Raw genomic sequence first — 144,179 nt, 5'->3', positions numbered from 1 at the left:
TTCTCTCCAAAGGGGAATGGGTATTTGTGAAGGAAAAATGTCATTTTTGGCTTTTCTAAGATCTCTACCCTTGGTGATTTTCAAAACACAGCTGGATGAGGTTTTGAGCAATCTGATCTACCTTTGTACCCATGCTGCTGTTTATTGTCTACTCCAGAGAGCTGACTAACCAACTCTTTGGGGTCTTTTTGTGAGGGCAAATTCAGACTGTTATGGCTCCAGTGACTGGTAAAGGTAATTTTAATTAACCTGCCTGATTAACATTGCATCAAGCTAGATCCAGTTAGTGTTAAACCAGCTGAGCTCTGTTGAAATTTTAGTTGAAGGAAAGAGAATTGATAATGATGTGTTCAGCTGCTTCAGCTGTGTCCTGGAGATATCTGTCAGCTCGGCCAACCAGCGGCTGAGCAAGCATCCCTGTAAAAACGTAAAAGGTGTGTAGATGTGGCACTCATGGTCATCATTTAGGGTAAACGTGGCAGTGTCACGTTTATGGTTGGACTTGATGATCTCAAAGGTCTTTTTCAACCTGAACAATTGTGTGGTTCTATGCCTGACTGAATCTGCTACCTAAAGGAAGTCAAGGAAGTTGCAGAGGAAGTCAAGGAAGTTGCAGTGTATTCTGAATGAGTGGCTATGAATGGGGAAATCACAATTTGGGAAAACACAATTAAAAATTTTAAATATCATTTTCTATAGATTTCAAAAAATAATCAGTATTTTGCATTGTGCTTAACTTCTAACAAGTTCTGGCAGAGTCTGAGGTCTGCATTTGGGTGAGGTTTGCACTTTATTCTTGTGTTGAAGATGACTCACATTTAAGATACATCTGGAAGTACAAAAACACATTAAGCTGGTATGGATGTTTTAAATTAATCTTCCTTGGAATATACTGGTAAACAATGGTAATACTAAATAAGAATCTGCTATGAGAAATTCCTAACTTAAAGAAGTTCTTTAAGTGGTGTAGGATTTTCCATCTTCTGATCAGCCAGTACATAATTTTACCTCAGGTTGTTGTCAAGCTAAGCAGGCTGTAATTCCCTGCCACATATACTCTTCAAGCATTGGCACATCACTAATATTTCCAGTTCATTGGAGTTTCTTTGTCCTTCCAAGATGCATTAAAAGCTATCATTGTATCAAACAGTGCTGTTGACCCTGTAGTGGAGACCTGGTCCCAGCTCCTGACTGTACTTTAGTAATTCTGAGGGGCTGTTATTTGCCTGTGTGTATTAAAATGTCTCTCAAAGAGTTGCAACCCAAACCAGGGGTACAATCCTTAAACAGTGATCCCCATTTTATGTAATCTTTGAACTCACCCTTTCAGCTCATGATGCAACCTTTTTTTTTTTTTTTTTTTTTTTTTTTTTGGTTGGTTGGTTTTGGGGGTTTTTTTGGTTTGGTTTTAGTTTTGGTTTTGGGTTTTTTTTTTTTGTTGTTTTTTTTTAATATGAGTTCATTACATGCAAGCAGGTTCAAGATAAGCAGCAAGACTCCCTGAAGTCTCCTGTTTTCCAAAGGAAAACAGCTGTGATGCACAGACCTTGAATTATCCTTATCTTTAAAATGTGGGATCAACAGGATTGTTTCTGGCTCTGGACACCAGAAGCATCAAATGACATGTGATCAGAAAAGGTTAAAACTTGCCACCTTATTTTAGTTCCAGGTTTAGGAGAGATTTGCAGACCCAGGAAGAAAGAAATTGGCACTAGTCTCACAGACTCATCTCCTGCAACAAGCCAGCGGGGGGAAAAAAAGGCAGGGTAAAAAGAAAAGGAGATCTGAGAAGCCCCAGATTATGAACATTTTTCATTGGCACAAGCCACCCTTGCTTAGCACGGGCCAGGCTGCTGCTATGGGGACCCTGCTAGGAGCTCAGAGGCTCACAGCACGCATGAGGCAATGGAAAAGCAGCAGGCAGGGACTAGAAATGGCTGAACTTTATTTTTCCAAAGTGAAGATCCTTGGTGGGCTGCAGATTACTTTGGAAATCAGACCCTACACCCCAGGATCCCGCAGCTGTCCCTCTCCCCTCTAATTTTTCTCTGTCAGATTCAGAGCTATAATTAACCACAAGGTCTTAGTGATACTATGTGAGAGTCTGTGTGTGTGTGTGTGTGTGTGTGTTTGTGTGTGTGCACGCCTGGGCTTACTCACCCCAGTGGGCATAATCCTCTACTGAAGATTGACAGGTTCACATGGAGAGGAACTTTTTAACTAATTCACTTCTAAATGCTCCTATGGCTCTCTCTTCCCTTTGCTTCCCTCCTCCCTCCAGGCTGCAAAGGGCATCGTGATACTGGAACCACCTCTCCACACAGAACTGCCAGCAGTCATCCCTGTACACATCCATGAACTCCTCTGTATTAGCCATGGAGGGATTCCCAGCCAAGGTGCTTACAGATGTGCTTCTATCTCTGACTGAGCCAGGTTTCTCAGAGTAGGTCCCTCAGCATTTTCATGGAATTAAATAATGTTAGATTAGAGCATGTTGGAGATGAGGGGTTCTGACTTAGCAGTGGTTTGCCAAGACCTTGAAGCAGGGAAGGGAAAAATGTCTAAAGGCCAAAGCACACTTTTCTCACTCATGTGAGGACCTGTGTTTGAGGCAACACACTAATCCATATTCCTTATCTCAGCAATTCCATTAAAGCCACTCAGTATTCAAGAGCTGAGAGGGAAAGGAAGAACATGATTTGGCACAAAAAAAAGAAAATGCATGGGAATTTTTTAAAAATAAAACCCCAGGGTGTTTCAAATTAAAATGTCCACAAAAATAATACAAAGATGCTCAGCATTTTTTTTCAGGAAGGAAGAGGCAGCTTAAACTGTGCCTCTATGGACCCAGCTTTGTTGAGGTGAGTGTATGAACTAGTAAGAGAACAGCTCTATGAGCTAGAAATTCTAGCTCATAAAAGGACTGTCTTAGAGGTTCTACAGGAAAAGAAAAACTTTGGAAGAATCTACAAGGAAGAGATCACTTGTTGTCCCAGTGCGTGATAACACAGAGCCACGGATTCCTACCATTCTAACCACAGGTTCCTACAAACTGCAAACTGCTAAGCATTGCAGCCCCATTTAAATTGTGGGGAAAGGAGGCACAGTGAGTCCATTTGTGACACAGCTTGAATTTTCACAGATTTTCATAGTAGAGCGCTGAGCTGCTGCTGCAGCATGGATGATTCTCAGCTGGTTAATACTGGACCAGGAGTGACTGTTTATGTGGATTGGGTGATTCAAATCCCACCTTTGCCTACACCAGCGTAACATGCAATAGGTCTGCCCTGGAAGCTGGTGCTGGCTCCTTTCTCTGTCTTTGCTGCTGCCACAACAGGTATAAAACAGGCAGCAGACAGAAAGAATTCAGTTCCAGACACTCTGCTTTGTTGGGCTAGAGATAAAGCTCCCTGACACTGGGAAGCCAGAGAGTTAGAATAGCTTGGTGTGTCTGGCAAGGCAAAAAAACACAGGATTTTTTTTTTTTTTTGGGTGAAGGTTTAAATTTAAATGAAGCATATGCATGCCTAATCCATTCTAATCTATCTGGGTTCTTATATCCCATTAATCACTGACTTGTATTAGCACCTCACACTGTCATCCCTGCCACTGCAGAAAGCTGCTGTGACCACCATCTCATCACAGGCATTCTGATGACTTGTCACTGGATTTTGTGGGAGCAACAAAACAGCTAAGAAGCCAAAATCACTTCCCATTGCAATGCTTTAGAGGAATGATACAGGCGAGAATTGATGTAACATATTGGTCTCAAGCATGAGTGACAGACACTACAAAAACCATGCTGTAAAGCACATATTTCTCAGAAACTTTCACAAAATTGCCACCACCTAAAGACATTGCTGTTTTTCTCAAAACAAGCTGACTTTCAATGGATTGCTTCATTTTTTATTATAAGTCTCCAGAGCAAATTCTTTAAAACAGTTTTACCAAAACCAAAATAAATAAAAACAAGTACTGAAATAATCTAGAACACATAGGGAAAGGCTATGCATTATTTCAGAGTTAACTGTCTCCCCACAAATTGACTGGGAACACAACAGGTTTGAACTTCTTAAAAGACCAGCTTTTGTTAGCTCAAGATATGATATAGGTCATCTCAACAGTTTAACTAAATCATACGGGACATTTTAATAGGGTTAAAATTTTATAAAGTCAGCATTCAGACCAGGGCCCACCTGGTAGAGATAGACTGCTCTCAGTCTAAATTAATTCCTACAGTTTCAGTCTAAATTTTTCACATCAGCTAGTTGGGAAATTTAAGCTGTTATTATGAGCTATTGCCCAGACGTGAATATACTTCAGTGGTACATGAAGATCTTGTCTTTTTTTAGCTATGTTTATTTTCCACAAGCTCTAAGATAAGCCTCTTCATGTTTTGCAGTTGTGTATCTTAATAGAACATACCTTTTTCAAGCCCCTTCCTTCTTTGTCAAGGACTGCAACCCACACACAGACACACAGCTCTCCCAGGTCCAGTAGTGGGAACATGAGAGGGTTGGATCAGCCACTGCAGGTCAGTGACAAGGAGTTTATGAGGTATGCTTGGACAAAGAATCCATTGAACAATTTCAGATGAGAAGAAAACAAGTGGAAATCCCAGTCTGCCTGCAGATAATTTAGAAATAGAAATTATTTTTTAATTAGTTTGACTAGCTTCAATCACAAAAAGAGCATGAAGGCACACAGCACATTAACTTAAAGCATGACTGAGCAGCTGACTAAATTTGTAATCTTGACATAGACATCCCTGAAAAATCAAATTAGGAATAAACAAACACAGGAAACACTTACTCCTTATATAAAATTGAAAGCTACTTTTCATTAAATGTAACTTCATGTTTTGAGTTGAATTGTTTAACCCATATTCTTAGTATAGCTGGTGATCAGTTTAGAGCATATACTGTAGGAGTTTTCTTGGCATTTAAATCCAGCAGTTACAGCTCATTTAGCTACACTGTGGTATTCACATTCTCTGAAAAGAGAGACAGGGTCTTTTCCTGCAGAAGCACAGAGAGAAGAGAAAAACAATTCTTATCTCTACTTGCTGCTCCTGTTGTTTTGCACATGTGGAATGTGTTAGGAAGATTGTTTACCTGAAGTGATTTGTCAATTGGATTCTGCTGAGGATTGTTTTGTTTCCTTGGCCATTTGGAAAGAGCTGTGTCCTGACTGTCAGGAGACAGCCACAAGTTTTCTTTAGTATTCTTTAGCATGTAATTTAGTATAGCATAGTATCTCTTTAATATAGTATAGTATAAATGCAATATAATATAGTTTTAATAAAGCATTTGTGGATCAGCCTTCTGGATCAATGGAGTCAGACGCCAATAATTTCCTTCATCGGAGGTCCTGAATTTTCCTAAACTACACTGTCTTGAGATGAATTCAGCAGCTTTTTGAGTGGGCAGATCACAGGTGTATCTCATACATGTGGTACTGAAGTTCCACACAGAATGTCACTTTGGATGTGACTTTGAAAATTGCTCCTGTGAAGGAGAGATGAAGAGGCCCTTTAGGAGCAATGAGGGGTTAAAAACTGTTCCCTTGAATTTATTTCTGATATTGGTGGAGGGCTGGAAGTGCCAGCCTGCTGATTGATGGGTTCACATGGGGCGACCTTCGCATTAGCAACGCGACTCTGGTTGCCTGGTAAACACAGGCAGATGGATCCAGCTCCGGTGATTTTCAGCGGTGACGGATGGCAAAGGTATTCCTGATCCGCATCACACCCTGCAGATCCCATGAAAATGACTTGGCACAGGGCGGAAAGTATTAGATTCGGGTGACAAATAACTACCTGACATCAGCTGAGGCTTCTTCAGAAAGGTTATGCTGCAAATAACCAGCTTTTACGTAACTTTGTTTTCATGAAGCAGTAGAGAGACATGTGGTTTATTTATTTATTTGAGAAAATGTAATGCAGCTACTGCCTGATAAAAACAGTTATTCCTTGAGAATATATACCCAAGTATTCCAGCACTGTATAGATTTCAGGGTGGTTTTGGAGGGGTTTTGTTTGTTTGTAAGTTTAAAGCATGCATGTTTTAACTTGTTGCTATATTTGATGCTATATGTATTTTTTCAGTGGCAACAATTAGCATTCAGACAAGACATTTACTCAGAGCTACTGTGATTTCATGAGTCTTTGCTTTTCTAACCCTTCAGTTCAAAAGTTCTTAATTTTTATTCCTTCTTCTCTTTTCATGAGTCAGTTCAGCAGCAAAACCAGCATTTTAATTAGGTTTGTGGTCAATAACTGCTTATCTGAGCTTCAGACCTTTGTTTTGATGAAGTAGCTTGTTTGTATATAAAAATGACTGGGGCAAGCGTGTGTTGAGAAGGCTCCAAATGCTTTATGCCTATCTTTAGCTGATAGGTGTCCCTTCCGCAGGATAACATCCTCAAAATGTGTAGTGTGTGAGTGCATGTGTTCCTGCAGTGAGTTAAAATAACTGTTTGCACCTTCTGTGATGCATGTTACCATTCCTGCCAGGATAATCCGGTGTGGTTGTATCTGATAGGACATCAATAACAAGCCTAGAACTTGGCAAATGTCATCTCCCCAAGATGGAGTGTCTTGTTTCTCTGCTTGTGTTGTGCTGTAAAGCTTCTCTCACTATTTAAACCTTCTCCAATAGAGACAGCAAAATTTCCAGGTGGCCCAGAGTTGTCCCCTTGTCTCTATGGTGAAGTCATTCTCTTGGTTTTCAATGCAAAGGAACACAAATTAATAGAAGCAATGCCCATAAAGCAAGTTTTTGGAATAGTTGAGGAAAAGTAGAATCAGCATAACATTGCCAATGAGCAAGGAAAAATTCTTCACTTTTTTTTTTCCTTCTGGACAGGGTTATCTCTCTTCCTAGGCCTTTAATCAGATTTCCCCATTTATCCAGAAGTCTGCACAAAGAATAAGGTTGCCTATACTTCTGTAACCATGCTTACAGGGTTTCCTCCTTACATTTTAATTTATTAATCTTTCACCTTTTTTCTGTTCAATTTTCCTACATCATTAGTCTCTAGTGTTCATGTCTGTTTCCTCATCCCCTTCCTTCCTTCCTTCCTTCCTTCCTTCCTTCCTTCCTTCCTTCCTTCCATCCATCCATCCATCCATCCATCCATCCATCCATCCATCCATCCACACAGGCTAAAGAAAAGGGTTTCATTTTGAAGGTCACTGTGTAAATATGTGAGTGTGGGCTCATTCTCATCTTCTACAGAACCTGTACCTTGCTGCCTGGAGTGTAAGCTACTTTTGCCCACTTGCTCTTGGAGGCAGACAGTGCTGCAGAGATCAGTAGCAGACTGCAGTTCTCACAGCATGCCCTTTTCAATGGTATTACAGAATTTCTAAAAAATTAGAGCTGAGGCCCTGAAATTGGCTTAGTTTTCTTCCAGCAAAGCACGCTGTTCTCTCAGCACCCCATGTCTCTGGTGTGTTTTCCCTTTTTTGCCTGTGGCACTCCTCTCACCAGAAAACTTTACTGCAATTGATTTTCAGCCCTTTCCCTCATGTCCACACACTTGTCTCCACCAGGCAGGGATCTAGCTGAATAATGCCAGAGGTAGAGAATATGCAGGAAATAAATTATTCAGGAAATAATGCAGGGTAGGGCTGGCTGCAGGCAGCAGGCGTGTTGGACTGCAGCACACCAGCACCTCCCACACTGGCATCCCATGGAGGCACAGGATGGCACAAGAGCTTCAGCAAGAGGCTCCACATGGATCCAGGCAGGTGGGGAAGGGGTGGCTGTGCCACTTGTCCCCACACAGAGGAGCACTTGGAGCAGTGGTGTGCACTGCCAAGTGTTATGCCGAAGTTCCAAGACACATGTCCTTTCCAGGAGCTCCCAAAACAGCCGGGCTGGATGGTGCCCTTTCTCCAGTTCAGTGCAGGGTGTAGTTCGTTAATCATAGGCAGATGAAGTGTGAGGCATTTTTTTCCTAGTTTTATCTATATAATTGACAATATTTCCTTTAAAATGGCAAGCTGAAGATTGGGATATATTTATTAAGTCCTGTGAACTCAAACAATGAGCTCTTTAATGCAGACCCAGGGTATTGTGTGCTCCCAAAAATAAAGCTGATGTTTGGAAAGGGCGTATCAAACATAGCTGGTGCTGTTTGAAGCCAGCTTTTGAGAATGAATGATGGCACTTACCCAGGGCTGTGTGTCAGGGGCACTCTGGTTTCACAAAGCTGTTTGTAGTCTGAAGCACTCAGCTGAGTTTTGTTTAGTGTCCTCTAGTCAGAATAGTCAGAAAAGCAGTGTGATGCCGGAGGGTAGTCACAACCAAAACGATTCCAGCTGTCAACACAGTGGAGAGACTTTTAATTTTGTGGGCCCTAAGCTAAAGGCCAGAGTGAGTGGCTGACTCAGTGGTGCACGAAGCTGCCCCTGTCTGGGGCTGAAGGAGGGCAGGGTAGCCCTGAAACTCTGTGCTCAGCACCTCAGCAGCAAACACAGGGCAGTCAGCAAGGTCCGTGCCAGCGCTGCACGGCCAGTGGGAGCAGAGCAGGAGCAGAGCACAGTGATCTCAGGGCTGAGTCTGGGGTGTCTTGTGCACCCTGGTGCTGCTCTCCTGATTACACGGCTCAGTCCAGCACAGTGTCACATCACCACCCTCCCCAAAGACTCAAACTCAGCCCTAATTTGCTGTCCCATGCAATGCTCTTTCCTATAGGATCACATCAGCAGCCAGTGTGCAGCATACCTCCTCATTCCACGGTGCAAACCATGTGTGTGTGCACGTGAGAGGGTGGAGTGAGGTGTCTAGGGGGCCAGCCCAGGCACTCCTGTCATTTGCATGGCTGTTCCACTGCAAAGGGGCTGCATCACTTCCAGGTGAGAGATGGCACAGAGTCACATCCATTAGATAAATTAATGGTCTGTACGGTGTTGCACTTATGGAGTGGATCCTTACGGGTTTCTTCCAACTCAAGATATTCTATGATTCTCTGCAGGACTTAAAATATGGCGGATACCACATATTTAACAACCAGTAGTGTAAGAACTACAACAGTAAAAAAATCAGGATGTGGAGAAGGCACTGTTAGTTAGATCAGGGGGGACCACAATGGTCTGATGCCACAGGCCAGAATGAACCAAAAATTACATGTTACCATCAAAATCCCCCAGTGAAACACTGAAGTGAAACTCAGATATAGTAGTACCTAGAGAACTCCACAAGACTGTTGGAAGGCATGAGTTTTTAGTCAATTTTAAGTCTTTTGCAGCTTTTTCATTCTGCTCAAATGCAAGTGAAATAATTGGAGGCAAGGACCATGGAAAAATCCCTGCCTGTCAAATTCAATATGGATATATTTTCCTTGCTTTTCCTTCTAGGAAACCTTCTAGGCAAATTTACAGCAGAAATGTGTTACAAATATTATGTGTTGTTACATATATCACTTCATACTGTATGAAATGAAAGAATTTTGGTAAATTCAACTAATTCACAAAAATCACTTTTGCTCTTTGCAATGAAAATGAATTATTTATCTTCATATTTACACCTAAATAGTTTCTAGGCTACGAGCTGACAGCAACCTCAAGCTGGAGTCCTGCTGGGCCAAGTACTGTTTAGTCACTTGGGGTATTTTAAATACTAGCTGTAAGTTTGTTCTGCCTTGCTTTGGCAAAGCATTTGACTGTGCTTTAGTAAGAACAATTCAAGCCATGTTTCTGAGCAAAGCTTGCTTTTTTTTCTTTCCCCCTGTTCTGTCCATTATTGTCATATGCAACTTTTATGAAGTTTTTGGCTAGTGACCAAATTAAGGGCCTGGAAGCATCAGTCAAAAGCTGTGAGTGGAAGTTGGGCCTTCATGTACCAAATATGGTCTTGTGTGACAAGTTTGACATTGCAGTCCTTAGTGCACTCCTGCAAGACTTCCTTGCACTTACAGTTTCTGATTTCTTCAGGTTTCAAGGAGTAAATGAGAACCACAAAGCACTGAGAACTGTCTCTTTGTGTGAAGGAAGAAGTTTGCTGGTTTTGGCAGAAGGCTTTGGATGGTATAAATTTTGAATGTGAGCAAGTATGATGCACTCTCTCCCTTTAGTCACAGTGGGTGGGATGCAGCTGACCAGATGTGGACATCTTCCTCTGAGCTGGATGGCTGCATGTGCAGCCTCCCTTTACACAGTGCTAGTTACCTCATGGTTATGTAAATGTCTAAAACAATGAAATGGATCAGGTCCTAAAAGGATTTATTTCCCTTTGTGACTTTCAAGAGGACCCAGAGCAACCCACTGAGTCATAAAATGCTTCCTTGCAGACACCTGAAATTAGACGTCGAATAATACTGTAACAATTTGATCCAACTGCCTTTGAGGTTAGCCTTGGGCAATGTCACTGGGTGTTTTATAGGTCTTTAAAGGGATTTGATGTGGAAGGCAGGGCAGAGGCTGTCAGTCAGATAAGTGCAGGTAAAGGAATATTGCTGAGTTTGCCTGACACCATGAAACACTGCTGCAGCAGGTTAGCAGTGCTGTGCACATCTGTGACAGCTGGCACAACGAAATTATCTCCCCTAAGCAGGCAGATGGAGGCTGAGACCTAAGTCATGATCATGCTGGGAATAACATGGGTGCTGTTGGAGATGGAGCAAAAACACAAACTGTTTTTATCACCCTGTCAGATTTATCTAGTGAGCTTCCTTAAAACCACAGTCTCCTTTCAACAACTCAACTTTCCAGCTGGGAGTTACAAATGCCTGAACTTTTGTGTCTCTCAGGGATTCCCTTGTGCTGTATTTGGCCTTTTCTTCACTCTCTTCCCCAAAAGCCATAGCAATGACAGCAGTGGCTATGCATATGACATGTTTTAATTCCATTTGCAACCACTTCATGGCATGGTTAGCACTAATCATGGCCTGTGCTTGCCACAACAGAGTGGGTGCTTACAAGTCCAAGTGGTGGCTGGACACCCATCTGCTGTGTACAAGCTGGGGCTGTGTCTCCAAACACAATTAACAGTTGTCTGATAGCAGAAGTCTGCAGCAGTTTGCCTCTGTTTTCCATAAGTTAACCTCTCCACTGTCCTTCTGTAGGGTCCAGTTAAGCAGGTGGATTTACCTCGTCCAGCCTGTCATCTTCCCACCACCACATTGCCAGACACCCCTAAATGCAGTGTGCCTGGCAATGGTGTTCTGAGGGACCAGCTATGCAAACAGAAATGCCACCTTAGCCACTGATATCAAATGACCTGCTGCATCCCTCTACTCCTCTTCACAAGACAACCTGGCCCTTCTGTTTGGCAGGCTCGTTAGCAGGAGGAGAAATGGAATGTCTGAGGTATGGCATTCTTATATCTCTTTAAAAGTTTTTATGGCTGTGATGATCACTGTTATTCCCTCCTGTTCATCCCACTGCTGAGCCTGTAGGGGAAGTGAAAATGAAGAAGGAGGTAGCAGCTGCGGCAGCAGTTCAGTTTCACAGAGATTGCCATGAAACTTGGGAGAGGCTGTCTCTAGGAGGCAGCATTTGTACAGTACTATAAGGAGAGGAAGAGGAGAGATGCACATACTTTCTTATGCCTGTTTCAATATGCTCTTATCTCTGATGTCTTCCTTCTCCCTTCAGTGTGTAGAGCATGAAAACACATGGAATGAAATTCCCACTGTTGAAAATCTCCAGGAGGAATGAATTTACAGGCTCTAAAATATTACTCTGATAAAAATTTCTAATAAAAATTAATATTTTTAACAGCAAAAGTAAAATTTGTCTCTGGAATCTTCTCCTTCTTAGAAATAGGCTTGAATAAATGATTTCCATCACACAAGAAAACTGTCTTGCTCATTGGAATTGCTGGGTTCTTCAGTACCCTTCCTTGGACTGGGAGTGCCTGACAATGAATGGCAGCTCTTGAAACACAACACGGTCTGCTGGCCTAGGGGGACCTTGAAATACAGAAAGAGGACAGATGTACGTGGCTTAGAGCAGTGCTTGCTGTGACAGTACAGGACACTGACATTTATATTTCACTTATATTCAAAACCTCTTGTGGGCTCCCTTTCCCTGGGCACGGCTGGGGTTTCCTTCATTTATCTTCCAAGCCGTAGTGGAAACATGGGAGCTGTTATGATGGAAAGTGTTTGCAGCTACTGAAGCTCCAGGAACAGGACCCCCAAGGGAGATGTGTCATGCAGGACAGCTTTTCACTGGATTTACTGCAGTGGTTTTGCTGTAGAGTTAGGATGCCAGCCCAGACCTGTGTGGATCTGTACAGGGTAGACATGAGATGGAGTCTCCTGAAGATAACAACAAATCTCTTGCTTGTGTTGTCCACACAGCAGGGACACTGGCTGGCTGCACCTGAGACATTTGCTCAACTCTTCCTATGGATGACAATCATCTGGACCACACCAACACCAGGAGCTCTGAAGTCTTACCCTGGGTAGGAAAAGGACAGATCCTCAAATGCTTGGCTGTTTTTCCATGGTGTTATAACACTGCATCCCCTTGTGCAGGGAGGCAGAGCTAAAGCACCACTGAGGGAAGCCTGGACACATCCTTGGCATCTGTCAGGGCTGCAAACAATGCTGGAGAAGCCTTATGTCAGAAGCTATCACAAGCCTTGACTTGATGCATCTAAAGCTCTCTGAATCCTTCACACCTCCTCAAAGCCTTTTCTCTTTCTCAACTGACATTTTTATAAAGTTCCCTGCTATTTAATCTCAGATGACCACGTAGCAGTTTAAATCAGTCATCACCAATCTGTGGTGGCCCTCCAGATCAATTACTTCCTCCCAGCTTAGACCATTCTTGAAAATTATTGCCACCTCCTATAAATATGGCTGTGAGGTTGCAAAGTGTCAGTTCTCCTTAGAAAGATGATTTATTTAAACAAGTAGAGAAAGAAGATTTGGGCTATTTTTAGGTGTCTTTCTTTGATGCTATACAAAGATTTTCTCACCATGTTTCTCTGTTGAGCTGTGCTGTCTCTGACTTTTCACCCAGTGCAAGAGGCAGCCACATCAGCGGTCCCATGTGGCTCTCAGCAAGTCTCTTTCAGTGTTCAGTTTTGTTATTTCTGCTTTATTCTTGTGTTCTGCATTAGAAACAAGGGGCATCCCACAAGACTTAGGTTGCCTGAGATAAGTGCAGTACTCAAATGACACTGACAACAAAAAAATTTACAGTATGTTTCCCATGCACTTCAACTGAAGCATCATTGAAAAGCCCAGCGACCAGATGAGACTGTCCCAAATTGAAAGCTGCAAAATTTTGTCTGGAATAGGGAAGACTATTTGAATAGAATAGCTTCTTATCAGGAAACTATTATTTTTTGCAGGGCTAGAGTTACTTTCAATGAAAAAATCTTTATCTGAAAGAAGGGTCTTTTCCACGCTAGAATGAGACTGGGCTGACCTAAAATAGCCAAGAGCTTGGCAGCAATGGTATCAATGTTCACAGGAGGAGAGTTGGGCTCATGTGTCTGAGTTAGAATCTTGATTTAGTTTTGAGCCCCTCACATACTGGGGTGAATGATTCTAGCATGTTGTTCCCAGAAATTTCATCTACAATCTCTGTCTTTTTGTGGGCAATTTTAAGAGGTTTTAGGCATAACTTTGTGCAAAACCCACAAAATTTGTTAAAAGCAAAAAATATTAACAAGGTGGAAAAGCCATCTGCATCCCAAATGCTCCTATTATTGCCATTTGCCAGGGCAGAGGTGAAGTACAAAAAAGTTCAATGACTTTCTCTATATTACTCAAGGGATCAGCAGCAAACTGATCTGGGACACCTCATTGTTGGGGTTCCTTTCCAGATGACAGAACTATTTATTTCTTCATTTTAGTTTAGATCCCAGAAATTACAAGCCTGAGTTTTGTCCCTCCTAGAAGTCAGTAAGCATTTTGTATGGACAGAACAAAGCTAAGCCACAGGAAACTGTGGGTTGCCTTATTCGCTGTCAAGCCTCTCACTTACCCATGGAGTGAAGGCATTGTATCTCTGCACAAGAGGTTATGGACAAGAAGTTCCTGCAGGCTCCTTTCAGAACTCTAAAAATAAGACTTCTCATAATATATAGCAGGACTAATTAAGTTTTTGCTGTTCCTCCCACAGAGGGTTATCAACATGGTTTACAAAGTGTCATCTTTTAGCAACTGCTCAAGAGTTGGCTGTTTCCCATCTCTTCCCCTCTGACACATTTACATGTTCTTTTTATAAGAACACACAGATAAAAAAACCCTCCCTGTTGTGTCTTGAATATTTTCAACCAAAGAAAAAAAATCTCTTGCCAAGTTGTTCAGTAGCTGGGAATGACTTGTCACGTCCACAGACCAGAAATTCTTTTTTTTTTTTAATATGACTAACCATGCTATGATTAATGGCTCAGATAAATAGGCTCAAAATAGGTCTGGCACATATGTAGGGAAGGAGAAGGGACTGGATGGGTCTGTTGCAGGACATCGGTGGCGTGAATGGCATAGCGGGCACAGAGGCAGGAAAAAATGTTTCATGCTATTTATAGCTCAAAATTACAGCTACAGATGGTGAGGCTGTCATGTAGCAAGGGCTCGGGACATGGAGAAAAGGCAACCTGCATTGCCCAGACTTGTGTCTCCCTGAAAGCTGCTGTGTCTCTGAGATGTACACAGGTCCTCCTTGCCCCAGCTGTAGGGCAATGCATAATGCTTGACTGAAGCTTTATCTGGATCTCCTGGAGTGGTTTTGCCCAGTGCTTTACTATACAACACATTCTGCTATCCCTCTTCCATAGGCAATATTTTCCAGCTTCTTCTGTCAGCTGTTATTCTGTTTACATTCAGCTCACATTGTACAGTGATAATTTTGAGTGGAAATGCCAGACACACACTCTTTGCAAAAGGGGACAAGTGTGTCCCTTCAGTGGGCTCTGAGAGGTACAAAATCACAGCTGGTGAAGTTTGTAGGGGAGACAAAGCTGAAAGTGTGGTGAAGAATGGGGACGAGGGGACACTGATTGTGACTGCTGATTCAGGCCTGATCACCTGAACAGAAGCTTTTGAGCAAAACTCAGCTTGAATCAGTCCAAATGCATCTAGTGGGACAGAATGGAAAGCTCTGTCCAGTGTGGAGAGGCAGGCACACATCCTGGAAAGCAGAGACTCAGGAAGGGTCACGAGGCTGGATAACTCCAGGCAGATGGCTGAGGCGGGGAAGCAAGTCAGACCCCACAGCTCAATGAGGAGAATAAGGAGTGGAAAATGAGTGGTCCGAATTTTACCAAGAAGCAGGTCACAGTCCCAAGCTGTTACAACACAGTCATATGGCCTCCCAGACAGGTGGGATCAGAGGGCAAAGGGAGCACTGGACATACAAGGCTGTCCCCATGTGAGTCTGCTCAGCCTTGAAGCACCTTTGCTGCTGCAATCCCTGTGGCTCAGCTGCATCCCAGAAATATCCCCTCCCACAGGATTCCTGCTTGCCGCTGGCAGTAGGATGTAGCTGGCAGAGCTGGCGTGGCTGTGGGCTCTCCGGAGTCACGGGCCAGAATAGCACTGTGTTTCTTACAGAAAACCTTTTGCAGCCATGAGTGACAAACTGTGTCTCTGTGAGAATACTTACCAGCAATTTCTAAAGTTGCTTTGCCATTATTTTGTGTCTGAAATGGTCTAGAATGACTCATGTTTCTGAAATAAGAATAACAAGAGTGTAATTTCATACTTTTTGCCATGGTGAAACCTCATTAAAAACGATGAGGTGTTTGGATTTGATGCTGTTTGCACCTTTCCACCTCTGATGGCACAGGTTCCTGGGGACAGGACTCTTCTTTGGGGACTAAACATAACTTTGGTTTCTGGGAAACAAAAATCCTTTTGACTAAAAGTGTGAAATATTTTTTTCTGAGGGCCCAAATAAGTGAAATCTTTCCCTGTGAGCAGTGGTAATGCAGAAGGTGTACACAGGCCTCTGTCAGCAATAGATAAACGTTAGATTTCTGCCACAATGCAACAGCAGATTTCTGTCTCAGGTAAGAAGATTCCCTCTTTTAAAATGGGAAGCCAAAAAACTGTGTGGATGTAATGAGATGTTTCCTATTGCTGGAGTACTACAGGATTGTCATGAGGCAATAGAAGGCCTGCCAGTTCTGTGAATTCATCAAGGCTGAGATGAAATGTGTCACCTTTTCCTCTCAGCTCTCCCTCCCCCAAGAAACCAAAAGAAAGAGCTTCTAGGGAGCTGAGCTTGCAACTTACAGATTCATCCATATAGGCATTAGAAATAAATGCTCTATGACTTTCTCTGTCCAGCTTGTATTGCAAATTATACAACTAACTGTAATTTAAATATCACCAACTGTATATTAAGCATATTAAACTATATTTCATCATCCTGCCTTATATATCTTTGCTTGTGCTAATATATTTGTCTATATATTTTTATAAACATGGATATGGAGTATGTATTATAGGGGGTCAGATATTTCCCATGAATATCTTTTTCTGAATGGAAATTTAGTCTTCAAGAGCTCTGAATTTCCCTGTGGCACTTTTGCTGGAGATTTTTAGTCCCCGCTGGGAAAAATAAAATGCTTTGTTTTGAATTAGCTCAACCTAAATTGAAATACTTTGGTTTGTCAAACTGAATTAAAACATTTCATGAAGGGGCAGTTCAGATTTAATTTATATCCACAAGAGTTACTATGTGCCTTGTGGACATTTTAATTTATAGCCATCATACTCCCATAATGCATCATAATTGTCTCTCTCATTAAATTTTTGCAATGTACTCTGAGAGTCAGATGGCCACAAAACATCACAGGACTCTGGCTGGGAACTTCATCGAGCGAGCAACATGATGTATCACCCTCATGAGGCACCACGGCAGTTCCAATGGACCCACAGTTATATCAAACCAGGCTGAAGCTAAACTTCTTCTGAGAAAGGACGCATTTGTTTTAGTAAAAACATTACTCTTTCAACATTTCTTCCAGATGTGCATCCAAAATAAATGTTGATACCAGAGCTTTCTGTAGAACAAAACATATAAATTTTGACAACTTCTCTGTCTAATAAATAAGTTCTACCTTCAAGGCTTTAAGCACTTTTTGCTCTCTGTAACACAGGAGCACGCACTGTAGTTTTTGATGTAGCAAACATCAGTGACCTGCCATCTAGGTAGAATTAAATTATTTGGGTCGGGAGTATGAGGGGAATCTGTTGAATTTTTAAAAAAGCTTAAAACTTCCACATCTCCCCATGGCCATGAGAAATGGTAGATCAGAGGAATCAGAGCACAGAAACAGATAAATAGTGAAGGATGTTTCTAACACTAAAAAATAATTATAAAACATGAAAGTCAAGACTTTAATTTCAAAATATTGGGACTTTCAGAGTCACAATTGCCTTGGTGAGTCTATGCCTGCTAGTTGCATTCTGGTAAGGTCTTTAATTACATGAGCACACAACACAGGACATAAAGCTTGGAAACTATTTACATTACAGCTCTGGACTGAATATATTCAGGCATGGAAATGTGACCTATCTTGGAGTGATGCTGAAAGAAGGCAGAGATTGTTGTGGGACGGGTGCTCAGGTGATGATGGATCATACAGTTTGTTACGAGCTGAGTGTCAGGAGCGTGTGGCATAAAGCCTGGACACAGCACAAAGGACCTTGACTGTAGTCAATTTTGCATGAAATTACAGGAATCCAGTATGGAATTACATATGTTGGCCTTCAGACAGGACACCATAGCTAAGACCTCCTTTTCTTTTATTAGAAATGATAAGGCAGATTTAAGGTAAGATTTTCAGGATGGCTTCTGCCAAGGCTGGCACTCCACGAGAGAAAAGGCAAGAGTGATCATCACTTGGGATGTGAGAGGTATGGACAGTGTTTGCAGAGGCTGTATTGAATCACAGTGAAAAACCAGAACAGTGATTTTGTCTGGGTTTAGGATTAAGGGACTTTCCACTTACATGGGTTTCGTTATTCATTAGGCTGTCATGAAACATGTCATGGTTGTGTCACTGAAACATGGAGATCCAACTTCAGACAACACCAGGTGTAGGATTATGCACAGCACCTGACTGCCCTTTCCAGAGCAAAGTGTTGACATCCCAGTCTGAGAATACCTTGGTCCAGTGTCTGGTTCTCTCTGTCCTTGAGGGAACTATCCTAGTTGGATAAGTTAGCTGCATGTAACTGAGAATTGTGTCAGGGCTTATGACCCTTTAAGGTCTCCCTGAGGACTGCTGTGAGGCAGCAGGCCTATGTTTAGAAGACCTTGTAGGAGACTTATTTTGCCAGCAGAAGTGATGAGGTTTGCTGTATCAAAATTAGTGCTGCCTTCTGCTGGCCCAGAGACAGAGTCCTATACACTTGCTGCTTGTGACCTCCACATAAAACACCAGCTGTCTCCCCCTTCTCTTTGACTCTTCCAGGTCATGAGAACAGGGGATTCAAGTCAGTTGACGCCTATTTGGTGCCATTCCCACTTTCTCTGGTGATGTATCCAGAGCACCCCAGATGTCCATGCTGCACTGACTCTCCCACCCAATCCTTTGCCTTCCATCTCAAAGCCTTCCCTGGTCTGTGACTGTTTTTAAAAGACTGTTCTCATATTTGCATTGATGCCCAAAGTATATCAATGAAGAATGTTGGAAAACTCTCCTGTAGATATCCCCAAAACACTGTCACTGAAGAAGAAGATGACAGAGCTTGCTAGCCCAGAGACCCAGTAAGTGAGGTGTGTATTCCCAGACTTAGGGGACACCAGTTCTTTCCACTTTGTACCACACAATTCCAAAACAAATAGGGAAGATCACCCTATTTGTTCTGGAATCAGAAATTAGTACAGGGAAAATTCCCTTCCCCTTCTCAGCTTGTTACCAGCCTGTAGTGGTCACAGAATGAAATAGGTCTGGATTTTGCACTTTAATAGTCATTTTGTGTTGTATAGACTTGGATATGTCAAAAGAAGGACATCTTCTAGAGAAATCCTTTTTATCTGCTGCAGTTTGTTCATGAACTTGCACCAACTGGCTCCATGTGTTGCTCTGTTTGGCACCTCCCCAGAGGAGGAGGAGGAATCCCCCTCCAGTCCTCTCCCAGGAGGTGACCTCCATTCCTGAGAAAGACAGGGATTAACTGAGCCAGCAGGGCATGTAGTTAATGCAGCTGGGGAGCACAGGGAGTGCTGCATGGCTTCAGCAGAGTCCTGTTACACAGCGCTGACCATGGCAGGAAAAAAAGGAAAAGGCCTGGAGAGCACAGGAGGGGCTGGAGCACACGAGGCAGTGCCATGCCTGGTGAGCACCACCTTGCTGGTTAAAATAGGTGGTTTGAATTGAAGAAAGGCAATTATCATTCATTTTAGATTGATTGGTATACAGAATTGGTATTCTAGGCTTATGAAGAGTGTCTTGGTACTGGAAAAAAGAAAGGAAAAGGTGAAGGAAAATGAGAAAATTGAGTTGGTTGTGATAATACAGGAATTATATACTGATGTCATATATAGTTTATGTAGATGCACACCTACATGCAGTAGCACGTACAGAAGATACACATACCCATCTGGATTTTATGCAAAATAAGGAAAAAATCAGCCAGCCAAGTTGTTCTGATGTATCTAAGACATCCAGTGCAGATTGGCTTACTCAGTATTTGTGCTTGCTAATGCCAAAAGCCAACATGATGTCACCCAACTGTAAGCAAAACATACATAAAAATAAAGCACAGAAATGAAAACAAAATTACCTTTGGTTAGTGAAAGATGAGACATAGGTCACACCCTGATGTGCTGCTAAAACGTTGCGCCTCTCAGGATGTGGAATTTTCTTGGAGAATGTTTGGGCTGGTAGCTGTGATTTGTGTACAAAGCCAACCATCATGAGAAGAATCTTGTTCAGAGTGATCATAAAAACCATACCAGGCACCATAATGGAAAGACATCCAGAAACTAAAAACAATATCTTCTTCTGAAAGGAAGCCCAGAGCCTGTGCAGTTCCTAGAGAACAAAACTTGGAAAGTAGCCCAAAAAAAATCTATTGCATTGGTGTAGTGTACTGGTATATTGGGCACAGTCCAATGGCAGCTTAGTCAAACAGTAACTGGGAAAGTTTAAATATCTTAAAATTAAATTATCTGACTACTTTGCAGTCAAGGATCTTTTGAAGCGAATCAGGGAGCTTTCTGAATACTGGATTTAATTTCTCAAGTTTTGAAGTATTGGAAGGGTTCCAATGAAATATTAAGAAGCTAGTGTGCTGACATTTTAAAGAGATAAATGGCATAACAGGGGAAGTTATAGGTCAGTTAGGATGATATTGATGCTGGGAAAAAATAGCAGCGGGACACAATCAAAAACCAGTTAAAGTACAGGAATTCAATGAGTGTTAGTGAGGTTGCATGGAAAAGGGATTCTACTAAAATAAATGCACTTTCTTCATTGAAAAGATTGTATCCCTGGCTGACAAAGCTAATTCTGTTAGGGTAGGTTTCAATTCCTTCCAAATGTGACTTTGAAATATTTTGAATTCTGGTTAAAAACTAGTAACCTGCCAAAACACTATTCCGCATATTAGAGAAATCAGAAATGAATGAAGTGTCTGAAAACTGTATTTACCAGTGGGGAATCTTCAGTAAAGGGGTGTGTGCTTCTAATGTGGTCCCACAGAGGTCTGGGTTTAGTCTATCACTGCTAAATATTTTCACTGACAGTCTCAAAGTAAGCATAAACAGCCTTTCTAGTTCAGGTAGCTAATTGCACAAGATTTATGGCATAGTAAATAAGGATGAAACTTCTGATGGGCGCAAAGAAAACTGGGTAACTTGTTAGGCTGAAAACAGTTGAACATACATGAGTATATCCTAATATACATACAGCAACCAAAGAAATGTGTACATGATGACACAGTTTGGGGTAGTGCCAGTGTGAATCCCAAGAAGAATATCCATGGTGGGGGCTGGGAAGTGCTCTCAGAGCAGCTGTAGTGGGACTATTTCAGGGAGTGTTTTGGAATTACACCTCTGGGGAAACTGCTAAGCTGGGAAAGTTCCTGTGTTGTACAAGGTCACACAGAAATCTCATGTCCCCGAAATCAGCTGTTCAATTTGCCTGCTGAGAGCCTCCTGGCAGGCAGGCAGAGGCTCTGCTCAGGTGAGCTGGAGAGGAAGCTGTGAGAAAGCCTCCTCTGAGAGAGCACAGGCAGTGTGATAGCATTGCCAGACAAATTCTACCTTCTTTAGGAGAAAAGTGGCCTGTAGATGCAGCTCATGTTTTTAGTGGGAAAGCCTGGAAATTCAGGAAGAAGGAAAGGCCAGCATGAACTGAGCAGGGACAATGGTCAGGTTGAAAGACTGGGAAGACTCCGTTTGTGCCTCATAGAGCATCAGCATGGGAAAGATCTTTGTTGGACCTGTATGAAATAGATAGATAGATAGATAGATAGATAGATAGATAGATAGATAGATAGATAGATAGATAGATAGATAGATAGATGATAGAGAGATAGAGATAGAGATAGAGATAGAGATAGAGATAGAGATAGAGATAGAGATAGAGATAGAGATAGAGATAGAGATAGAGATAGAGATATATATGTTATGTCCTCTGGAAAGCTGTGGAGTAGGGAGGTGAAAATTGATTGTGTCGGCCATAAGCCATGTTGCTCATCCTGGTGATAGCCACTAAAAGGCCAGAAAGAAACAGGCAGATGTACTCTGAGGAAGACATCTGAGCAATTGTTTTCTTGTGTGTGAAGCTGTCTCCTCATGTAAAGCAAAGTTGTTGAGGACCCTTGGACCTGGCATCAGAATTGTGTCCCAGTAGGCACCAGACTCATGAAACAGAAGGTTTCTGTGTTGGCAAAGGCAAGGTGATTCCATTTCTGATGGGAGTCTCTGTAGAACTCTTAGGAAGAAAAATATTATCTTTGGCTGATAGTCTTACATGAAGGGCTGCATTTTAAAAGTGACCTTGACCTGCCCTTGAAACTTGCACCTGCTGTTCTGCAAGCAGAGTTGCTGGGCAGAGATTTACTCTCTTCCATTTCTATAATTTGATTTTGCAGGCAGAGATACAGTCAGGCCCTTAATGCAGTAAAAAGTTCACAAACTCACAGACTATGCTGCTTGTTTGCATACGAGCTTACTGTGTTTAAATTTTATGGAACTTTGGCTTTTGATTTCAAAGTAATTTATACCCCATACCTGCACATGGCTCACATGGACATGTGAAAACTCATAAGCTATTTTTGAAATGTCTTCTAATGTTTGCATTTCATTCTGTCAAATGAACCATATGAGAATTTCCTGGTAAATCCAAATTGGGTGGGATGCTTTGATCTGGGCTCTGCTAGACTGCTCTGTGACCACATTGGCAGAACTATCCAGGTAAAAAACAACTCTGGTTAACTTCTGGCAAAGGGTTTGTGTCAGATGACAAAAAATGGTTGTAAGAAAGACGGACTTCCAGATGAGTGAAGAAACCAAATCTTCAGTTTAGAAAGGAGTGATGGAGTAGGTGAAATGATAACAGGAGCAAAGGGCATCCCTGAATTTGAATATCAGCTTCAGATTTGAAGATTAGCCTAAGGAGATTTTTTTGTCATGTAGCTCTTAATGAATCTGTAATGGTCACAAAAACATCTGAGACTGTGTGAATAGTTAAATGAAATTCACAAGTGGGCATGCTGAAGGACAACACTCCCAAGCACATGGTGTGATTCTTGGGGATGATTTGATGCAGGGCCAGGAGCTGGACTAGAGGATCGTTTTGGGTCCCTTCCAAATGAGCATATTCTGTGATTCTGTGAAGTTATGGTGGAAAATAATGTTTTTAAAAGAAATAGTATGAACTCCTTTTCCACTGGTAGAAACTAGGAAGGAGCTTTTCCCATTATTTCATTTCACAGGCTTGTCCACAGAGAGGACACCAGGGTATGTGTCATTTCCATTTGGTCAGGTATGAAAATTGTCACGTGCTTCCAGAAGCAACTAGAAAAGCAAGAATTTTAACATGCAATAGCGAAGCATCATTTTATGGTCTGAATGCCCATTTGCAAACAAGCAGAATTCTTGCTGCTTGTGTTTTAATTCTTTAGTTATATTGTCATATGGTAACGTTATCCAAAACTTTCAAAACTCAAATGTGATCAAAGTAACAATTTTTTTGTCTTTCCATATTAAACCCTACAACCTTCTTCCCTTTCAGAGCATTTTTGTGGCATAGCTGCAGATGTTAATACAGTTGCCTAAATTCTTCAGGCCTTCCCTTAGGAAGAAGTTCTTGTTTTTCCAAAACAGACACAGTGCACACAACACCTCATCAAATAGTCAGCTATGCCTTCAATTTTATAGTAAACAACAAAGCATTTACTGGAAAGCAATCTTGCCATATAAACAGTAGCTAAAAACATATGTAACTGTCCAAACACTTTGGAATTGTCTAATAAAGTAGACTTCTAGTTGCTGAAAGAGCAATGCATAGAAATTCTGAGACCTCTGAACTTCTGGTGTGATTTAAATCCATTGCATGATACATACCAGTGCAATGTCTGCTTAATACTGTGGCCTTATCAAGCCCGTTGCCCATTCACATTCTCTGGAGGCCTGGGATGATAGCAAAAACATATGTGGGCATCTTTGCTGAGCAGCCTGCCAGATTAAAATGCTGCCAGTTCTGATACACGTGTGTGCTATATGGAAGTTCAGAAAAGATCTTTGAGCAAACTATCAGAGATGTCACATCAAGCCCACAATGATGGGTGTCTCAAGCAGAAGATCTGATAAGTTATGGCACTTTTACTGCAGAGTGACATGTTTGAAAAGGGAGGAACCAAGCTCACCAGGGCTGCTAACAGAGTGGTGCAACAAAAACCACAAAAACAGCCCAACCATCAGATTGGTGACAGATCAGATTGTTACAGAATAGGTTGTGGCCAGAAAAGTTACTGTCACGGAGTTGAGCATCTTCATATTTGGAAAGCTAAAATAAATTACGATAAACTTATCTTTATTATTATAAACAAATGAATAAATTATTATCAATATAATATAAATTATCTTAAATTTATTTATCTATTTATATCTTATTATCTATTATAAAAGATAATACAAATTATCTTTATTATTATAAACAAATGAATAATGTAATCATGTAGCAGTGATACATAGCACAATGTATTTTATGTAGCACAGTGTATAGCTAGATTTACACTACCTTGATATAAAATGGGGTTTAGAAAATTTCTCATATGTAATGCTATTGGATATCAAAAAGAAGAAGAAAATATGGTAAAGAGTGTTTTACTGTGAGATGGGGTAAGTCAGAAAGCTGCCTGAAAATGCTTAGAACTTAAGGTAACAGGCTGTGGAACAGAGAGGAAAACTAGTGTAAAACTAGGAAGAAAATGGCTTACTGAAAGGTAGAAAGGAAACAATTTATTGCAGGTAACAGCCAAATGTGGAAACAATTTTGAAAGCATTTCAGAAGAAGAGTGAAATGCATTAAATCTGTTTAGGTATCATAGATTGGAGGCAATATTCTGTGGGTGTTACAAATTGGAGTAGAAAATAAATGGGAAGAATTGGTACCTTCTGATGACCAAGAAAACAGTCATGAAGAGTATGTCCACCTGAACCAAAAGGCAGGCACATGCACCTGTTTCTGAGAAGATCTGTACTCTTTGACTGCACAGTTTGTCACATCACACACTATGAGGGACAGAGGAGCTCCTCGTGTTCAGTTTCACTCCTGCAAACTTTTGTTCATGACTGTGTGTGTTGCCACTTGGTTTTGTGAGCATACCAATCTCTCTAGATGTCTTTGTGGACCTGGGTGGCTTTTGCTGTTGTTGTTGTTCCTAGTATGGCATCTTGGTGTCACTTGTAGTGTTTGGCCACTGGTACTTGCAGGTTTAATTAAACACATGACTTCTGGAAGAGAGGGCAAGAGTGGTAATTAACTTAGAGCAGGAAAGATATTTCTCCCAGGAATGGAGAAGGGGTTACACAGCACAGCTACAGCAAACCCTGAGCAATCTGATTTGTTCTCACAGATATCTCTGTTTAAGCAGAGGCTTAGGCTGAAACTTTCAAGTTGTCAGGATTCTAGGTCATGGTCACATATTTATCAAGGGACATGTTTAATGTTTTACATTTATCAAGGGACACCAATTTACAATTTTCCAGGTTCCAGCTCCTGGGCACGCTCTGATTATGACCTGATTGCACGTCCAGATGACAGCTGGTACTCACCACCCCTATCCAAGCCTGATTTCTTTAGAACAAGGGAGATGTGATGTGCCTCAAGAGTTCTCCTGGTCTGCATAATGCAGAGGTTTTAGGGCGCAGGAGAAGCACACAGAAGTGCCCAGCACCTCAAGAACTGCTCAGAAAGGCCTCCCAAACACTGTTAACTCCCACACTGACTCAAACACGGGTCAGTAACATTTGCCGAGGCTGAATTTGTCACTCTCACACTCACCAGGTCTGCTGGCAGTTCTACTTGCAAAGTCCCCAAGAATCTCTACTGGTTCACCAGCAGGCAATTGCTACCTCTGAGTGCTTGTGAAGATTAGAAAGTGGAGTGGGAACAGTCTGTCTTTGGCTCCAAAGGACCCTCTCAAGCATCTGAATCTTATATCTAGCCCATTTTCTTCTGCCCCTGAGCCCCCCACCCTGACTACCTCCCATCCTCTGGCTGCTGAGCTCCCCTGCTCCCGTGCAAAGCTGCAACCCATTTAAATCAATACTGACACCTAACACCTCTCTGTTTTCTCAGCCTGCCTGCCCCAAATATTTCCCTCCAGCCTTGACAGAACGGGTATTCACAGGGCAGCTCCAGAATAACAAGTTTCCATTTTTTGAGACGGTTGTATGGGGAGCTTTGTGGTGTGGCACCTGGCCAACGGGTGATCATTTAGCCAGGGTAGCTCACTACTGGGTAGTTAATTTGACATGCTGAACAGAGTGGTTGGGCTCTCTCTGAAGCCCAGTCAGACACTTCTGGGTTCCCAGTATTAAATTATGCCTGGTGTGCAACGCCAAAATATCGGCACTTGCGTGCAAACCTTGACTTCAGGGATGTTCATCATGCCAGCAGTGGCTCATTTGCTCCGACACAATCAATCTTCTCCAGCAGTCACTGGGACCATTACCTGCTTTACAGAGAGATGTGAGTTGCATTAGGCTGTCCACAACCTCTGCATCACTAAGCCGGGAAAAATAAAAAGGTGAAGACATCGTGGCGACAAATAGTTCTGATGAACCCATAAATACAAGGCTGGGAAGAGCAGGTCCTTTCTCAGTGGTAACAGCCCAGGACTCTGGATTGACTCGTTTCCCAGGAAATACATCAAGTGTAGAAATGAGAGGATGGTTGCAGAGATGGATTCCCACTTCACACATGCTCTTTCTCCATCTTGTTTAGGGCTTGGACTGAATAATCGTTATCACCACATGGTAGCTATCAGGGACTAGCTGACACATTATAAAAACCTAATGTAGCCAGTGCACATTGGAGTCTTTGCCAGCACCTGAATTGTTTGCCAGAACACTTTTGAGATAGACTGTTCTTGTGGTATTTGCATCACTGGCAAGAACCAGAAACAGAGAAAATCTGGAAAACATTTCTCAGGCATAGAAAAAAAAATCTGTGAAGTGCTGTGGAGTCTAAGATGGCACTGAAACTCTGGTTCCTTATTCAAATGACTGTAGAGCTTGGGAGTCTTTTGGGGCCTCAGAACAATATTTCTGATTGTGTTAGAGATTACAATCGCTTGGTCTTGGTCATTTATTTTCCCTGAAATTTTTGGACCACTCCTGTCCCAAAGCCTGTGCTTCAGCATTGCTGTCCTTCTAAGTGAGGAAACAGGAGAATTGTCCCTACTGAACACAGCTGCTTGAAAACCAGGGGGGGAATACTATAAATAATTTATTATAATAAAATAAAAATACTATTAATAAAAAATATACTTTTCTATGTCATGTGGCACTGGCCTATCCTGTCCCAGTGCTGTCCCCAAACTGCATGCAACATCCTGAGGTCTCCAGGGAACATTTGCTATCTGATTAGGCAGTTGTATATTAGGATGACAACTGGAACATAAACCAAAATAGCCATAAAGGAAACAGAACCGTCCCTCTGGAATAGATTTGCTTTGCCATTCATATCCATCTCTCACACAGAGCTGGTTGTGCAAAGTGCTGTAACAGGAGTGCTAGAGCCCCGTGATGGCAAACAGAGAAAAAACTGTCTTTCAATAAACACAGTTGGGAGCTGTAGCAACCACTCACCAGAAAAGTCTGAGATTTCAAAATATTTTTCATGCCATTGAATGGGTGACAAAATACAGTTTGCCACTGCACCATAAGTATCAAGACATCCTGACTGACTTCTGCCCGACATTTCTTACTGAGATGAATGTTTTTCCACAGATCAAAACTGTAGTTGTTTTATAAAAAAAACCAAGATTGAACAGGAATGTTTCCACAGCAAGGGCCAGTTCATCTCTTTTTGCAAGGCCTCAGGAGTTGTGGCAGATCTCTTGGGACCCTCTGTGTCACCTCTGCATCCTTTGTGGGCAAGGATCTGAGTTGAATTTCCTCTTGCCGTTGCTCTGCTATGATTCTCCCAGGCACTTTCATTTTGGTGAAAAAATACTTGATGGATTTGAATTGCTTCTCTTACTTTTGGGAATATTTCTATTTTCTCCTCTGCCTGGGCAAATAGAAACTTGCCATGCATCTCCAGCAAATTTTGTGGGAATGCTAATGTAAAATCCCTTCAATCAGTTGTGTAGAAATGAAAGGATCTACCCCATAAAACCCTGTGGTCAGATAACTTTCTTTGAGAAATTTGAGTCTGGCATTCCTTTGAGTTGCGCTTGATGGAGTTAAATACATAATTTTAATTTCTTTAGCTTTTACTCACTTTATTAAAAATTTACAGTAGAAAATGACATCTTTCATAATAATCCAATGGACCACTGGAGAGTTAGTAGGACTCTGCCTTCAAAAACATGCAAAGAACTGGGAATGGAAGGAATATCTAACTGGCCTGCTAATAATGCCATGTGGCAGAATATAAGGAGGAAAGAGGGAGGAAAATGTGCAGGACTCAAGAGCAGGATGGTTCCAAGCAAGAATGGTGGTGCATTCAAATAGAAAATACATATATTTTGCTAGAAGAGTCTCAAATTCTGTGCTGAGAATTTCTGTCTCTTGATCCCATGGAGCACACGTGTTTTGGCCACAGGGTACTTGGACCTTTAGAATGTTTTGCAGTCATCTCCAGCAAAAGTGATCCCTGAAATTTCCATCCTCTGTCCCAGGACTGTGCAGACACATTTATAGCACAATTCATGAGAATTACTGGAGCAGACCCTCATTCCTTTATGTGGGGATGCACCCGTCACTCCTTGTGTCCATTTTAGGACTTTTTATTAATTCTGTGATCACAACTGCATTAGCCTGAGGCCAGTGTTTCTCACCCTTGTGGGGAGGCTGCTTCACAGCCAGTCCTTTCCTCTTGTTTCAGATATTTAAATGGTCTCCTTCAGCTTCCTCTGAAGAGGATAATCCCACCCCTTTGGATCTTCCAGCTGCTAGGAGGCCTCAATGGAACTGGGTTTTCCAGCAGGAAAAATTCAATGCCTCTGGCTGGCAACACAGCTGTACCTGTAAGGTAAGCAAAGAATGAGAATGTTTGGAGGAAGCAACCTCTCTTTGGGAGGGAGCTGAGAGAGTCACAGAATGGACCTGCCTTGTCCTCCTTTTGCCATAACATTTCCTTTAAGATGTAAGTTAAATGGTGGTGGAGGTAAGGGTTGGGCTCTTGGCCTGCAGGAGAGCTGTTTGTGCTACTATGTCTTATCAGGCCTAGGGAAAAAGAAAAGAAAAAACGAATTTGCTGTTCAGAAAACCCAGGAGGAAAACAGAAACTACCTGTGTCCTTAATGACTGACTGCAATTGCCACCTGGGTCCCCTGCTGGGTGCTAAGTGACCATGGAAATGCACACCACGGTCACACCGAGTGGGAGCTGAGAAGCTGAGGAGCGCTGCGCTGACATGGCCCTTCCCCTGTGTGGCTGGAGGCATTTGGCACCTAATCGCTTTTGATCCAAGCAGATCACCTTTCTGGGAAGTTGCTTTGTCACTGGCAAACACGGGGCAATGTGGTACCAAGGTTTCTGGCAGGCTGTGGGCTGTGGAGGTGAGTGGAAGAGCTGGTGCTCGGATGGAGGTGGAAGAGCAGCCTGCTCTCAGATGAAGGGCTCTTAATGTGAGATTTTTGGAGCTCGCTCTTCAGTGTCCCCTGTCACTTCATGACTTACCACTTCCTTTTACTTCAGGATTAATTTAATTTGAACTTCAGGGTTTGCACCTTAACCTCTCAGTCTGCAGGGAGTGGGGAGAGGACCTGCATCTCAGTAAAATGCTAGCAGTGGCTGATACCATAAATCAGAGGGATTTTAGAATCTGATGACAAACCAAATTCTTGTCAGAAAAGAGCAGAGCTGACCCCTCCCAAACTGTCATCGAAGCTGGGTCATAAAAATCACAGCTGTCACCAAAGCATGCCAGGCCTCTGGGGGACATGCCATCCTGGGGACTCATCTGCTGCTTCCATGGCCAAATTCCAAGCCCTCAGGCACATTCCACTTGACATTTTGTCACATCTCTTGCTGGTGCATCTGTTCGGGGGTATTAACTCTTCTTAAATCACTTTATCCCTTTTTTTTTCTCTCAGAAAAAAGAAAGACTATGGGAGATGGAGAGGTCTGAGCAGCGCTCTGTGGCATAAAACAGAGTCCAAATGTTTAAAACTTGGCAGAATCTGGAGTAACTAATCCTACAGGCAATGTCACTACAGCAACAACATCAGAAATATAACCCGTATTCGCATAAACTTCGAAAAACAACTTCAGCTCACATTTGTACATACAAAGCTACAAGAAATCTTCCCAGTTGTGTCCCTTTGAGCTTTGTCCACAGAGAGATCTGTCTCCAAAGGAGATGGGTGAGCATCAAGTCAGACGATGGTGACTGGGTTTGACCTGAGGTGACTGTACACTCTGCAGTGGCAAAGAGCAAGAGCAGAGACATTGAGGCACCTTTCTCAAACCATTTGAGATGGATGGGGTCCATGGATGGGGTCCAAGCTCTGGGATGCCTCTGTGTGCCTGGATCAAAGTTTCCCTATCTCACCTGTTCATGATAACCAAGCAGTCAGCGAAATCCACAGCCACCTTGTCCAGCAGGGATGGCAGCAGAGAGGCTGTAATGTGCTCAAGAGTGACTGTTCCAGAATCACAAAATTTGAATGCGTGTGGGATAAAGGTCAGCTGGTTTCACTAAGGATGGGGAATGACAGCCATCTGGCCTAGGAGAAGGTGGAGAGTATTTGCTGGACTTCTCATGTTACTAGTGACAAAACTTCTAAGAGTTTCTAAAAATAATATGTGCTAATTTCTTTACATGCAGGGTTCTGCATCCTGAATGAGATAGTTCAGTACCAACTCTGGATATTTATTAAGAGTTAATAAATTTATTATACTTAAATAAATATATAAATATATTTTTATATTTATATCTCATTTACTAAGAGTTAATAAATAACCTAAAGGTCAATGTTAATCAATACAGTCATAATAATAACAGTAATAACAATAATACCAATGACAACGACAACAACAACCACTGAATGATAAAAGGTAATTAAGAAACAATACCTAATACTCCCTCCACAAAGCCTTGCTTGAATAGGGGTCTCTTTAACAGCAAAACTGTAAAGTCCAGAGTGTTCAGTGCACATTGTATTCCTGCTATAAAGACAAAATACAGCATGATATTATGGATGGAGTAAAAAGTTTGCAGTCTGTATCAAAGAAAGGCGTGAGACAGAAGCTACCTTAATTAAAAAACCAAAGTTTTTTGAACTTCCTCAGTCATACTCTTTTCACAAATCCTGTGAATCTGGGAAATTTTGAAAGTTTTTGAGGATTCATTTGCTAGGGGGGATAGGAAATGATAGAGCTATGGGAAAAATTTGGAACTTCCAAATGCCTTAGTTTCCAGGATGAGAGCCCACAGTTTGTAAATCAAGGGCTCAGAGAAAGTCACTGCATTGAACTTCTCAGTAAAAGGCTTACCTCCCTTTGCCCTCAGTAGGCTGCAAATGCCCTCAGTTCTGCATAACTGAACAAGCAAGAGCTGAAAGCAAATTCAGTTTATCTGGATTTTGCCTTGTTCCCTCCTGCAGGTATCAGAAGGGTGTTTCTCTTTGGTGTTCTGCTGGCCAGACAAGTTCCAGTGTGCTTTCAGGCTTTTGCAGTGAGAAGTAAGGTTTGTTTTCTTGCTTTGCTCTTTTCCTGAGCGCTGAGAAACCAGAGAAAATAAAAGGCAGCTGAGTGGGAGCTGGCCTGTGCTCCAAAGCACTTCTGCTGCAGGTGCCAGGGGGTAGTACCCTGTGTTCAGGGCAACAGTCCCTGGCTTGCTCAGGGTGCAAGTGGGGCTTCCCCAAGCTCAGGCTGGTGCAGTCTTGGAGGTGGTTTCCCCTTCTGCAGTACAGGGCACACTTTGTTTGCAGGGCTGTTGCTTGTGTTCAGGGAACCTACCCTGCTCCTGTTGGGATGCAGGCAGAAGATTCTGCCATGCCCTGTTCTTGGCTTTGTTCAGGCTTTGGCCTTGGAACTGAATGTGAAGTGATGTAGACAACGTGTACCACAGTCAGTGACACATGGGAGGTCTCAGCAGACAGCGTGAGGGCCCTTCTTCCCTGTCAATCTGTGAAAATAACTTGAGAAGGTTCTGAACAATTACTAAAAGTAAACATTTTAAGGTCCACAGACTAGATACATTTTACCAAAGAGCTTTAAAAATACTTGCTGAAGAGGGCTCTGAGCTATTCCTATTGCTATTTCATGGGTCCTGGAAGAGTGAGACAGTTCCAGATAACTGGGGAAAAAAGCTCATTGTGGCTCCTGTGTTCAAGGGGACAAATGGGATTGCTCAGGAAAAGACAGGCCCATTAACCTGGCATCAATCCCAGGGAAAATTGTACAAAGACACATAGAAGACATGGTTGGTAAGGAATTAAAGGATACTGATGCAATTAAATAGCACTGGTATCATAATATGGAGAGAAAATCTTGTTGAAAAAAATTAACATCTCTTATTAGAGAATGATTATGAAGTGACTGATAAAAGTATGTTTGCTGGCCAAAGCACTTGATTTTGTGTGATAACTTTCTGATGTAAGCTTCATCTTGTACAAATGTCTACAATTGTTGGTAAAGAATCTTCCTCTCAACTGTGGGGGTTTCTCTCTCCCTCTCCGTCTCTCTCTTTTTTTAATGGGAGCTTGTTTTGTACAGGATTTTTCCCATTTGTAGAATCAAAACCATATGTTTCAGTTTTGGTGTGTATCGAAATAATTCAGTTTGCTAAATGGAGGCAAAGCCTGACCATAGCTGTGTCTGAAATCCTGTTCTTTGTGAGGAAATCATGAGGACTCTCAGTGCTTACTTGAACAATTTCGAGTTTATTGATCTGCAAGAAAATCATTCAGACAGTGGATTTACTTAGCAGGCCTCTGGAGTTAGAACAGCAAATCTAAAGAAAAAATCAACAGCTTTGAAAGCTCCAGGCCTCTGAAGCTGGAGCCCAAACCAATCTATACCAAATGGAAAGGGGAAAGACAGAGCTTACCAGGCACTTTCCCCAGCAGTAGTTTATCTGCTAAGTCTTCTACTGCTAAAGCCTCCTTTGAAAATAACTGTTTCAGGCAACCAACGCAAGCATGAGAGTAGCTGCAGTAGTGCTGTGACTTCTGGCAGCAGTGTGCAGGTTATTGACCCTCTCCTGAGGGTTAGTAGCACGCTCCTTGCTGGCACCACAGCTCGGGGCTGCACCGGCAGCCTGCACCCTGCATTGTCCCCGAGGCCTCACCCCTGGCAGCACGTGCTGTGTGCTGGGTGGGTTAGAGCCCTACAGCCCAACACAGCCCAGTGGAAGGACATCAGTGCTGTTACACATCCACCTTAGCTTGAAGTTGGGTCTTTAGGTTCTGTAAGTTTTGTTGCTTTCAAGGGGGAAAATAAGAGCATAAGGGTCCTTGTTCCTCTTCATGCCCATTCCTTCTCACTCCCATTGTTTCCTCATTACTTTTGTGGCTTTCAGTCTTCTCCCTATCCTCAGAAATGCTGAGTGGTTCTTCCCTTCCCATTCCCTAAGGTGTCCCCTTCCCAAACCCTCTTTACACCTTTTTTCTCTTCCTTTGATCCCTTTCATTTTCCTTTCTGGCCACCCATTGTTCCCATCCTTTCTACCTCTGAGATTCCCAACTGTGGCAGATTTCCACGTTCCTCATCCTTACTCCTGCTAACTGCAGAGCTTTAACCTCTTGAAAACAACCTCTTAGTCTCCCATATCCTTTAAGCTGTTGCATCTGGAAGCTGGGGGTGACACAGCTGCGGTGGCAGAAGGGACCTCTAGCAAACTGCCCACTCCCAGGCTTCCACTGCAGCCTCATAATGAAGCTCTCCCTCTGCTCCTCAGCTGCCAGGTCAAAGGGTGGGGTTGTTTGGTTTTTTTCCTATTTGGGGGATAGCTCTGAGGGTATTTTGAATATTGCATCCACTGCCATTCATTGGTTATCCCTGAACTGCTCTGATCCCAAAGGAAAGGAAATCAAATGCAACTGTGTTGATCCCGGGTTTGCTGCTTTTATCCTTCAAAAGGCATTTAAGAAGTCACGCGCATATGGCAGCAAAGAACCATCACAGAAAAGGATCGCATGTTGCACAGTAAATATTGACAGATATGCAGCAGATATCTGTCCCACTTCTTTATTTTGCTCTCTCTCTCTTCCTCTCTTCATTCTTCTATCTCAACAGCCGGCCCTGTTTCTGCTTTCTTCCATCTGGCAGCTCTCACAATAATCTCACCCACCTGTTAAATGAGAGAACGTCAAGTTAAATTTACAGCAGGGCCTGGAAACAGGATGCTACAGAAAAGTATTTTAATTAAAATCCTCTAATTGAATGCATGCTTCCTTGTGAAAAGGGAGCTGCCAAGAAGGGCTTGATGTCACCACCTCTACCCCCATTTGCCACAAAAGGAGAGCAATTAAAACCAGCTCTCAAGGTGGAAAGAGGAAAGGGCATTTCCAGGGAGCTTTCCAGGGTCACCCTTGCAAAACTGTTGGATGGTTCATGGGAGGCTTTTGCCATTTCACCAGAATCAGAGGTGAAGATGGTACAACAGCTGCACTGCTTCTGTCAGGCACTTTGCAGAGTAAGAATCTGTGTAAGGATGGGGCAATATCTGTGTGAAACCTGAATTCTGGATAGAAATATGACAAACATAAGTCCTGTCTGATGTAGAGATCACCGCTGCACAAACTCTCCTGGGAACACTGTGCCCTGCTTTGCTAGGCAATCAAGTAGGATTGTAAGACCTGGTTTGCTGAAATAGACACAAGAATGGAGAGAAAAAGAGTTGATATGGAAAGGAAGATGGCAAGACACATCAAGAGGCAAATTTCTGGAGTTCCCATCCAGAGAGTCTGGATGACCACACCTGGTGCAGCTGTTCTATAGCTCCAGGCACAGCCCAGAGAGACAGAAATAACAGGGTGGGTAGGCCTAAAGAGCCAAAGGTGGGAGGCAGGAGGAAGTATTTAGGGAGAAGAGGGAATTAGCAAGTGCTGTAGAACTGCGTCACTGCCATGTAACTCTAGCTCTTCTAAATACTATGCAAATCCATCAACACCATATACTTCCTGTAAGCACGAAACCTCTGACTTTTCTTTCCTTGTTAGACAGTGGTTGGCTGTTGTGAAAAGCAAGTTACAGAGGATAAATTGCACAGCACATGCCTCTACCTGAAGGCACAGTGATACCAATAACAATTAGTGACATTCTGCAATATTTACAGGTTTTTCCATTAAGCTGCCCACAGCACGTGGAGGGGAAGTTTGGCACCACCTCATTCCTGTGCCTCCAGGCTGGTAAAGGTCATTTCCCGCAGGCCTCAGGTCACAGAGCAGAGAAGTTCCCGGCACCCTCAGGTGTTAGCCAGCCCTCCTTCCTTGACAACAGAGAATCCTTTCATAAAACACATTTATTTTACATTTTGATATTTTAATGCTTCATTGGCCTATTTAGAAATTGGAAAATCTTACATCCCCTCTTGAGAAATCTGGCAGGCGCGTTTGGCTCATGCTGGGAAAGCAAAACCACTGGCAAACCCTCCAGCCTTCACTAAAATTTAAAAAGGACAGTCCAAGTGTTAAAGGCATTTTGAAAAGGGATTCCCTTTGGGAGTGCTGGGGACTCAAAGAATGAAGACCTAGAGAATAATAAATTTTTTTACACAGGAAACTCTGAGTTGCAAGGATGCCTTCCAAGACAAAAAATACAGCCCCCCAAAATGGTACACAGGTCAGGGGTCTAGGGTAATGGAGAATAGAAAAGCCAAATCTTTTGCCCTAAGCTTTTTGAGTCTCACCCACATACTTAGCATCAGCTCTAAGAGAAAGTGTTGTAGAGAGCAGTAACAGTTTGCACACCAGGAGCAGCATTTGCCTGTCCTTCAGCAACTCACATCACCAAACATGCTCTGGAACATGCTTGAGCATTGCTTTATTGATGAGGAGAAGAGCTGGTGGAGCAGGAGGGCAGGGCCAGCACTGCAGATGTGGGTAGGCTAAGAGTAGGGACAGTGGCTGGAGAAATGCTCTTCAGATGGATTGGAAAAGAACTCCTGGGAATAGAGACGACTCCGCCAGGCAGAGCTCAAAATGAATATTTTCAGACACATAACATCTTCTGCAACCCAAGATAATGGCAATGATGCTAAGCATGTGTTTTAAAGATGCTTAGCATGTGTTTTAAAGGAACACCTAATGAAAATGTACACTGGCTGAAGAACAATTCTAGTCTTAAACTAGCATATGAAAATGGAGAAATGCCCTTGAGAACTGAACAATGTTTTTGTAAAATCATTTGCTTTAGATCTGTATGAACTGCAGTGTGCTACAAAAGGTATTTAAATGAGCTTGGAAGTGGGGTTCAGATCCTCAGCTGATGAAACATTTATTTAGTTTGCAAAACTTGCATTTTATTTTCTAAGAAATCTCAGGAGTTTGCAGGCATAAAATGAAATATTAAAATTCTGCCTAAAATCCTTTAAATAACCTACAGCATCACGAGTGTTCAGCCATTCACCTAATTTGGACCATATGAACCTTTTAAGTAATTTTCAAGCAGTCGGAAGGCAACAGCTCAGGAGCAAGAGACAGCAAAGTAGAGCTGGTGCCACACCACAAGCCTTGCACAGTGTGCTCAGAGTGCCAGGAATATCCTCTCCTGCCCAGTTGTTATCAGGCTGTTAAGCTGATATATAAAAGAGTGAGAAGTGTTGTCACTTGCAGCTGGGGATCAACAAGGCTGATTGAGCTCCAGAGCAGTGGCTATAAGTAGAAGAGTCAGTGTTATTTTCAAGGAAGTTTTAAAAGTGGAATAAAAGATAGAAATAAAGAAATAAACAGGGATTCAGGGAGAGCAAGACTGAAGGGAAATTCCCTGCAAACATTTAGGCATTCTCTGATGTTGGTGATAGAGAAAAGGTAAATATGAGCAGTCACAGAGACTGTGTAAGACCCTGTTGGTGTTCTAATGAAGGAAACACCTGGGTTCAAGCAGTGCCCAGCTGAGGAGCTGTCTGCAAGGGGAGATGAGACAGGTCAGTGGTGGCTGTTTTGGGTCTCCTGGTAAAGCTCAGCCCTGTGCTGCAGCTGACCTAGAGAAGTGGGGGCTTCTCTAGGTGCTCCTAAGAGACAACCATGCCAGCATGCAGGGAGGGCATCTGGCTGCCTTCTTGTGGCTTTTGGCAGCCCCAGTAATCACAGGCAGAGTCTGAGAAAGAAGTGGCAACCGAGCTGGCCACTCATTCTCGAAGCTGTCACTCTGAGCTGGATGTGACACCAAGCTGTGTGGCCAGAGCCCTGTGTGGGTGTGAGAAGCTGGCCCTGTCTCTGTCAGCCTACATCTGCTCTCTGGGGACCCATCTCCAGTTTCTAATGCTGCCAGGCTGGTGTTCCTCACTGCTCCACTGACTGCTTCTAAGGAAAATGTTAATCATGGGGATTAGTTACAAAGAAAAGACTGTGAAGCCCAAACCACTCAGGTTTGCAGCATTGCTACTGGCACACTCCTGAGCTTGAAGCACGTCAGAGTCACCACTATCAGATAAATGAGTGTAATGTTTCTGTTGAGGGAGCACTGAATTTTGCAAATATTAAGGTTTTAATGGAATAACTCATCTAGTGTGAGTGCATCTCTGGGGATAGCACATTGGCAAACATGGAGAGGAAGCCAGAGCTAAGGGTACTCTGGAATGCCACGGAAAAGCCCTGGGAGTCACCCACATTGTGACATCATCAAAGGGCTCATTTGAAGATATAAACCTCTGGGTTGCATACAGCTGCAGATGGATCTGTGCCCACTGCTAGAATGTATCAAAGTGCTTGAACACTTCGGGCTGTTTGAGATCTGGAGAGGCCAGGAGCATTTCCCATTGCTTAGCAGTTGCTTATCCTTCTCCTAGGAAGTGGGTGCCAGCTCCAGAGTGGGCTGGACCCATCATTCCATTCCTAACCTGCAGCTGCAACCACCCATCCCTCTGCCTGCCAAGGGTCATGTCCTACAGGGATTAGTCTTGGAAACCTGATAATGGAAGGAGGAATCCCAGGTGTTGTCGGGGGAAAGTTTTACTCTTTCCCTAGCAAAAGAGAGACAGAGGGTATTGGAATTTTTGTCACATAGTGTAAGTTCACAGGTTATTTTGGTGACCAGCTGTCACCAAAGCCAAGCTGTGTTGCTGGACTCTAGGAACATCTTCAATTTTTCTTGCACTTTTGAAAGCTGATGAAGAACTGGGTGCTCCCAATCCCATCAATGTCCTCTGTGACTCTTTTTCGGAGTTGGTGGTGGACTTGCTCCTTGATAGTGGTGACCAAGAGAAGGGAAGCAGCCCCAACCCCTCCAAGGCTCTTCCCGCAATCTTTCTCACAATTTTCCTCAATGATATGCACCCCTCATCTCCTCTGCAGCTCTTTGCCATTCACATCCTCGTTCTGGACCATTCTCTTCTTGCATCATGCTTCTCTAAGCTCCATCAAACTCACCCATGTCATTGACATCTTGGCCGAGGACTGTCTCAATCCAAAGTTACTGGGGACAGCTCTCTGTTGGTCAAGAGTCTGTAGCATAGGTTGGAAGATGGAGCTGTTTTAGTATTGTTGATTCCCTCAGCAGATCCTGAGGGAAAAACATCAATATTGGATAATTCAGGACACATTAGACATGGTCCTCTCTCGTGTTCTTTGCTTGGGCTCCCTGCTTTCTCCTGAAGGTTGCTCAGCCTTTTCTCAGACTTTCCTCTCTCTTCAATGACTTTTGCTTTTCTTTATCCTTCCCAGTATTTTCTCCCTGGTGTTCAGATAATAATGAGTAAATTATCTAAACTGAAAAGAAAAGAAAAAATAATGAGTCTCAAAAACCACCCTCATGATAATGTCCGTTTACAATTATAGAAAAAGCTAATCTTGAGCTGTACAAATCTTGGAGAAAGACTCAAAAACAAACTGCATATGAAACTGCAAAAAGGGTGGAGGGGGAAGAAAAAGGAAAATGCATGACAAATCCACATGAAGTGTCCCAGACAGCTTTTGTCTGCACAGAAATGGTTTTATGGGATTCTCTGCAGAAAAAGGAACAAAAAAATTAAGGAGTTGGGTTCAAAAGATCAAGTTGCATTTTCATTGATCTCAGACTTGTAAGAGCTGCCTCATCAATCACAGTTGCTTAAAAATTCCTATTAATGGCCTCAAGTGCTGGGGCTGCCCATATGGTTCATCTTTGTAGCATTTGAGCAACTCCCTGGGAGCAGTATGAGATCTGTCAGTGTCAGAGCCAGGCACTCTGTGCTCATCCCTGCATTCCCACAAGTGGTGTAAGGAGAATAACTATCACTGCAAGCCTGAGGAGCTCCACTCCAGGACACGAGGACCAACAGAGGATGAGAAAAGAATAAATAATTTGGCTTTCAGGGACACTGGAGAGCTGAAGACCTGTGTGAAAGTCCCAGTGTGTAGTCCAGGGGGTGTACAGGGACAGCTTCAAGCCAAGGTGCTGCATGGCATTGCACAGCAGTGAACACTGTCTGCTCCCAAGGAGCTGAGAAGAACATGGTTGGTGGAGGCTTTCAGACTGGACAGGAAAAATTCACAGGAGTTTCCCCCAACATTATTCTGAATTATGTGATTAACTCTGGGGTAGGCTGGAAGCCTTGCCAGGTACAGCTGGAGCTTGTCCTGTCCTGAGCAGCAAAGTGAGCGTGGTGCTCAGACAGAGCTCTGTAGGTGTCCAGGTAGGGGCTGTGCCTGTCCCTGCTGCCTTGTGCCCTTGGGCATCTCACATGCTTTGAGGTTGGCTGCTGCTCTTGGCACTGGACATCCCTAATAGTACGGGTAGAATAGTAGGAATGCTCTTGATGAGCACATCTCCCCTATTCCAGAGGACTATCCCATCTAGCCAAACTGACTTCATGCCCTTCATGCTGTCAGTTTTCCTTGGGGAAAATTCAGATCCAAAATTCAACAAATCTGTCTCTCAAATGGGAAAAATATTTTCTTTGTAGTAAGTTCTCCTTCTTTCTTGTATTGGAGAATTGTCATGATGACACATTTTTAAACTGGTTCTTCAACTCAAGTCCACATTGGATTTAAGTAACAACAAAATAACTCAGAAAATACTGAAAATAACACTGAAAATAACTGTGCCTGACTTTGGTAAGAGTTAAAGCATTCACTTTGCCACTGTTGTCCCAGAAGCTGACTTGTGTTTCAGAGGCACGGAACAACTCTCCTGGGAGGAAAGATTGAGAGAGTGGAGCTATTGATCCTAGAAAAGAGAAGGCTCTTTGGAGACCCTATAGCAGCCTTCCAGCACCTAAAGGGGGCCCACAAGAAAGGTGGGGACAGACATTTTAGTAGGGTCCGTTGCAATATGAAAAGGGGCAATGGTTTTAAACTAAATGAGGGTAGATATGAACTAGATATATGGCAGACCTGTTGTTTGGGTTTTCTAAAGTGAGGGTGGTGAAACACTAGGAGAGGTTGCCCAGAGAAGTGGTGGATGCCCTATTGGTGGATGCCCTATACCTGGAAATATTCACAGTCAGGTCTGACAGGTTTCTGAGCACCCCGGTCTAGTTGAAGATGTCCCTGCTTATTACAGGGGGTAAAACTAGATGACTTTTAAAGGACCCTTCCAACTCAAACCACTCTATGATTCTAAGATAGGTGTAGTTGGACAGTTTTTGGAATCTGAAATAAGCACCAGGGACCAGCAGATTGCTGCTTTCATTGAGAAGTTTCAATGTGAGCCATGACAGTTGACATATTTGTTAACCATGCTACTCTTATTGGAATGGAATAAAGCTGAATTGAGTGAAATTCAGGTTGGATGTCAGGAAAATGTTCTTCACTGGTGCTCAGTCACTAGAAGAGGCTCCCCAGGGAAGTGATCACAGTGCCAAGCCTCTAGAAAGAGCATCTGTATGATGCTCTCTTTCATGTATTCCTGAGAGGAGCAGGGTGTTGGAATTGATGATCTCTATGGGTCCTTCCAAGTTGAGATATTCTACACTTCTGAGCTGTGGCAGAGCAAGTAGGAGCCATCAATACTGCCAGGAGGTCCTTTGAGTTTGCAGGGTCTTGCTGTAGAGAAATCTGCAAGGGGAGAAGAACATTCGCAATCCCTGCTCCCCTTGTGCTTTTGGTTTACCCCCAAAGGCATCACAGTTTATTAAAAAAGGTAAATACCCCCAAAGGCATCACAGTTTATTAGAAAAGGTAAATGCCTGTACCTGAATGAGGCCAGTAGAGTGTCAGAGAATGATCACTTCTTCTTCATGTGGGCTGAGGGTTACAGGGATGCAAAGCTCAGCTCCCGCTCATGCCATGCCAGGGCTGAGTGAAGGAGAACATCCTCAGGTCTGAGCACAGACAGAATGAGTGATGCCATGAGAAAAATCACATGCCCCAGAAGCAGCAGAGCTGACATGTCAGCAGCACCAACCCCTGCTCTTCAGAGAGCCAGGCTGCCACAGGGAAGTGCTTCCAAGCAGGATTAAAGTTAAACTGGTTGGACTGAGGTCTGCCACGTCTCAGGGACATGCACACTCATTCTTTGTATGCCCCCTGCACACATGGACCCTCACAGTTCCTGTACAATTGAGCAATGCTGAATTTCAGCACACATCCACTATTTCACACATTTTCACCTAATCTCATACGCTTCGGCAACCAATTTTTGAGGGACAATAGAGTTTTTTCCCTGACTTTTCTGGATGTCTTTGCCTTGTTAGTTCTATGAGGTTTCTCTCTTTGTAGCTTCAAATAAGGCATTCTGATTATTTTCACCTGGCTAGTTTGATCCTGCATTGTACTTACAGGAGCAAGAATATTTTTTCTGGTGGCTGCCTCAGGATCCCGGCAAGATGCCACAGTCTGTTAGATGAGAAATGGTGACCTCATGGATAGGGGAAGGGAAAAGAGGGGGCAAGACTCAATTTTTGGTTTTCTACATTTAAATCCCATCAGGCTTTGTGTTTTCATTTCAAATTCTTTCCAAAATACTGTATCTATTTTCTTCCAAGATACTATGGCTGAAATGACTTTATGCTTTGCCTCTGATGATTATTTTTTTAAACCAAAAGAAATTATTTGTTTTCTGAAGGAACTAAAACTTATCCAATAAAAAGTACACAGAAATAAAGAAGAAAAAAAGGGTAATAATGAAGTGCTGTAGAAATCAGCAAGTCACAAAAGAGTTAAAGTTCCTTACACGTGGCCAAGTTAAATAAGACCTAGAGGGACACATGGTTCTCCCCACAGCACCCCCTGAACTCTGGGGTGTGGGCTTGTGAAATGCCTGGGAGGCAAAGTTGGCCCCCATTGTGTCTTGTTTAATTTGGCTGCTTGAAGTACTCACTTTTTTTTGTAATTTGGCTCTTCCTGCAGTTCTCACACCTTCCTTTAACATAAATGTCCTTTACATTTTCAACGTGCCTTTCCCCAGCCCTCCATTCCATATTGTTTGAGCAACTGCCTCTTTTTCCCTGTGCACCTACACGTGGCTGCTGGCACAGGGCTGTGTTTACCCACACACAGAGGGAGAATCAAACCAAACTGCAGAGCACCACCAGCACAAGTGTTGTGTTTCCAGGGTGCACTTCTCACCTCCACAGTCTCGTAAGGAGCCAGGACTTGCATCGAGGAGATTTCTGCTGGCCAGCAGCAGGACTGCTCTGCAGCAGCACACAATGATGAAGTTTTCCTGCCTGTGCATTGCAGCCTCAGCTGGAAATTCTTCCACCACCCCCTTGCCACGGGTCGGTGATAAAATACTGAGCTTGGTCCCACTAAGCCTGCGTGTCTGGGTTGTGTTGCAACAGTGATGGGAAAAATACAGCTCAGACTTGACACCTGTGCTTGTGGTGTCAGCCATCACACAGCATGCTCTTCCCTCCATCTGACTTTAATATTAAAGTATAAATTGAGCTACATTACATTTATACTGTGCCAAGTTGGCAAAGATGGGGACTTTGTCAATGTTTCTGCCAGTGATAACAGTTTTGCAATAATGCAGCAGAGACTGGCACACACAGCCAAGAGCAAGTCCTCTTTTTGGTTTACTCACTGTAAAATGGGGATACAATGCTTTGACCAGCAAGGGAGCTACAGGGATTTCACAGTTATTCTCTAACTGCTTTGGCCATGGAAAGCTGAAGATAAATTTTGAAGCACTGTCACAAAAAGGAGGTTACAGGGTTTTCCCTCTGACTATACAGAGAGAAAAAAAAAAGTTTAAAAACTTATCAACATAAAATGGAATTTAATACAAATTTTAAGATTTTCTTTTGTTGTTATATGCAAGTCTGTATTTAGGCATAAATGCCCAACAAATTTGCTGAAAAACGAACAACTTATTCTTACACTGAAGGAGATGAGTTTCTACTTGCTGCATTAGAAATGTGTTCACTCTAAAGTATGTCTATGTGTGAAAAGGCAAAGCCCCAGGTGGGTGAAGGAAATGCAGGAATAGAAGACATTCCAGCTGCTGAGACCTGACACCTTTGGGAGCACATCCACTCATGTCACTGCAGACTCTCTCTCAGGAGCAGCTGGGTCAAGGACACCTTGTCCATGTCTCAGGACATTGTTGAGGACAGAGCTTCCATTTTACTCTGTACACCACCAAAATATTCATGGGGAAAAGGCTCTGTCTGCAATGACTATGGGATTCAACACTGGCAGCCAATAACATTTTTCTTTCCATTATTGCTGTGAAAATAATTTTTTAAAAAGGACCATAAGGAAATCTGAAAAAATGCAGTAAGAAACCAGTGAAACCAGGAAATGGAAATGGATGGCTGGACAATTTGGGATTGCTACAGGCAGGTCTGGTTCAGTGGGATTTGCTGGGTTGCTGCTTTGCTGGCCTGGGAGATACATCAGAAGATTATATTTTAAAATCATAAATAATCTCATTATATTGCAGCTGCCAGCATTCTGGGAAACATGGGTAAAAGTAGAGCAGAACTGAGTTTAAGGAACCCCCCAGTGGCACAATTGTGGCAACAGATGAAGGGAGAAAATAACATAGATATTACGGATGGACGAACACAGAGAATTTTTTAGGCTTGGATTCAAGCTCAATTGAAATTAAGCATGCCTGCTTGCCCTGTAAGGGTAACTAACCCATGGGTGCTGTCACTCCTTCTGCTGTAGAAGTGTTGGGCACTAGCACTGGGCATCCAGTCCACCCAGGTCCACAGCCCATCCAGGTCCAGTCCACCCAGGTCCACAGCCCACCGACCCCATAGACTTCCCCGAGGTTCACAGCTGCAACTCTGTTCCACACAGCTAAATTCAACTTGAAAAGCCATTCTATTCAATATTCCCCTTGCATTTCCTTTCCCTTCTATTGTTCTGTCTTCTCTTCAGACCTTGCATAGTATGAAAAGTAAATCACTGCTGAAACAGAGTGTCAGGGGCTGTCCTGAACGTGGGTCACATGGATTTGCATGAGGCTGTGACTGCATTTCTTACCAATATCTCACTGGTGTCGATACAATGAACATGGAATAGTCTACCAGCTCAGACCTGAAAGAGATGGACATCAAAGGATCCCTTCCCATCAGGTATCATGGCACTCATAGGGTGAATATGGTCCAGATATTAGAAAGGAGAAGCCTGAGAACTAAGGCCATATGACAGCTAAGCCTTGCTCCATCTCTCTGCCTCTTTTTTGTGCTATTTATAAGCCTGACTTGACAGCTTGATCTATGGTCATGTTAGGCAGATATTTCCAGCCCTACATTTGTCTTATAGCATTACAGGACCTCCCAACCATGTCCTTTGGGGTGGGAAACACAGGTTCCAGAATTATTTAGCTCTCCAGTTTGGATTTTTGCATGAGTAGACCTGCAACAGGAGTCAGGGTCTTCATATTTTTTGACAGAAAGGAAGCATGATAAATCAAGAATGATTACAAAACAGATTTTTATCTCCACAATTTCTTTGGATCAGATTGTTTCCTTCCCAGATCATGGCAGTGATGGAAAAATCTTTCCAAGTCACAGGGGCAGACATCATCTCAGTAGATGACTCCTAACATTTCATGGTGGTTTTGTCACCCTAAATAAGGAAAGAACAATTAGGCTTTGCCTAAAACCATTTATGTTGGTGTATAGGAAATGTAACCAGTTTGTTGTGCTTTCAATTGTGTCTAATGATTTGTTGTGATAAACAGTGCCTGAAATTGTGTGTACAGCATAAAAAACAAATATAATACAACACATTTCACATTGAAGAAGTGACTGTGTTTCCTTTCAAAGGTTCATTTTTCTGTTGATATGACTTTTATCTGTGTGGTCAGAAGCTAGAGCATCTCAAGCTCCTTGGATCCATCCAAGAAGGAAAGCAGCTTATTATTCATTACCTAAAAGTAACTGAGCTACTCACAGAATATCTTTTCAGACTATGCTGTTTTTTTTGCTATGTGACCATAGCCAATTATCTCTTGGTTTGGATGCGTAAACTTTATATATCTCTTTTTTAAATACAGGTTTCTTCATGTAAGACCAAGCTTCTTTTACATAATCTTTGGGGGTTTTTTTTCCTTTTCTCAGTTCACCAAATTTTTGTGTTGGTTTCCTTTGGTCTCCTAGAAAACTTGACTTTGTAATGTTTACAGAGTTAGGAGTTGGAGTATTTTATGGATAATACTACAGCTGTAGGAACTCATGTAAAAAAGTACAATATTGTATAAAAGTGGAAGAGATTTTTATTTATTAAAAAAAAATGACACTGCCAACTCACACATGGAACCCACAAGCTCCAAAATTTATGTCTCCAAGTATTCTGGAGTGATTGCCATTGAAACATCTTCATCTTCTGGCTTTCTTTTCACTGGTGATAACTTATTGACATTTGGACAGATCTTGTATATATTTCAGGAGTCACAGGTATTGAACTTTAACCTTTGAATTTTTGTTAATTATCCACTGTAAATCTTGGGTGACATTGCTGCACTTGTCTTCTCCTTCCGTGACATTGCTGCACTTGTCTTCTCCTTCCCCAATTTGGGTAACTTGCTAGCAAATCTAGACTTCTTGTTGGGGTTACAGTGAGAGAAATGCCACAGCAGTGCACTGCAGTCTCACTGCCACTCTCCCATTGCTGCTTGCAGGGTTTCTGCTGGTGAGCCACCTGTGCTGTAATTTGGTGAAAGCAACACATTCCTCAGAGCTTACCAGTTTCACTGCCATTGATCATATCCCTGGCTATCAGAAATTACAGGCCACTCTGTGCACCCTTGCTCTCTTGTTCCTCTAATGCCTTTCCACACCCCTCTGCATTCATGCTGCCTTCTAATGAATCTTTGTATTTCTGTATACAGATTTTTGCATGGCAACATAATATAAACCAGAGAGAACAGTGCTGGCCCTGGCTTGGATGGCTGGCAGGATAAATCCATTTTATGCAGGGTTAATTGTACTGCAACTTGTTCCAGCTTTACTGAGAGAGACAGATGCAGGTGATTACATCATGTCTGCAATCACTAAACCACATCACCTCTTTAATATAGCCCAGAGACTGCAGTTTTCCTTTGTGCCTGTTCCTGGGTTGGTTACACCAACCTAATGCACTGTATTCACCTGCAATTACCTGACTGCACATTAAGGGAAATGTTACAAACCAGCTCAGGTAGGAAAAGAACCCAAGACCATGTCAACCTCTCTGCAAGTCACTGGGCACCCCTGATTCTTACAGTGGAAACACTGGGAAGACTGTGAGTGCTGCAGAATGTCCCCAGGGCTGCCATCAGTGTAGTCTGGAGGGAGAAGTCTCAGCCACAGGCTCCTTCACTGACAATAACTATGTGAGCACAGCTCCAGGTTTATTAACAGCTGAACCAGCTTCTTGGCTGAAGCAGCAGCACCCCCTCCATCATCCTAAGAAGGGCAATGCCCTGAGCTGTGCACAGTGCTGGATGCTTAAGGGCAGACACGGCTAAACAGAGCCTAGCACTGCTCCTGGAAGCATCTGAGGATAGTCCACAGAAGTCACTCTATCCAATGTCAGAGCTTCCAAAATGCTCAACAAATTCAGAACATTACTGGAATAAGAACAGCATTTGTAGGAACATCAACCAGTGTAAAATTACATGCTCCTAATCCTTCTCCCCCACAGCACGCAATGAGTTCCTCACTGAGTCAGAAAAGAAGCGAGCCCAGTGCTCCAGAGATGGGCTATTGCACAACTCACCCCACTGTGGAGGTTTATCACTCCTCCTAAAATCAGCTGGTGCTGACCACTGTCCAGCACAGAAGCCATGCTCACCAACATGCTGTCAGAACATAACCGTGTGCAGTGTCCATGGGAACTGCTCTTTTCCAGCCTCTTCCTCTGTTCAGACAGGCTAGAACTGTTGGAGGGCTTTATAGCAGAAAAGAGCTGATATTTGAAGAGCTGTACACTGCTCCTGTAATTTGTGGCCCTGTCGCGCCTCTGGGGTGATAAGCAACTGTGACTGATATGGAGAAGTAACACTTGGAAGGAGTTATATGTATTTTAGTTATATTCTATGCAGTTTCCTAGATAGCAATTACACACGAACGATAAGAAGCAGTGAGAAAACTGAGTGAGCCACTTTTCCAGCAGAAGTTTTGTGGGTCAGCATGAGGCTACAGAAGCCCGTCCCAGCTGACCCACAGAGAAGCTCTCAGAAATGGTCGCATCTGTGGATTCAAAATGCTGGGCTACAGACTTGGCCAAAAAGTTTGCTCCTGCAGTCTGCCTCTCTGTAGAAGAAAAAGTGCTGAAGGAGTCAGATGTTCCCAGGACAGGAACTGGCTTATTTATAGCAAACTGTCCCTTGGCCACACCAGCACCCTCCTCATGAAGTCCTGTCATTGCTTTTATAGCTGCATTTCTACTACATCCGTGGCATGCAATGGGCATGCTCAGGCATTCCTCTGCCCAGCCCTTGGATGCATTTTCATGTTGTTGTTTCATTTATAGTGATGCCCAACAAGCAGCATCCAGCAAAACTGATCTGCTAGTGCTGATCTCACATGGGATTGCTCTAGGTCAATGCAGCTATTCCAGTTGGGGGAAAAATAATCTGAAGACTTTTTAATGGCAGATGCTATCTGTCAGCCCTCACCCATCTCAGTAAAGCTTCAATTAGTATGCAATAAATGAGGTGCTGTAGCAGATCATCTTCTGCAATTTTTGCTGTAGTGTCTTGTAAGGCCCCCAAAAATAGAAAACACTTCCCAAAGCATTAACTTTGCCAATTCAATTCAGCAAGCTCTAAGCCCATTCAATTTTAAGTTACTCAAAATTCCCCTAAGAGGGAATTAGAAGAAGAAAGAAAGACAAAAAAGACATAGAAAAGGACAAATATGGCCACCACTCCTGGTCCTGCAGTGTTCAGCTGATAGAAGTTACAAGAGGATGTAGGGTCAAGACACGTCCTTGCTGCATGCCCTAGGTTTCATGCCCTTTGGCTTTCCTGGGCCCTTCCTTCATGTGGAACTTCTGGTCATTTTTAGAGCTGGACTAGGGACTCCAGAGATTAATGCATTGCCTCTGGTGTGCCAGGGATTAACAGCCGCTGCCAGGCTGGAATTCAGGCTCTAGGAATAGGGTGGGCAGGGCAGGGCATCCCCTCTCCAGGGCAAGACCCGACCTGTCCTTACCCCTCACACACACACACAGAATGCAATGCTTCCAGCCTATCACATTCTTCAGAGAATGTCACAGCCTGTACAACTTAATTTACATTTATGTTTGTGCCCTGAACATTTTGCTTTAGCACATAGTGCTTACATTTCCTCCAGGAACACTGTGTTACACTGATTTGCAGTGTCCTGGCATTGCTGAGCTGCACTGACTGTGGTAATATTTATGTCCTGTGCCTGTCAGTGTGCTAAGGAATGAAGCTAAATAAATTCTGTAGAGCTTGCAAACCCACCCTGATTATTTTTGTGCCATTCTTTTCATTTCTGTTACAAGTTGTTAGGTTTGCACTTGGAACAGGCTGTGTTGTAAGATAAGGGCTGTCCTATCATTTCCATTACTCCTTCTGTGATTTGGATTCAGCTTTTACAAAGGGATGCTTCTTCAGAGAGGTAGAGAGGTACATGGTATTTGACCTTTTAAATTTGCAGCATCAAACTGGGAGATACAGAGCCTTCTTTTCTCCTGGACTGGAAACCAGAGGCCTGCATGGGCTGAGGCCCAATGGGCCAGCCCAGGAGAGGTGGAGTTGAGACCTCCCAGTTTCTGCACCTCTGGGTGGATCCTCTGATGTTTAATAACATTCATATGCCAGAGGAAACTTGTGGTTGGGGACTTGCATGCAGGACACCTGTTCCTTGTGTGGCTTCTCTGAATCAGATGTTACATGGTGGCCCTCCCTGGACTGGGAAAATTAATAAGGTCCCTGCCCTCCTGCACTGTCTAAAGAAATATGTGAGAACTTCCATCCCAAAGCTGCTTAAAGCTGGCCAAAGCATTCAAATGTTCGTGGTGAAGTAGGGAAGGAAGGAAGGAAGGGGACAGGAACCACAGCACTGCTGCCTCTGCCACCCACACACACATGCTGTCCAAATGAGCCATCAAAGGGCTCCTGGATCAGAGAGGACCATGCCAGGAGGGCTCCCAAGCCCTGTGGTCAGGGCAGTCACCCAAGGAAGGGGAGCCTGCTGGGGGTGGCTGCTGGGTGTTCCGCAACCCGGGCTGCCCACCAGGCCAGCTGGACCTGGGTAATCTCACACTGATCCCAGTGCACCTCTCCCATTCTCCCATGCTATCACCTCCCTCTGGGAAGCCCCAGCAAGAAGTGGGAAATGGCTCAGGGCCTTGTGGCCATACCTGGGTGACAGGGAGGGAAGACCCACACCTGGATCCACCTCAAATACAATGCTCACGTCGTCTTTCTGGGGTGGTATCAAGGCCTTAAGCAGGTTATCTGCTCAGGGGAGTGTTACCCTTGTGCACCTAAACAAGCACTAAATAAATAATTTTAACAAATTTGTCCCATTATTTCTGATACTGCCCTCCAAACACTGCTCTGGTTTCACTTTGCACAGTGACTGCCAAGGAAAAAGTGTAATATTTTTTACCCATTTCACTATTACCTTGTTTTTAATCCTTATAAACTGTCAATGCAACTTTCACACCAAGTACTATTTGTGTACCTACAACTTTACATCTTGGAACAGGGAAGCCTCTCATTTTTTTTTCCTATTTTTTTCAGTTTTGATACTGACTATTCTGACCCTGCAGCAACAAAACGCTAAGGAATAACTACTATCTAGATATCTAAAATCTCTCATTTTATTTATGTGCCTCATAAGAGTTAAATAAATATGTCTAGAAATAAGGTCCATGAATGCTTACCCTGGGGTCAATATGCTTCATACCAAAAGAAATTTCAATTTGTACTAATGCAGTAAGATTTTCTGAAGAATATGGTTGGATCAGGGGAAAAAGTACTCAGTAACATGAAGGATCACACTGCTGAAGAGTCTGGGTGACCATTCCAAAGCTCCTACCCATGGATTCCTATGAAAATGTGTGGAAATTTAGATACTAGTTCTTCACACTAATATTCAAGTTGTGACCTGCATATGTATTTTGCTTTTTGAGCTATTGTTTCCAGTGATCATTTTTATTCTGTTTTTATTTTGTTGGGGGTTTTTTTGCTTAATCCAAATTAGACACATGTATTTTGATGCAGACAATGATTTTGATTTTGTTAAGTCTCTTCTTCTAGCTGAAATACAGACTGATTCACAAAGACTTAAATTGATTAAATAAGAAAGAGCAATCTAATGCAAAGAGCCAGCAGAAGAAAATACTGGTTCGTGAAACATACTATTAACCTGTGGAAATTTCTGCCATAAAAAGAAATTTAACCCAAAAGCAAACATCAAAGCACAGGTTGAAGAGCATTTCTAAAAGATTCTGAAAGGATTTTAGAAAGGCTCTACAACTGTCTGGTCAAGATTAAACCAATAATTCATTATTAGGGGTAAACAAAAGCCAACAAGGTGAAGGACAGATTGTCCCCACCCATAATGCCCCCTACCCTTTTCAGCAGCATCCAAGGCCAGACACAGTAAAAGTCAGAATACAGTCAGACAGACTAGCACAGAGCTGGGAATGGCATTGGTATATTTATCTTCCCTTGTAAAAACAAAAATAAAGAAATGCTTGAAGAATTGATCTTTAAAGGTCTTTCTACCTTTCTGGTGCTTTTTCAATTCAGAGGAGAAGAAGTTTATTGACACAAGGAAAGCTGTAAACTCTGCAGCCATAACTTACAGCCAGGTTTAAAGAGGCTTCAGCCTCCCACAGCTTTCAGCATTAATGTCTCAATCTCATATTAGAATTGTAGTGCAAATAAAAAACTGACACATACCCCCAAATTGCATTTTTAAATGATTTTTATATTATAAATAAATTATATTGCTATTTTTAAGTGTCATTTACTATACTAACTATAAAAAATTGTTCTGAAGAGCTTCTTCAATAATCAAGGTAACAACTCAAGCTGTTTTTAAGAGACACTTCCTGTGAAGAAGACAACTTACAAACTCCAAGGACTCAATTTTTAAAATTTCTTGAGAAGACAGAATTTTTATTTTTATCGCAGTATTGCCTGGACTTCACAATCTGGCACCATATCTTCACCCCTTCTGTTGTGCAAACACATGTGGCAGTATTTTTAAAATGTCTGTCTTGAGAAAACCACTGAGGAAGCCTCACAGACAGAGAAGAACACAGAAGGAACAATTGCAAAGATTTATTTAGTGCTTTCTGTGCTTGGCACTTAGAAACAGAGTTCCGTGCATAGGGCAAATCTTTATACAGCTTTTTCTTCATACATATTTTACATACCATTTTTATTGCCCTCTTTTATATTCATAATATTGAATACCCCACTAGGCATATAAATACATTTATCTACAACACCTCACAACAACTCTCAATAATATCTGTATTCTGTTACTTGGTATTTGCATTTTCACACAACTTAAATGCATAGCTTGCACCAAGCTACAATTGTTTTCTTATTTTTAAAGGATTTGAAGAGAAAAAAAGGGAAAAAAAAGAACAAGGAAAAAAACAGAAAATAAAGATGTTAAAAGGCAATGATCTATTTGGTTAAACAGAGACCATGTGGCAGGTGGAAGGTTGGCAAATACTCAACCTCACTGTTTCTGAAATGCTAATGGTTTTCTACGGCAACTCTCGCATGCAAGGTCAGCTGCACTCCTGCAGAGCTCTCTTTTCTCATCACTCTTCCCCATGAGCTCAGTCTGGACAGTTTCTTCCCAGTGGGATGAGTGCTGTGGGAGACACCCATTCCCCACAAAGGCTGTCATCCATTCCGTTTCACTGCGTTACTTCCAGTCAAGCCAACAGGAGCTGAGCCCCCTCCCCCATTCACCTTCCCAAAGTTCCATCCCCGCTTCTGTCTGAGGCTCACTTGAGAGCTAAAACTTTTCTCTCCTCTCTCTCCCTCCTCCATCTGCAGGCTGGGTGCTGGTGAGCTCGACCTCCATAAAGAAACAGCCAGCTGGGCAGAGCCATGGTGAGAATGAGAAGCCTCTTCAGAAGAAGCTGCAGCTCCTCAGTGCCATTCCTGTGCTACAGTGGAAGGAAGACCCACAGGCCTTGCTGGTTTCAGTAATGGCCTGAGCCACTCTGGCAATGAGAAATTGTCTGGGAAAAGGGAGGTCTTTTGACCGTTGGGCAGTGCAGCTTCAGAGGATGAAGCCCTGGGAGACTGCCCTTCTTCAGTACTTGGAGGGGACAGCACAGGGAATGGATCCCTCCACGCTGAAAGCTCACACTGCCTACAGTTAATGCATAAAACAGTAAATTCAGCTGCTTCTCTCCAGCTCCTCGTTAAATTCATGCCCTCTTCTCTGCAATGTCCAGGAAAAGCAGATGCTCTGTGCCAGTCTGGAGGCCCTGGGCTACAAGAAGCGGCGATGGCTGTCAGTCAAGGCTCTCCAGAAGGTTTTGGGGCACACACCTAGATGGCTTATGTTCTTGTTTATCGTTACAACACTAGTTCCACTATAAGTTTGAAGGCAAAAGAGTACTGGGATGGGTTCACCCCTGGGAAGGATGAAGGTCCGGCTGCCTTTGATGCCGAGGAGAGGCAAGGCTTGTTAGACCATGTGCACAGACATCTGTGAGGAGGAGCCCTGCACCGCTCCGTACTGCCTGTTGTCACAGGCCGCCCCTGTCTGCTGGTTGCTGGAGGGAGGGCTGATCATGTGCATCCCATGATCCATCCCCGTGGAAAGGTATTGCCTCTCTCCAAAGGCCCCACTGGAGGGGGAAGAGCAGAGTAAAGTGCTTTGGGAGGTGGTGAGTTTCTCTGGGCTTGCCGCCAGCCTGGGGGAAGCAGGGAAATTGTATCCATAGAGGTTGTAGGGATTGTGCAGGGAGAAGGCATTGTAGGAGCTCTGCTGCATGTGGCCGCCACCAAACATGTGTGAGGAGGAGGAGGTGGAGGCAGGGTTGCCTGCTTGCATGACATACTGAAACTGGGAGCTGGGGAAAGATCCCAGCTGGCCGCTGTACGCCTCCATCTTGCTGTTGCTGGGCAGGGAGGAAGGAGCCGGCATTCCTGAGATCAAGGAGGGAGTCCTCTGAGGCATGAAGGTTTCGGAGGGCTGCGAGGCAGAAGCGCTGCTGCTCTGCAGCCGGTTGTAGCCCCCGTCGCTCAGCCCTGGGTAGCTCTGCAGCGCTGCCATGTTGCTTCTGGCGCAGGGAGGATAATCAGACAGGTTGAGGTTGCAAAGCTGACTCTCCCGGCAGCCAACATTGAAAGTGTTGGGGGCCAGATGGAAGGCTGGAGGAGAGCAGGATGGGGAGAGAAGGTGAGAAGAAGCAGATGGTGATGGGGTCCCCGTGCTGGAGGTGGTCGGGGACGTTCCTGTGCTGCCTCCTGCAAAACAAAACACATGGGAGGATGTTCAGCACCCAGAACTACATCTGCAAATTGAGACAGCCTCATTGGAAAGCTTAGTTCAATAAAGAAGCAAGGGTGGTAAAATGGCCACTGGAAAACTCAGCCTTTCTTGGCAAGGGCCCTTGCTTTATTAATAGCATCCCTCAGTCTTTCTTTCTGCTTTTTTGTTACGACTTTGTATTTCAACAGACATTTTATTCCCTTTTAAAATGGGAGAGGGAAGCAAGCCTACCACAGAGTAACCCAAGGCACTGGGAAAGCTGCGAGGAATGATGGTTCCATCAGTCAAGAGACCTGCCATTTCCAGGCATATTTATCTAGTTATCTTTTGGGAGAAAAAAAAAATTTAAAAAAGGTAATTTGGTAATTTCTCCTCTCTCCTGGTCTGCAGGAAGATCCCCAGTCAGTGAACTGTATGGTCCCACTCCAAACACGCTTTATCATCTGTTCAGGGGCTTGCGGTGGGAAGTGGCTGAGAGCGTGTTGGACTTTGCACTATTCAGCATTTTTGTCAGCTGGCTCACGGTGCAGCAGCACTGATTTAAGCCAGAAGTAACACTAAAATGAAGGGACACAGTTTCAAGCTATATCCTGCTCCACAGAGTGCAGAAAGGGGACGTGTCAGGATTTTCAATCATGTGCGTAAAATTTAAAAGGGATTCCATATGTTGTACCACTGATGTTAACAAAATATTGATATATATGCATGTCTGTAGTATCAGCGCGTTATACAATATTTATGCTACAAATGATGGAATTGACCATTCTGCACAGCAGGGATGCTCACATGTTCTGACCTGGGAAAATAATACTGTGTAATACTACCAAGAATGGTAGCAAACTGAAAGTGAGTGTTATGAAAAAGATGATGGCATAATTTTGAGCTTAAGAAGTGATTATTTATAGGCAACATTCTGAATTGGAGGAAGCTTCCTCAAAAAACCAGGAAAATCAGTTCTGTGCTTAAAAGAATTGAGTTTTCTGATGTGAAAACTCTTCTTTTCATTTGATTATTCTCTTTGTACAAGATTCCCTTTCTGCATTAGGGCAACTAACACTGGAGACTCTTGTAAAATGACCAAAGAAGTGCTAGTGAAAAAATTTGACCAGGGAATAAACAGACCCAGAGGAACTGGGAAGCAGCATTTCCAACAAGGTAGAAGATTACAGATGAGAGGCAAAGGCAATTGAAAAGATAGTGTTTGAATGGGCAGGTGAAATTTCACCAAGGCAGAGATTGCACACTGAGGATCAAAAATAAGGGACAACTTTTTCTTGTATCATCTTACATGGAAAAAATCCAGCAGGATTTTGAAACCAATCTAGGTCTGCTGCTGAAGAAAAAAAAAAAAAAAAAAGAAAGGAATAATTTAATGCAGTGTTGCTTGATGAAAAGAGAATAGGTGATGCTAGGTGTTAAGAGATGCACTAGAAAGATGTGTTCTGTGTCAGTACATAATGGTGAAAATTAAAGTGAGATTATATCTGACTCTTTCTGACACATCTAGGGTGAAATAGAATGGGGAGTGAAAACCTTGAAACAGTAATAATATTTGTGATTTTTTTTATTTTAATTTTTTTTTAACCCAGATTCAGAAAAAAAGAAGAAAAACAGCACTGGGTAAGCACATCCTGGAGTGATGGCTGTTGATCCAGGCAACTCTAACAGAAAGGCAAATTTCTGTGTTGCCAAGTCAGATCAGTCTTCCGATTACCAGCCATGGGGAGGAATGCTTACCAGTTATTGCTGAGCCACTGACTCCTTTTGTCATTCATTCCAAAGCATAAAAGAGAAGCATTGCATCAAGTCTCCATTAAAATAAATGACAGAAACTGAATTTTCAAATGCCACCATGGACTCTGCTTTCACTTCTTGACAATACAGAAATGTTCAAACTTGCTTACGCATTTTAGTTCCAGAGTTCAAAGGCTTGTTGTGTAAGTTTCTAATTTAGAATTTATTTTAAAGGCTACACTTTCCTGGTTCATTTAATGTCTCTGTCAGACAACCTTGGGCTATTTTGGCTGTGGTAAGTAAAGATGGCACCTCCTTCAGCCTTTGTCTCTGTCTCCCTTTCACAGGTTGTCAATACTGCAGTAGGATCAGCAGAAGGGAAGGTTGGCTTTTACACAAGTAGTTCCACTCCAGTCTGTTTTAGCTGCAATTGCTGAAAAAGGCGAGATTGAACACAACTACAGACGACTCAGACTACTGAGTTTTTTGTTAGCCCTGCAGTAAATAGCACAACCTCTAACAGGGAGAACAGGCAGACAGCTGAATCCATGTACCATCTTCTAGTTATCCAAGACCAAAATATAGAGATCAAACAATCACAAAACAAATACAGCACAAAGTGAGATATATTTAGACCACAGTAATCCCGCTTTTGACTCTTTACACCATTTATTTCATGAACAAACTGCAGAAAGTGACTCCCTTGCCGATAGTGTCTGGAGAATAAGTGAAAATTCATATGTATATATGTATGAGTATTTAATGATGTTTGAAATAAAACATATAGAATAAATTATTAAATACAATGTCTTAATTTCAGTCTTCCTTTGCCCTAGAGCTAAACGTTATCAACTCAGTAGGAGAAAAGTGCACACACCGGTTACCAGGGAGAGATGTCATTAATTACCACTGTAAACAGCCAGCTGTGAGTTCCCTTACTAAACTGAACCACCAGTGTTAAAAAGCACAGGTTCAGACTGTGAATTCCTACCTATTCCTGAATTTTCCAAATATGTTTGCTTACAAGAATTTCCTAACAAGCAAGTTCTTAACTTTGCCAACCTTGTTTTGAAACTTTAAAGCTTTATGTTTTCTTCATTTTTTCTATTAATTCTAGTTAATAGAATTAATAGAAGCCTTGAGTTTTTAACATGTTCACAGATATGGGTATATCACTCTCTCACTTTCTCTAGAGGATATATTACAGTCTGTGACTTACATGGCTGTCAAAGATACTCAGAAGACAATCTAGAAAGAATATAGAGGTGAGTCCTTCATCCTGCTTGTTGGAATAAGGATCCTTAAAATGTGACATGAGGGTACAGAGAGATCTGCTTGTCTAATTTGCATTTAAATTGGGTGTCATTAGACTTTATTCATCTGCTGAGAAGCTACAATCCAGTTGTACCCACAATTGAGGCTTTGGCTACACAGAGTAAGTTTTGCTTCTTAGCAGGTTCAATGGTTTCTTAATAGTTCCAAAACTGAGAATTGCATATTTCAGTCACCTCCACATTGCACATTTGGACATCACCTCCAAAGAAGGATTGAGTGATTCTACTTGGAATAATCCCTATTTGCAGGCAAACAGGAAAACCCTGAAGTAACAACACAACAGTTAGGAAACAGAATAAAAAAGATTTTTCTTTTTCTCTGTAACTTCAAAATGATGAGGTAAGAGATCCATCAATGTGAGCAAGTACCAAACCTGACAAGTCTCTTTCAGGAATGCTTTGCTGCCAATGCCAACCACAAGCACAGGACATGCCACACTTCGGCTGCAACAGAGCATAATGCAGAAGCAAGAAGTTCCTGATAATTTGCAGAGTAATCTTTACACCTTTAAGTGGAACAGGAAATAATACAAAGCAAGGCCTGTCTCAGCTCATTCTCTTGGGACCAGCTCCACTCTGCTCTGAGGGACATTTCTTAGCCACCTTTGCTGGCAGCACCAAGTGTGGGCCATACACAACCTGGACTTTTGTGAAGTTATAACTTGGTCTGTAGTTGTTACAAAGTCAGCCAAATACCCCTAGAGATGGCAGCAAGCCCAGTAAATATATCCACACCATACCACAGTCTTGGAAAAACAGATGTGTGTGTCATTTCAATGGAAGGCATGGATAGAAACCAATCTAGTTAAACTGATACACAAAACTATGTTAGGTCTGGTTTAAGTCAACTGAAACCACATTTAAGCAAGAATAAAATGAATCCCTCGATAGTTGCCCTCTGTTCCTTTTCTCTACCCACCATTTCCCCTGGAAATAGTTGCCAACACCAAAAGTATTTACCAGCAATGTCACAGTATCTCTCACCTCCACACTTACCATGACTCCAGAGTGATTAATTACTATTTTGAGCAGCCCCTAGAAGATAATTTTTTGGCTCTGCAGGCATTGGTTCCACATATGTGCTGTTACTGAGCCACATTTGTATAACAGAGAAGGCTCAGAATTTCAAAGGCCCCTCCTTTGTATGTGAACCCTGCCCCACACAGCAGGGGAAAGTTTCTGTCCTCACAGTGTCCTGCTATTCTGCCCAGGGTTTAGCCAAGCAATGCTGTCATCTCTGGGCATACAAGTGATAACTAAATTGACCTTATCAAAAGGACAGAAGCATTTTCAATGAGGGGAACTGGATAATGATCAAGTGCAAGAGAAGTCAAAATTTGCGAACTGGGACCAAAAAGTAGGGAAAAAGAAGAATGAAATAATGGTGGAAGACAGGAAGACCATGTGGAAAGGATGGGATGTAAAGGCAAACTTTCCTCTTCTTGTCACTCTTATGACACCAAATATAAATGCTGTCTGCACCAGTGTCAGGTACATGTCCACAAGGCTTAGGGAAGAAATTACAGCTTTTCCTTTGGGTATCAACAAGAGGTGCCATTAAAATGTCATCTCAAATAGCTTATGACTGGCATTTCCTTCCTGTCACATGTGTTCATCTAGGCCACAGTAATGGTGCTGTCTTCCTGTATGTCCCAAATAAACCCTTGCTTTTGCTTTTACCTAGACTGAGCTTGTGTTAAGGACAATTTCAGGGCAAACTGCAGCCCAAGCATACACAGTCCATAAGGTATGATGTGCCTTAAAATGAGGGGTTGGAATATTCTGGAAACATTCAGCATGCCAGGGCATCTGAAATGCTACAGGGACCTCTTCCACAGAAGGCAGGTCACGTAGAGAACTTCTAATGCTGCAGTGTAGATGGAAAATGCATCTGCCAGCAGCCAGCATTTGCCAAAGGAGCTTTCTGGCAACAGCAAGATAGTGGGGAGAGCATCAGTGCCAAGGGAGTCTGAGGCAATTGTGCATGGAAAATTTTCTGGGATCTCTCTTACGAATGACACCATATTATTCACTCGACCCTCAACTTATCCCAACCTCCTTTATCTGAAAGGTACGCATAAATCAAACTTTGGCCTCCACTGCAGCATATTTTCCTTGCTAATGTTTCCAGGCATTGGATGCTACCATCACCTGCAGTGCCTCCATACAAACCTCTTGGTCCCTGAAGTCCTTGCTCAGTGCAGAGCTGCCATCAGCACAACATACCTGGACAGGAATGCCATACTCTGTGCAATGGCAGAGTCTCACCAGACAGACAAGAGCTTTAGAGAAGTTTGGGCAACTTGGTCACAGCCTGCAGCTCTCAGCATGGCTGGTCTCACACAGGGGTGACCTGGTATTCACTGTCACATTGCAAACAGATGTGACTGCATGTCCTCAGAGTTTGTGCTTTACTTTCTGACAAGGGTGGGAGCAGCAAGGTGGTTTACATTAAGATTTTATGTTTTGACGGGTCAGGCAGCACAAAGTTATTCTTTGACTGCAAGAGCTTAGCCCACTCCTGCCTACAATCTGGTTTAACTTGTGGCCAGACATGAACCACAGGGTCAGCATGGTCAGCCCACGGCCTGCAGGCTGTGCTGAGCCCACAGGACAGTGTCCAGCCCACAGCCTCAGCCAGCCATCTCCTTCCACCTCCATATGTGAACAGGACCTGATGCTTGGATTGATAGCTCCACAACCTCACCTGGAGGAGCCACAGACCCTCTTCTGACACTTGCCCAAGATGTTGGCATCTTCATCATATGATAGGCATGTGTCCAAGCACCTGAGGGCGCAGAAAAAGGGGACTGTGGCCACTAGTCATTCACCTGGCTCACAACTCTCCTCCTGGCACTTAACTTGGGCAAATAAGCCCTCCTGAGAGGTAGTTTATGTTCACATGGGCACAGAGCCATGCTAATGCAACTCTCCAGCTTTCCAAATGGAGCTGGCCAGGAGCTGGCATGTGTCTGGCCAGCAAGGAGCACAGAGGAGCCTGCCCATGCAGATGTACTCCAAGTCGTTTCTAAAAGGTCTGGTTTTTGTGAGGACTCTACAGTCTTGGATACATATATACAGGGTTTTTCTAAAGAACAGGAAAGAGCAGCTCTTACCAGTGTTTTGCAGTGTCCTATCCTCAGACACAACAGTAAATAAATGTAATGGCATGTATGCAGGAAAACAAATTTGCACAAAAAGGTAAATCCTACTATCATTCTGTGCACTTCCACACACAGGCACACTAAGTTTGGCATATGAAATTTACTCTCCAGCCTCCAAGCCATTTCACCTTTAGTAGCAGAATAAAAAAAATTTTTTTTTTCATTGCCCAAGGATGGGAATCTGAGGGAGTAATGAGGTCAGGAGGGAGGGTTTGTGCAGATTGCCAGGCAGTCTGACAGATAGATTATGAGGCCAGAGTGTGCCACTGTAACTATCTGATCTCATGTCCTTTTGGAGCCGGGCGTAGCACAAACCTGGATCCATTTCTGCTTCAAGCAGCACATGCCTCAGTCCTGCTTGATGCCTTCAGACATCTAAATGCCACAATATCAGGTGTCACTCCTGCTCTTACCTATCATGGCAACTTTTTCCTTGCAAGTATAACTGGCAGCTCATGGTCTCTGCTCCCAATCCTAGCTCTCCAAAATTCAAACCTAAAACCTCCAGAAGGACTGAAAGATTCTTCATCACCATTATTACCCCTCTGAGTTCCCTCTTTACCACCTTGGAAAACTAAATGGCTTTGATGCCTGTTCCTTGTCTTCTCACCAAGAAAGGGCAGGGCCACCTGGTCTGTGACATGCTGGACTCTCTCTTCACTCCTTCTCTATTTTTAGGAATGAAAACTTCCCACTTTCATGGGAATGGGAGCCATTTCTGTCTTCACAGAGTGTAGCTGCCTTTTTTCTCTCTAGAGCCCTTGGCCAATTATCAAATTATGAATCCGCTGGTAAAATCTTTAAAAGGCCCAAATGAGACTCAATTCCTATTGCATGCCAAGTTGCTGGGTTGGAGAGGAAACATAAAGAGTGCTTTGTAGTTTTTTGCGATACAGCTCACAGAGCACATAAAAAAAAGAAGATAATTACAGCAATAGATTTAAGGGGGAAAGTATGTACTGTATGGCACAAAAGTGAGGAATGAGAGGAAATTTTGGTTAAGGTTAGCAAATTATAGAGAAGGACTTTTTAAATAAGTTTGCCTCAAGTTACAAGAATCATTGGAATTAATGGTAGATCTAGAACAATTCAGAATAATACTTTACTTCCCCTTACGTCTTAAAAATTTCTTCTAGGCAGTCTGACAGTCAGAAAGTTTTATTTCTAACTTGCCTCAGTCATCCTCCAAGAAGAAATATTTTCAAGATCTAATGGTAAAAACCAACCTTCTTTTCTAATGTGGACAAAGAGTATGATTCAGGGGATGTGATTTTCATTCCCATCCATATCCAGAGCACCAAGACAGGTGAGGATAAATATTGAAGTACTGTGTCGAGTTCAAGGAACATGTAATTTTTTATTAATAAGATAATTATGTGCTACTCTTAGGAAACCATTCAAATCTTCAAAGTATCATTGCCCACCTCTAGTCATTCATGTAAAATCTGATCACCATTCACCAGATAACAGAAAGCTAGGCTTCAGCCACTGGAACTCAGGGCAAACAATTTTCTGGAGTAACAGAGCACTTCAGGCTCCTTTCAGGTCATCAGGAAGTGGCACAGGCTTTGACTTCCAGCTTCCTGCATCACATCTGGGAGGGCGTTTTTTGGTGCTTCCAGTGAAGCACCAAAAATGTCCCTTCTCGAAAGGAAAACTGTCTGCAGCTCAACCTAGAAGAAACTGGAACAGTGTTTTCCCTGGTGCTTTGTTTGAATGAGGCAATCTACGAGCCACTGGAAGTATGTAGCAGAAACCAGCGCTTGATCCCAATGACTCTGGCAACAAATGCTCTGTTTCCGATCTCCTCTTCAAGGTCAAAAGAATCAAGCAGATAATTGAGTCCACACCCAGCTATCTGACCTCTGCCAATAGCCTAGACTGTTTACAATTGATTTTGAAAGGGAAGCAGAATCCAGATTATCCTGGTGGCGTTGCTGACACAACTGAAGGCTGCCTTTGGGAAGCAAGGGGCCCATCAGATGAATTTGTCGGTGGTTTAACCTCCCTTGGCATAAGAGCTCCACTCTTTTGGGAGACGCTATTTTTGGGGTCTAGGATCTCAGATAAAGTCAAAAGGATCTTAACAGTTAAACACTTCTTTCTTTCTCCAGGCCCCTGTGATGCCTTCAGATGAAGTTCTGGAGGGCTCAGTCTTGACACCAGTACACATTTGTGTATTCAGGATTTTGTTTTCATATGGGTGCAATCAGGGCAGCTCTCTGAGCACCACCCCTATGGAGAAGAGTATTATACTGAATAAGTTACAGGCAGTACAGACAAACTTTGGCAAGAGAGAGGTGATGCCTGTCCAGAAAGGGCAATGTTTACAGACAGAGAAGCTGGAAAAGCAGCAACAACTCAGCTCGGGGTATCTGTCTCACATCTGCTGATAGCCCGTGAAGACTTAGGGTCTGTCTGGAAACATCGTTACTACAAGAAAACATTGCTCCTTTCCAGCACTAAATGAGACCTTTGAATCTCTTCCACACCGAGGAGAGGGAGCCTTTTGTGCCTATCCTTGTTGACACAAGACTGCAGGGTTAAGATATTCCCCTCTCAGAAGGGGACAGTGGGACCTGTACTCGATCAGTTTGTACATGCATGCTGCTTTAAAGATAGCACCAGCTGTCTCACCAGCAAGGAACACGGCCCTTTTTCCCTACAACACCCTTGTAGATGATTGCCAACGCTGATCTCAAGAGCCATTAATGCCAATTTTGCAGACCCTGTAGGAGGTGTGCTCTCTACTCTCTGCCTCCAGTCCAAGATCAATGCAGATGCTCAAGCTGATGCAGAAGGGGTTTAATCTACTGCATCTACCCTTTGTTGGATCCCTGGCAAAAGCACTTATTCAAGAAAAGAGCCCATTTGGAAGGAAAGCTGCCCTGAGAGCAGCCCAGTCATGTTTAAGATGTTTAACTCTTTTGTTATTCATGCATCAAAACAATAATTAAATGACAAAGTGAATTTTTATGTGCTGCAAGCCTAGTCATCATGTGACTGTCATATTGGTCCTGAAGTTCTGCTTAGGAGGTACTTCTTCCTTTCAGCTGCCAGGGTACCTTTGATTTAATTCTTGATAAGTCATTGGCTTTTGTAGGAAGGATTAGATACTCATCACTCTTCTAATATTGCCTTTTTAGTCTCTATGTCCTCACAAAACTTAGAGTCACTGATAGTGATCTGCTCATCACAATATCCTGTGGGAAACTGGATAGCACAAGTGAGCCAGCAACATCTCTTTTTACTCTTAGTGACATAATGCAGAGTTACTGGAACTCTGATTTTCTTTTTTCTCTCCTTCTTTTTTTTTTTTCTTTTTTATGTTCCCTTTTAAAATCAAGAATCCGAGCCACAAATTTTTAATAATGAGAATCTGGATGAGGTTCAATCTAAATTTTGAAAATATATTCCAATTAAAGGCTTTAATAGATTCTTGGCTTTCCGCACGTCTCACTGCCATGTGCATTCAATAACACCAAGCCCCCTTTCTCACCAGCAGTAAGTAGACTGCATTGTGGGTGATACCATTCCCCAGAAGGTCAGCTGCTCCTGGATTGCTGTTTTTGGAGCATTTCGTGCAAAGGTTTTTCTCAGGGGAGACTTTTTTCCTTCAAAGCTGGCTGCAGCTCTGCTGTGATTGTGTCCAGCATGGTGCTCACTCTTGCGAAGCTGCGGATACTTTGGGATTACGCGCTCCAAAAGAGAGGTTTTGTTCTCAAGCCAGGGGATTTCACTAAGAGTAGCAGCATGTTCTTTCCCTTGGTAGGACAACATGGTGACCACTCAGGTCACAGACCTGCCAGGACTTGCTGATGTGCTGCCCTTCAGTGCAACACGTGCAACTAAAGCTCATGGACCACGGGATTCAGCTGCACCAGGCATCTGCAACTGGGGGCGACATCAAACCCTCCAGTTTGCCTGGCAGCTGAAACCCATCATTGTGCAGATTAGAAAGTTATTCAATCCCTGCATGAAACAGCTGCATCCAGCACACCAAGTATCGATTTTGGTGCGTCCCTTGCTCCACATAAAGCTTGGGCCAAACAAATGAGCAAAGTACTAGGATGTAGGTCAAATGGCAGAAAGGATAATGTGGAAAAAATTGTAGTATCTTTAGATAATTGTATCACATAGATGTGTCTGGAATACTCTGTGTGGACTTGTATTTGAAGAAACTATTAAGAATCTGGAAAAGTTCCCACTAAAAGATAAATTAAACAATTGGTTCTATTCACTTTGAGAGGCACAGAAGGGGGAGATAAAAACCTGTGAAACAACTAAATGTATGAAGAAGGTGGATGAGGGGAAATTTGTCCTTAGCTCTCTAACACCCCACAAAAAGGGATAAACATTTAGTTAGATCAGAAAACTTGAAGTCTCTTAAATGACGCATGTTTGCATGCTTGCAGCTTACCAAGCAATCTCTATTGCCCTTGCTACCTCTATCACATTTATACAGTTATTTTTATCAGTCAAATCTCTAACCTGGCCAAATAATTCAGTTGATTTGTTAGGCAAAACTATCTTGGAAAATTCAGGTAGCACAGAAGAATTTAGCTTGAAAGCAAGGAAGACACCATATTTATGTGGCTGATGCCCCAAATTTTTGCCCCAGAGAGTGTAATTTTTCCTATTACAGTAGGATGGATCCGTCTCTGGAAAATCAAAACTGAATTCGACAGTTCCTACAGAGAAACTGTTACAGCACATCCTTAAACTTCATGTAACTAGAACTTACTGTATTTTTTCCTATCACCACAGACAGCATCTTATTTTAGTACTTTTATCTATTCTCTCTCTCCTCACAGGCTGGATAACCATGGCTTGCTCCTCATCAGTCTAGGCATGTGGCCACTCTTGCTGTCCTCATCTTGTCTCTCTGCAGTGAGAACTCACTGCTCTTTAGCTGCAGTGCACACCTCTACTCTCAAAACTTTCCCGTAGCCCCCATGCAATTTCCCAACAAACATTTCAGGGGATAAAAGGAAAGCTTGCATTTCCTCAAATGTTTATTCAGAAATGTCAGATATCCACCCAGCTTTGATGAAACCAGCGGGATCTGGAATTAAAATATCAGTTTATAAAAAAAAAAAAAAAAAAAAAAAAAAAAAAAAAAAAAAAAACCTAAAGTTTCTAATTCATAAATGTATAAGGGTATGAGATGACACCATGCAGCTCAGAGCACTGAAGCTCCAGATGAGGGAGAGGAGGAAACTCTGGGGCAAGTCACATCAACGTAAAGTCTCAGAGGATCAGAGGTTCAATGGCTTATGCTGATGTCAGCTCCTAAACAGCAGTGATTTACTCACCTGTCACCCAGCTCGTGTGATTGAAAACAAGGAGATGAAGAGGTGTGAGCATGATATATCCTGGTTGTCTTACATTTGGAGGGAGGAATCACATGTGGCTTAAAGCCACCTCAGCAGTTTTTGCTCTTTCTGTCAGCAATTCCAAGGACTCCATACCAGCATGTTTGTCCTTGCCTTAGGGGGCTGTCCCAGCAGCCAGAAATTAAAATAGAGCATGTTTGTACCTTAGCTTTGCACCTATTTTTGAGACCAGGGGTCAGCTCATTACAGCAGTTACCAGGAAGATGAGCACTGTGAGGGTTGGAGTATTTCTGATTTATTATTTCACATGGCTAAATGCAGAGCTCAAAAACCCTTTTGTAACAAGTTGTTAGGTTTTGAGATCAACCTGCGAACACAGCTTCAGTTAAGGGCTGCCCTAGGCTTTATTGTCTCTGGTGCAGTGGTGGTGGTGCACAGGGCCTGCTGGTTACAGGGTACTGACTTGCTTTCTGGCTTTTCAGCTGCCAAACTATATTATAACAAGCTAAAAATACATTAAATATTTTCCTTTCCTAATATTACCTTACCACGTAAGCAGTAGCTGGACCTGGCACTAGGATGTTATCTGATAACTGAGGGGAGGGAGGCAGGCGAGCCCGGATAGGGGGTGAGACATTGGAGAGAGGCTGCTTCAGTGACTGTGACCAGGAGGAGAGACTGTTATGTTTCTATTTAGGTGGGTGATGAAAACATTTCTAAACCCTTGCTTTAACCCATCTCTGACCACGTGCCCCACCACAAGTGCTCCTCGGCACAAGCCCCTGAGCTTGTGCAAAGTCCCTCCTGCCCCATGGTGTGCTATTCAAGAGGAGTTGGGTGGTCAGGTGAAGACCATGCACGGGGAGTCTAACAGAGCTGGCTGGAGTGTGCTCTGTCCTACTTCTCTGCTGTGCCATCAGAAAAATTATTTAGCAGGTGATGTGGGCCCTGGGGTGTTGCATGTGGAACTGGCATGGGGGACAGTCAACAAGCAAGAAGAGATTCCTCAGCCAAACACTGATTCTGATTCTGATTCTGCCTCGGTGATGGGCAACACCAACAGCCATCGCTGCTTCCCTGCATTTCGAGGAGAACACGCCATCCATCCCTAGGTGGATTCAAGGTCTGGAGGGAAGTTTTGGGGGTGATGTCAAGCTTGAATGTGAGAGTCTGGAGATCTGCTACACAGGGCAGGCATTTGGTGTTGATTGCTTACCTTTGCTGTTGTCACATTTGAACACCATTTTGAATTGTCTCTTTTCTTGCATGTACATTGTAATAAAAAAAGTATCAGGCTGCTGCCTTGATAACTCTTTCTCAGGGATCACTGTTTTTAACTAGAAATAGCTGCACTAAAGTGAATGGGAAAGATCTACCTCTGCAAAAAGCAAAATAGCAACGTGGCCTGAAACCAGAGATGAAAGCCCTACTTAACTAATGAGATATGTAAAGGGCAGAAGCTATGAAAAGACACAGCATGAACACTTGGCCTATCCAATAATTCCTCCCAGATTCTTACTAGCAGAAAGTGTCTCCAGCAAGGCCACTGTGTTTTGAAATCAGGGTAGCATGACCTCAAAGGGAGACATACTCTTGGTCTCCTAAAACTTCCAGAGGGCAAATCCCACCCCCACCCCACTACTTCCCCTTGTGTTTGCATACAAATAGCAAATGTAAACTGTAAATGGAGAACAGTGTCTGACACAGCAGAGCATTTCCTCCATCTTTCTGTGTTCTCTTCACATTTAACTTATGCTGTGTACTTGGGCTAATTTGCCCAACTCTACAATCCTTCCTGCTCCTCCTTCTAGCTCTTAGGACTCTAGCTCTAGGGAGACCAGGGAACCCAAGCGATTCCATTGCACCTCATAAGACATGGCCTGTCCACTGTTTCCAACCATCTTTCTGCTCTGTGTCCTCTCACTTCAGCCAAGAGCTCAACAATGTGTGACATCCCCATTCCACTCGCTGGACACACAGCAAAGCGTGTGCATTGCTGCTTTTATGCCCTCTTCTCCTACTCTTTCTACAGGAGAAAGAACAATCTTTCTTGCCATCTCTTTGTTCACTCACCTTGCTGCTTCTGCATGGTAGTGAAATCTTCAAAGGTGAGAGTGCGCACGGGGGGCCTCCAAAAGGCGTAGGTCTCCATGATGGCCTCCAGCCCCGTCCTGTGCAAAGGAAAGAAAATAAGGAGTAAATAAGAATGTCAACCAGTTGGGGATACAGGCGCTGAGGAAAGAAGGCTCTGACCTTGCTTGGCAGGCTGCCAGCAGCCACTGAAAGGTCACCTTGGCATCTGTGAATTCCTCAAGTGAGTCTTCCCGCACAGGTGCTGGCCACGAGAGTAAAATGAAATTTCCCCAGCCCAGGATTTCAAAAGTTCCTAGCGGTCTCTAAATGCCTTTTTCCTTTCTAGCAAGAATCTCAAGCCTTCTGTCTGCTTTCCAGAGGACACACAACTGTCAGCTCCTTAAGGCGTATTCAATTTATCATTGAGTGGCCCTCCACAATTTTGGATGTAAGCTGTCATGCAAATAAAGAAGGCCTGGGATTCAGACTATTTAATCAGAGAGATTTTGCGAATTGCCTTTCCCTGCCACTTCACAGTTCTGGACACTGTTCCAAGTGCTATGAGAAGCCATCAAAAAGGGAATCTTCTTGGTTTTGAACTTCAACCAGAAATGTGTAAGATGCTCTTTCTAAAAGGCCAGTGATATAGCTGCTTTGGGTCCCTAACTCACCAAAAACACTTATCAAAGAGAAGAAGCCAAAAACTGATTGAGAATTTTTCTTCTTGAAAGGCTGGGGTCTCAGATTTTTTCTTGTTGTCACCACAAACTCCTGGCTCTGATGGAAGTCTCTTAGTGCCACAGGCTCAGTGAGGACAGAGGTGTGTTATCAAACCCACTGGAGTTTCTTCCCAGGAAAAGCTCTCCTCAGTGGAAGCTGTACACCGCTCTGTTCCCCATTCCTCACCTTCCCCAGCCTGTTTTCCCACAGTAGGTTACAGCCCTTGCACTGACTGAATACCAGGAGAGATTCTTCATCAAATGCGAGAACATATCCCCTTTCAATGCAAAAGGCACAACATCCCCAGAGCTGCTCATCAGATGTTGAGCTGACACTGGAGCTGCCTTTTCCTTCTGAAAATGTCTTTCTGCACATGTCTCCACTCACTCAGTTAACTTTCCAAAGTCTCCCCGGAAGCTTGGATGCTTTAAATACACTGGAGTTGGCAAACCAAACTCTGTATTTTAAGAGGAGGTTTAGAAGAGAGGTTGTTGCATGGTGTTTATTAGCTGCTAAGCTGTTAGAAGTAGAAACAGAAGACATCTCTGCATAGCAGTCTCACACTAGCGCTGAGCACATTACAACAAAACTATTTGGTTAATACAGTGGCCTCTGCCAGCTCATGGAGCTCAGATGCAACAAGGCAGGGCAGAATTTGAGCCCATCAGCTAAGCTGTGCTCTGTGTGCAGGAGCTGCCCTTTGACTACCACTACCACCCCCAGGATTTCCTCTGCTCCCTGTGTGTGAAAGTCACACATGTTCAGACTCCATCTGCTCCTCAACACACACAGCCAGGAAGAGAACAGTGCCTTTTTTGCAGCCTCAAGAAATGATCCCCAGCCCAAACACTGAGGGAAGACTTTCTGGTACTGTATATCGAGGGGGCATAAAATGCCCTGAGCAAATTGCAGTGCAGCCAGACCTGTTGTTGAAAGGACCTGCCTTGATGATTAGAACCACGTAATGTATCAGAAATGCAGACTGAAAGTTCCAGCTGTGCTACTCCAGCTGCTCTGTGTCTGCCACAGGATCATGTGGGGAAGCGGGGAGGCCAACTTACTGAGAGCAGTGACACACAGTCTGGCTCAGTCCTTAGGTCCCCAGGTACACAACCCCACTTTGCACCAGCACTGCACTCTAGCTCTGGTCTCACATCTCACTTCAGTGAAATCCTGTCCCTAATAGGAGGTGGCTCATGGAGGCACTAAAAGTAGATTAAATCTATTACCCTTGCCTCTCCCTACATCATTATCAGCTCATCAACTGACTCACGATTCAAGGTTTCTAGTTCTCCATCTAACACTTTCCCCTATATCAATACAATTCTCACAGGCACCATATAATTTCTGCTTCTAAAAGAAAAGGAAAAAAAAGAGAATAGCCAAGACTTAATAAAAAGAAGAAATAAAACAGTAAATTGGGGATAATATATTGCTTTCAAGGGTTGGACTTGACTGTGTCTGTGAGCTGATAGGGGGTAAATGGCAGCACTGAGAGTGTCAGAGCAGCTTGTAAAGCTGCTCTATTCCTGCCCTGCATGTCAGAGGAAGGAAAGATGCCAACACCAACAGGGACCTACCTCCTCCTGCTCCAGGGGAGCAGTTCTACAACATCCCCCTTGCTGTGAACACAGCTCCTGCCACCCTTCCCCTTCCACACCGTGACGGCTGGCAGCAGCAGTGTGGCCTTGCCCTGCAAAGCTGAGGGCAGCGTGGTGTCACTGGTACCTGAAAAATGAATGTCAAACTCCACAGCTGGCTCTTCCTGCCCCAAATGTGAGTCCTTTACTCCCCACAAGTTTGCATATGTTGAACATGTGTATAAAATATCCTCTCTGAGCATGTGGGTGACAGAGATCAAACTTACATCCACTTCTCCTACGCACAAATTTAAGCCTCTATATACTAGACCAACCTTTTTTCCCATTAGTTTGTGGGTTTCTTTTTTTTTTTTTTTTTTTATCTTTGGTTTCTGGGTTTTGGGGCTCTTTTTCTTCATGCAGAAAAACTGTTGTGGGTGCTTTTGAAACAGCTTCTAAGCAGAAGACATCCTTACTGAATTTTCACATCCTTCCAGGTGTCAGACAAGAGCCATGAGACAGCAGCTTCATGTGCTAACCTGCTAGGCACCTACCACATTATGAATGGAGTATTGCAGAGGAAAAAACATTAATTCATGCTAAAAACAGCTCTTGGTGAGAAGGCACACCACCTTTGTGTACTGATTTTACAGCCCTAGCCCCAGCCTTTCTTTTGTCTGCAATGAATTCCTATTTTTGAAGGAAAATGTTGAGGGGATGAGATGGGAATCATGAAGTTTAATCCCCATCAACTCTAATAACTGCCTCTCCTGTAGCAGTTCATGACATTGGTGTGCTTCCACAGTCAGCAGAAATACTGGAGTGCCATTCTGTGTGTGTGTTCCACCCCCTAACAAGGAAAAGGATCCCCACCTGGCCAATGAAGAGACATTTTGGGACAATAATAAATGTTGACAAAAAATAATTGTTTTTAGTGTTTCTGAAATGTCAGGAAATTTGGAGGGCCTTTGCTGAGGGTTGCTGATACCAAGTGTGCCGAACATTATCCATGTGGCATCTACTTTCTCTTCCAAAGAACTGCACTGAAAAATTAACTTCAAAATACCTATCAGGCCATAAACCCTTCCCTCTCACACCATCTTTATGAAGGAAGTAAAAAAAAAAAGTATCAGAAGAGGTCTCACTGCCAGCATTTTTTTAATAAGGTCAGTGCTTTAAAAGGTATCCAAAATTTGCTCTCTCTTTTTCATTCATTCTTTTATTTTTAGTGCTATAAAGTTTTAATAATAGGCAATAAATGAAACAGTTCCATTGTCTGAAAAATGAAACGAGCTATCGGTGCACCTCCATAATCCATCCCATATGGCTGATCTTGCCATTCCCACTGCACACAGGATTCAGGCCATCACTTCATTGTTTGCTGGGGAAGCCAAACTATTGGCTCCAAGTGTCCTCCTGGCTCTCTTATCCTAGACAAAGCTCAAAGAGTATTTCCAAACAAACAACTTTTATTCACCTCAGCTGCCCACATCTGAAAGGAAAGTGCTGGCTTTTCCTTCAGCCTAGGGTCTTTTTCTTCCATCACCCTGTTGAGTTTCCTGACTGTTTCCCCTTCTGGCTTCCTCCTGGATAAGGAGCTGCTGCAAGCATCCCACTGTCAGATGAACTTTACCCAGTCTCTAAAAATAACCTCTGTGGCATTAAACCTGCACCCTCACTACCCAAACATTTGGCTAGCTGATCTCCATATGTCAAAAACTGGTTTCTCAATCTCTTGAAGTCCAGGAAAGCAACCAAGTAATAACCTGCCTTATTCATACATTATGTGGGTATCCTTTCACCACCAGGAAACTTCTCTTTCAACATCAGGAACTTCTCGTGCTGCATTTTTACAGAGACTTTATGTGCTTTTGCAAAAAGTGAGGAAAGCCCAAAACTCAGATAGAGAGAATCTCTAATAAACATGAACTAGGACTGACGTTCAATCACAGGCTACCTCTGCCATCCAACAAGACTCATGGTTAGATTCCTGAACCCCATTGCTTAACATGGTTTGAGTGCTCAAAGGCTGCTTAACATCAGCAAGCTGCTGAGCTGTTTCCATCCTTCCCTCTGAAACACCTCAGTGCTCCTTCTCCCAGCTCAAAGGCTGAGGCAGTAAGGACTGGAGAGAGACACTCATGAAAATAAGTGACAGAGATCCAAGAAAGGATTTGGGAAAAGTCTGCTCCCCCATATGGATACAGTCAGTGACACCATGATGGGGCATCCCCAGAGCAGCAGAGTTTTAGCAGCCTTTTGCACTGATGAAGGGAGATCACAGGAAATAAAGGGGCAGGCTGCAAGCAGATGAAGTGAAAGATCCAAAATGAAAGCTAGTTTTAAAAACAACGGTCACCTCCACAATTTCTGCAGCATGAGACAACAGTGAAACAATAACAATAAATAAGTGGAGGAAAAATATCCATCTCTATTTAATGGAAGAGCCTCAACATAAAGTAGAAAGGAAATATCCTAGGAAAGAAGTGGCTTAAGAGTTCCTTATCTTCCACCATGCACTGCTTTTTCCCTGGGAGTTCTTTCCTCCATCATTTCCTGGCAAACTCTAACCATGGCTCTGGCTCAGTACCCAATGTCTCTGGAATAGGATGTCCTGGAGATGCCTCAGAATTCTGTCTCTGCCTCTTGCTGCTGCCACACCTTTACCTTTTCTTTTAAGTCCTTATACATAAAACCTCTTGAACATGTACTACTCACTTGCCTGATTCACAAATAGCCCTTCTTCAAATTACCCTATTTCTTCTGCAAAGGAGAAATTTTCATTTTCAGCAGGACCCTCTCCAGCCACAGTCTGAGGCACTGCAGTTGACTGAAGCTGTGGGAAGGACGTGGGAAGTTGCAGAGTATCACAATTGGGTTTTGACCAGTGATCCTAATGAGATTACAGATTCACAAGGGAGAGAAAAGCCATCCAGCACAGTTAAGGAAAGTCCCATTTGGAAAGTCCTTTCCACACACAGCTTGGACTTCAATGCTTTCCTCCCTCCTATGGGAATATCTGTGTATGTGTGCTCTGGGAAGGAGGCAGCTGAGCATTTGTGTCCTCCCCTAGCTGACAACAGCAGTGCAACTGCAGCCAGACCCCTGCTTGTGAGGCAGGCGCCTGACTGCTATATATGCTTGCAAATACCTTCGCCTGTTTTTTTCTTCCTAAAGCCTCAGGCTGCTCCCTTTGATGTGTAATACCTTAAAGATTTTAATTCCTCTTTACATCAGCAGAGAGCCTTACTGAGCCCTCCCCACAGCTGCAGCCGTGTAGCAATTTCCTGCCCTTTCTTAAATCAATGAGCTACAGAGATCAGCAATTCCCAACCTTTTCAGGAAACTGTCCAAATTCACTGAGCTAGGACCTTATTAATGCCTTCCACATTAATACAGCCCACCATGTACCTGGAACTGCATCAATCCCTCTCCCAAACCCAGCCCCCAGTGCAGCTGGATCTGTGCACACCGGGAAGATCCCACACCCAGGACACACTTTGCTTTCCCCACACGGGAGAGGGGAGCAGAATAAAAGCCACATATGCCTCAAGGAGAACTGGTGATCACAGTGGGGATTAAATGAGAGTGGCGACATCTTCATGCATGAATTCAGTAAGATGAGAGCAGAGGAGCTGAGCTCAGGTCCTTTGAATGCCTTTTTAGGGATGATGGAGAGCATAGCACTGAAGTGAGTGGTGGAAAACACTGGGCAGTTGCCCATTCATGAGCACTGACCTCGCCAAACTCCTTATGAAGGAGACAGCAGTCCTGGTAAACACACACAACAGGAGCATGCAAGTAAAACTGAGTTACAGCACCCATGGGAACAGCAAATGAGGGCTGTGCACACAACTTTTTCCCTGGGCTGCACACTCAGAGCTTTGCTTTACAACCCTAGGCTTCTTGTAATGTAGTCATATATGTCTAATTGTATAATTAAGGTTTAAAGCGTTTCTTACACTGATTTAAAAGATACCTACATCATTTAGATCTGAGATATTTAGATCTGCTGCACATTTTGCTGCAGGATTCATGAATGGCAGAAAAAGTTGAAACTTCTTTTGAGTTTTTTGATTACTTACCTTTTTTGATAACTCTGTAATGTGTTTCAGTAATACAATGGGGGGATTGATTAAAGCTCCATTTTAACTACTGTGCTGTTAAAATAGAATTTCTTTTAAATAATATTTAAGGCATTGTACCTAATCTTCCCATAAAAATAGTTATGGGAAAGACAAAATTAAACAACACAGTCAAAGTGAAACCATTGGACACTGCTGAATAAAAACTGAAATTATTTGAAACTAGAACATTTTTGCTCTTTTATCCTGCACACATATGAAAAACTAATTTTTTCTTCTAACTTAAAGCAAGCATTTGTTCTCCAAGTTTTGGCATTTCTTGTGAAAATTAAAATTTTTAAATGTCCTTCAGACAACCCTACATATAATAAAGAATAATTATTTGCAGAGTGTTAAGCTGTTAACACTGTACATACAGTGTTAAGCTGTAACCTATTTGTCTGTTTTACAATCTGCAATCCCCTATCTTTCTATCTCAGTTTTTTGTTTTAAAAGGAAAAACTTGCCTTTCTCAACCATAGACATTTTCCCTGTGCACCCATCAGGGAAAGGAGGGAAGAGATCAGTGAGGAAACACAAACAAGCTTCTGTTACCTGTTTCTCCCAGAATCTCTGAAACCTTTGGCAAAGGGGTTTCTATCAATTTTTAATCTGGTGATCTAAAAGGAAGAAAAAGAGAATTAATTGATATCTTCAATTTTTTTTCTTTCAACAAATGAAAAATGTGGATTATTTCCATTCTTGCCCAAGCCACCTCTACAATGATCTTTCACACTTATTTCCCCAGACCTCTGTCAAATATGCCCTTCCATTATCCACGAACAGATAATCTGCTTACCAAAACATGTCACCAGAGACAGAAATCATGGTAGCATTAGGAAACCTGGCACAGTGCTGGGGCTGAGAAATTGCTCCTGGAGTAGAAGTACACCAGCTGCAAAGCCCCAGGAGTTGTTATTTATCAATGGCCACGTGCTTTGGGAAGCAGGCACACTGCTCAAGTTTGGCTGCTATCTGAGTTATCTCAGCCTCAACACTCCAGATATCAGCAGCTGGAGGCAACTGATGGACCTTCAAACAATGCTGAAGAGAAAAGCACAGGCTACAGCCCCCAAAGATGTCGGGTGGCCACCCAGTCACACATACAAGTTGCTGTTGCTCTGGTCAGTATCAAGGCAGCCCTTAAGAGTTTTCTGGTCTGTAAATCTTTTAATTTTTTTTTCCCTCCTCTAAACAAAGGAAGTAGCAGCCAGACTGAGTGCTTTGGGGGAATCTTCCTTTGTGCTTTAATTTTAAGCATGAATTCCAAGTTGGTAAATATGGGCTATAACACTGGGATTTTGACCTTGCAGCCTGTTGGCTATTCCACAACCCACTGTAGCACAAGAGCTTCCCCTCTGCCAGCCTCAGCTTCTCCTAAAGATTCTATGTTTGGAATGAAAGAAGAGTGAGATCTCCAGATCCTACCAAATTTGAGGTGGTGTTGCTGAAACTGCTCAAAAGGGACTAGTTTAATGCAGTCTGATCTGAAGGGGATTTGCAGGTGTTTTGCTTCTGTCAGAACCAAGCCCTTACTCTGGATATTAACCTCAGATCTGGAATGCAGCTCCTATTTTTGCAGAAGCTTAATTTGTGAACTTAATTTCCGCTAGCCTGACTTTGCAGCTGTCCTGGGACTTGTGTGTACAGAGACAGATATGTTCTGTGGAGGATGGAATTACAGCAGAGGGAATCCCTGTGGTGGATTTGCTAACATTTTACAATTGTTTCCAGAGACGCTTCCCCCAGTAAGGCAACGCTCTGCAGCCACTGGAGGGCATGCAGGCAGATTCAGGGGATTTAGATTTGGTTTTAATGAAAATGTTTCTCCAGCCCACCAGAATCTCCTTACTGGTATTATAAAAATGTGATTGTGTCCCCCAGATCATTTTGAACAAAATTCCCAAACATTTGGAATTCAGAGAGACAGAAATGTCAGTGTTTCCTTATGGTGAGGCAGCTTATGGTGCCAATCCCTGACAGGGATCCCTCCTTTAGCATCTCCCTCCCTGTGTAATTATGTCTTATAATTCCAGTAATTAAGGAAGAATGACAGGCTTAATTCCTGTAATTTCTTTTCCCTATCCTCCTTCTTTGTCTAATCTACAGTCAAGATTAATGGAGTATCTGCATTTGGACAAGGGGAGCAGGAAGTTTCCCATACTGCAATGATAGCAAACCCACCAGCATGTTGCAATGTTTTTGATGCATTTTGGATCCTGATTTAAGTCAGCTCAAGGGGACCAGACAGGAAATAAAAGCTGGGAGTCATGGGAAGAAAAAGAAGCAGTCATGGGAGCACGGTCTGCACCTGTGCTCTCTTATACATTGCAAAACAAAAAACCCTATAACATTTCACTAAATTGTTAGAATTCACAATTGTTACAAATTGGTCAAGTATTGCAATCTGCCTTAAGGTGATTTAATAGGGGTCTGTCCTTCAGTTCCAGAAGACTGAAGACTAGTTTAAGAAAAGTGTAGATCACTAACAAAGTCAAGGTCCCTAGAGAAAGAATCCTGCTGTGATGACATGTTTTCCTTATGCCAAAACTAAGTCTCATCACTGAGAACTATGCAGGACCCAAATCATAAAATGGGATTATCATAATTATCATAAAATTATCATAAAATTAAAAATTATCATAAAATCACTGAATGCTTTTGGTTGGAAGGGACCATAAAAATCATCTTGTTCAAACCCACATGCCAATGGCAGGGACACCTTCCTCTAGACCAGGTTGCTCAAAGTCCCATCCAACCTGGCCTTGAACACTTGCAGGGATGGGGCACCCACAGCTTCTCTGGGCAACCTGTGCCAGTGCCTCACCATCATTAGCGTAAATAATTCCTTTGTAATATCTAAACTAAACCTACTTTCTTCTACTTTGAAACCATTCCTCTTAACCTGTCACTACATGCCTTGTAAAAAGTCTCTCCATCTTTCTTGTAGGCTCCCTTCTGGTACTGGAAGACTGCAATTATGTCACTCCAAAGCCTTCTTTTCTGATCCTTACTTACAGTGGGAAGCATTTTGCTTACCCAGTCTCCATCCTGCTGTCCATCCTCTCAAGATATACAAGAAGAGAGGACTCACTCCTTTGAAGACTAAGGCAAAAAAAGGTGTTAAGTACCTCAGACTTCCCATCAGTTGTTACCAGTTTTCCAGCACTGGTTATCAGGGGGAGGTACACCTTCTTTAATCTTCCTTTCCTGGTTAACTTACCTGTAGAATCCCTTCTTGTTATGCTTTGCATCCCTCACCATGTCTAGTTCCAGCTTTGCCATGGCCTTCCTCACCCAGTCCCTATACAGGGTACCTGTCTTGGTTTCTACTGCCTGTGCATTTGCTTCTTTCCATCTGGCTTTCCCAGCAGGTCCCTACTCAGCCATGCTGCTCTCTTGACTTCCTTGTCTGATTTCTAGCTCCTGGTTGTTGGCCTGTATGGAAGACTCCCTTAGAGATCTGCCACGTCTACTCTGCTCCATGCCCTGTTCCTAAGGGCAGGCTCTCAGGAGATCCTAATGACCATCTCCTTGCAGAAGTGGAAGTTTACTTTCCTAAATTTCAGGTATATAACTTGACCCCTTACCTGACCCCTATCCCACAAGACATGCATGCATGAGAATTTCAGTTTATATGCAATGCATGCATTCAAAGGCTTATTTTGTCAACAAACTGATGAGATTGGACCTTTTCAAAACTTTTTCCTTCACTGCTATAAAAAACCCAACTGCTTTGTCTTTAAGAGAACTGATCTGGAGTTATAGTTTTACTGCCTTAAAATTATAGTGAGGACAGGGCACTCTAGTTTTGTACCATGCGGTAACAAGGAAATTTGAACACAACACATCTCTTTACAGTTGCTCTTAGTTACTGATTTTACAATAAAAGCTACATCCGTCTTATCTTCAAGGTGGTTTTCTAGCTAGATACTTCATGTCTACACAATACCCCAGAGCAAGCAAGCATTTTCTTTTCTTTTTTTTTTTTTTTTTTTTTTTTGTAAAGTGTAACTTTTCTATGCTTCTCAGAGAAGTTAGCGTCTCAGTCACAAAGAGCACTCTGATTATTTTTGTGAAGGCACAACATAAAAGGAGCATGAAGGATTTACCTGTTGGTTTTGGTAGGCTGTCACTGTGGTGAAAACAGTCTCAGGGAAGTTGAAGGTTTTCACCCCATCTCCTGAAGGAACTGGCTTTGTAGGAGAGAGATCACTGCTGAAATCCTTGCGGATGACATGAACACGAGGCTGATACTTATGCATTGAATGTAAGATTATCTGAAAAGAAAACAAAAAGAAAAGGACTTTTTTTTTTCCCCAAAATATTTTACCCAACATCCAGATGTATAAGGAAGCAGGGATGGAGTAAGAGTTAATATGGAGAAAATTATCCTTTTCTTACAAGCATGTATGAGACAAAGTCGGTGCTCTGAGCAAAGTGCTTTATAGGGTCAGGCAACATTTTGAAGAAAAGCACTGAAATAGGGCAAAAACCTCCATAAATCTGGAAGCAACCACAGACACGTGTGCCCAACAGGACACAGGAGCATCAAAGCAGCAGCAGCACCCTTTCAAGTCTGAGAGGAGCAAGGCTAGGACAGCAGGCAACAGGATTAACTTCTAACTTACATGGCCTTGATCATCAAGCTCGTTGTTGGTCAGCTTGAGCTTGTCAAAACTGACCACCTGCCTCATCCAGGTGTCTCCAGAAGCCAGGGAGTCAGGGTGGATGTAAACCCTGGGGGGCACTGGGGAGTCAGCATTGCCAGCCACCATCCACTTGGAGCTGTGGTACACATACCTGAAAGAGGAAGGGTGGGTGGCTAAGGGAGGTTTTCACTCACTCACTGCAGGAACACATCCAGGGCTCCCCCTCCCCTGCCACCCTCATGCACCCCAAGCTCTCATTTGCAGTCAGGGGAGAATGTGCTTTATTGCAACCTCCTACCTTCTAAATGAAAGCCAGATTACCCCTGAGCCACTTGTTCAGACTTGATTCCTTATTAAAACCACCTTGCAGTTATTTTCCCTGTAAAACTCTGCCACATGTGCCTTCTCAACTCCTTAACCCTCTCTGAGCCAGAGTAAGAGGCTGGAAAATATGGTAAACAAAGTCCTCTCTGAAAATATTAATAAATACCCTGCAATTTCTGGAAATCTGCATTGTATCTCGTACCAGACTTTGGAAAACACCCAGAATGGGCAATATCCAATAGATACCAGTAAAACAATTGATAAAACAGAATTTCTGGTTTGAAATGTTGCAAAAAAGGAAATTCCATATAGAATTACATACACTGGGATTAGAAGAAAAAAAATATTTTTGGGTTCCTTTTCTAGCCATCCTATATATACCATAAATTTTTCTACCACAGCTTTGTCTAGACAATTTTTTTCTCCTGGTCTGCAGCTCTTTCCCTCAAAGGCATTTCACAAACAGTTCTACTGACACCTCTGAGCTCTGCCCTGGGCTGCCCCTCCTTGGGTCTCTACTCAGTTTTGCTAAGATGTTCCAGTCCTTACCTACAAACAGTGACTAATTTCCTGTATTCACACAAGAAATTGGGGGGGAAAAAAGAAAATAAGAAGAGGAGTCTTTCTTTTCCTTTCCTGTTAATTTGCTCTATGTGGCTGCACAAACCAAGCAGGGTAAGAAAATAAATGTATTTTCAATGTCAGTGTTGCTACAACACTCTTAGAAAGAGGAAAAACATCCAGCTGAGCATCAAACACTGTCTTTCTGCTTCCCAGGAAAAGCATTTTTCCTGAGAAAAAACTCTGTACAATTTGGGAACAAAAATGTAGTATTTAGCATTTGAAGCGGAGGTTCAATTCTGAATCCTTCAAATGTGGTTCAGTCAAGACTGTTTGGAGAAAAGCCTTGCTCTCAGGGGTCTTTTAATAAGAATACATAAATCACATCAGTCTGGAGAGTTTTCTGGGATGCAGAGGATCATGAGTTTTCCAGAGTATTTTTTAAGATCAGAAGCCCATTAATATGAGAGAAATCTCCTCTTCCTGTCTTTAGCTCAGCAGTGGGAAGTTTCTCAGTGACTCCAAACTGTAGGTCAGGGACCAATATTCACTGAGGCTGCTGTGCTGGACAGTGAGCACTTTTGAAACAGAAACCACCCAATCCAGTTCAGGCCAGACCTGAAGGGTCTGGCTTATTTCCAAGCTGCTCCTTGCCCATTCCTTTCTTGAGGAAGTAGATTTAGGGGCTGGAGATAACTCAGCCCCTGGAGATAACCCCCATTGGTAACTCCAGTTCCCTCAGACAGTCATTGCTAATTGTGCCAATCAGGAAATGCATGGCAGAGATCTCCTCAATTAAATCTGCTACTCGAAAAGAGAAATATTTCACTCCAAAAGTGCAAGAGAATGTATTAAAACTCTGAGTTGGTGTCTAAAGATGCTGGTCAAATCAGCTATGTTGGTGTAAACCAGTAGGGTCTCCTCCAGCCCATGTTTGCAATGGTGTTTAATGCAGGAGTCTGTCCTAGGCTGTCATTGACAGTAAAGCTGGTACAAGATTCCTTCCTCTGCCCCTGAAAAGCTTACCTGTATCTCTTGTTATCCACAGGGACAATGTCCATGGCAATATAATACTGCTGGTGGGGATCCAAGCCTGTAATTTTCACCCTCATGGCTGGAAACATTCTCCTAGGAACATAAGAGTAGAAATAAGGAAGAAAATGGTGAATAGGGAAGCTGAAGAGGCTCCTTGTGCTCTCTGGCACCAGAAGTGTGCTACCTTACACAGCCCAGTCCTTGGCATGACTCCTCTGGGCTTGGTGTGGGTATAAAAGACTGTGCTGGCAGTGCTTTGAATCTTCAGGTTTTTCCCACTTAGAAAAAGGGGTAACAGGATAACAACCTGTAAGTAATGATAAAATACTCACAATCAAGCACTCTGTTCCCAGTTTCTAGCAGACAATTCTGCTATGCTTCACACAAATCATCCTCTCTAAGGCATTCCTAGGATGGGCAGTGTACCTTGTGTTTTTCCCACTGGCCATCCACCTGTAATTCTTCTCTCACATTCCATTAAATGCAGGATCACTTTAGTTCTCTTTTTTTGAGAATGTCACATTTCAGTAAAGAGTTTAACAGTATTGAGGTAACATTTGAAGCAAATGCATCATCCTGAAAGATCCTGTGGCTCTCATGTTTGCAGTTATTTAAGAAAAACACCCCTCAAATTAATCTGCTCATTAGGAAAGTACTTCACATTCAGCAGAAACACTGGCATTATGTCATGGCTTCCTTGAACTCCTGGTAGTGCAATATTTTTAATAGGTGTTGTCTTTTCTATGCCATATGATCCAGATCTATCTTAAGCATTTTCTCCTGATAGACAAGGTATGGAACTCTAAACCAACAAGAAACAATTCCCAGCCTTTTTCTTCTTGTCTGAGCACAAGTTAAGCTCTGCTAAACACAGTCACTGTTGTGGAAGTGTTTGTAGCTAGGCAATTATTTCAGAAGAGAACAGATCAGAACAATTTTAACCTTAAAGCATGTTAGTGTTAGTGTGGCTATGGCATAATTTCTCCTTCTTAAAAATTTTATGGTGGCCAGTAGACCAATTTCTATTCTACACCTCCCTCAAAGAGCATGCTGAGGGAATTACTTATGCCATATTATATTTCTAACTCATGTGGTATTTTTACACCTTCATAAAATTTGAGGAGCCGAACTGAATGAGGTGCAGGAGGAATTGAGCAACACTGAAATCAGAGCAGAGCACTGAAAGAAATCCTGCATTGTTTCACTGACTGTTAACCCAGACCTGAGCTCTACCTAAGTGGCTTTTCAGCCTTTATCTGAGAAAAACTTAAGCTGAAGTCCTACAGGATGGTGTTACTCAATTAAATGACTTCTGCCTAGAAAATACAGAGCTTTGGTAGGAGAAACCCCAAAAGTACTACATGATTATACAAGATCATATTCTGCTTCTCTGATAAGTAGACATATCCTTGAGGGATGGAAGTATGTGGATGGAGGGAGGATATTAAAGGGTAATTTAAGATCACAATGCCAAAATAGTAGGAAAGTGTACAAGAAATGTTTCTAGGAGTCATCCCTACAAACCATCGTGACACTTTCTCTTCTATTTAATGAGAAACAGTGAAATGTCAGAGAAGAAGATTTAGTTCTCCTTCCAACACTTCTGTTTCTCAGAGTATTGCTAGTGAACACAGCCTGGAGGAGGAAGAAAACAGGAAAGCTTGTGACAACATCTCCAGGCATGTCTCTCAAACTTTGCGCTACAGGGATGTGATCATGAGGATCTATTTCATTCTTTCCCAGGCAAGCCTCATAGAGCCCGATGCAGAAGAGTGTGGGAAGGAGGAGGATGCTCAGCCTTTGCCTTGCCCACAGCTCTTTCATTTCAGGCCACCCTGAGAAGATAAGAGCTGACCTATTAGTAACTGCATCTGCTTAGGAAAAGGGCATTTATCCTGGGGGGTGGGGGAGCACTGCCCCACAGCTGCCACAGCACAGCTAACCCGAGTTATGAAAGACGTAAAACTGTCAGAAAAATCGTCTGCAGAAACCCTTCAAGGAGAGAGCAATTTGTGCAACTGATGGTGTGAGTTTGCTAGTAGAATGACTGGGGGGGGGAGGTGGAGAAGGAATAATGGATTAGTCTTGAGTGGCTTGAGGGCATTACCTTGTTTCTGCCACAATGGCTCATTAAATCTGCCAAGCCAAATGGGTACAGGATGTGGCATTTTACAGTCCAGCTCTCTTTAATTAGAGAGAGGTGGCTTGGGAGCAGCTAAAGAGGTAGGTCATGTTTCAGAGGGCTGATGAGAAACCCAGGATTAAATCAGAGTCTCTTTGGGTCTAAGTCTGCACACTGTGTTTTGAATGAGCTGTGTGTCCCAAAAAGTTCTCTCCAAAACTGCAGCCCCGTGTAAATTTGCAGTATAGCCTGTGGGGTTGTTTGCTTATGAAATGCCTTGTAAAAGATTACCACAGACCATTCAGCAGGCTTAGAGGCTAATCTCTAAAATGATCGGAGAGAGCTTGGCTGATCCCACTACTTTCTCTAAGGTTTAAGTGTATTTTTCAAGTTTTGTAAATTACTGCTGTTTTTCTTTTTCTGTGGGTATAAAAGTAACTTAGGTTTCTTTGCTATAAAGATGTAGCCTGGAACTGTCACAGCAGGTCTAAAGCAGCAGTGCTGTGTGGAAAGAGGGAAATGGAAAAGGCAGAGGCTAATAGTGGAGGCTTAGGGATGTGCTCGTGTATAATCCTGGTAAAGTCCCTGTTCTCTGCATTTCCTCTTGGCTGGCTCTTGGTTGCCCAGAGGCACCAGCCTTATAAAAAACAAAGGTTTGGAAGGAATTCAGGCCATTTGGATATGGCTGGATTAATAAACAGTCAAGAATCTTTCATCTAGAAAGCTATCAGCTTCAGTCAACAGCTACAGACACGAGGGCTGTCTGTTTTCACAGGGAACATGTGATGACATCTGATATATTTTAGGATGAGGTTTTATATCAGCAGCAGTTTGGGATGATCAAGTTATTTATATGTTAGCTTTACCACTCAGCAGGAAAACAGTCCTCCAAAACTTAAGATTGTGAACTTACACAGTACCCTTGTAGGGGAAATATGATGTGATATGAAATAATTTATTATTTTTGCTTTAGGACCACTTAGAAGTGTTTAAAAAACATTTTAGCAACAACAATGTGCCTCAGTGTACTCAATTTCTGGTTTTCTCCATAATGAGATTGGAGTTTATGAACATCAAATGTGAAGAAAACTGATGGTAGAAAAACAGCTCTAGAACTTAGTTTAAAAGTATTTGCCAGCACAGGAGTGTACTCATATTAAGAACCATGTTTGGGAACTTTCAACAAAAAAAAAATTAGTTGGGTTGTGGCAGCTAGCAGTATATTTTTTGGTGGTGGTATTCGAAATTTTCTTTTAAAATACAGTTTAATTTTACTTTGTAAAAACTGGTCATAGGAGGAGGATCACAGATATATCCCCAAACTGGTTTTTTTTCCCAATAGAATAAAGCTTCAGTTTCTTACCCTTAAGTTAGGAACTTAGATAAGAGTAGATTTGTATAAGGGTGACATCTATTAAACGCAAACCCTAAAATGAAGGGATGTGCTCTTCAACTGCAGCAAAAGAAATAGACAGAATAGTCATTTCCCAGGCATACAAATAATCCACTTGAGAAACTCTGCAAAATAATCTGATTTAGGTCTGCAGATTAAGTATGCACAGTGTTTACAACATATGTGAGTTTACAGGGAAACCTGAAGTTATCCTTGTTATTTCATATCTCATATTTCCTTGCATTTAAGATTGAAGCCAAATGTAGATTTCTTTAGAGAAACAAATGTGTAAGGAATGAAGGAAAGGAAAGGAAAGGAAAGGAAAGGAAAGGAAAGGAAAGGAAAGGAAAGGAAAGGAAAGGAAAGGAAAGGAAAGGAAAGGAAAGGAAAGGAAAGGAAAGGAAAGGAAAGGAAAGGAAAGGAAAGGAAAGGAAAGGAAAGGAAAGGAAAGGAAAGGAAAGGAAAGGAAAGGAAAGGAAAGGAAAGGAAAGGAAAGGAAAGGAAAGGAAAGGAAAGGAAAGGAAAGGAAAGGAAAGGAAGAAGGAAAGGAAAGGAAAGGAAAGGAAAGGAAAGGAAAGGAAAGGAAAGGAAAGGAAAGGAAAGGAAAGGAAAGGAAAGGAAAGGAAAGGAAAGGAAAGGAAAGGAAAGGAAAGGAAAAGGCAGTGGAGGAATGCCCTTCTGTTTCCCTCTGCAGCATGGGATTATGTAGAGATTGTATTTTGAGAGGAAAACCTGAGGGCAGGGCTTGGTAGCAAAGGGATTTATTGTTTATGAAGGAGAAGGAGACCAGAAGATCTTCTCAGTAGCTCCCAAAGGGGACATTCTTCTGGAACCTGGACCAAGGTTATCTGGCCCACAGGGCCAGGAACTCTAAAAATCAGTTTGATAGGTTGTTATGAGAAGTCCTCTCCATGGCCCCTTTCAGCATCAACAGAGCTTGATTACAAAATCTCTTCTGCTCTCTCTAACTGAGGAGCTCTTTGGCACCCACCTTTCTTTCCACTGGAAAGGAAAAATAACACCTGGTAATGCGAACAGCCCTGAGTACATTCTAGGAAGAACTCAGACTCATTATTTCAGGAAAGCAAAGAGACTGCAGGCAAAGTACCACTTAACCTGTCAGGAAGCACAGAGAAGTCAGGAGAGGACAAGGTCACCTCTTTCACTCACTGATGGTTTTTTCCAGTCTTATTACAAATCCTGGCCATCAATATTTTGGTTTGAGCATTCCTGAGCACAGATATGATAACTGTGATATGGCAGACGAGCTCATTCCCCCCCATTGCTGAGGTGAGGTCCCAGCTCTGTTACAGGTAGAACGTGTGTTCCCAGAACAATACCTCTGGGATGTGCTGGGATGCATGGTAGCATTCATAAAAGCACCTCCATAAACAGTAGGCAGCTGTTCCCTTCCAGGAGAGGACTCCAAGCACTCCCTGCAGGTATTCCCCCAGGAATTTCCCCCCACTTTGGGCAGTACTCCTATGCATCAGTTACCAAACATTTACCCCTGCAGCTCAGATGATCACAGACATTAAATAGGGACTGCAGGGATGTGGGAAATGTTTCAAATTCATCCACTGACGCTACCACTATGATCACTGTTAGTAAAGGAGAACAGAGAAAAAGAGTTTAAAATTATTTTAGGACTAGTTGTTCAAATCAGTGTGACCTGGGGCTTAAGATGAACTTGTTTTATTTTGTACAGAGTCCAAGGTTGGCTTTCAAACAAAAAGGAGATGAAGGTAACTGCATATTTGAATGACTGCAGCTGACAGCCATTTGCATCTTTTACACAAGGAACAAAGGTGTCTTTTTATAAGCATCTGATTAAAATCTAAATAAAAATGCTTTGATGGAAAGGAAAAAGGAAGAGTTATAAGAGGACTGGAGTAGGTTTATGGAAACAGACAAAAAAAAAAAAGACATCTATAAATACAGCATCAAGAAAAGAAAAACAACAAAGCAGAATTGGAAATGAGTGAGAGTAGGAGTCTGAAAGTCAAAAAATGCAGGGCAGGATATAGCCCCATAACTATGTTTGAAATGAGAACGTAGGTTAGAAATTAGCATTACACAGCAAGAGCAGAGAGACTTTGTGGGGACAGGCAGGAACCAGGCAGTGCTTTACAAGTCATAGAAAATTAAGGAGCAGCTGTAGTTATAGGCAACTAAGTCTGTAATTATAATGGCTTTCAAAACAAGAAGGCCTTATGGGATTCAGGGTTTCCAAAGAGAAAGCAACAGGAGTAAAATCTTCTGTGGGGGAGGAAGCAGATGCAAATTACTCTATGTGTCTCTAACAATTTGAATAAGTAGTAGGAAATCTTCAGGAAATAACACCAGTTCTACTATTTATGCCAGAAATAATAAAATCTAATCTCTGGGACACATCATGTATCATGCATCCCATATGGAGAAACAGGACTGCTAGATCCAGCTCTCATCCATTACAGACACATCTTCTCTGAGAGAAAACTCTTTAACCTGTGAACTGTTTAACCATTTAATTTGCAAATTCTATCACACCACTAAAGACTATCCCCAATAAACAGGTGTATTACCTAAAGAAACTGACCAGCTCTTCATTGTGGTTTGCAATGATTAACCTACAAATGTAGTCAACAGAAAAAGAAAAAAACAGCAGCATTCCAATATTGTTAACATCACTTCTGGAGAAGAACATCATCAAGTAGAAAAAACACATCTATTTAGTATTTACATAGATTTACTGTGAGCAGTAATGTGACAGTTGGCTATCAGGACTCAAGTAATCACAAGCATCTCCTTTCGAGTAGAAAGGATATTATTTAGGATTAAAATGAATATATGATATATGATTTGCATGGGAAGTTATGACTCTATTGTGATACATGATCTTCTGTAAGTGAGAAAATTATCCACACTGGAGCTTGCAAGATGTCAGAAAGGTCAGCTACTTTGTTCAGAAATGTGTGAGCTGCCAAGATCCTCTTCATACCACTAAATTTCAGCCATTTTCATTCAAACTGGTGAGCAAGGACTTATTTATGCTGGGTTTAAGTCTATCTACTCCATGTATCATCGGAGAATTCATTATAGTTAATCTAACAGGCAATAATGTTTTATTTTAAGTTTCTGAAAACAGCATGCTCCAGGCACCAGGACAATTAATCCAGAAAGAAGGAAGATGGCTCTTCCAGTGCCGTATTTAATCATGCTGAACAGATCCCTTAATCTGTTTAGGTCTCAATGTCACCACTGTTGAAAAGAAGATAATAATGATTGTCTCTGTGTCTGCTTTAACATTTGCAGAGAGGAGGTGTTGCACAATAGTGAGTGATATCATTCCTGTTACTTTGCCTCTTCTGTTTGAGGCAGGTTAAAACCAGCAGCCCACTCTGTACTGGTGAAAAATGCTTCCTTTGCCACTGAAATCTAAAACTGGGAGCTAATCTGGCTCTGATAATCTTTTTCAGGGATGATCTGGGTTATTTGTCCAGTGTAATTTTCCTTGGATTATCTGGACTTTCTGGGACTAGAGAGCAATAGCACTCACTTCACAAGAATGTAAAACAACAAGTCGAGCTTTTCTGGAAAAAAATTGAGAGCTCAGACATGAAACAACCCTGTAAACAATAGAGCACGGTGTATTTTCCCCAAAACTTGGGTAAAATTTCCCTGCTGCATCTCCGCGGCAGAGGCGGGACAGCTCCCGTGTCGCTCCCGGCGTTTGCTGGCCGTGGCGGGCTCTGTCCGTGGTGCTGACGTTCGCCTTCTCCGCTTCAATCGGAATTCAAACCTCATTAGGTGAAGGTAGGAAACGGCCTGCTCATGCAAACGTGCCTAAAAATCCTAGTTTGGGACATCTATAAATGTACAACTGCCTCTAGGTTGTGTTTTGGCAGACTCCTAGCCATTTTTAAATGGGGTTCAGCAGTGAAGATCTTTCCCTTGGCTAACCTGTCATGGTGAGGTTTTCCTTTACAAAAAATCTGGCTAATTAGTGGCTCTTTCTAACCTCAGCTGTCATGGTGTCACTGCAATAGCAAAGGAAAGCATTAAGGTTGCACGGTTTTTATAAAGGAAGTCTTTAACACTGCATCTATTTAGAGTGGCGGGAAGACATTCGTTTGGTGCAAAGGTGAGTTTGAATTTCACTATATTTGAGATTAAATCCATAAGTTCATGAAGTGCTATGGAAACTTGAAAGGAGACTCAAATGGCTCACCCCCAAATTTATAGCTCATCTTAAATTCAGTACAGTCAACAGTACAATGATTGTTTCCTGATTTATTTGCTCAAAGGAACAACTATCTTCAATGGTTTCCTGCAGCTGCCACTTCTCCTTTGGAGCCACTTATTCAAAAAGTCATATGAAACAACTTCACTTGTCTTAAGAAAGCTAATAGGAAACACAGCTGAGAAACTCAGACAGCCATTTAAATTTTTATGCATGTTTATCCCTTTGGATTATAAGAAGGAATAAAAAACTTTCTTTCTTAAAAACCAATTAAATAAAAATTGGTTTTTTTGGTTATGATTTCTTTTTTAACTAGACAGAAATCCAGAGATGTCTTACCTGCCTGCTTTCGTGATGATCATCTCTGTCCCAATGTCATGAAATCTTTTCCAGAGGTCTGCACACTGCAACTCTACCTGGATCTCTTCCATGGATGAAGGTGGAGGAGGCTGAGGGCCTGAGCCACCAGATGTAAGGTCAGAGTGGGAGCCAAATGAGCAGGACGTCCTTTCTGCCAGCACCTCTGTGTCTGACCCAGTGCTCTGTTCTGAGTCTGCAAAGTAAAGAAGCCAAGTAAGACCCTTCAGTTCTACCTGCTGTGAGGGGTAAGGGGAGGGAAGAGAAGGAAAGTGAACACAGGAAGTGCTAAAGAATGGTTACAGTGGCCTTTTATATGGCATGTATATGTATGGGGTTTTTTGATTTATAGCCTGATTTGAGGCTTTGAGTTTCCAACATGATATCTGGCTGCTTTTGCAAAATTTTAGAAACATCTGTATAAAAGGAACCTTAACATAAAATATAAATAGTAGGAAGCAATGGCAGGAGTGCAAAACATAGATGAGAAACAGAAATGAAAAAAAATTAATTCAACCTATCATTTCAAGCTAAGATAAGGTGGGCTTACTGGAAAACTACATACCATTTAATTGAATATTCTCCTGCAGTACTATTAAAGAGTTGGTTATTTTTAAACAACACCGTTTTTTATTATCTTTAATATCTTCATCATCAAAAACAATGAACGTTTTTCTGTTTGGCAGCACTATTTTGGAAATGTGTTTTATTTGCTCCTATAAAACTTTTTTGAACAATGATATTTCCTGGAAAGATACCCATGAATCTTTTGGTGAGGAAAATGCTCTAGGCTACTAAAGGACAAAAAAAAAGGTGATAGTAAACATATGGAATATGCTACCAAGGAAACAACTGAAGCAAACTGCAGAAAAGATCCCATGTACCACCTATATGGGGGAGAATAAGAAGATTTTCTCAAAAAATAAACAAACAAGTGAGGTTCAACTAGTTTAAAAGTCCAGGCTGGCATGTTGAGTCAGGTGACCATTTCTTTGCAAAAATATTTAATGTATTTATTAGGTAGATATGTTGTATATGTTTAGTCCTCATTTTCATACAGAGGGCTAAGATGAAATTTTGCAAATAGCAGTGTTGCACACCCACATTGCATCAAAATAATTCACAATACATTCTGCAAAGCAATGTGCTTATGTTTCCAACCTTATTTTCAATAGATTTGTACAAGTATTATGTAGATGATATTTAGGAAAATAATAAAATTACATTAAACACTCCATCAAATGGCTCAGGAAGAGTTCTGTGGGTTTCAAAGAACATACAGAAACAATATTTTAGAGTGTCCTCATTGCTCACACCAGTAAAAGCATCCCAGTGAATGAACAAGACAGCTATTTACATGTGTTCTCTGCACGTGAAGAAAGAAAGAGTTATCTCTGTCGGCAATGGAAACCTAAGGAGACAAAAAGCAACAATCTCTGCTAAAAATGTGATTAAATCATGGCATGTAAAATTCCTTCCATACCATGGAAATGCCAGAAACTCTTTAACAACCCTGAGGTTGTGGAGGCTGACTCTGAAGTTTATGGAGTTTCTGAGAGATGTCTCCTGGAGCAGCCTGCACATCAGTGCAGGTCAAGAAGAGGCTACAGTTAAGAAGAAGGAGGCAGTGAAAATACCACCCACAGAACCACCATCCTCACCTCCTGCCACATGGAAACATTTCTGGAAAATCCATTTTGCTGTGGTATGGACATAAACTGTTTGACTGATAGTTTATGAGAAACTTCCAGCCCCAAGGATCATCAGGAAACATTTCTCTTTTATGATAGCCCTAGGTGATGTCACTGGACAGTGGACATTTTGTACGAGGGGCGTTTTCAGTAAGCTTTGTCAGTTATTTAGGCAATCTGCCAGGACAACGTAGAGGTTCTGCAGGAGAGAAAGGTTCAGTACTTATTGCTCCAAATCCATTTTGAAAAGGGAGTTCTTTATGTCTCCCATGGACTTCCAAGTTAGGCTGGAGCAATAATAGGTCTATTCCTCTAAAGAAGCGCAAACTTATGCATAGAGGATTGTTACATGGAGACCAGTCCTACATCCAAAACTAATATCCTACACACAGGGTGATTCTAGACAATATGGGATAATCTCTTGGGGTTCTGTGGCCACGGGACAGATAATCAACCTTACAGTACAGAGGGGCTGAGACATTTGCTCCCTGCTTCACTACCCCGGTGACACTGGAGCAAATCTTATCTTCTTCCTCTAGCTGAAATTATTCAACCTCAAATTGTTGGAGAAGTAATCATGAGAAAGGGTAACTATACTTAGGTCTCCCTAGGAATGGTTAATCATTTTTTTCCTTCAACAAAATGAGAGAGGATACTTTACAAATCACAGTAACATTTGTTTGTATACCTGCTCATGTCCTAAACCATTAACCAGAAGTCTTACACCTTCTCTGAGACCACAGAATACAGAATCAGTTACACTGGAAAAGACCTCTGAGATCATCAAATCCAATCTATGACTGAACACCACCATGTCAACCAGACCATGGTGCTAAGTGCCACATCCAGTCTTTCCTTTAACAGGGACAGTGACTCCTTCACTTCCCTGGGCAGCCCATTCCAACATCTAACCACATTTTCTGTAAAGAAATTCTTTTTCATGTCCAACTTAAAGATAAACTACACTGGGGGTCTGAAGGGACTGGATCTAGGAAAAAACAGAGCCCTCCTTCTGCAATGAGGTACTAAACTGTGGGTCTGAGTCTGAAGAGAAGGGTTTAGACCACATCATCCAGGCTTGGTTCAGGCACTCAGAAACTGTCCTCCGAGGCAGTATGGTAAATGGCCAACAGATGGCACTTGGCTGGGTGCTGTCCCCACTTCATTCCAGCCTTTCCTGGACAGCCTTTCAAACTGGACATGTGGCTGGAGCTTTGGGAATACCTGGGAATTAAATGGAATAGTATGCTGCAAAAAATTAAGTATCAGGGGTTTAAGCTCCCTCTCACTGATTTATACTGATATTATCCCAAGTGACTTTACACATTTCTAGAGAGGCATTTATTCATGGAAGTCAAAGGAGAGCCATAATCTTCCAAGCTGGCAAAAATCAAAAACTGCAAAAGGAGTTCACTAATTACTCACAAGCCAGTATCTACCCAAATATGTGGTACCATACAAAGCAGAATAGAACATTTTTTCCCCCAGAGATACTACTTTGTGCCCTGAGATATGAACTATTATTACCCCCAAGTTAGTGTACAGAACACTGACTACCTCTCCTTCTTCCAATTTGGGAAATTGAGAGTTACTAGTGTTGTTGCTCTTAGTTCAGACTCAATAGGCTCTGAGACCTGTTTTGTGTTTTCTTCAGCCTTTCCTGAGCTAAGCTCTCCTGAATGCTGTCACCCAGTTGGAGACACTTAGTCCAGATCCAGGGATTCAGGGGAGGTTAAGTGCATCTGAAATTCAACCCTAGTGACACTTGATTTCTTCATGCACCAGATTCAGTGGGGTGCAACTTTGCAAAACTCAGAGAAATTGCTTTTACTTTACATTGGTGTGAGAAGAGGGAAAGCAGGCAATATCTCCTGAAGCCCCAATATGATTTACAAAACTGTGAGCATCCAGAGATGCAGCCTGGGGCTGGTACTACACATTGTGTATGACTGAAGGACAAACAGAAGGATTTCTGAGGAAGATAAGATACTTGTAGTTTCTTCTAGCTCCAAAGTGACAATATAAGAGCATTTGTCTCTCCTTTAAGAGGTGCCTTATACAAAAGCCCACATTCTGAACTCAAGGGGCCATCAGAGGGAAATGCAGATCCCCCATGACATGGCTTCCTATGGGAAGACCTTCTCAGAATACTGCCCCAGGAATGCTGACTCTCCTGCACTATGTTAGGCTGCAATCCTACTGTGTCTGGTTGTGGCACTCAGGGATATGGTTCAGGGGGGATTCTGGTGGTGCTAGTTTGACTGTTGTAGATGATTTTGAAGGTCTCTTTCAATCCTCACAAATCTTTAATTTGTGCCACTTTAGGCATAAGTTAAACAAGCCACAATTAAAGTAATTTTATTATTTTCTCTTGCTAGGTAACAGTCCTTGAGAAATAATACTTCACAACCAGCTCATCCATCACTGGCCACTAACAAAAGTGGGAGTAGATGCAACTGAGGTTTCTAGACCTACAGTATTTCTCTGGACTTTCAGTTGGGACTGTCTCAGGTCAAAATGTTCCTTATTGCTTTTACAGGAAGCCATGACCTTGCACTTTCTGATCTTATATGTTTTTTTCACGAAGTCGTTCCTCTCACCTCTCTGATTGAAGCAAGGCCCTTCCTGCTGCATCATAGCTATGGAGGTGGACATCTCCAAAGCTACTGCTGACTGCACAGTTAGTATCAATCTGCCTACTTCATTTCCCCATTCTTTCAACTCTTTTCTAAAATGATATATTTCCATTCTTGCTCATTCCTTATGCTTTTTTTCTGATGTTTCCACCAATTATTCGTGCTGCTCTATGGAGTGATGTGTAGCCAGAAGAAAACACAAACATTTTAGTCTTTGTGAAGACAGACATGGTGACCACAGGGAAATGCCAGTGCTTAGCTCTGCCAGACTAATAGGTTTTTCCTTACAGATAATACAGAGGAAATACTAAAAATCTCTCCCTTGTTACAGGAACTTGCTGGACAAACAGACTGACCAAGTGTTTTTGACCATGGGACCTGCACTGATCTGTCAAAGCCAGACAGGTTATTGCAAGAACTGCATTCCAAGGAGGTCTAAACTATCTAATGGGAAAATACCATAAATTTAATGGAAAAGATCCCTGGCTTCAATGTGCAAAAAATTTCTATAAGGCCTGAAGGCCATAACTCTCTTTCACTGTCACTGAGCAAAAAGAGTTCCCTTTTCTACTGCCATGTTGGATGGCTTCCAACCATCCCTTCTTGCCACACTGACCATGCATCCAGCTGCTGACTGCAGTTCAGCTGAATTGGAGGACAAGAAATTTCTCAGCACTTTTAGCAACCCTTGAGTCCAACCAGACCAGAGGGTCACTTTCAAAGCTTCCAGGCCATTTCTGAGCTTTTAGAACAAAATTGAAGTAGTTCAGATTTTTTTCTTTCTTAATCACTTTCACACTTCTACTATCTCTGTATCACCCTGGAAATCCTCAACTTATATTTTTTCTGATCCACAAATCCTTAGGCTTCTTGTTGGCAGAGAGGAAGGAAAACATCATTCTGACAAGCGTGGTGACTCTGAGGTCAGCATCTGCACTGAGTGCCCCAAGATGATAGAGAATAACCCCAACCAGTTTCCAGCACCAGTGCCCTGGGATCAGAACTGTCCCACACAAATCAGCAAGGTGCTCCTGCCTGACCTGTTTCTATGACTCAGCTGGCCAGTATTCCTCGTGTAAATTTTCTGGGTTTTCATCAATTTGGTACGAGACACAAAGTGGTATGTGAGATATTAAAAGACTATTTTCTACGCATCTTCATAGATGAATCTTCAGCAGAATTTTTTGCTGCAGCTGGAGCACAGCAGGGATACTGCTCCCCTTACTTAACCAATAAAAAAATAGAGCTCAGTTTAGTCCTTGGCCACATCATGCAGCTCATGCACTCAATAAATATTTTACTTCAAATATCAAAAATGTAAACTACAGGAGTGGGAACAATGACAAAAGACTTACATACATAAAACATCACCTACTCAGAGGAACACAACAGATTTATTCTCTTTCTCTCATGATTTTCCTTCTTATTTTTTTTAGGTTTTTTTCCTCTGTATGTGTAGATATCTAATGTAGATCCTGTCAGATTCCATTAGCATAAAGATTTCTCTTGGGTGGAATGTGGCAGCTGTTACAAGCTGTTAGGGGTTTGGTCTTTTACTGTTTATTTTTATTTGCAGGGTTTGTGAATATTTAGTGCAACAGGTGGTCTTTCCCTCTCCCTTGCAGTAGATTTGCTGGTCATTAGGACCTGCAGATTACAAGGAAGGTACAAAATCTGGAACATGTATTGACAAAGAAAATCTGGGGAACTTTTTTTGGGGTTTTTTAATTTTTTTTCCTATGAACTCAGCTGAAATTAGCAGAGTGGACACCTTGCCTTTGCTGCTGGTTGCAGACAGATCTCATGGTTCTTTTTAGATTTATGATTTTCAAACTGGCTACTGCCACCCCATAAGATCAGCAGCCTAAGAACCATGCATAAAGCAGTGTGACATTACTGGAATTTAGAAACAAAATGTCACAGCCCCATAAAAGTGAAAGAACAGAAACTCAGTAATTCCAAACAGTTTGTAAGAGTGGAAACTTATCTGGCCATGGGGTGGTGGCTGCTGGTGCAACAACTTCAGGTACATGACTGTTTTCCCTGATAATAAACACTTGGGGAGAAGCTAAACCAAAGACCTCAGTAATGTCAAAAACACACAGGAGGTCTGGCTGTGGCAAAGGCAGCAGGAGCAGCAGAGGTGAAGCAGTCTGGAGTTGAAGAAAGCTGTTCAAATTAGCACGGTGTATTTTGCACAGCTGATCCAGCAATTGCTCTTGCTGTAGGCAAAGGTTTCTAAACACTTGGTGATTGTAACCATATGGACATACTGCACACAACAAAGAACACAAAGATAGTTCTGCAGGTGTTCTTATAGATTATCTTATCCCCCTGAACTTTTCCATTCAGTCACAGGCCATACTACATTAATCATCCCTTCTTCCAACATTAGCCCATTATTGACTACATACAGCTAGAATTTATAACCTGTTTATTACTGATAATAGAGTCATGGAATTATTTTTTTGGTCAAAGATACCTTTTAAAATTTATCTCATGTATCCCTCAGTAATACTTATTATTATTGCATTCGTGACTGCAAGTTGCACCCAGCATTAGGATTTGCTGATCTGGAGACAGCACAAACCTGTCCAAACCAAGAACTTCATCTATACTTGTGCTGCATTGCAATCTCAGGCAGCCAAAAGAGGCATTCAAGCAATTCATTTCTAGCCTAAGACCATGAAACCACAAAATGGCATTCATATCAGCAAGACTCAAAAAGACAAAACTGGAAGATGTAGAGATGGAGAAATGCGGCATGGACAAGTGGAATGACCTGACTGTCACAAGTGGCACCAATAGAGACAGGCTGGTTCTGAAGTGTAGAATTCCTCTGGCACTCAAACCTCAAAACCTTCTTCATCCTCCTGATATATAGTGCTATGAGGTGTTTTATTAAGATGACTTGAGCTGACAAAACATGCAAAGCCCACTCAAAAAATGCTGCACTTACCCAAACTGGGTTTAAGGCCAGTACAGTTATCACACATCTATATCCCCATGGCAAACACAGCTAGTAGGATAAAAGCAAACAGAAAGACACCGAAAAACCCACGGTGGCTTTGGCTCTAAATGCAATCTTGCATCAATTTGACTGTGCACTGCCAAGAGCTGACTGCCTCTGCCTTGTCTTATTCTATGTAAGACTGAAAAAAGAGACACAAAACTCAGCAAAGAAAAAATCACCCTGATTCAGGGGTATACTCCAGCTGCTCTGCTCCACTCCAGCAATGCAAAACAGCTGTAAGCCTGGTTTAACCAGAAAGTTAAATTGGGTTTATGACTTCTCAGTATTGGCAAAGAAGTACAAAGCAGCTGGAGTTTACTAGTATGCTCAGCCCTGGGGGCTTGCCCTTAATAGTTAACTTTTGCTCCAGCGAGAAGAAAGAATATAAGCCACAGTTAAACTTTAAAGTGGGTTTTTATCTCACAATCTATTGCAATTTTTCAAAGAATGCTGAGAAAAACAGAACTTGTACTCTATGCCAACATTCAGTTTAGGACCAGACATCCAAGACACCAGCTCCAGTTTTGAAATGCATCAGCTGAAGGTGGAGGTGCTGACTGCTGGGCTCTGAACTCATCCTTGGCAAGTAAAAATTCTCATTACAGAGGCATAAGCTAGGTGACCAAGATTGTTCTGAGTAGTACCACAGTGTAGGCTTTCTTTGTAGACTTCATACCAAATCCCATTGTATTCTTTGAGTAAAACTGCCCGCGAGTCATCAATCCATGCTTTAGACTATCTATCACAACTAAAAATATCTCATCAAATAGATGTCAACCAGAAACCTGTTCTATAAACTCTCCCATCTGTGGATGGTGGTATCTTGTTTGTTTAGAAGAATTTTATAAGCATAATTTTTCCCAGCAGAGGCTTCGGGCAATCATATTTCAGCAGAACAAAATCCTCTGAAGTAGCAAAAGTTGGACTCAGGGTTTGATATTGTATTATTGTCTTCTGGAAAGCAAGAATGGCTTGGGCCTTCAGTATGTCAGACTAGCTTTGAGGAAAAAGCAATTTGAAATTCCAGTATAGAAGAAACCGAGAGATTCCTAAAATTCCCTGAGGAGACTCTCTGCAGCTGTCACTCAGATTGGGCTTAGGACAAGGAATCACCAGTAAAGCCTCACAAAAACACTGCTGAGTAGTGAATAATTATAAAGACCATATTTAAAATTATATAGGAATTTAAAATGAGCTTCCAGAAAAGTAAGATTCAGTTAAATCAGAAGAAAAAATAAAATAATATAATATTGGAGAAAGTACAGAAGAATGCAGAGAATGGCTACCTTTAAAAACATGAGAGGTACAGGAGAGAAAAGTGGGATGTTATTAAAAGAAGAGGGAGGTGAAATTGATGACAACTTTAATCTGGCCAAGATCCTGAACTGTACAGACTACAAAGAATTTGTCTGGCCGATGTCCAAGAGTTTGTGTAAAATTAAAGAGTGGAAATGCACTTGAAAATTAGAGCAAGCTAAAAAAAAAAAAAGAGACCAGGCATTAGATACATTGTATGCTGTAGCCTGTAAACACAGAGTCGTTATTCTTATAAATAAAACCATACAACAAATATTTAGAGAGCAACTCAAACCAAAATGTTGGCTCTAAATAACCACAAATTGTGCAGGAGTTTGAAACTAGATCCCAGCTCTGTGGCAGGCCCTTCCCTGTGGAAAGGGGCACCAACTCTGGGACAGTCTGTTTCTGGATTCTGCGGCTAGGACTACTCTCTGCCAGAGAGGAAAAGAAAACTCCTTCATAAAAAAAGGAAAACATGGCACAAGATTAAGGCTGCAGAGGTGTCCATTCTCCATGAGACCAATGTGAAATCGCTGGGAAATATAAAATGACTCTGAAGTCCAGATGATACTAAAGTTTTTTGTAGGCATAAACACAGCTCAAACAGAAGAAGTTTAACATTTTAAATATTTGCAAGCTGATACTTGGTGGCCTACGAGCCATGGGAAAAGAGACATTATATATATTTCCATGTTTTTATCATGACAGTAGTATCAGGGAGCTAGATGGTATCTTAACAACAAAAAGGATCCTATATTTCCATTAGTCCTTTTGAACTCTTGGCACTGCTTTCACACAGCAGTGAGTCCCACCATGTAACTGTGCACGCAAGAATAGAAAGAGTACTTTTTATTTGCCTTTATAGTGTGACTGTCCATTTTCTTCAGTGCTGTAACAAGATATATGCCACTCTATGTATTTCCTTTCTAAATGAGACTGTTTCAAAAGGAAATCATTAGGAAATTTCTATGGGAATGGTTTCACAAGAAAAATGCAGCTCCATTAGGCTGAAGTTTCAAGTTTGAGTTGTTCATTTCATTCACAATCTACAATTTTCTTTTGGGAAAACAGTAATTATCAGGCTAGTCCTGTTGAACTGTTGTTTGGGTTTGTAATAGTTCAACAAATCATTAAAGTGCATTTTTTTCATCTACATGCTACATTAGCCAAGCTGTCTGTCAGACCTCCCACATCCCTTTTCTGAGCCAGACTTTGCAAGACTATCTGCCCTTGTACAATTTAGATTGCCCTCTATCTAAACTTCTTGACTGTAATCCAAATCCTTTCAGATTTCATTCATAACAAAGCTTCTCCTTGACTCTAAACACTGCAATTGCTCACTTGCTCAATCTGTCCTATTTTTATTACATACATGAGTGCACACACAAACACAAACACACATAAATACATGCATGAGATTGAGTTCCTAAAAATGTATTTGGGGTTTGAATCAGTGATCTGCCCATGGCTCACACAGCAGAAATTATAGTATTTTCAATGGTACTTTCCATTGGGAAGTTTTGCAATCTAATGCTCTGTTTGCTGTTTTGATCATCTCTGCAGAGTGACCAGATGTTTTCCTAAGCAATGATTCTGGAGAATTTTCACAAATGATAAACATATTCTTCCTTTTATTTCCTTCACATACAACTGTCTTCATCCAAATCAGCCAATTTTCTGATGATGGAGCCGTGCAGGTAGGCTTGAGAGAAAAGATTCCCCAGAAGAACCTGAGCACAGTTCTGGTTTTATTAGCTTCTAGCATTTCAAGATCAAGCTAGGAATAAAAAAAAAATATTTTTTAAAAGTGACAACATGGGGGATGGATTTGGTATGAGTTCATGGGGGACAGAACCACAAGCGACTGAATAGGTTACGGGGCTGTATTACAACAGTATGGTGCATGGACCTGGAAAAGATGCATTAGGAACTTCAATGAAGCCTGTGCTATGAAAAGCAACTGTGTCATATAAACACAATTTAATTTGAAATCTGAAATATCACATACACTTGCCAAGGCCTAAATTGAATTTCCCCTCAGAATACTTCTAAAATCCCACAGCTCCCATGTACTTCCACAGAGGAAAAGCAGCACAAAACTGGTGACTTAGCCTGAGGGTTCAGCCTCCAGTGAATGCATTCTCTCCTTTTCCCTTAACATTCGTGCTCCTTAGATGTGCATTTGTGGCTTGGCTTTTTCTCTTTCCTTTTAGCAACTGTCTTCAGCTGAGGCTCCCCCGGTCACATCCCGACACACTCTGCCGACCGCAATCCCACACGTCCAAGTCCCCACATGCCATCACACACGCTGCTTCCAGGAAGCGCTCGCTGCTGGACTTTGTTCCTTCCACTGAGCCACCCTGATTTACGCCTGCTGAAGCCCCGGTCCCAAGTGCCATAACACCTCCACTGCACAGTTGTCCCACACGTGTACATCCCATCATCCAAACAACAGATGCACCAGCGTGCGTTCACACACATACTCCAACATCTGGTGATCGCAAGCTCACTGCAAAAGCTCCACGGGCTTCATTCATCTTTACAGAACTCACAAACACTTCATCTGTACAACTGAAGAGGTGTGTAACTTTTTCACTTTGCTGGAAGAAGTATGGGCTTTTAATGTGGCATTTACAGGCACACAGAGGGAAACACAACCAATCACTTGCACTTACTCTAAAAGCACTTATTTAGCCCTTCTGAAAACAGAGCATGAATGGCTCTGACATAAACACTTCACAGGTGTTGCACACAATAACTTTACATATACACTTTTCTATTTCTTAGTCATACCTGTGTCTACGTGCCTTACCTACTGTGAGGCTCACTTTTCCACTTTCTGGTTAGAAGTTGTGCCAGAATAAAACTGATAAAAGGAAGTGGAGAATCATCTCCAGATAGCTATTAAATTAAAAACATCCCACTGCTTAAGACTAAAACTGATGATTGCATAATTCAGCATTTCTGAATGTTGGAAATTTCCAGTCTGTTAGCCTTTGTTTCTCTCATCCACATCTAATATAAAAGATATATTCAAGGAGAATGTTGGCAAAACCTCCTGATAGTTTGTTATTTTATGAAAAATACTTTAATTCAGAATGCTCATGCCTGCCTGACTCTCAATTCAGCACTCTAGAAACAATAGGATGCCCCACTGTGATGTCCTTTGGGAAGTGCATGGTCTGGAAGCACTGAAGTCACAAAAGTCTCAGGTTTGCCTGATTCCCCCATGAGTGATGTCAAAGCAGCAGTGGTGTCCTCAGAAAGCAGTTGGTTTCTGTGACCTCAGATAGCACCCTTTAGGGATGTCAAAAACAGGGCCAGTAATTTTCTGTGTATGAATACCCACACATTTTCAACCATGCAGAACTAAACTATTTCATAACCCATTCTTTTAAAACCTTTAAATGCATGTACTACACTTGGAAAATTATATGCATATTTTGAGCTTGCTGAGGGTTCTTTCCAACCATCTTTTCTCTAAAAAGTTCGTCTTTTGGGAGTGGAAAAAATGGCTCACTGTCTCTTACTGCAAATGAGAAGAAGAAATACAAAGGATACTAATGAATTACTACATTTAGAAAACAAGGATTAACATTTTCATGTGAAAAGGAAATCTACAAAATTCTCAACATTTTCAATCTCCACTACAACTAAAAATGCAAACATTCCACATATTTTTGAAGTAGAAAATGAGAATTTACATCACCATTAACTTTTACTCTAGCCTTCATTATATGAGTTTAAAATAACATCAACAGATAGCACATCAAATTTGCAGTCTCCAGATGTCTCCCAAAAAGCCCTGTTCAACCTCACTCTGCCATCCAGCTTTGGAACTTGCACACTGAGACACTCCTCTCTCACTTAGAGGTTTCTATCACAAACAACTGTGGCACAGAGTAAATGAAACGTGTGCTACTGCAGAAAATGCACAGAATGGAAAGTCAAAATCACTCAAACTAAAGGCCAGAGATTGAAAGACCTCCATAGACACCATCAGACCAAGAATTCAGCGCCTGTCAGTCCTATCAGTATTTGTTGCCATTTAGCATATTCCTCACAAAAGGTCTTAATGGAAAAGTGTGTGACTTTTCTGACATAAAGATGATTCTTCACCACCTTCCCAGACCCTGCTGCAGATTTATCTTACTGCTCACTTTAAGAAGAACACAGAAGAAAAGCAGAGTTTAGTTTGTCATTGGGGTTTCATTGGGAATGGGGCGTAATTGCGCAAGCAGACAGACAGCACATTCCTTATTTGGTTTCTAAACATATTATTTCATTCATGCCCTCCTTATTGCTGAAATGCTGCAATCTGTGGCTCAAAACTTCCTTTCAGCCCTTCCCATTCTGCAGCATGAAGTGGTTGGAGAGAAGCACTGAGCTAGTAAGGGATCCATCAGTTCTTGTGAGGAAAAAGAGGAGAAGAAGAAGATAGTCTCAGAAGAGCATACTTTCCTCCCCCTCTCCCCACCTTCCCTTCAATCATACTTCTGTCACCTTCTTCTTGTGTGGTAAAATTTGATGTGAAAAGCAGCCTGGGCTTGTGTCTGATGCTGCTGAGTTTGACCATGTGGCTGCGGGAGGAGGCAGCAATTTCCTCTCCCAGTACAGTTTGGAAGCCCCACAGAGATGCTTCAAAGTGAATCTCTGACCCCCCCCCCCGCCCCAGCAGCCTGGAGCCCAGCAGGGTCTGAGATGCAGCTGGGCTGCTCTGCAGAGACATGCAGCATGGAAGGCAGAGAGGGAGGGAAAGGACAAGGCTAAAACAGAAGAAAAGAAGTACAACAAATGTACAGGGTAAGAAAGGAGAAGGAAGAGGCTGGGAATTAGGATGGTTTATTGGGTGGAATTTTCTTCCTGGCAGCAAAAGCTGTAAAGAAAGGACAGTCCAGGGGGCATAATACCTTCTCACAAAAAATCCAGCAGAAGGAATGGCAGGGAGCCAGGCTAATGTCCTGGATGCCACACCACTCCTTCCCTCCCATTCCACAGCTCATGTCAGTCTGGCTTTGTACTGCTGGCTGCAGGGCTGATCTGCTCGAGCTGGTCACCTCATTTCCTCCTGTGTGCATCAGCTAGGGGGGAACCTCTTAACCCATCTCAGCAGCTTTCTTGCTCATATCCATTTCGTGATGGAGGAAAACACTAATGCAATAGGGAAATGTGGGGTTGCTTCAACAAAACACCCTTTGTTGCATAAAGCACCCAGAATCCTGACTGGCATTCTGTTTTTGGCTCCTGAGAATCTGGTTTTTACATAAATTTTATGGCCTTTAGGGGTAAAGAGGCTAGTACTAAAATGCTTTCACACATTTGCACAGAGCAGTTGCAGGCAAGTTCCACTGAGGAATAGAGATTTTAAAAAAAGGAAAAGAAAATCAAATAAAGTGAAAGAAAATAGAAGTGGCTGGCTGAAATTGAATGGCAATTTCCCTGGCTGAATTTCAAGATGTCTTTGCAAAATGCCACATCTGCAGCCACAGTTACCTTTCTGCTGCTAAAAGAAGTTAGGATATTTACAGAAAGGTAAACTAATGAAATTTGTTGGCCTCGCTTGAAAATAGGAGCAATGGATTTTCCCCAGAAGGCAGCAAAGCAAATCTGACATTGCATCTATTACATCCCCTTGCCTCTCTGTGTCTTTCTCTGCAACCAGGGCAAGACCCTCACAAGCTCATTATATTGAATATTTCACAGAAAAACAGCTAACTTGTGAATTTTACTCTAAAAAGTGTGCTTTTCTTGAAAGGAAGACACAGCTAGAGAATAACCAATTCCTCTGTGTACTGAGTGGGAGGAACTGGGAAGGTCACATCCATGGGACATGCTTTGTGTAATAACTGTGGCATTTCTAAATCCAGGAAGGCATCTCCATGTCAGCTTATAGGGTTACTCAGCAAGCACAACTTTGTGATTTTTCTTGAATAAAGAACTCCTTACACCGATTGCCAATCAAAAAAATATTCAGTAAGAACTTCTTGTGCAGAGAAGCCCTCAGAGCACAGGGCAAGTGTCCTGGGCTGGATGTTGCTGGGATAACCTAAGTATCCCACTGCCTTCATCACATTCCCCCAGACCTTGTTCTTCTCAGGTCCCTTGTGTTCCAAGCAGCAAGAGACCATGCTTGTCCCTCCTCTCTGGAGGGACAGGTGGCAGAGGGTGCCCCTTTCCACAGCACAACCAGGAGGCACGTGCTGTCCCCTGCACTGAAACCGGAGCCACAGCAACCCCCTCCTCCTGCAAAGGCTGTGACAAAGAGCTTCCCTCATCCCAGGAAAGGCCACGGATCTCCCCTGCATGCAGCACAGGGTAAAAGCACCAGTGCGTGCCTCCTGCAACCAGCTGGTTTTGCTGCAGTCCTGCTACCCTGCACATAACCCCTCATTCAACAGCAAGAGTTCTCCGCCACACAGAGGCACAGGGAGATGGGAATGGGAGTTATGGTCACTTCATCACATGTTGTTTCTATCTCCTCCTTGGGGATGGATCCCTTTCCCTGCTCTAACATGGGCTCCCTCACATGGAAGATAGTTCCCCACAAACTTCTCCACCATGAGTCCTTCCCACAGGCTGCAGTTCTTCAGGAACTGCTGCAGCATGGGTCCCTTCCAGAGGCTTTCAGGAACAGACTGCTCCTGCATGGGTCCCCTGCAGGGTTACAAGTCCTGCCAGCAAACCTGCTCCACCATAGGTTTCACTCTCCATGGGTCGTGCCAGGACTTCCTACAGGGTCACAGCCTTCTTGCAGGTTTCCACTTGCCATGACATGGGGTTCTCCATGTACTATAAGTGAGTCTCTGCTCCCCTGTGTACCTCCGAATCTCAGCTCTGGCACCTGTAACACCTCATCCCATTCTTCTTCACCAGCCCTGGTGTCTGCATAATGATTTCTCTCACATATTCTCACTCCTCTCTGGCCACAATTACTTCTGCACAATAATTTTTTCCCCTAAAGCATGTCACACACAGTACTACTGGCTATTAGACAAGAAGATAATTAAACTATTTCATTCAACAGTTACATTTGTGAACATTTGCGAGGATAAACTTGGGGTTCCCCCACTCTTGCTGTAAGCAGAACTGGGCACAGCAGCTTGGGAGCTGGCAGAGAACTAAACAGGAGCTCTGACTGCAAAACTCCACATCCAGTGAGAACTGCCTCTGTCCCACCCCCTCACACTGACCCTCTAAATGAGCTCTGACTGTCAGTGCAAGTAAGGACTGTGTGCTGCTCTTCCACCCTCAGAGTGAGAGGGGCACAGCACTCAGCTTGAGGAGCTAAAGTGTCTCTACTTCCAGCTATAAAATGTGTGCTTAACTGCTATACTGAGCTGCTGGAGCAGAGCAAAGCAGCCTTCATGCTGCTTAGCACCTGACCTGACGGTTTTCTCTGATTTTATTGTATCTCTTACAGAATCATTGATATTTCACACTTGTTTCTTTCAGTCCTGAAACTGTCTATGCTCTCCTGGTGATTTACTGCATGTGATTTCCTCCCATTTATTTGCTCCTCAGCTTTTTATTTCAAAGGTTTGAAAAGCACTCAAAAGAATCTGCCTGAAATGTACAGCTTTAGAGTAAAAAGTGTATTACAGTTCATACAAATCATTCACACAGGCCAGCACAGTCTAAGAATGCAGAGCTTTAAAATTTTATAAGGCAGCATGATTGCCTTGACAGCACAAATCAGAAAGCAAAAACCTCTATGGTAGCACAGGCTGGTTTAGTACAGATTCCAATGTCCCAATAAATGCTTTGTTTTACACATACAATTTAAAGCCATTTTATGCAGCATTTCTGACAGAAAACTACTATATTCCAGCTTCTTCAATGAGCTCAAGCAATTTCTTACTTATTTTAGACCGAGGTTGTTTTTGATGGGGATTTACATAAGGGTTACACACGTGCAGGAGCAAAGACAGACAGATCTACTTACATACAATGTCCTCAACATCCTGCCAGGAATATTTCCCTGTGCCTGTGCTCAGCTGTGCTAAAAGCATCCTGGGGAGGACCAAGCTGGATCACACTCATGACAATTGCTCAAACCTGAGCCCTTCCCTCCTAGAGGCCATGATTAATCCATGGTTGCTGTCTCAAAGCCCCAGCAATGTATTAGCAGGCACCACTGGGCAGGCTGCCCTCCTGCTCAGACACAAAATCCTCACCCAGAAGCTGGCTCACCAACAGTGTCTGGGGACTGGCAACTGTAGACAAGAGGAGCTGCTCAGCAAATCCTTTCTCCCAGCCTGTGTCCCTTCACAGCCCTCCATTCTTCCTTGCCATGGGCAATGGCAAGTGGCAGTCACTGTTGCTCTCAAAGGCTGCACTCTGCCTGAGTTCTTAACAAAGAAAAGGCACCTCAGGAAGTTTCCTTTCTCTGCTCCCAAAATCAGGGTTTCCAGCAGAGGACATTACAGGAGAAACACAGGTGAATTTGGGGTTCAATTCAGTTTCTGGCCTGGGAAAAGTAATCTTCTGACCTCCTAAGCCAAACACTCCGTTTTAATTTTTAATATCACAAAAACCTGTTCCTTTAGAGGCATAGTGCTCTCTGCTCTCAGCAGATTTAAATGAAGCAGATAAAATCTGTTAGAGACAATAACAGTAAGAAGAATGTAAGGAGAAAAAGAATACAAGAAGCAAGATGAAAATGACCTGGAAGGACACAGAGATGGAAAGAGATGATGTGATGAGGTTATGGGGAGAGAAACAATTTATAAAAGAGGAAAAGAAAATAAAAACAATAGGCCAAAGACTTAATGAAATAAAGGAATAGTGGAAAAATAAACCAAAAATAAAATCTGCCCACGCATACTCAAAATAATTCAGTGTCTGCAGACTTAGTAACCGAGAAATTAAATCACCGAAAACATTCTCAAGAATTTCCTATGTGGCTTGGTAGCTAATGCAAACACTCAGGAGCCACCTCTCCAGTCACAGGGAATACTTTTTATTTACTAAAATTAAGGCTTTGACTGTAAGTTTCCCTAAAAGTTCTGTTGACTCATGTCCACCCATAAAACTCTTCAGACCATCCTGAGTTCAAATGTCTTCAGAGGAAACAGGTAGAAACTCTGTAGATTACAGTAGTGAGAAGGGGGAGAAAGCACAGGAGAAGGAGAAAAGGGAAAAGCTAAAGAAATCAGTGGGAGAACAGATTAGGAGATGAAAACACAGTAAATATGGAGCACAGCTTTAAAAAAGCATAGTGCAAGTAATAACACAAAATAAACATAAAGGCATTAAAAGGACATTAGAAAGGCATAAAAACTTGAAAAAAAAAACATAAGGAGGAAAGAGATTATGGAAAATGCAAGTCAAGCTGAAATTCAGAAATTATTCTGACATATGAAAGAATTTGAACACCTCACCAGTGCTCCCCAGGTATAACTTTTATTCCTCTGTGAGGTGCCCACATTGCATGAAAAAGACAACCACATGCAGGTGGGCACAAAGCCACTTATACTGGATTTCAGAAGAAATCTGGGACACTCCTCTAATACTGAATCTTAACCCACTACTGTATTTCTCTGTGTGCTTTTAATTCAGTACAAATGAATCCCAGCTCTGACCTCAATCAGAACAGTTACATTATCTACTTCAATGGCATTTTTCCTCATTTCCATCAACACTAGAGATTTCTAATTGTTCTCTATTGAGCTCTTTTTCTGGACAGATACAGCTCAGACAGCAAAATGAAGGAGAACAAACTCTGCAGTGTAATATACTAAAGAGAACACTCCTGCACCTCCATCTCAAATTAGAGTGCTCTTGCCGAGGACCTTGGAATGGACGCACAGACAGCCAAGGTCAGGACTTTCCACAGCACCCTGTGGGAGCTCAGATAGAAGCAATTATGGATCGATTGGGAAAACATGCAAAGATCACGTGCAAGACAACAGATGACATCCCATAGCCACTATTATATCATTTGGCCCCAGACTGAGGTATGAATTCTCTCTTCTCTACCAACAGAGGCCTCTGAAATCAGAAAGTACACACAGGAACCCAGGGATTAAAACTGCTGAGCTGGTCCAGTTTTTGCAGCTGTTAATCCAGCAGAGGAACAGGAGAAAACATTTTGCACAACCTTCAAAATTCCCCTGGTAGTAGAGAGAGGGCAGGTCCAGATGCCTTGCATAAAATGAGTATTAACAACAGAATTTACTGTGTTTATATCCGTGTTGTTTTTCCCATTTCCTCATCCACCAATGCCTCTTGATCAAAGGAGGCTGAGTGGCTGCCAGCAGAAGGCTTGGCTGGGTCCCATGGCCCTGTAACATCAGTTTCTTGAGGAGAAGCTTATAATCACGGTGTTCTACCAGGATGCAGGGCAACCATGACCCCTTGAAAAAGGCCTTCTTCTTGCACCATATGGGGGCTCTCAGCAGCAGAGATATTTAGGAGCCTTTGTAAAACACAGATTGTGACTGAAAGATCCAGAATGCTAAAATTATTTTAATACATCCATGCACCTGCAGCACAGTGCTGAGCCATGGACCTGAGGACCACAATGACCCTGCTCACCCTGCACAGCCACCATAACCCCAAAGTAACCTTAGAAGTCCTGCTCTGGCCCCAGGGGGAAATCGTGGCATGAATACCTGACATGCAATTTCTTCTTTGGCTTTTTGCTCAGCCTGGGGAAGAACTCTGCAAGGGCCAGCAACACTCCTCCTCAGTGCCCCTCCATCTGCCTGGGAGGGCACAGAGAGGAAGGTGACATGAGAGCACATGGACCAAGCTCTGGTTATTAAGGAAAACCCAAAGCAGACTGGCTTTAGCCTCAGGATTGTGTGTGTGGGTGTGTCTGCATTTGTATCTGCACCTAAGGACCCACCAAGAGGAGGAGGGTAGCAAGGGGCTTGGACATTCATAAGCACTAATTAAGTAACACATTACTTAATTATGACATTCATAATTAAGTAACACAAGATACCAGCACTTTTTTGACTCTTTGTTGTTCTACTCAACCTGAGAAAATGATGGAAAAATGGAACTATGAAACTCGTCAAAATGAAAGAGTTTTTCTTTAGAATATGCTACTTTGTGAAAATAGAAGTGTATCCAACAGATATTAATATTGTTTCATATCTGAAACTATGTCTAATTCTCTGTTTCATTTTGATTAGAATCCTTTTTACACATTTCCAAAAACTGACATTTGCAAAAATGTCAATATTAAAATGTCCATATATCATTTTCTGAAATGTCTTGCATATTGCCACTTACTGAAATATTTTTCCTTCTACTATGTGCAGTGAAGCAGGGAACAGAAAAATAACGTAGATACCAGGCATCTGGAAGAACAGATGGTGGGATAATCCAGATGATGGGAGGAAAGGTGAGCAGCTCTTGTTCCCTTTCCACAGCTCAGTTCTGCAGGTGCCCTGCACTGCTGCAGGACCCACATGGTGTGGGAAGGCTGTACAATACAACCCCACACATTTTGGGGTACAACCCCACACCTGTTACAGTGTGAGATGTCCAGACAAAGCACAACTGCTCCAAAAAACTGAAGGGTCATCAAGAACACCTTGTGTTGCCCACTCTTCCATCATCTCTAGGTCAAATCCATTCAATTTCTCAAATGTTTTTGGGAGAAGTCTAACCTTGCAAACTGGCCTGGGATGTGAAACCTAAGCTGAGTAGTTCCAAGATGTTCCCTTCCACTGAAAAATACATTATTCTTTCCATTTCAGCAACACCTTTCTGAATGGAAAGTAATCTCACTTCCCTCTAAGAGCAGCCCTTCATAAAAAAAGAGGTATTTGCACACAGTGCTCCAAAGATTACAAGAGATTTTTAATCTTAGCACAGTTTTTGTTTATTTGTTTGTTTATTTGTGGAGGTGGATTTTATAAGTAGCAGTTTTGCTCTCTGACCAAGATTCACTCTTAAATGTCAGGACACAACCACAGAAGAAAACAATGTTTTAGAAAGTACTAATTAAATTCCTCTAAAAACCTGTGCAACATTATCTTAAGACAGAGAGTAAGTACAACCTAATGTAATCCAAAGTCTTAAAAAAGCCCTTTCTTTGCCATTAAGGGTGAAAAACAACATTTCAGTGTCATTCACGGTTGTTTTTTCAAGATTCCCTGAGTGCTGAATCCAGCTCCTTAAAACTCCTCCTATGGAGCAGGCAGGCATGAGCCAGCTGAAAGTCATCTGCAGCAATCTTCTGTCCTGCTGCCTTATTTTTGTTCGAGTTTTGTGAGGCTGGTTTTTTTTAGCATGAGATTTCAACGGAACTGAAAATATCTCATAGCACAAACTCTGCAGCATGCTGTGAGTAATTTACAGCTGCCAAAACCATCTAAATCAAATCCCATGAGGGATTCTTCTTTCTTCAACCCATGCACGTTAGAAAACAAAAATGGCCAGCAGCCATTCTCCTTCTCCTCCTCCTCTTTCACGGAGCAGATTCCTGCAGCTGGAGCAGTGTCATTAGAAGCTGCACTTAAGGACTCCAGGACAGAACAGAAACATGGTGCTGCAGCTTACAGCAAGCAGTTCAATTCATAAAAGTACCTTCACCTTTTATTTTATTTTTCTTTTTTTCTTTTTTCTTTTTTTTTTTTTTTTTTTTAGTGAAGTGAGAGAATTTCAGAGGCAAACACTGTGGTCTGGATTCTGAGCACTGCAGAGTGTGCTGGCCATACAATTATTTGTAATTGCAGTTCATCTGACTGCATCCAAAGGCAGTCAGACATAAAATAGGATTTCATATCTAACCAATGTTCTGCCTGTACAGCACTTGGGATTGCATTTTTTAGGGAAAACACTCAGAATTCTAAAAAATACCATGCAAAGCAAATACACATGCAGAGCATTTCAGGTTTTCCTCCAAAAATACCACAGGCAGATTTGAAAAATTTATCCCTTGATTTTTTCATTGAGGAAGTTGGTTTTGAAGAGGGTTTTTTTTTTTCCCTCATTTTTAGATTTTCAACATCTAAAGAGAAGCTTCAGACTATGAGGGCTAGGGCATACAAGGTGGGCAGTTCACCTTTCATAAAACACTGGACAACACCTGGATGAAAACCAGAAAAAGACACAAAGTATTGGATTAAGTCCTTGGATATGTAGAAGACAGAGAAAGCAACTGTTAGCCAGGCTGACAAAACACTGCTTGAGGTATTTACCAAATAGAAAGAGCAAATCAGAGTGGAAAATGAGAGAAAAGAAACAATGCTATGAGAGATTTTCAGAAAGAGAAATTTGATTGGAAAGGGACTTGGTGAATTTTAAATGTCATGTTTCGTTACTGGTGGCCAAAGATCCCCACCCAGTATCGTCACTGGCCTTGCTCAATGCAAAGGAGCCAAAGGGAGATAACCCAGAACTGCGCGGGGCCCTGTGGAAATGCAGATGGAGGTGGCAAGGAGGGTGAAGAGAGACACTGCTGCTCACAGGGCCTGCTCAGATGCTGTGTGGAACAAAAGACACTGTGGGGATGTGTGGTGGAGGTTCAAAGGGGTTCCCAGGGTTTTCTTCCCTCCACCCCTCCCTGCCTACTGCTTGACCTGGCTGCTCCGACCAGGAACTGAAGTCTGGGTTTAGCTGCATATTTAGTTACTATACAGTAGTTATTCCAGATAGCTTTTGCTCCCATTAAATGCCAGTTATACCTCTTCTGTGAACACTGGCAAAACATGTTGTGTTCTGAAAATCTATGTGGGCAACATACTGCATAGCCTCGCTACTAATTCCTGGTTTCCTATTTTTTCCAACGCCACAGTGTTTTCCCTAGCTCTAATGCAGTAGGCAGGCTCTCCTTTGATTTTTTGCCTCTTCTAGAGGACAGAAGGATTACAGTCTTGGAAGGCTGAAGGAGTGAAGCTGTCCTCCCTTTGTAGAGCAGTATGTGATAGTCCATTCACTTAACACTCCTTGTCCCCCACCAAAGCCTCAGAAAATGTGGACTCATCTTTCGCTGCACAATGCAAATATGTTAACATGAGATGCTGGCTGGATTTCTGTGTGGGATGATTCCCATAACCAGGTCCTATGCTCTGCTCCACAAGAAAATGCAAACTAGATTGGTTTGGGTTTTTTTAAAGAAACTTCTCATTGTCTTCTGTGTCCCGCAGGCCAAAAGCAATTTTCTCCAACATTCTTTGTACCACCGCCTGCACAGTTTGTGGTAGAAGTTCATATATTTGTAAGGTCCTATTCAGAGATATTTTCAGCACACCAGAAAATGAAAAACATTTTAACAGATGGGGAAAAAATTAGCAACATATTAGCTAGAACTGACTTCCAATTTAGAGGCATCAGAATCCACTGCTATAGTTAGTACAGAAAATGTTTCCAGTTCAGGTTTGGGTTTGCTCAGTAATTCATTTCTACAAAGTCACTGTGACCTGAACTATGCCTTCCTCATGTTTCCCTTATGCAGAAGCAGTTTTGCTCTTCAATCTCCCCACCCCCCAAGTTTCCACTATTTTTATGATTACATCATTTTTCTTTCCCTGATAACCATTTTTTTCATTGTGAAAACTTCTGTACAGTGGTTTTCATGCCTCCTTTATCAGGACAGTTAATTGCCGAGTGCACTCTGCAGAGTGTCTCATTTAACCTTCTCCCTCCAGCTCCATGCAGACTGAGTAGATTCCCATCTTGCTTGTATTAGCCCCTCTTTATCACCAGAAGCTTGCCTGGGTGTTGTCTGTGTTTGAAGAACTTTTTTCTTTGGCTTTAGAAAGATTCTATTAGAAATAATTATTTAAGCAATGATACTAAGCAAGCCAGCACTAAACCTTACCATGACCTCTTCAAGCTAGGTAAAGGATAAATTATTTCACTTCACCCTGAACAATCTTACTTTTTGAGACAATCTTAACAAAGATGAAAAAATATCCGTGCTGCTTTAAAATTGCTACCTTTACAGGAATTCTTCAACGCACTATCTACACAAAGATATTCAGGAAAACTATACTAAACCAACAAAGCTGGTAATTTAAAGTGGATTTTCTAAAATACTAAAAGGTATTTAAGAGGAAATCCTTATTGAGAATTAAGATGACACTGACCTGATTTCATTTACTTCATTTCTGAAAAACAGATACTCAGGAATTTCATGTTAATTGGCTAATGTTTTTTCAGGAAAAAAAAGCTCAGAAAATCCACTTGTTTCCCTGTATTCCACTGTTCTGGGCAAATGCAAATGTACGCATATCCATATGCCCTGACACATATCCAGCTCATACCAAAGAATGCAAGAACAGCTCTGGTACCACCCATTTTCTCGTTCTCCAGTTCTTGCTTTCTCCTAGAAAAAGGGAAATGCTGCTGCATCTTCCCAAGTACCTTCCCATGCCACAGTAAAGGAATTGTAGGGCTGGATTCTGCCCACCAAAGCAGTGAGTTCATGGGACAAGCCTAGAGAAAACTTAAATGAACATGAGTTGGTGTTAATTTGTACCAAATCTGGTGGAATGGAAATTTCTCTCTGCAAAATGTCCAGTTCTTATTCTAACCTACAGGCCTGCAGGAAAAGAAGGAGATTTCTGTTTTAGGATTAGAAATAATGGTGCTACCTATTTATTTATATGATGGGATATATGATATTTGATATGATACTATTTGCACAATTCATGATATTTCACACAGTCACATGCCAACATTTTGAACCATAATTCTATTCTGTGTATTATGCAAGTATTGATCTTTTTACAGCAGATATACCTGGAAACCCTCACTTCACTAATGATCTCTGCTACATGCACCAGGCATTTTGCACTTAAATTTGTCTCCCTGGATTTGTGTTGCTACAAACAAAAATTCACCTTCAGTCTCCTATTCATTTGTTGGTATTTATGTTTTCTCTCTACACTGAGTAGTTGTAATTTTTCAGTCTCCCAGCCTCTGGAGCCTTGTTTGTCAAAAATTATTTAGGACGACCAATTTTTTTTTTTTTTTTTTTTTGAGGGGTATTGAGCAGAAATTAGCATGCATCCCTCAGGTGGTTGTTGGTTGTGAATGTTTGCCCTATTTCTTTCTTTCCCCTGTTATTTTCTTTTCACACTGACCTAAAGAAAAGTTATCCCCTCCCACAAAAGTTTAAGTGTATGCAATTGTAGCAGTACCCTGATTCCCAGTTGTCGGTGGGAAGAGCAGGCGGAGGAAGAATTCAAACATACGGAAATGATGTTTTGTTCTGCGAACTGAGCAAACATCAGGATCTCCTCCAGAGACTGAAGATGGAGGCAGCACCCTGAAACACAACAGCAGTGGCCTGGTAGCCACCGAGCCAGGTCACAGGAGCAGAGAGTGCGAGCCCTGTGTCTGCATGAATGACAGTGGGGCCGAGAACGCCCCGGCCCAAAGCAGCTGCATTAATTCTAATGTTACAGCAAACTATCAGCACGCACCAAGGCTTCCTGAGAGCAGGTGGGAGTGCTTCCATCCACATAATCGCTTTCATAAAAATAGTTTGCTTGGTGGGGGCAGAAGATTAGCACTTTTTGTGGTCAACAGTTTAAGGGTCAAATTGTGTTCTCAGGCCTGACCTGAATGCTGATTAATAATCCGTGGGTATTTGTATTTCGAAACAATCCATTTCAGTGTCCCAACACAATTTTGGAGTAAGGATCCATAGAAACACAAAATCAGCAGGAAGCAACAGGCAAAGGAGACAATTTTGACCGAATTTTAACTTATCTGAATAAGTCAAGCCAAAACCAGCAAGAAAGTCTACATTAGTAAGTGCTAAAAGTATCAGGGATTTACAGGCATAACACTCTTCATCAGAAACCAGCAATAAATATTTGCTTGTAGCCTATAAAACTAAGAATGCTGAATTATTAAGATCAATGCATTCAGATACATTAATATAAATACAAAATTAACAATTACTCATGTCTAGGTCTCAGAAGTAAGACAGCAACATGTAAGAAAGCTGAAGAACTTTTATATTTATTGGTAACAGAGGAGGAAGCTACATAAATTCAGATCAGCCCCCTAGGAGTAAGCACATTCAACTTGGCAGGCCAAGGCCACTTGTGCATAACAATTCTGAGAGACTTGGCTGAAGAGATCTCTGACCTGCTGTGATGGTCTTGAATGCTTGCTGGAAATGCAGGGGAACACTGAAAGGCTAGAGCAGTGTCAGTGCTAAGTGGATGGGATGAACAGAGGAGCTCTGCTGACAAGCCTTGGTATTTCTTCTGGGCAAGAAAAATGCAGAAGTCGGGAAGGGATCCCATTCATAAAAAAACCAAAGAATAAAGATATAAATAAAGCCATACCATATATTTCAATGGAACATAAATCTTGTTAAACAGGGCATGCTAAAGCAGGCAAATGCAAAGTTGTGTATTTAGGAACAAAGAGTGGGAGCCAAACCAACAAACTGAGGCTTGTGTTTTGAACAGCAGTGTGCCTAAAAAGGGATAAGGTGTCACAGTGACAAGAACACCATGGGAACTTCCAGTGTAATGCTCTGGAAAAAACATGTAACTGTGTTTAAACTGGGGAGTACTGAGTGGGACTTGAGGTAGTTTAAATCTAGGTTTTCAAAGATTTAAGGAAGAGATACTACTACTGGACTGCTATGTATAGTCCTGTGCATATATTTTTAAAGGATGGTTAAAAGTTCAATGGGATAGAGCAAAATTACTTCTGATTTTGAGAAAAATGTGTTTCAAAGGGTGATGCAAGGAGCACTGCCTGCTTCATATTCATAAAGGAAGATAGGGCGAGTTTATTACAATGCAGGAATGTGCTTACAGTAAAAACATGAACTATAAGACAATTCTTTCATTTCCTGGAGGAAGGCTTGACAAGAACCAATACAGGAAGCTGAAGCTCCTTTCTGAGGGAAAGAAGACACATGTTCCTAGCAGCAGGATATCTCCTGCTGCAGGTGGTGCTGAATTCTGCTTCTGAATCTTTCAGGAGAAACCTATGCGCTTTTCTAGAAGATATCCTTTAGCCAAATAATAAGTTGACTGAATAAGATATTGCAATCTCTGGTAGATGGAAAGGTAATGAGGCAATCTAAGATTCTCTGGTCCTTAAACTCCATATATCTAAACTGGTGCTCCTTATCACAATTAGAAGGTTAACAGGTCTCCATGGATTTTCATCAAAGTAAGCAAAAATGTTGTTATGCCAAAGACTATTCCTTACCCCACCAGGATATACAAATCTACAGGCATCTCAGGAGATCTTACTAAGAAATAACTCTTTCAGTCCTTGTGTTGATTCAACTTCAAGGCTTTTATACTAAAGCATTCAAAAGGAAAAAGCTTTGTCTTTGGATAATGATGATTCTGATGATGACTTCAAGGGAGTTTCACCACCCCTTTTCTGTGTGACCCTCTTAATATTTAAATAAATAAATAGAAGCTCAGTATATGTCTTTTCCCTATCATATGACAGCAAATACAAAAACAGTGAATACCCTTTACATTGTAAAACAAAATACAAGCCGCTAATGTTATTCATTGGTAGAAAACTGTAAAACACTATAGCTAATCAGTGTAACATGAAGTAAATCCTATAAAGGCCACTAGGATGGCTATACAGCAGAAGGATATTCAGTCTATGCTTCTTGTGGTTTACAGCACATCCCTACTGCTAGTGGAAAAGTTGATCTGCAGTGTTAAAGTACAAATATTTGTATTCATTTAAGAAAAGTCACTATTGGGAAAAAAATGTTATCAAAGCTAGAAAGCCAAAAGGACTTGCTAAGCTTCACTGCAAAGAGGATGCAGAGATCACAGGAGAGAGCAGTTAGTTGCCCTACTCAGCTCTTCTGAGCTTCAAAAGCAGAAGCAATTTGAAAATTTGAATCAGAAGTAAAGCTGAAAAAAAAAAAAAACCCTAAAAAAAAAAGAAAAAAAGGTAAAGCATAAAGCGACATCCTTTTTCTCCAGTGCAGATGGGGCAGATGGGCCAAATTCCATAATGCCGAATTCCATCATTCCCTTTCACTTTCCCTGCCAGTGGCAGGAATCCAGAGGATCTCTGTTGACAGGAGAGGTATTATCAACAGTACCATCTGCACCCACTTCGACACTAAACAGCTCTCTAATAGATGGATGTGACAGTAAATCTGCAGCAAAGCCTGTGAGAGCAATCTAATGTTTGCATTAGGTTCTGAATTCGGTTTCTTTGCTATTTCCTTTTGCATCCTGGATTGTTAACTGTTCTGGCTTATCCTGCACACTCCTCTGTAGGCTCAAAAGGAAAGAACAGGGAGAGGTATTTCTGTTTGCACATTTGGCATGCTTTACATCTTGCAATGTTTATGGCTTTGATGTGACTTTTTAAGGAAAAGCTTATACTGGGCTTTGTGGGGGCAAATTTGTCACATTCTCCCACTTCATGATTTCAACCAAACTTACTCCAGAAGTTCTGGTTTTAATATTCCAATGCATTTTTTCAATTCAGAATCACAGAAAAATCAATACACAGGAAAGCAACACCCTCAGACTATACAGAGTTCCCCTGTTAAATTACCATCTTCAAGCCCTCTTGATCAGGTCTGATTTCCTCTTTAAAGCCCTTTAAAATCTCTTATGAGCCCTGGATATCATTGTAGAGCATATCCTGCTTTCAAACATGCTTTCACAACTGCTCCCAGTTTCCAGAGGCTTAATAACAAGCAGCACTTCCCCCGTCTGGGCAGCAGAAATCTCTCCAGCGAGGCAGGGTGCCTTCCTTGCCTTGACTTTCAAAGAGAGCAAAAGCTTTGGGGACACCCAAAGACTTCTGTGCTGCCAAGTTACCCTGGCTGGTGAGGCCCCCTCCATATGTAAGAAATAAAACTCCTGGTGGACACCATTGTCTTGGCAGTGGGTGCACGACATGCACGGCACCGTCTTGAACAGAACCATCTTGAACCTCGCCGCTCGGGTCCAGGCAGTGCTTTAAACCTTATCCCTCTTTTGATTTGAGTGACTCACACAGATTGGCAGGCAAACAGCTGCTTTTTGTGTAGGCTCTCAGGGATGATAGTAATTAACCCCCCTGGCCAGGCCAGCAGAGTTTTTAAGATAATGATGTCCCCCTTCCCTGCTCTCCCAGCATCTCTCTGATGCAAATGCTCCCACTTTAATGATCAGTACCTTCTATTAAGGCAATTTCTGGTCACTTGAAGTTGCATTTGTGCTCCAAAGGACACAGGAACAGCAGTCCTTGGAGACCCAGAAGGCTGGCAGTAAGTTATTTAAGACAGGAGAAATTCAGAACGGCTAAAGTTACTGAATGTGAGGGTAGCGGTATAGTACAGAGCACATAGCAAGATAGTAAAGTGAGGGTATCATGAAGCCTGAAAAGTTATCTGAAGTTTTGTCATCTCCTCTATTAATAAAAATGGATACTGGCTATTGCAACAGGCAGCACTGAACTGTTTATGAAAGTATCAGCTAAAAGGACTAAAATAAAATCTTGCAAGTTTTACTGTTGGAAAAGCAACAGCTGGAAAGTCAACAGAACAGGAGAACCAATTCAAATTATGTCTTTAGCTGTTAAATGATTGACCAGCTTAGGTCAATGAGTTTTGTAAGCAATTAATTATTTTTTTAAATTCATAACACAGCTTGCAATTACAAGAAGCTGACCAACAATGAAAGCTTCTTGAGCTGCAATTTGAGAATCTACACCATACTGCTTGTCAGGCTACCAGGAGAAAGGGTGGCAGTTTTATTAGTCAAATACCTCCTTTTCATCCTAAAAGCTTGGTGTTTGAAGATGGCAGATATATTCTGATCAAAGACTTCTAAAATGGTAACTTGAAAGAGTACCTACTCCATACTGTTCCACACAGGAACAAGCTTCTTTCATATCACTTCCCCTTTTTTTAAGAATTTTCCATAAAGTTTAGGACAGAAGAGAAAATTGTAGTCAATTCATGAATCCAGCCCTAGGTAGAGGAAAGTGATCAGGATTTGCAGGTCAGTAGGTATTTTAAACCTAATATCACCTTGTTAGATACTGGTAATGTTCAAGAGGTGGTAAGGTCTTAACTTGGGGGATGCTCTTACTGTTATCAACCATGTGATACAAATTCAGGCCTGATGTATCTCCTACCAGAGTTTTCTTAAAAAAAGCCCAGTAAACTCACCAGGATAAGAAATCTCTGCAGGGTGCTTGAAAGATGGGGGTAAATGGCAAAGGTACTGGTAAAGATTTCCATGTTAAAAAATCAAGAATCAGTGAAGAAAAGTCCTGGTGAATCCCTTTCAGTCTGAGATAAACAGAAAGTTACTTGAAGGTTTTGTTAAAATATGCATAAAGGGATTGGAGAGCTGGATTTCCTGCAAGTCTGTTAAACAGAACCAACTCAAAAATGCAAAAACCAAAGTATTATGTAAGGGAAAGATGGTGGGCAGGCTTTTGAAAGCAGATAATATGGCAGTTTCTTCAAAAGAGACAGCAAAGGACATATGGTAACATGCTGAGAAGAGATGTTGGGTGATTTGAGACCAAAAGGTTTTATATATTGCTTGACTCTCCAAAAGCCAACAACTTTTAAACTCCTTTAGGGGCTTCTTTCCCACAGAACCACAAAATAAAAATAAAAATAAATACATGAACATATACATATTTATGTATGCACTGAGAATTCTTGGATAACACACTTCAAAGGAGGAAGTGAGTACTATCATAGAAAGTCTGAATGTAAATAAGGCAGCAGGAACAGATGGGTTTATGACCAAATACAGTGTCTTTAGACTTATTTATCAAGATCATGCTCAATAAAACAGTATTTTCTCTTTGAGAGATAAAATAAGTAAAATATTAAAACCCAGGAAATTTCAAAGCTTGAAAATTGTGTGGGTTGGACTTCTTATCTCTGGATGCAGAGATAACTAAGCAACAGAACTTTATAGTCATGGCAGAAACAATATGATTTTGAAGAAATGTCAAGGACTGGCATTTATGCCCTGTAAAGGTCCTACAGCTCATCTGTTTGTGGATTGCTGGATTGAATGTCTTCAAGGGGAAGACAGTTGATGAGGCCCTGCTGACAGCTGACAGCTGTTCATTTTGGCCATGAGAAATTAGGGAGAATGCTCAAAATTGAGCAAGTGAGGGGCAGATCAGAGGCAGGACATGCAATAACTCTCTGGGAAGCACTGAGCATGGGATGCCTCATACTGCTCAGCTTCCACACTGAAAATTGTTAGACAAGAGAAAAGGAAGGTGTTTGATTTCTGTGTTTTCAAATTTTTAATAAAAGCCCAGAAACTACAGCGGATTAAAGATTCAATTAAATACCTGCATATCTCAAGTCCTCAGCAACTTTAAGAAATTAAGTAAGAACAGAGATTTCTCAGATGGGCTAAAAAGAAATTGTGAAAAAGAACATACTCTCTCACATTCTTTTCCCATTTCACCACATACTTGTGTGTGCACCAGACAGCACTTTAAAGACTTGAAAAGCTGTTGTCATTAATTTCATCTGGCAATAGACAGAGCCAAAAACAAACAGTTCCATACTATTAAGGCCTCCCACAATGGGAAATCTTACAGGGCTGAAAGGGTAGCACATTGTTACAGAGCTCAGCTGAAATAAGAAACTCAGCTGAAGGATGCTTTATACTTGAGGACAAAGCCATATTTGTAGACTAATACAGAATTAGAATGGTGGGAGAAAATTTCTGAGATGAGTACTGCATAAGAAAGGGATTAAGAAAGGGAAAAAAATTAAAATTAAAGCCACTTCTTTACTTGCCCTTCCCTGAGTATGTAGGAAAATACTGTTTTCCCTTCATCTTTCTCTCTTTACCATTTGGGTTAAAAATAAAGAATTCTTCACTCAATCCAATTAATATTTCTCCTTGCATTATGACAGCTGTCATCCATTTAGATTAACCTTTTGTAGGTGGATATCAAACGTTAAAAATTTTTACTAACAAATCAAGAAGTCCTCTTTTCTATCAGCAATAGCAATCAGCAGTAATCATATACAAGCTCTCATCTCACCTTTTTGTACTTTGGAGCAAGTGATGTGGATGAACTCAAGGAAAAATGGAATAGTTTCTAAAACACATGTAATTTTAAAGAGAAATAGATACCTCAGCATAGGGAACAAGAGAGAGAATTCAGCAGGGACCAAGCCCAAATTCCTATTCATGATATTTTTTATCAGTAATATTGGTTCTTTACATATTGCACATACACTATTCACATACTACTTTTCTTTAAATTTGTTACTCACTAGAATACTTCCATTGAGTGAAATGTATCATGTTAATGCTCTTATGAATCTTGAATATCTTGTTTTGTACTTTCTGTGTGTTCCAGCTTTGTTTGGACTGGGGCTTTTTAGTTGTCTAAACAGAAAATCATTTTTCATTTTGGTTTGGGTTTTTTTATTTATTTAATGGAAGGTAAATAGCTTAGCAAGGGCCTGGCCTCACAATCATGTGCCAAACAACATCTGGGGAGAATTATCAGAGTAATGTTCCTGTAGACAAGATAGTCTAAGAGAATGAGCATGGTGCGTTTTCTAGAGAAAAGCAAAGAAACAACATTCTGAAACAAAAGGGAGAAGCTGGATACTTGGAGAAGAGATAGTGAAAAATCAACTGAACAGAAAGTAGCTGAAAGCAGCCAGAAATAAGCAAGAAGGAGCAGGGTTGATGTACCCAAATAAACTGTTATTTCTTCCTGCTCAGGCAGATACATCCCTGACAGAAAAGGTATCTCTAGACGCAGACTTTTCTCTATGCTTTTCATCCCAGTTTGCTTCTCTGCAAAGTCCAGAGTGACCAGGAGAAATCCTTCAGTGTCTTAACAGACCAAGGAAGTAAAAGACTATAGATGTGTGAGACCAAATTCAAGCCCTGAGCCCGTGCCTCAAGCGCTTGTAGATTATCGACAGGCAGTCACTGACACACAGCAAAGGTGCAGACCAGCCTGACCTCTCTGTGGTTTGCACTGTGCAGTTCTTACCTTTATTGAAAAAAGTAAAAGGGATTTATCTCAGATTACACAGATATTGCTTATCTCACTGGAGTTCTGACCAATTGGCTACTGTACTCATACTTCTGTCTTGCTGGGTCAGCCTCACATAGTATCAAAAACGGAAAATTCACTCAGGCCACTGGAACTGATTTATACTCACAAGAATGTGGATTTTGACATTTTTCCCCCTTTATGCTACTTCCCTTTTACAGTAATTTTTAAAGGTTTTTTCCTGTAACATTCCAGGGCTTCATGTGCCTGAAACTGCAAAGGCAGATACAACTAACTTCAAAGGCCAGTCCAACTGCAGTCATGGCTTGCATGGAATGGGTTTGGCCTGCTGAGCTCATGAAAGCAAAACTTCATCTGTTTTGTGGATTGGGCTCTTGACCTGCCATAAAAATAAATGCTATCTTCTCCCTTTATTAAATGGTAGGCTGTTTCTTGTTACTACTGTGGTATACTCGTCTCTTCCATATGCCTGTCATTAAAAATAATAAATTGGGTTCCCTTATCTCATAGAGATCTCTTATTTTGCCCTCTTGTTTTGGTCTCCTGTTCATTTCCACACAGTCTTGCTGGCAGACTCACACAGTTTAGATTAAAACAAAATGCGGCAGCATTTCCCCCTGACAGCAGACACAGGCAGTTCACACCTTCATCTGATGATGTTCCACTTAACCAAATCTGAATGCACAAGGGAAGCAAGACAAAAAATCCTACACAGTATAAGAGGAAATCAACTTGTGTACAAAGATTGTATTCCCGCTATACTTCAGCATTGTTGAAACATTAATTGATTGTTTATTGTGCTGCCATTTTGCGTTAGTCTTTGTTAATTGATTCTGTGTGTATTTTTCCTGCACTATGAAACCACAAGTCTATTGTGTGCCTTGCAATAGCTGACCAGGACCTTGAGTATTTTAGAGATTGAACGCTTTACTTTTAGCAACGTGGCTGATGAGTTATCTATTTTCACTAATATATTCAGCTCAGTCTCTTCATTACATGCTGCTGACCCTTAATAACAGTCTCAGTCCTCCAGACTGTGTTCCTCATGCTTCCTCCAGTAAGCAATACACTTCCCTGTGATTGCACCTCAAAACACAGAATTATTTTTTCTGCCTAGCTCTTCAGCAGATTATTGCATCAAAATCAGCAAACCTCTTTCTATATTTAAACTAACTACAGTAATTTTGTTTAGTGAAGAATGAGACTTCACAGGTTTTGTTGCACCAGAAATGCACTTTGTCCTATCCCACCCCAAGCACCTAAAACACCCCACTGTTAACAGTGATTTTACACTGTTAACATCCATTGCAAAGGGTACTCACATACTTTTTTCTGGATAAAATATCATCCAAAGGCACTTCATTAGTCCTAAATTATTCTTCTGTTGAGAAAGGTAATTTTTAAAGCCCTTCATTTCTCTCTCTTAGAAAAAGCTCATTTTGTTGCATCTCGGACTACTTTTTTCATTAAAGCTCCATCAAAACATGAAAAGTAAAGCCTCTCAAGAAATACTACTGCTCACTGTGATCACCTTTTTCTTTCATTCTAGCCACCACATGATATTTTCTTGTGTCTGAAGTTCTGCTAGTATAGCACATGAAGGTGTGCCGAGAAGCTGGGCTGATGAACATGATGTGAATTCATTAGAAGGAATATGTCTCCAGGCATATGTCTCAACCATACCATGGCCACTTAGGCTCTTTGAAATAAAAGAACAACTAATGGACCAAACCATATGACACTGCTCAGTGGTCTTCCCTTACAATCAACTAAAAATTTGCCAGACTGCAAAGCTAACATTTATTCACTACTTTCATTTTCACATATCATTTTCCTGCTCGCAGCTCTACTTGTGTGTGTTTTCAGAGTGTTTCATACATGACCCCTAAGTTTGGTTCCATTACAACCCAGTATAAGCACTGCTCCTATTAATTGTAACCCTGCTGCCATTAGCTGTAATATGGATAGAAGCTGGCCAAGTCACAATTACATGGAGAGTCATTTGGAAAAAGTATAAATTAACTTTATCAGTGGTTTTAGCTCTGTTTATATTGAATTCATCTGCTGAGCATCTCTTTACATTCCCTCCATGGCATTTCCATGCATTGTTCCAATCTCTCCCCAGTGTTCAGCTCGAAGGACAATGGGAGAAAGTAGTTCCACATTTCCATCTATCTGCACACAAACGGGCTCAGCCTGTGCATTCTTTCTTTTCTTATTTTTACCCCCCAAAAGAGCTCCCAGGGCAGAAAAGGAATGCAGGATCAGGCCTGTCCATAGTTGTGTGTTCCCCAGCATCCCACAGAGGGATGTTGTTGCTATTATTTTAATAGCAGATCTCTGCTGTTGTTTCTATTTTAATGGCAGATTTTAAAGCTTCCGCTGACATTGGTACAGACCCTGAAGCTCAGCTAGAGAGTCAGAGGTGGTGAGCAGATGGCGATACAAAGGAGGAATGCTGTATCTATAAATATTCTGATGAAATTCATATCCAGTGTTCCACACAAGAGCCAACCAACTACACTGAACTCTGAATATGGGGTTTTAATTATTCTTATGTGGTAAATGGGCTCTTAATCTGGGTTCCCTAACAGGCAAATCTTTACTCAGAGAGTGTAACTATTTATGTCAAACCACTGAAAAAAATATGAAAGGTTAATTGTGTATTAACTATCATTTTAAAATGTTACTATTTACCAAATAAGGGGTAACATTTCATTCTGAGTTGTCAGGGCTTCTAAAAGAGCCCAAGAAAAGGGGCAGTAGCTGAGGCACAGCAATGAAATGCTTCTGGATAATTTTCCATAGTCAAAATTAAAGTAATGTTTCAGTACATGAGTTGAATGTGCAGCAACTCAAATCTCCTTCAGGAAAAATGAAGTGCAGCTTCCTTTAAACCAAGGTGCCAAACACTACAAGCCACCCTATGGATTGTGTGAATCTGCAGTCTCTAAACCAGCAGTTTTGAGGTTTGATGTTCTATTTACACCTTCAGGCAGTAATTTGTATCTAATGGTGATATACTGAAATTTGTTAGCTACCTCCTTATATGTATTTTGGGAAAGGAGAGGAAATGTTGTTTAAAAAACTTTTATTGGGAGCAAAGGGACACAGAGAATCAGCACCTCTTTACAGCATGTGCATAAACTCTGTGCAGTTGGGTTTGTTTCCTGAAGTGGCACTCAGATCTGAAAGTTGAAGAATGAAGCTATACAAATGACAAAAAATGTGTGAAATTGTGGAAAATTATTTTTTCATCATCTATTCATAAGCACATAAAATAACTCTAGCCTAAAGCAGCTCTTTTGAACATTGGGTTGTAAAATAAGAGGACAGATTGCCTGTCTACATAGCAAATATTTTAGCTCTATTTCTTAGGAATTTAGCCCACAGAAGGCCATCAGTTGGTAAATTTTCCTTTTCTCCTTAACGTTCTCACCCACTGGTCCAAACTGATTCACTGGTCAGGTTCTAACAGCTTTGACAGAAGTATAGCAGTGTGAAATTAATTACAATACTACACATTTTGTGAAAATCAAAAACAAATTAGCACCTTCACTGAAGAGGCTCTCTTGACTACTTGCTCTATGCGCTGAGCCCAGGAGAACATCCTCAGACAGGATCCAGATGGAGAAAACATTCACCTGCACCTGGGATGCTGTGAGATGTTCAGGGAAATGTATAGGAGCTGAAAATGTTGGTGAACAACAGATAGAGTCATTGAGGAAGGGGCAGGAAGAACTAACATTTCTGGTGGCATCAGAATATGATGCAAATCATTTGTCCAGCTGCTTTTTTGCTTGAAACAAGCAAGAGGCTTGTTTCTTTCACAGAAACCCCCTTTAGAAGTCTTCAAGAGTTCAGGGCCCAGGGGAAGAGCAAAACCAGGGGTTTGGGGTGGAAAATGCTTATGAAATCTTCCTGAAGTGCTGATATGTGCTTGTTCACATTTCATTTTACAAAATCTAAATAATGCCATCTTGCCTGTGTTCTGCAAACAGCTTTCTGCAGTAAAATAGCTGCACCAGTATGCAAGAGGTCAGAACAAGAAATAAAAATCACCTCTCTTCTACATAACTTGCCTGCAACTGAAGTCCAAAAACTGAGTAACAGCAAAACACCTTTGCCCAAATTTTACCACTGGTTGTTAGCCAGAAAAAAAAGAAAGAAAGATAATTTCTCACCTAACAGCTCAGTGTTCTATCATTCCGACTCCCCATGTTGAGTCTAACAGCTGTTTGTGCAGTGATTTTTTACCAAGCTCTGTAAGATGACAGCAGCTTTGCAGTCCATCTCAGCCACCTCTAGCACAAGGTGAAGTAGCCTGTTATGGCTAGGCTACATTTTTCAATTATGCTCATGCATGTCATTACTATAGTTTAAAACTTGATATACTTCTGAAGACATGTAAATAATTTAAGCACACTTTCCCTCCCCTCCCATGCATTTTCAAATGCAGTTTAGGCTCTTAAGTTCAAGTAAATGCCTGAATTGCATCTGATGCATTTTGCAGCTCCCAGGGACTTCAGTGAGACTATTTTTCTGAATAAGACCATATAAGGGGTCACAATTTAATTTTGTTCAACATTCTGTCTTCTGTTGACACCATACAAGGTGGTTTAATAAATGCTGCAATTTCTGAATGGACTTACCTAAAATTCCAGCATCAGAACTGCTAAATGTGCAAAACAAGATCATGCATGAGGGAAATAAAATCAAAGTCCCGCTGGAGTTCCATGGCAAGCAACAAAAGGACTTGACAGTTTCACATTGAAATGAAAATATAGGATGAAAATCAAGAACCTGATTCCTCACCTCACAACTGAAATAATTTCAATATATACTATTTTAATATATATATTTCTGCTTAAAACTATGTAGTTATAAGGTGAAATATTGCATTCTTCTCCGAAGGGACTGTCCCTTACTAAAGTTACACATCACATCTAGCACATCTATAATTGAAGTATTAAAGAAATATACTTCACTCCATAGTGTCTATTGCTTATTTTGTGCCACAGACAAAACTCAGTGCAGTTTCCATTTCCCCTACAATTAGGCACTGCTCCTACAAACACATAAGTGTGAGCTCACCTTTCCTGATGGGAGGGATTTGGATGGGAGACCCACTGCAATGAGGGACATGAATACATTTTGGCAGGATCAGGGCCTCAGATAGCAAGGAGGAAACAGGCTAACAGAAACCACCTTTGCAAACACAAGAAAGGGAATGATCCCATGGACAGAAATTAAACTCTCATACACTTGTAAGTGCATAGACAGAGTATTTAAAAGGAGGAGAAACTGGAAGGCATCAGAACTGATCTCTTGTTGTTTAAATCCAAGGAGAGAGTGTCCCTTTAAGGACTTATGGCCTGGCACGGCCCAGGGCTTGCTTCGTTTGGCATTGACTGAGCTAATGTTTTCATTTGCCAAGAGATTCAGTGACTGAAAGCGCAACTTTTTTTTCCTCACAGCTGTTTGCTCGCACATTATCAAATATTTTCCTCCAGCTTTTGCTCTTGCCTTGCTCATGGGATGTAAATGGTGCAGGAATTTCGGCTGCTCTGCTTCAGTTTAGCAGAGTGATAATCTTAGGCAAACGCTTGCAATCTGTCTTTCATTAAGAGAGTTTTTTGCACTTCTGTTTAACACTGCGAATTTTTTGAATTGCCCCTTAAAAGAAGATTTCACATCCACTTTTGCCTGGAGGGAAACCAGTGCTGCCACAAATATATCTGCTGGAAAAGGGGGAATGCTCTTCTTGAGTGATTCTCACCCAAGACAGCAGGCAGTTCTACCTTCAAGTCCCGAACATCACCTACTTGCTGCAGATTTAATTGGACAAATCTATGCACAAAACAATCCTTCTCCCATTAAAAAGCAAGGCCTTTTTTTGCTGCCTGCTCTGTACAAAAACATGTTTGAAAATTCCATTGTAAAATGAAAGTAGTTTTCACTACATAATACATTAAACCTCTCTTGCAAATTCTCTTCTTTTTAGCCATCAAATGTAAAACTAGAATCTAGCACTAGTTGCCATAAAAAAAAATTAAGTCCAAAATGGGAATGGAGAAAAATGGTATTTCTAAAATACCTAAGATATATTAAATGTTTAAATAGAGTGTTTTAATGCCTCTAGAAAAAAAGATTATACTACATTCTTATACAAAAACCATATCAAAAATACTAATATTATATGAAATATATATTATATATATAAAACAATACTTTTATTTATATATAATATATAGGTGTACATATTATAGATCTATCTAGAGAGGGAGAGACTTGTACATGCACATGATGTAGACAAAGTATATAGCAAGTAAAATGAGATTCAAACTCTCTCCAGTATTAAACAATCACTTTTTCTGTGTTGGTAAGAGTAGTAGGAATGTCTTCACTGAAAAAATAAATCCTCAGTTCTTAATAAAAATCTGAGAACAAAAGCAAAAAATGAGAGGGAGAACTACATTCACCAAAAATGGGGAATATTAAAGTCATTGTCACTGTTATGCTTTTGTTTAAATGCAGAAAATGGATGGGCTAGAGTTCTCAGTCGCTTGCTGAATTTGGCCCCAAATAAGCATCTAAAGATTCTTCTAAAGAAAAACATACAAACATTTTATAATAACTTTTGAAAGTCATGTCCTCATAAAAAACCAACCTTTTTTATCTGTCTCAGGGTAGTCAAAATATAATTGAAGAAAAGGAAAACGTTATTTGGCAAATCCCTTTTTCAAGGAATTCAATCACTGACTTATTCCTGTTCTTTCCCTATTAAATCAGGATGCATTTTGAGCCAACAATTTAAACTGGGAATCCTGATATGTTTAATTGCTCTACAAACTCTGCAAACTAAGCCTCAAGCTTCAGATTCCTCTGCCCTCACAAAGGAGAAATTATTGCTTCTATTCCCCTGTTTGTTGTTAAGATATATAAGAGTAAAGGGGCTTTTCCACACTATCTTAGACAAAGGAGAAACCTAGTTCAGGAATTTCTGGGGTTTTTTCTCACAAAATGTCTCTTCATAAATGGATATCTCGACTGAAATTCATTGTGTACTGAAAAAATAAACCAAAAAACTTCACAACCTCTGTTCTATTTCACAAAACTCTATTTTTATTATTTCTTCATTCTTCATTTAGGATTTTGCCTGTACTGAGATCTGATTTCCTTCTCAAATATCATTGACCATTCTTTGGAATTTATTATTAAATTATATCAAACTCAGACCACAAGTAAAATAATGACAAATCCTGGTTGAAGTCCCCTTATGACAGAGATATCAGGGAAGGGTTAGGAGCGTTTGGCCTGCTGTGCTAAAGGGGCAATTCTGGCACATGCAGTGAAGATCACATTTAGTGTGTACACAGGAAAAAAACTCAGCCAACCACAGTGTGAAGAGCTGGTGTGAATGTTGTCTCATGAAAGGGGGGTGACTGACCAGCAACACCTTCAGAATATTGCTCTTTGTACACTGCAGCGTCCTGAGGCCCTGGATGGGACCTGGTGCTGTGCTGTGAAATGTGAGCAGAGGGCAGCCCTGGGCTGTCCCCAGGAGCCGCCAGCCCAGGTACGTGCAGAGAGCCAAGTGCCACCCATGAATGTCCTCCTGCTTTGGGGACACAGCTGGGCACACACCTTGACTCACGGGAGGGAAGTCACGACTCAGGCAGGTCAAAAATAATACAACTGTGAACGTGGAATAAAGAAAAAACGGAAGTAGAAATGGGTGGGGAAAAGACTGAAAAATAAATGCTTATTTTTCAGGGAAAAAATGCAGAACAAATATTATACACTTCATTAGATGACCATAATAATAAGTTTTTTCTTCCCGTTTGTCTGCACAGCAAACATAATTGTAAATGGTACAGCAAATAGCCACTGTCTGAGACACAATTATTTATATTTTAATTCATGACTGTCAAGCGTCCTCATGAATGCTCAGTAATTCTTTGAATATTCACAAATAAAATGACTGAAGGTCAGTTCACAAACATATATTCTCATTCAACTGCAAATAATTGCAACAAGAAACCTTTTCTGCTGTACATAATTATTCATTTAAGTTCAGGGGTCCTAGCCAGAATGGCATTTCAAAAAACTTCTGTTGCTGTGCAGAAAAGCTGGTCCCTCCTCCTTCCAGCCATGCCCCCAGGAAAAACACACAAATAAACAATATAACAAGTACAAATTTGGCATAGAGGGGGAAGACTAAATTATCTGAAGTACTTGATTATTATAAATTTAGTTTAATTATGACCTTAACAATCATAAATGTGCTATGTGTAATTTAATTGGCAATTAGAAATTGCCTCTAGGTATACCTACGGAATAAATAACTACACTCACTGCGATAATGTTTAACATACTCTCTCTGGCACATAAAAAACTTCTGTATGTTGATAATTTAAATATTAATACTATGAAGCACTGAAATATATTATGTTTCTATTCAATGGAAATCCATAATATTCAGCCAATGCAACTGCACAATAAAATAGACTGAACCCCATGTATAATGTCTGCTGATTATAAAAAGGACAAAGACCTCAATAAAGTAGCAAAAGTTGCAAACAGGATTTTAAATATTATTCTAAAAACTCCTGTGGAGCTGCCTATAAGACAAATTATTTCCTCTAGGAGAGTCTTTTTAATTTTTCCTGAAATTCCTAATGTTTTGCATTAAACCATGGAGGAACAAAGATCATGGGAAGAAATCCTGCTCTTTTTCATGACAGCTTCTACTTAACTGAGAGGTCTTCCATTTCCCCTCTCTTACATATCTGAAGTACAGCAAATTATTACATTTACTCATATAATGTCCTAAGTTGTCTTCAGAAACCATTATGAATAGTATATTTCATCTATAGGAACCATGCTATTCATTATTCTGGGGAAATAAAAATAAAAACAACACAGGAAGGTACCCAGATGCAGGCAGAAAGCCTGAAAATAGTTTCTAATTTCTCCTCATGCTGAGAGCAGCTGGTGAGTAGGAAATGAAGCCCTGAACCTCTCCCTTTCCCACCTCATGCTCCTCTTCCTTCCCAACAGTGATCCCTCTCTGTTTTCTATCAGTTTCCTGGTTTTCTACTCCTTTGCCACTGTTAACTCATCTCTTCCTGATTTCAGCATCATTTCATTCCCAGGAGGATAATGTACACCCATGACTCAACATGAACACAACGGAGACTCTCTTCATCCCCTGGTGCATTGCATCCCTTGTTCCAGCCAAGTGAGCCCCTCAGAAGGATTCAGGACACCCAGCCCTCATCCAGACAAGCTCCAGCACTATTATTCTTGATTTGCTGTTTTTCTGTCGTTTCTCAGCCCAAGGACAAGCCAGCACCTACAGAAGCCCGTGGACATTCCACAGCTCCAGGTGTCTGAGAGCACAACCAGGAGCAGGGCATCTGGCACTGCAACAGAATAGAGACAAAAAATGCCCCAGACATTTTCAATCCCCCTTTGGGGCTGAACTGCTTTTCTATGGCAGTCTGTGACCACACTGGATTACTTTCTTATGTGCCCTGTATGTACTCAATCCAACCACTTTTTATTTTCTTCTACATCAATTATTCCAGCATTACCCTGGATGAATGATGCTCAGCACCTTAATGTAACTTGAGCAACTTGAGCAAATGCTCTTAATAACCAGCCAATTCACTATTGAATCTTTCATTCTAAGAAGCAGACTGACGTGTTTTTTTTTTTTTAATTTTTGTCTTGAAGTTGCATTTTATGGCTATATTTTCACAAAAGCTATTAATTATTGTCCATTTCTGTAATAGCACACTGCTAGGCACTTCCACAGCTGCCCTCCCTTTCCCCAGCTCAGGCACAATTTCCTGAGTGATGGAGCACACAGAATTGCACTGTACAGAATAATCCAGGGAGTCTCTAATGAGGCAGCGTTTGCAGGACCTGCGTAGCAGCACTGTGATGTTGCAGTTTATGTGGTAACACTCCAAGCCCTGGAGTGAATAATGTGACTGCCTTGCCACTAGGCACATAGAGACTTTGCTAGGCTTGTTTGATGGTAAATGAAAACTTTTTTTTTTTATTTGCTCCAAAGACCTTGGCACAGGAAACCCCTAAATCCTACGATAATAAATCTTCTATTTATCTTTTAAATTCCAGAGCAAAATAAAAACCATTAAGCACCCACAGCCATGGACTGAATTCTGTATTTTCATAGCTTGCTGCAATCTTCTGACATAAAAAGATTAAGCTTTATGAAGCAAAAAAATAACAGCCCTGTTGCCTTGTGTGGAGCACTGTATTCTTGTATTACACAACTCAATGGCAGGAGTACTTAGAAATTGCAAAGACAGTCACAATCCAGGAACCTGCAGAAGATCCAACCTGATTGTTTTCATGCTATCAAGCATTTGCACTGAATCTGAAGAGCAAACATGATCCAGCTATAGCATAAAATGGTCACCAAGGTATTAACCTCACTCATGACTATTAAACTCCTACATGGTATTGAAGAAGAAGAAAAAGGAATCCCCCCCAAATTATTTCAATCCCAGCTGCTGCACTGAGGAGTAGCCTACTTTCTGCTATCACAGCCTGTTTAGGGTGTCTCAGAGCAGAAATCAAGGGAGAGGTTAAGATCTCCATGGCAATTACACATTCTTAACACCACTGAAAATAAGGTCACAGAAGTTGCACCCTTGAAAATCAGCACCATATAATCCTTTGAAGTGCAGATACTTGGCATGTCAAAGAATCAGGCCCTCCTTTAGCACTGCTTCCACACAGCCCTCACGCTAGGATGCATCAACTAAAGATTTAGTATTGCCAGTCCCAATTCCTGCGTGGCATTTAATTACAAATTAAAGCAGCAGCAGACTCCAGCACAACCTGAAGGTTGAAGTTTGCTTTTAAGAAAGCCAGTGGGAATGTTTCCATTAAGTCTGAGAGGGTATAAGGTCTGCTTCCACTGTTTTTTCACCCTGGTGAGACAGGCTGCCTAAAGCACAATTAAAATTCATTTCCATTTTTTCTGCGCAAAGTGCAAAGCTGAAAGAGGGTGCTGGCAGGGCAGAATCAGGATAATTTCTTCAACAAAGAAAGTAATTCTTGTAAAAGTCATTAAATGTGTTTGCAATAGAACCTATGACCATTTAATAATTGACCTTTCAATAGGATCCTTAGAGCAGGATTGAGGAAAATCCAGTGTGGCGATTAGGTGAAAAACAAAAAATCTATCTGTGAATCTCCATCTAGTCCCAAGCTTCCTTCTTCCTCGCTAAACTCAGCCTTACAGAACTGATCTACAGGCATTTCAGGGGTAAACCAAGAAGAACCTATTTTTAAAGCCTCCCTACACATCATATGCAACCAACATTTCTAAATGTTACAACACGCTCTCGTATTTTCTCTGCATAGGCATCCACACTGATGCTGGCATCATAAGAAAGCAGCACTTCTGATATCTTACTTAGGGATATTGCTATTACTAGAGCAGCTTCTTAAGAAGTCTATGATGCACAGTTCTTCACTCTTATTAAAAGCAAAGACACTTCAACGTCTTAAATTTTCTCCTTGGTTTTGGGGGAGATTTCTGATCAGGGAGTTCTCTATTTCCTGAAGCTCCTAAAAGCTGAAGCTCAGGTTTGTTAATTCATTGGTCATGGAAAAAAGTCAGTGTTAGCCAAGAGTGCATCCAGCCCCTGAGTGAATTCAAAGAACTGTAAGTCATTCATAACTATTCTGTGTGCCCTGGCCCACTGATTTTAAAACAATTTTTGCTGTGGCTGCATTCATATAAATGTGCTGATTATTAATATGATTTGTGTCAGCTTTTAACCAGTTGGTTAAGTACTCTTTAGAAACTCTAAATTGATTCTTTCAAAGGTGGTTTGCAATAATTTCTTCCCAAGCTCCTTTCCAAGAGCTACACATGTGGACATAGTTGGAAATGTCCATTTAACAATACTGGAAGATTTCTTTCCCAAAAAGCAAAAGCTTTGAGAAGAATGAACAGGTGCAGTGGCAGTGAAGTTAAGCCATCCACTATGACAGGCACTGAGTTCTATCATGCAACTGAACTCCTTTTTTAATTTTATATATATAATCAACCAAGAAAATCGAGCTTAGAAGAAATTAAAATTTCATTAAATCCTGCAGAATTTGCCAAAGACCTTTGGCTTCTAGAAAAAGAAAAAAATGGGAAGCAGTTTTGAGTGTCCAAATGCTTGGTTTGAGTATTATATCAATAAAAATGCCTTATTCTTTATTTGTTAATTCATTCTGTGACCTATTTTAAAACTACTTTTTAATTAATCAAAACAAGGAGGCTTGGGATCTATTTCTAAAATGGTTGCACAACTTAAAATCATTAGGTAGTTTGATGATACAAAAATAAATACTTAAAGACAGGCCAAACCCAAAGTTTTCCTGATTCTCCATAAAACAAAATTTTTAAAAGATGTTACTAAACTAAATCTAAGTGAATCCTCACCATCTTCACTTTTTTTTTTTTCCTCCAAAATGAAAATCCTCCTCAGACTGCCTCTGTTGCTGTGAATGAGCGTGTGCTGCCCCAAGCCACTCGTGAGGTGATCCCTCCCCTCTGACAGCTGCACTTGCACACACTCAGCAAACAGTGGAGAGCCACAGGGGCCTGACTCAGACCATCCTCTCACCATCTTCACAACACTCTCAGATCAATAGCTCAATTAGGCAAAGGGCATATGGAAATATTATTGCAAATATTACTGTAACAAGTGCTTTTATCACTTGTGGGATTGATTTACTGATTCATTGTCTTCTGACCTTGAAGAATATGCAATTAAAAGATGCCCCCAGGATGCAAATTGCTACTAGAATTTCAATTGGCACACATTTCTTCTCGGTTTCAAAAATTCTCAATGTGCTTGCAAAGATATTTCAATTTAATTTTGCCATAGCACAATGTTATCTCTCCCTAGCACTTCTCACCAGAGCACACTACAGCTTTTAACACAGGAAATGCAAGGGGGTTGTATTTTGAGACAGCAGACGTTTCACAGGTGTAAAAGTTGCAGTCATGTCCTATTTTCAACAATACTGGAAATAGGCAGCAGAAAGGTGCACCTTTGGGGTTTTTTCCCTCTGGAAAAAAAGGGTCAGCATTGCTGCACAGTACCCTCTGTCTGAGGAAACTGTAGTTCGAGTAAAAGGCTATGGAAGCAAAATCTTTCAACGTCCTGCTATGCAGAGCTGCTCTGGAGAGGATCAGGAACTGGAGAACTGGGAAGATCCCACCTGCCTGCATTTTTCCTGCACCCAGGTGCCCATGGCTGCTCTTCCCAAAGGAGCCACACAGCTCCCGGGCTGACAAACACTGCCCACATATCTGTATACCCACGATGCCTTTTCTGCCAGGATTTTAACAGAAGGTCCCATCCCATTGCTGCCAACTAATTGCACTGTTTAAGATGATATCAGAGAGCTAAGAATTAGCACAAAATCCCGAAACTCCATCAATGGGCATTAGCATGTTCAGCCTCTCTGGGAAACTCTTTTGATCTCTGGAACATTGTCAAGTTTAGAAAATTAAAGCTTCTTTCACTGAATTTGATTTTGCATCACCAGGGTAAACTATAGATCTCAATATGGACACTTGGGGTGATTTAAATCACACCTGAATGGATTTTACTTATTTTACAAAAAAGGACAATGTAAATGCCATTTGATCGTGTCTCAATATATTCAGGGATTTTTTTCAGTATTCTCAGACTGGTTTTAGTGCATTATTTAAACTATTTTAACCTTATTAATCTAGATCAGAAGGCAGAAAAAAGAAACTCTGAAAAAAAAGAAATGTTGATCTTTGAAGACCTAAGACTTCAAGCAAAGATTGATTCAGGAATCCAACGGATTACAAAAGGAACAGCTATCTGCGTGAATAGAAGTGACTCAAATGGCACCGACTGTGCTGTAAAACAATGGAAATGCTCTTTCCTGAATGCAGTGCTCTTGGAAGGCATCTTTCACCTTTTCCATCTGAGAAAAGCATCAGTTTTCCTTAAAGACAGATACGGATAAAGCAGGACACTTCTGCCTGAGGAGAGGCTAGCTGGGCTGATATTTGATATAAGTGCTTGGTCCCAAATGGGAGGAGGGAGAAGTGATTGATGGTTCGTAAGGAATTACTTGACTTTTGTTTGTAACAGACGCTTTTTGGATTTTCCCAAAGTTCTTGTCGAAGACAAGAAACATCTTTTGAAACAGCAACTTTCCCCTTACCAGCAGATGGGATAAACCTGCGTAAAAAATGCTGCAGCTTTAAAATACATATAAAAGAAAGAAAGAAATTGCTGGACACACCGCCCTTTTCCCAGCGCTCTGCTGCTCTTTAAGGTTTGCCTCTATTATTCTATTACCTGCCCTCTTAGTACAGTGTGAGTAATTCGCCTCTCTGCAGGAGGAGTTTCACAGACCCAGCAGCAGGAGCTCCCCGGTTCAGTAAGGCACATATTACCACAGGAACAAATCCTTCTCACTCTCTGTCTCCTCAGGCTCCGAGGTCAGAGGTGTATGAACTTGACTGGGACAGCCCTTTCCCGAGCCCCCACAGGGGCTCGGCTCCCCTGGCTCTCATCTGGACAACTCCATCTGCCTCCTGCAACTGTCTCCTTGGGGGAAGATGAGAGTATTAACTCTGCTGCTGGGGTACGGGGGAACAGAGGTATTAGGAGGGGCAGATTTTTGCATTTCCTTCCATCGTGTACACAAGGGAGCAACGGAACTGAGCTCCGTATCCGTCTTAAAGAGGCAAACTGATAATCCAACAGGTGGAATGGATTCATACAATCCCAGTCACACACCAATTCGTTAGAAAGACTTCTCATCAATAACGCCCAGTCCCAAGGCAAGACAAAGCTGACACTCTCTTGTCTTACAACTCGTTGCCACAGAGCATTGCTCGTCTACGAGCCTCAAGGAACATGCAAAGGACGATGTATGCCAATGGGCTCTACCTAGGGAAAGAAACGAGAAAAATTGCTCTGCCAGCTCTTGAAATCCTAGCCCCATCCACCGAGCACTCAAACAAAAGCTGAAGTGAGAAACCGAACTAAGGCACTCCCTCTTCACGGGTTTAACAGCCACTGCTCGAGGAACGCACTTCATCAATATAAGCATTCAGAAGCAAGGGTATTTAAAAAATTTTTAAAAAAATTTAAAAAGGAAGTAGAAGGGTCAATGGCATTTTCTCCTGCTCTTAAAATCTCTTTACCTCTCCGGAGGGTGGGCGGGCTGTGTGGCTCCTGCACTCCCGCCGTCGGAGAGAGTTTGCCCGCGGGCAAGGAGGAGCAGGAGCCCCGCAGCGGAGCGGGATTGGGATGGACATGGATGCAACCTCCCGGGAGACGCAGGAGAGCAACATGCCGCGCTAAAAGAGCTGAAGGTTTTACTCTTGCCAGCCACTGAAGGCTTTGTCAAACTCCCGCATCTTAATCTTACGGATAAGCACATGTAATAAAGACATTGTGGGTCTTAAAATGTGCTCCGTGTTTTTTCTGTCTTTGCAGAGGCTCGCAGTAGTTCGCCAGTGTAGACTCAGATTAACACAAGGAACGAATAACTAAACTCTCTAAAATGTCTTGCTTTCCTTTGTTTAATTTGTTGTTTGGGGTTGTTTATTTGTTTTCGGGTGATTTTGAAGTTTTTTAACCGGTAGGTGCACTTTTAATATATGCAACCAAAAATACCGGTGGGATGGACGTGTGCTACAAAGACTTCACAGGCAGAAAAAATTCGTTTACAAAATGGCTTGTGTGTTTCTTCGCGAGGAAAAGGACGGTCCCAAAGCCGAAAAAGTCTATCTGTTTAGCTGCCGCACCGTTTTGTTCTGCCTCTGAAGCGCCTGTCTTCGTCTCGCCGTGAAGAGACCCTGACCGCCCGAAGGAGCAGCCGTATTCTTGTGAAGGCAAACACGTCCACGGAAACATGTTCCCACCCACGCTCTCCAAAAAAAAAAATTTTTTAAAAGTCTTAAACTTTCGAAAAGGAAAGGAGCGCGCTCGGCTCTGCCTCGGTCTCTCCCTGCGCCCTTGGGGTGGCGAAGAGACGGGCGGACGAATGCCACGGCCCTAAAGGACGGTAAACAATATATTCATCAAGGGAGGCAACGCCTGGGGCCCCCGTGACCTTTCCGCTGCTCAGGTTAAATCTATAAATACCCACAAGACATCCGAGCCCATTGTTTTGCTGCCCTCTGAAACCGAACCTGCCAAGGGGACGGAGGGGCGCCCCGCCACCCTCCTCCTCCTCCTCCTCCTCCTCCTCCTTCGGCCTGTCGGCGGCCGGAGCCGAGTGCCGGGGGAGGATGCGGGAGCGCGGCCGTGGGCGGCGGAGCAGCGGGAGAGGCTTCCCGGAGCCCCCGGCGAGCTCCCGAGGGCATGGGATGGGAAAGAGAAGGTGAGAGCCGCTGTAATCCCGAATTCCTTTTCACAACTTCGTGGTTGAACCCGCACGTGATTAAAATCCAGGTTTATCCCCCTTTTAAATGAGTCTCGTAAAAAAAGCACATTAACTCTGGCGACAAAATTCGTGGCTGAGACATAAATAAATAACTCGGATGCTCGGGTGATGTTCCTTACAAACCTGGGGGATTTTTTGGCTTGCTTTCCTCACCTCTGCCCACGCCACAGCCCGACCCGGCACCTCCCAGGCTGCCACCTCGCTTCTCCCGGGAGGATGCGGCCTCGGAGGGAGGGCAGGACTCTCGGGAGACTCGATCTCGCCAATATCGTCGCCGAAGGGTTTGGGCGCGGCTGTAAGATGGTCCGTCAGGGGTCAGGGATTCCGCCAACACGGGGAAACGAGCAGCGCTGCCTGCCAGGCACTGCGGTCTGCGCACATCCAGCGCAGACCCGCACCCACTCGGGGGCTGGAGCGGGGCCGCTCCGCCGCCTCCCCCTCACCCCTGCCAGGAGACGCGTCCCGCGCCTGGGAGAGAAATCCTCATACGCGCCCTTAGCACGCAAAATATCTGGGAAAAGGAGAGCAAAGCCTTACTCTACTTGTGGCCGCGTTTAGCTCCCCACACGAAATAGTTTTCAGACCCTGCCGCGCTGAAATAGAGGCAATTCAGGCGAAAAGATCGATAAATGGGGTTAGACCGATTTAGGTGATCCCACGAAAATCAGGACATAATTTCCCAGCTCCCCTGTACGACTTGCGGCCTCCCCGCAAGCACCCCCGTCCCAGCAGCAGCGCAGCGTAGGGAACGGCCCGTCCCTGCTCGGGGGCAGCGGCTTTGAGCGCTGAACCTTTGGGAGGCTATAAAAATTCCCTTTTCTAATTTCTTTTTTCTATATCGCTGGAGATTTGGCAAGTTTAAAATACGTTAGGTGTAAAGTTTGTTCTTAATTAGGTCTTGTAAAGATGGAATTTGGTGGTCATTATAGAGCCGCTAATCAATTTTCACCCAGCAGCAAAAGTACACCGCGGAGGAATTAGGTTTAATGAAGTGACTGTGCAAATTACAGTCGCGGACTTTATTTAAAGTCTATCAACCTCCTAAAAATGATTTCTCAAACTGTTCTTGATTTCCTTTGCTTTATGAAAAACATCACGTTTACTTTCTGAGGTTTCAGGCACTAGCAGCCATTCTCTCCCGCTCTCCAATCTGGTGCATGGAGAGTTTTCCAATTTTCCAATTCGAATTCACTGCAAATTAAACTTTGAGACTGTATTAAAACATAACCCATTGAGGCTAAAATATTATGAAAAACTGTTCTAAAAAAAAAAAAAAAAAAAGAAAAACTGTTTAAAAAGGGGGGACAAAAAGAAAAAAATAAGACTGATGCACAGATACTCTCTGTTATTAGAAAGCGGGTTTTTGTCTACGACCACGTAATTATTCCTTTGAACGGGGAAGCCTCTGAAGCCGTAGCCTTTTTTTTGACTGGTTGATCGCTGCTGTCCCCTCTCCTTTATGCCCGTCCCTCCGCTGAGAGAGACGACCCTGGCAGCAAATATTGCCTACTTCTCCTTAGGACCCGCACCGAGAAAGGCTGCTGCTGTTAAAAGCAAATTGAAATGCGGTTCCTTGACGGCGTAGAGGGGAGAGGTCTTCATGGTCTTTAGCTCCCTTCAAAAACACTTTAAATATTATTTTTTACAGCAAATATTTTTGGTACCTCGATCTAAAATTCTTTCTCTTTTTTTCTCCTCCTTTTGTTTTTGTTTTATTGGTTTAGGGTTTTTTTACTCTTAGTTTTGGGCAGCTTATGCTAATTGATAGCTCAGGGAATGTCACGCGAAATAAATAAAAACGAAATTTAAAAGGTGCTCCAAATGCAGCGGAATGGACTTGGCAGGACTGGAGGATATTTCTGCCCTTTTTCTTAGGGCTGCGCAAAGAAACCGTTTGACCTTTTTGTCCCATCTGAGAACTAAAAGCAAAGAGAAATCACCTAAAATTCTTTTTCTCCCCACACTGCAGCTGTGAGAGCGGGGCCGCTCCCTCCGTCCCTTGTTAAGGCCCTGGGGAACGGGGACTGGGGACGGCGAGAAGGACGCGGGGACAGCTCGGGGAGCGAGGCCCGGCGCGATTTTCACCCTCGGGATCGCCGCGGATCCGCGGCTGCGTTTGCGGAGCCCTCGCTTTAGGCCGGAGAGGAGCGGCCGGGGGGACAGGAGGAGACCGATGGTTTGGCTTGAGCCAAACGAGAGCTGCGAGCTACTGGATTCCTTTTAAATAAAAACAAGCAAACGAGAGTTTAAAGTTCAAAGTACACCAGGACACCGGGAGGGAAGTGTTGTGCTCGCTGTCCCCTAACCCCGTCCCGCCGGCCCTGGGGCCGCGGGCCCGGCGCGGCTCCCGGGAGGAGCCAGGCTCGGGAGCGGGGCTGGACTGCTCTCAGTGCCCCTTTCCCGCCGAGCTCCTTTTCCCTGCCGGGAGCGTTTCCCTCCGGAGAGGGAAGGGACCCCACCGTGTCCCCCGCGCTTCCGCCGCGGCTTGTGCGCTCCGTGCCGGGAGCGGAGCGAGGCCGCGCCGGCCGGAACCCAGCGGGTCCTGTCCCGGAGAAGGACCCCGGGCTGCGGGAGCACGCAGCGGGTCCGGTCCCGGAGAAGGACCCCGGGCTGCGGGAGCACACAGCGGGTCCTGTCCCAGGAGAAGGATCCCGAGCTGCGGGAGCACACAGCGGGTCCTGTCCCAGGAGAAGGATCCCGAGCTGCGGCAGCACACAGCGGGTCCGGTCCCGGAGAAGGATCCCGGGCTGCGGGAGCACACAGCGGGTCCGGTCCCGGAGAAGGATCCCGAGCTGCGGCAGCACACAGCGGGTCCGGTCCCGGAGAAGGATCCCGGGCTGCGGGAGCACACAGCGGGTCCTGTCCCAGGAGAAGGATCCCTGAGCTGCGGGACACACAGCGGGTCTCCGTCGCTCCGAAGAGCCGGCGACCCTCGCCTCGGAGCAGCGCTGATCCCGGATGCCCACATCCTCCTCCCACACCGAAACCTCGGCTTAGGGAGTCACTGTTTCCGCGGGGAGTACGCGGCGGTGACTCGGAAAAGAGGAGAGGGGTGCAACTCGCACCCCGCTCCTTTGCCCCCGGCCCACCCGGCAACTCCAGCTTGGGGCTCGGGAAACTGGGGCAAAACGAAACGCGTGTCCCGAGACACCCGGGAAGGACTATCGCGATCGGCAGGCACGGAGGGAGTGGAAGGAGAGAGGGTTAAAAAGGAAGCAGAGGGGACGCGCCGTCCCTCGCGGGAGATCACGGAGCTATGTGGGGGGGAAAGAGACACAGCGAGTAAGAGAAAGTTCCCGTAAACTGAAAGGAAAAAACCAACCAAACAAACAACAAAAAACCCCACAAAAACAACAACACGGGGGAAAAAAAAAAAAAATCTCCGCAAAATTCCCGCTTCTTTTTTCCTGCACTCCCAACCTCGGATGTTTTCCGGGACGCGCTGCCCGGCGGGCAGCTCCCGACAGGACTCAGGGCGAGAAGCTGGGAGGGAGCGGGGCAGGAGGGGGGGGTCCCGAAGAGAAAGGAGTCGCACTAACCAGGGTTGAGGTCCAGGCACTGAGTCGGGTCTTCATTGTCCCCCAGCTGGCCATTGGGGCTGAGGCTTTCCATGGACAAATCCAGCCCCTTGTCCTCCCAGTCTCGCAGTTTCCTCTTTTTATTTGTCCCGATCAAGGCTTCTACCGAGAAAGCGTGAGCTCGGGAGCTGAGGGCCACCGCCGATCTTCGCCTCTCACTCATCTTATCCCCCAGCCCAGACCCGTGGGCACAGGAGCGACCAGCGGCTGGGAGCGCACAGCTCGGGGACCAGAGGCAGAGCCTCTCGCCTCTGTCTCCCCCCCCACCCCTCCCCAGCTGCACCCCCAGAAGAACCAGCCCTCAGTCTCCTGACTGAGGCACTACATGAGGCTGCAGATACTCCGCAGGCAGAGCCAGGAGGGTGTGCTCAGCCCAGGTCCCAGCACTTGCTCAGAGGGGCTGCAGCAGGCTGGATTTCTTTTTTTTTTTTTTTTTTTTCTTCTCCCCTTTCCTTCTGTCTCTCTCTGATTGATCCAAACTTCTGGGATTTTTTTTTTTTTTCTCCAACAGTTAGGCAGGCTGCGTGCGCCTGTCAGGAAAAAAAAAAAAAAAAAAAAAAAAAAAAAAAAAAAAAAAAAAAAAGGGAAAAAAAATGTCCCCGGCCAATAGGAGGGAGAGCTCGGGAGAGACCCAAAAGCTGCGACCCAATAGGGAGGGGAGGGAGACTCGGGCTTGAGGGAGAGGAATTTTGGCCATCTGAGTCCTGGAACACCGGCCGGGAGAATTAACTGTTTGAAGAACGGGGAGCCAGTAGGAAACCCATAACTCTAAACACAGAGAGGTAACAACTCCCGCACTTCTCTGCGCCGCACCCAGGCTGCCCAAACGCCGCTGCGGGCTAATCCCCACGCAAAGCACCCGAGAGGTGCTTTACCGCCCAGCGGCGCCGGGTGACGGGTGTTTTTAAAACTTCATTTATGCCATGTATTACTTGCCCTTGCCGGCGGAATCGGTGCTTGGCAGAAGCAGAAGCAACGTCTCGAGGGGGTTGAAATTTCACTTCAAAACGATGCGTGTCCGTGGAGCGGCGGGGCCGAGCGGGCGGCGTGGGCTGGCAGGGACACCCAGACACACCCGGGCGTGGGGAGCGCCTTCTCTTTGGGAAGGGATTTTTTTATCTAGATAAAAATACTTTTTTTTCCCTTTCCCGCTTCTTTTTGTCACTCCAGCTACAGCGAAAACAAAGCCGCTAGGTACAAATCCCGGCTGCTTGCCTGGATAATATTCAGCATTTTATTTCTGCTCTCTTGTTCGCTCTGCCCTGACATCCGCCCGGCTGAGGCGGGCCCGCAGCTGCTCCCACGCCCCTCGGTCACGCGTGGCGCGGGGGGGCGCGCAGTGAAAAGCAGCAAGGGCGGCTTTTGAGAAGGTGACAGAAGCGTGTGCTTCCATGAGCTGGTGGGACCCCGGAAAAATAGGTGAATCGAGCGAAACATTGTACACGGAAAATACAGCGGGGAAAGCCGCGGGGGGGTAATTCGACGCAAGTTCAAAATAAAATATGAATAATTATAAAGTACCAGAGGGGATTAGCCTGGACTGAGCCGCGGTGGGAAAGCGGGAGAGGAGACACACAAATTTTCAGGAAGGGATTATTTTTGTCCGTTGCTTCTTAGCTGCTCCCTGAAGGTGCAGAGCTGCTTAGGGCAGGTTTTTTTCAATAGACGATTTTTTTCTACGGGGCTGCAAACAAGGGAAAGGGGTTTGTGTGGAAGCGTAGGGGGAAAAGACAATTCCTTTTGCTCCGAGTGAATCCCTGGTGCCCACGTCGGCGCGGTACGGCGGAGCCTTCAGCCCGCTCTCCCCGGCCTAAAGCGCCGACTGACAACAGCCCGCCGGGGTTCCCACGCACGGAAACGGATTTCAGATGAAAAACGGGAAATAAGCCGTTTCTTCGGAAATGCCGGCTAAACCCTATTATCTAGGCCGAAGAGCAGGTTTTGTACGTCTCCATCACCCGCCCTGCAGCCCTCATCCCCCTCCCCGTGGCTCCTTTCCCCTCCCCTCCAGTGCACCTCCCTGACAGGTCGCTCTCCGCGGGCACAGCGGCGCTGCCACACGGCATGGATGTCGTGTGCTCCCCACCCTGCTCTGCCCGCTCCCGGCCCCGCGGGGAGCCGCGCCGGGCAGGAGCAGCAACAAGAAAGGAGCGACCGAGGCAGGGGCTTGGAGAAGGCGACAGCGGGAGCGGGGACTCGGAGGAGGGCACACGTGTTTCCAGCGGGTCCCCCAGCTGTGTGTCTTTTCTCAGGCGAAGGAATGTCTCAAAAAAAAAAAAAAAAAAAAAAAAAAAAAATCTCCCCCAAAACCCCATCAAAACTCTTTTCCTCTTTCCGAAAGCCTCGGAAGCACTTGTCTGGGATGCAGGCACCGGGGAAGGCTTTCAAAGAAGCTGGAGGGAGATTTTAGCAAAAGAGCCCAAGAAAACAGTGGATTATTTATAGCGGTTTAGTGAAAAGAAATGGTGCTGGAAAGGCAGGGAGATTTAAGCGAATTTTGGGAACTGATGTAAGAACTCAGAAATACGTTTTCCAGAGCAGCAAGTGTGGTTTTACGGGTGGACGGTTTAAAGCAGCCCCGACCCTTTTGGGTCTCTTACCTTGGGGCTCTCTCCTGTGCCACCCGAGGTCTGCGAGCTGAGCTGTCCAAGCACTCCGCACCCGAGCACAGCCCCTGCAGCACCGACAGGAGACACGGAGCGCTTTCCACGCCAATAGGGCCCCTAACTGTCAAACCCCAGGGAGCAGAGCCTTTTGCCAGGAGCAAAGGGAGAGCAGCTCCCCGCGGCCCCGGACACCGCGGGGATGGATGGATGGATGGATGGATGGATGGATGGATGGATGGATGGATGGATGGATGGATGGATGGATGGATGGATGGATGGAGGGATGGATTCGCGGCCCCGACAGCTGCTCCTCTCCCTCCTGCCTGGCCCTATCCCGGTGCCCGGGAGGTTTAGCACTGCTCGCCCTCCCTGTGCCCGGCCGCGGGCGAACACAAAGGCGCCGCCGCTCCGCCGTGCGAGCGGGGAGAGAGCGCAGCGCCTGCAGCGACCCTGCGGCCCCGCTGGACGTGCCGGGGGAAAGGGGAGGGATGAGGGGGGCGGGGGGCACAGAGAGCTGCCCCCTCGCAGCCTTCGCTGCCCCCTGCGCTGGGAAAGCTCGCCCAGAGAGAGCCCCCTCCTCTCCCC

At 42.7% G+C, this 144,179-nt stretch overlaps 1 protein-coding gene across 1 annotated transcript; it reads right to left on the bottom strand.

Annotated features, from left to right (window-relative positions):
- Window positions 1-52,793: 52,793 nt before the first annotated feature.
- Window positions 52,794-141,151, bottom strand: TBX15 (T-box transcription factor 15). The gene is made up of 8 exons (XM_058018433.1): window positions 140,950-141,151; window positions 88,317-88,530; window positions 80,232-80,333; window positions 78,300-78,471; window positions 77,781-77,948; window positions 74,224-74,288; window positions 67,245-67,342; window positions 52,794-53,578 (listed from the first exon to the last, which is right to left on the bottom strand). Exons 1-8 carry the CDS (start codon window positions 141,149-141,151, stop codon window positions 52,794-52,796), a joined length of 1,806 nt encoding a protein of 601 aa, XP_057874416.1.
- Window positions 141,152-144,179: the final 3,028 nt, after the last annotated feature.

This window comes from Melospiza georgiana, chromosome 2 (assembly GCF_028018845.1).
Source record: "Melospiza georgiana isolate bMelGeo1 chromosome 2, bMelGeo1.pri, whole genome shotgun sequence".
Taxonomy (NCBI): domain Eukaryota; kingdom Metazoa; phylum Chordata; class Aves; order Passeriformes; family Passerellidae; genus Melospiza; species Melospiza georgiana.
This window is presented reverse-complemented; position numbering and strand designations above follow the sequence as displayed.

What these genes read in the sequence shown, in the direction of transcription:
- TBX15 (XM_058018433.1), bottom strand. Translation starts at nt 141,151, where the DNA reads ATGAGTGAGAGGCGAAGATCGGCGGTGGCCCTCAGCTCCCGAGCTCAC. An exon ending in GTGCCTGGACCTCAACCCTG is followed by an intron (nt 88,531 to 140,949) that starts GTTAGTGCGACT and finishes TTTACTTTGCAG; the next exon opens with ACTCAGAACAGAGCACTGGG. An exon ending in AGCTTGATGATCAAGGCCAT is followed by an intron (nt 77,949 to 78,299) that starts GTAAGTTAGAAG and finishes TTTTCTTTTCAG; the next exon opens with ATAATCTTACATTCAATGCA.